Here is a 119,466-nt window from a genome sequence, read left to right on the forward strand (position 1 = left end):
CTGGCCGTGCATGTGTCTTTATGGTAGAACAATTTATATTCTTTTGGGTATATACCCAGCAATGGGATTGCTGTGGACCCCCAATTTTAATGACAGTACTTTCCCTATTTTAAAGGACTCCTGTGATCCTTTAAAATCATGTGTGAAACGTAGGAGATTGAAAGAAAAAAAAAAAGACTCCTATGATTCTTTCATGTCCAACCAACTTAGGCTAGAAAGAAGGAAAATCAAATAGGCAGGCACTGTGGCTCACACGTGTAATCCCAGCACTTTGGAAGGCCGAGGTGGGCAGATCACCTGAGGTCGGGAGTTTGAGACCAGCCTGACCAACATGGAGAAACCCCGTCTCTACTAAAAATACTAAATTAGCCAGGTGTGGTGGTGCATGCCTGTCATCCCTGCTACTTGGGAGGCTGAGGCAAGAGAATCGCTTGAACCTGGGAGGCGGAGGTTACAGGGAGCTGAGATAGCGCCATTGCATTCCAGCCTCGGCAACAAGAACAAAACATCGTCTCAAAAAAAGGAAAATAAAAAAGGGCAGCCCAGTTCTGATTATAGCCGACTAAATGCAGTTACTCATCAATTACTTTATAGTCTCAGAAATATGCACCCATTAAGATTCAGCACATGTATAAATAAACTTATGTACCTAATGTTTACACACACCTTACTACTAACCCTACACTGAATGTATGGTTTATTCTTGCCACTGTTGTATCTTTCTAGACTCACACATTACCATCAATATGCTGCCTTTTATTTGTTGTAGAGAGTATCCCAGAGTCGGAAGATCCTGAATTTGAAGCCTGTTTCTCCCATTATTATATGGCTTTTAGGAAGGGGAACCATCTGAAGAGAAAGGGTAGGTAGACTCAGAAGACCAGTGGCCTTATAAAACCGTAATTCCGGCCAGGTGTGGTGGCTCACGCCTGTAATCCCAGCACTTTCGGAGGTTGACGCGGGGGCGGATCACGAGGTCAAGAGATCAAGACCATCCTGGCCAACATGGTGAAAACCTGTCTCTACTAAAAATACAAAATTAGCCGGGCGTGGTGGCGCATGCCTGTAATCCCAGCCACTCGGGAGGCTGAGGCAGGAGAATCCTTTGAACTCAGGAGGCGGAAGTTGCAGTGAGCCCAGATAGCGCCACTGCACTGCAGCCTGGGCGACAAGAGCGATACTCCATCTCAAAACCAACCAACCAAACAAACAAAAACAAAGATTGTAAATATTTGTTTGGTTTGCACTGGAAAGAGAAGGCTTCTCCTTAGAGTCTGAATCAAGGAGGAAAAGGAAAGAAAACAAGTTCATCTTTCATCAAAAGTCTACTTTGCGTCGGACACTTAAATTCCTAAATGGGGAGAAATGCAAAAAACTCTGACTCTTCAGAGTCATAACTAACATTATCTTGGGCCACAAGCTTATCAAGAGTGCAATACAAGTCAGTGTCTTCTCTTTTCTACTTAAAAGAAAATTCTCGTTTTTATTTATTACTTTATTGCAAGGAGAAGCAGACAATAAGTAGGAGTCTTATGAGGCGTTCTGATGCATAGGAGCAATGGTGAATGAGGGTGGTGACTCACCACCCCATGGGACTCCAAGGTTTTGGTGACAGCTCGCCTGAGCCCCAGGGGGTGCCGAGATTGCGGCGAGGAGAGCCGCAGCCCAAGGCAAATCCACGCAGTTGGTCCCCGCCACGCCCCCGTAGTCACCCGCAGCCCCTCGCCAAAGGGCGCTCCGCGCATGCGCACAGGATCCGGCTCGGGAGGCGGACCCTGGCTGCCATCTTGCAATGCGCGGGAACCGCCGCCGCCGCTGGCCAAAAAGCGGAGGCCAGGGGAAGCGTGTCCTGCTCAGACCGCCTTCCTTCTCCATTGCCACCCGTGCCGAACAGCCAGGCTGCCCAACTGCAACTGTAGACCAATGAACTAACTGCAACTGTAGACCAATGAACTAATCCATCGCCCGCAGCCCGACTCTCAGCAGCGGTTCGTCCCGGTGCCCACCCCCGCGAAGCGGAGCGCCCGGGCACCTAGCCTCCCTGCCGGCCACGATGCCGAACGTGCTGCTGCCGCCCAAGGAGAGCAACCTCTTCAAACGCATCTTGGTGAGTGGCCGTAGGCCGCGCTGCCGCCCCCCGGTCCCCGGGTCCTCGGGCCTTAAGGGCAAGCGGTCTGGCGGCGGCCAGCGCGGGCCAGGCTTGGCCTCCGCTGCCCACCGCTCTTTGTTTACCTCGAAGCTCACGGGACCCCACTTTCCCGCTCCGGCCGGCCCACGGGGGCTGCCGAGCCGCTCCTCCGTGCGCTTCCTTTCCGTGGTCTGCTGCGGCTCGCCTCACCCCCGCCGCGCTCTTTCCAGAAACTTCACGACGCCCTCCGCAGTGCCCGGGCACAGCCGCCTCGGCCGGTAGTGGCTGCCGTGCTCTCTGCCGCGCCGGGCTCGCAGCAGCCCCTCAGGGATCCTCCCCGGGTGGTTTATTTTGCCAGTCTCCCCTCGGCGATGTGTTTTGCGTTCTGCATTCTCTGCTTTGCGTTTAATTAGATTGCACAGCACACCCGCATACCTATTAAAGCGGGATCGATGCGATGGTGGAATTTTTCCTGGTTACGAGGAAATAAAACCGGCAACTCTAGGAAGCCAAGCCTGGCACCACCTCCCTTTGGGAAAAAGTTTGCCTGTTTGTAATGTACCTTATTTACCCTCTTTGGAAGTGAATATTTGACTTGAAGTGCGTTTCTGAGTTGTCACCAACTTCAAAACAGCTCTTTGCTTTCTAGTCGTACAGGCCTTGCTTGAGTAATTAAAGCCGCGTGGACTGGCTGGTTTTGCATTTGAGGGGAGCATTTTTACTTTATTGCGGAGCAGAAGCCTGAATAATGGCCCCGTAGTGATGACCGCTGCGGAGCCGGGTGGGCAGTTTTCTGTGGGCTGTGTGCCAGCGTCCCTGGTGGCTTTCCAGGTTCTGTTCTTCCAAGGAGAAGAGGCAGCATTCCTTTGCTTTCCTCAGTGTCCTCTGGCTACCCTAGGTTTTAAACTAATATTGTTAGTAGGTAACTGTCTTTTCTAGTTTATCTTTTCACCTGAAAAAAAACTTTTATTTGCTAAACATGCATTTAGGTTTAAAGGTGAATTTATTGAAAGCTGGGTTGGCTATATGGCTGTTAGTTGTTGCTTAACTTTACTGTAAATACTAATTTTAGAGTAATTTTAAGTATGAACAGCGGCAGATAATTCATAGTAGCAGTTCTGTTTCAAGCCGATAGAAACTTCACACTTAGTCTTCAGATTAGGATACATAGTAGATGGGATAAAAATTTTAAATATTATGTGGTGCTTAGTTTTGAACCAATAATAAGATACAAATGTGAGAACATTAAAAATACGAATAATTAAAGCACGTGGCAGGTTGCTTCATTGGGCTTTGTATTTTTTTATTTTACTTCTCATGCCCTTTTATTTTACACAGCATGGAATTGGAGAAGTAATTTATTTTTATTTTTAATTTTTTTTTTGCCCTGGGAATCTGAAACATTAATGATAATGTCATTTATAAATCTCTAGTTGGATTTCAGGACATTTGGCATCATACTTTAAAGATGACAGCACTTCTTTTCTCTCTATACGAGTTTTTTGTAGTTCAAATCATGGATCAGTGTCATAAGGAAAAAGTTACATTATTATTCTCAAATTACAAAAAAGGTAGGGTTTATCCCCAAATAAATTGGGAAATGGTAACCACTAAAAAAAAATCAATTATTTTGAGATGGAAGTCTCGGTTTGTTGGCCAGTCTACTGTCGAATTCCTGGCTTGAAGCGATCTTCCCACCTCAGCCTCCCAAATTGCTGGGATTACAGATGTGAGCTACTGTGCTCAGCCAAGCTAAACATTTTTAAATCTGGGTATGTAATGTTTCTGACAAGGTTGCGTGAATTTAGGAGGATTCTGCATAAACGAATGATTTTATCATTTCACAATTGCAATAAATGTGGGTAAAATTTGGCTACAACAAATTCCATAGCAAACAGAAGTCTCTGTAATAAAATTATCTTTAAAGTTTAGTGGATTAAAGTGCTTTGCCACCAACAGTAAAATTTTTTCTATTGAAAAAACTCAAACACATCCACACAAACTGACCAGCTGGTTTTTTACATGTTCCACGTAGCTTGTATCTGCATGTCTTATTCCCCAGACTGGATATTAATTAGCATTACAGTTTGTTGAATTTTGGAGGTATTCCATGCCCTCTTTTAGAAAGAGACAAACCTAAGGATGGTAAATGACCAAGTGGCTAAGGTTCTCTGTCTGGTTAGTGGGAAAGTTGAGACTAGAATCTATCGTTTCTGCTTAGTATATAATGGTTCCTGAGTGAATGTAGATTTGTCTTTTTTTTTTTGCGAGAGTGTATCGCTTTGTCGCCCAGGCTGGAGTGCAGTGGCAAGATCTCACTGCAACCTCTGCCTCCCAGATTCAAGCGATTCTCGTGCCTCAGCCTCCTGAGTAGCTGAGATTACAGGTTGACTTGTCTTTACCCGAGTACTTGGACTCTGGGGACAGACTACCTGGTTAAGAGTTGTGGCTCTGGCACTTAATAGTTACATAAACTCTATAACTATGCCTCAGTTTCTCTATGTAAATGGGGATATCATGCATCTCATAGGCTTTCCTGGGATTTAAATAAAGAGTAAATAAGCTGTCATGGGATGAAGGAAAAAAATAACAGTGTCTGGACGTATAGTAAATGCTTCCAATAGGTGTTAACTATTATTACTGTTATTGGCAGTATGATTATTATTTTCAGATAACTTGGTAAGTCAGAAAAACTAGTATTTCTATTTGTCTTTCTCAGTAGTTCCTTTCACTTGTTTTTTTCTTGTCATTTGTGAGACAGACTCTTGTAGTCAAACTCAGATTGTCATTTTTTATTTTAAAATATTTTTGGAATAGGCAGTATATTCATATGGTTCAAAATTTAGGTTTCTCTCCTATCCTTATCACAGAACCACCTAGTTCCCTTCCCCAGAGGCTGTCAAGAGGCCTCAGTATAAACTTTTTTTCCATGAAGACTTTTCTGATTCCTTCCACATCCAGCCCCTGCTGCAAGGCTTAAAGACGGTCTCATCCATTGCTAGTGGCATTTTGCTTTGAACTTAGTAGGCTGTATTTATGGAGCAGTTTCTTATTTGTTTAGCCATGGCAATGCAGCAGTATTTAAAATAGGCTAAGGCCGGCGCAGTGGCTCATGCCTGTAATCCCAGCACTTTGGGAGGCTGAGGTGGGAGCTAGGATCACTTGAGCCCAGGAGCAAAAGACCAACATAGCAACATAGTGAGACTTCATCTCTACCAAAAAAAAAAAAAAAAAATTCAGCCAGGCATGATGGCACACACCTGTAGTCCTTCCTATCCACTCAGGAGGCTAAGGTGGGAAGATCACTTGAGCTCAGCAGTTTGAGGTTATGGTGATTGTGTCACTGCACACCAGCCTGGGCAACAGAGTGAGACTGTCTCTAAAAAATAAATAAGAAAGATAGGTGAGGTCAGGAAAATAGAGTAACATGGTAGAGAATATGTTGGGGAAGGAAGGAGGATGGGAGTATTTGATGAAGTGGGCAAGTAGGGGACATGTGGGACTTGGATAATGAGGAACCATCCATGGGAAGATCTAGGAAAGCAATTCAGGCAGAAGGAACACAAGTGTAGGAGGCCTGAGGTGGGGATAAGCTTGGCATGTTGAGTAATTTAACACCCAGTGTGACTGAACAATGTAAGCCAGGGAAGAGTGGAAAGCAATGGGGTGTTCTCCGCATCAGTGGCTGCCAGGGAGAGATGTTAATTGCGTACCCTGGCTGGTGGCATTCGGAAATAAAGATGTTGCTTATCCTTGCATTGGACTAATGATGGTCTTTGGAGTAAGACCAGAGTTTGCAGCTAAGCTGAGCAGCTTATAAACAAGTTTTTGAACCTCTGGAGTTTCAGTTTCCACATCTCTGAAGTGGAAGTAATGACACCTACATTAAAGAATTGGTATTAAGTAAGAGATTACAAATTTTATACAGACATATCATAGCTGCTCAATAAGTGGTAGTATTTGTGTGTGTGTGTGTGTGTGCGTGCACACACCCATGCACTTTGGTTTCATTCTTGCAGTAGCAAAGGCTTTTAATGCAGTTTCTGGTATTTTTCTGTTGCCACATATGTTTTTGCTTAAATTTTTTTTTTCGAGATGGTGTCTTGCTCTACTGCCCAGGCTGAGTGCAGTGGCACAGTCATGCCTTACTGCAGCCTCAGCCTCGTGGGCTCAAGTGATCCTCCCACCTCAGCCTCCCAAGTAGTTAGGACCACAGATGTGCACCACCACGCCTGAGGAATTTTTAATTTTTTTGTAGAGATGAGATCTTGCTTTATTCCCCAGGCTGGTCTTGAACTTCTGGGCTCAAGCAGTCCTCTCGCCTTGGCCTCCCAAAGCATTGGAATTATTTTGAATTAAAAAATTCTGTGTACTAGGAAAGGGAAACAAAATAAAAAATTCTGTGGCAGTGTTGATTGGTGAATTGTCATTTTTTTCTGTTTGTTTGTTTTGAGACAGGGTCTCATTCAGTCTCCCAGGCTGGAGTGCAGTGGCATGATCTCGGCTCACTGCAGCTTCCAGCTCCTGGGTTCAGGTGATTCTCCTGCCTCAGCCACCCAAGTAGCTGGGATTACAGGCATGCGCCACCACGTCTGGCTAATTTTTGTAATTTTTTTTTTTTTTTTTGAGACAGAGTCTCGCTCTGTTGCCCAGGCTGGAGTGCAGTGGTGTGATCTCTGCTCACTGCAACCTCCGCCTCCTGCGTTCAAGCGATTCTCCTGCCTAAGCCTCCTGAGTAGCTGGGATTACAGGCACGCACCACCACACCCAGCTAATTTTTGTATTTTTAGTAGAGACGGTTTCACCATGTTGGCCAGGTTGGTCTCGAACTCCTGAGCTCAAGCGATCCGCCCACCTTGGCCTCCCAAAGTGCTGGAATTACAAGCGTGAGCCACCTTGCTCAGCCACATTTCCTGTTTTTTAAATGTCTTTTTTCATGGTCTTTTATAAAAATGAAAATATGTAGATTTTAGAACAATTTGACAAGAATAGGTAACAAAAGTACACTGCATGTTTGTAAGTGATATCCTTTCTATCACATTTTAGACCTAATTTTGGATCTTGAGTTTAGAATATATGATGCTGTGAAAAGTTGCTCCATTGTGTATTCATTTGATAAAATAACTTGTTCATATTTCTTTACAGAAATGTTATGAACAGAAGCAGTACAAAAATGGCCTCAAGTTTTGCAAGATGATTCTGTCGAACCCAAAATTTGCTGAACATGGAGGTATTGTCTCATGTGAGAGGTTGCTTTAGGGAAATCAAATTCTAAAACCAGGCATTAACAGTGAAAGAAGAGTATTTCCCCGATTCCAAGGCCTTGCAGTTCTCTATTAGAGTGCATAAATGTTCAGCATTTTTTTAATGCTTTATATGAGTCTTCTAGATTACCTGTATTATCCTTAAGTATGTATACTTAAGGATAAGATTAGGATGGTTCATTTATCTATTGGGGAACAAATTGGAGAAAGTATGTATCAGTATTTTTATGGACCTGATTTCCTTTATTACTTTGAATAGAATTTAAAGTTTATACCTTGGTTTCCTGTGTGTAAAATTAGGACAAAATTTGCAATATAAAAGTATGAAGATATGGTCACCTGCACTTTATTCTTTGGTAGATGAGTTTTTTTTTTTTTTTTTAGTATGTGCTGACGTTTACATATGATATTACTAATTTACCATTAGATTGTATATTTTGAGTTGTTTTCTAACACTGGTGTTAATAAAGTTTGTATTTTCTCGTGTCCTTTTTCAGTAACAGCCAGTGTTAGAAGGGTGGATCAGGATAGACATGAAGATTATGATCCTATAGCATAGCAAAGCTGGTTGAGATTACTCAGTATCAGACTTGGATAATGGTTGAGATCATCTTATTGGGAAAATAGGCTGACCTTGCTCACTTTTCCAACAACATTTAAAAGATTCTTTGAAGGAAATGGAAAGAAATCTTCATTTCATAGAATTAATTTTAAAGCTTGTTTTCAAGCTTTTTAGCTGTGGAACCTTTATCCAAATGGTGCCTGTGGGAAAGTTCAATATGTAAAACAGATAAAAGGTGTTGGAGCGGGGTTTGGGCCACAGGATCACCATGTTCTGAATACCATAGAGTTTGAAAATCATTCTTCTTGTGTAATTCCTTTCTTGTGGATAATTCAGAGAATTATTTCATCCTAAACCATCTTTTATTAACTTCCTTACATGTTTTTTGTTGCCACTACCATCATCCAGTGTTGTGCTGTTGAAATGTGAACTGATGTTAATTAGCCTAAGTATAATTTGTTGGAATAAACTTGCTATCAAAAATGAAGTCTGTTCCAATATTGAATAAAGTGATTAAAGTGATTTTTAAATTATGTATTTGTCTTTATTAAGGTAGATTTGAGTGTTTTTGTGTGGTTGTAAATCAGATTGATGATTGATTAGAATTGACCTTAGGTAAGAGCTGTGGAACTGCTATGGTAGATTTAATTCCATAAGACTCATGTCTGCTTTGTAAATTTTTTTTTTTTTTTTTTAAGACAGAGTCTCGCTCTTGTTGCCCAGGCTGTAGTGCAGTGGCACAGTCTTGGCTCACTGCAACCTCTGCCTCCTGGGTTCAAGCAGTGCTCCTGCCTCAGCCTCCCAAGTAGCTGGGATTACAGGCACATGCCACCATGCCTAGCTAATTTTTGTTTAGTAGAGACGGGGTTTTGCTGTGTTGGCCAGGCTGGTCTCGAACTCTTGACCTCAGGTGATCCACCCACCTCAGCCTCCCTGAATGCTGGGATTACAGGCGTGAGCCATTGCACCTGGCCTGCTTTGTTAATTTTTTTCAGCAGAATAATATCAACCACTTTTACAGAGTCTTGTGAAGGGCAGAAACCATTTTAGCAACTCTGAAACTAAGGAATTTCAGAAAAGGACTTGGGCTGCTAAGCTTTAAGTAAATATTTAAATGTAGTTTTACTTTTTCTACTTGGAGAGAAGTTCAAACTGTGAGATTAAAAAGATGAATTGGAGCCATAGTAATCCTTCAGATCTCAACTATTAAAGTACTATTAAGAGAATAAGAGAATAATTTTCTGTCATTTGTAAATAGAGTTTAAAAATTATTTTTCAGAGACTTTGGCTATGAAAGGATTAACACTGAACTGTTTAGGAAAAAAAGAAGAAGCTTATGAATTTGTTCGTAAAGGACTTCGTAATGATGTCAAGAGTCATGTCTGTATCCTTTTGCAGTAGTTAATGTTTTAGCTAGTTTTTTCCTAATTCAAATTAAATTTGTACTATGAAAATTCCAAACCTACGTAGAAGAGAGAATTTAATGAACTCTGTGTATCCATTACTCAACTATAATCATTATCAACATTTTGTAATACTAGTTTCTTTTTTGCTCGTGCCCCTCCTCCTATATTAGTTTCATTTGTTCCCTACCCCGTGTTTATTTATTGGAGTATTTTAAAGGAAATCTCTATAAAATGTGTTTACTTCTGTTGTGCTTAGTGTTGGAGAAAAGTTACTTTGATAATTGTGACTTGAAACCCATTTTTTTCTTAAACATAATTAACTGGGTAATACTTCCTGTTATTCCAAATACTGACTTTTAGTTAATCATATGTTAAAATTTGTGTGTCTTAAACTTTCTTTTAGACATTTGAGAAGAAAAACTTAAACTTATTTTAAAACAGATTTTACTTAATATATAAGTATGATATTGGTTCTTGAGCTTGGTTTCTGTTAACACAGAGACATAGCTGTTACTTAATTTGATCTTTATAATTGTGTTTTTCTTTGGGTAATATCCCAGTGTATAAAAAAAAATTTTTTTTTGTTTTTTTGTTTTTTTGTGGGGAGGGAGTCTCACTCTGTCACCCAGGCTAGAGTGCAGTGGCATGATCTAGGCTCACTGCAACCTCCACCTCTTGGGTTTAAGTGATTCTCCCACCTCAGCCTCCCAGGTAGCTGGGACTACAGGTGTGCGCCACCATGCCCGGCTACTTTTTGTACTTCTAGTAGAGATGGGGTTTCGCCATGTTGGTCAGGCTGATCTCGAACTCCTGACCTCAGGTGATCCACCCTCCTCGGCCTCCCAAAGTGCTGGGATTACAGGTGTGAGCCACCATGCCTGGCCAAAAAAAAATTTTTTTTTAAAGGATGGAGCATTGAAATTGATTTTCATTTTTTTTTCTTATCTGTATGTTTATCTGCATTTTTTTTCACACATTGCCCTTCCATTTTAATTTGTTAACATTTAATTCACTTAGCCATGTACTGGTATTGAACATGAATAATCTTAGTAGTGTTTTCACATATTTAGCTTAGAGTTTTCTCAAATTACTAAATACTTATTTCTTTATCCCAGTGCTTACCCCAGAGTGAAGAGAAGGGCGTGTAAGTATGATAGTTTTGTGGGGCTTTTGGCTCCAAGATATGCTAATACTTTAATTTATAAGAAATACAACTTATTTTTTGTGGCCTTTAATATAACTAGGGAAGTAGGTGACAGTTACACATTACTTTAGAATTGGTTGACTAAATTTGTTTCAAAAAGTAGTTGCAGTTTTTGTATATATGCTGTTTCAAGACATCATGATGAAGAATAGGTGAATGTTGAGGTTGCTGGGGTAGGAAAGTGATGGGATAGAGGGTAGAAAATGTGAAGAATTTTTGCCAAGAATTCTTTAAGGTTACTTAAAATATTACAGAAAATTTCAAACATGTACACAAATAGAGAGAACAGAATAATGACCCCCTTCCCATGTGGCCATTACCCAGGTTCAGCAATTTGACAGTTATCAACCCAGCCTGCTCTGGTTTCGTCTTTAACTTCCCCTCACCATTCCCCTCCCCCAGACTCCAGATCATTCTGAGCAAATCCCAGGCAAAATACCATTTCCTTAATGTAACTTTTATATTAGATATGTAGCATAGAATATTCTAGTGTCTGTGTGTGTCTTTGTTTCCTTAACTTAATAGGTTGGCATGTATATGGACTCTTGCAGCGTTCTGATAAAAAATATGATGAAGCTATAAAATGTTACCGAAATGCCCTCAAATTAGATAAAGATAACCTGCAAATTTTGAGGGATCTCTCACTGTTGCAGATCCAAATGAGAGACCTTGAAGGTTACCGAGTAAGTACTTCATTCTTAAATGTACATGATTTTACAGTAGATAAAATTTAAGAGCGTGTCATTTCAGAATGAGGTGAGCATAAGCCAAAATCAAGTAGATTTGATTGTTCATTAGAAGGTGTATGTCGCTTGGGACCTTCCTCCTCAGTCATAGTTGTGGCACTTTGTACTTGAGTATTCAAAAAGAATAACTGGTGGGGTGCGGTGGCCCACGCCTGTAATCCCAGCAGTTTGGGAGGTTGAGATGGGAGGATCGCTTGAGGCTGGGAGTTAGAAACCAGCCTGGGCAACATAGGCCAGACTCCGTCTCTACAAATAAGAAAATTAGCCCGGTATGGTAGTTTACACCTGCAGTCCCAGCTATCCAGGATGTTGAGGCAGGAGGATCCCTTGAACCTAAGAGTTGAGGCTGCAGTGAGCCATGATTATGCTACTGCACTCCAGCCTGGGCAAGAGAGCAAGACTTTTTCTCAAAAAACAAAAAAAACTGGTTTTTAAAACATTCTTAATTCATTAATTATTTAAAAATTAGAGACAAGGTCTTGCTATGTTACCGAGGCTAGTCTTGAACTCCTAGGCTCCAGTGATCTTCCCACCTCACCCTCCCAAAGTTCTGGGATTACAGGCATGAGCCACTACGCCTGGCCATAACTGTTTAACTGGAATATCTATGTGCAGCTGCTGTACTAGATTATTTGTGGGTTTGATATTTACAAATTTGATAAACTAATAAGGCTTTTATAATGGAAACCTAAACATAAAAGTAGCTTTTAAAAATTATTGGTTAGTAAATATTTTAAAAATGTGAGAAGGGTTGCCATAAATCAGTCTTTCTGTAGTTGAGACCTCTTCAGATTTGCATCTTCAACTCTCTCCTGGATATCTCCATGTGCGTAGTCCACTTCGTATCCTAGAATCAGTATGTCCAACATGGAATTCTCTTACTTACTTATGAGAAGGAGGTCACTAGGTTCTAACAGTTTTCTTTAAATACATTATTTATATACTTCTTACTTTTGCCCTCTACTGCCATATAAGCCCTCATACTCCATGCCTAGATTTTTGCAGCCACTTTAAGGGCTCTGCTGAACTTACTATAATAATAATGGCACCACTCTTCAAAGCGTGTATTTTTTTCTTCAGCTGTGTTTAGCAGCTTAGATGTGGTTGGAGTTAAAATCAGTTATCTTTAGGAATGAGGCATAGAAATTAAGAATATTGGCAAAACAATGGTTGCTAAAGTGGATTGTGAAGTAAATTAAAAGAGAGCTAGGCTTGGTATTATGTGTCTTAGTCCTGGCTACTTGAGAGGCTGATGTAGGAGGATCGCTTGAGCCCAGGAGTTTAGTCCAGCCTGGGCAACAATAGGGAGACTCTGTCTCTAAAAGAAAAAAAGGAGAGCTGGTGGTGAAAGTGTGAAGGACCCAGGCAGTACAGACACTGGTGATGTCAAAGAACAAGGGTAGGAATGTCATCAAATGATAGTGTTGGCAGCATGGGAGCTGTGGGTAGAGAGTGAGATACCTAAATTTATGATTTCTGGGTGGCAGTAACTTCTAGGGTGTGGCTGTGGGAGTGGGCCTCTGAATGGGGTGGAGGAGAAAATCATTAAAGATTAGAAAATCTTGGGACTTAGGGGATAGGTTGTGGGATGGGTGATACACATTAGTGTTGCATTTGCCCAGGGTAATGCCAAGAGTTGGCAGAGAAAATAATACTGACCTAGACTTTAATAAAGGATTTGGGAATGACAAGCAACAGTAAAAATAAGGGATAATCAGATGTTTGGGTGTTTTGCCTGGCTGTGTCTGTCCTGTGTCTGGCCAATTATTACAATGTATTTACACTGTAAATACATGTAATTCATATAATAGTTTTATAAGTAGCAAAATGTAGTTTAATAAAAAACCATCTTAGTCTTCTTACAGAATATTTAGTTACCAAAAAAAAAAAAAATTCTCATTATTTAAATGTAATTTAATAAGGCAGTCCAAAGGCATGGGCCCCAAAGATGTTTCAATGACAGCCTCACAGTGAGTATTACAGGGTATTCTAGAACTTTAGTGTTTTAGGTAGGAAACATAAAAAGTACTTCTATTTTATTCTGAAACTGATCTTTGTTGATATAGTTCATTAGAAATGTGTTAAAGGTTAGCTTGTTTTCTTAAAACTGATGAAGTAATGTTTTAGAGAATATTTAGCAAGTTAAAACTTTTTTTTTAGGAGACAAGATACCAGCTTCTTCAGTTGCGCCCCACACAGCGTGCCTCCTGGATTGGATATGCTATTGCATACCATTTGCTGAAAGATTATGATATGGCCCTAAAACTGTTGGAAGAATTTAGACAAACACAGCAAGTAAGAATTTTAATGTTTCCTTCTACCTTCACAAACGGAGTAGTTGACTTCTAAATTGTCCCTTCTCTCAAATGTGAATTAAAGTATTTGAAACCTATGGAAAACGGGAAAACTTTTTGACGTAATTGGAAACAGTTAAAATGTAGGATTATTTTTCTCTCTTTTTTTTTTTTTTTTTTTTGAGACGGAGTCTCGCTCTGTCCCCCAGGCTGGAGTGCAGTGGCGCGATCTCGGCTCACTGCAAGCTCCGCCTCCCGGGTTCAAGCCATTCTCCTGCCTCAGCCTCCAGAGTAGCTGGGACTACAGGCACTCGCCACCATGCCCGGCTAATTTTTTCTATTTTTTTTAGTAGAGACAGAGTTTCACTGTGTTAGCCAGGATGGTCTCGATCTTCCGACCTCGTGATCCGCCCACCTCGGCCTCCCAAAGTGCTGGGATTACAGGCGTGAGCCACCGCGCCCGGCCATTTTTTTTTTTTTTTTAAGAGACGGGGTCTTGCGATGTTGTCCAGGCTGGTCTCGAACTCCTGGGCTCAAATGATCATCCTGCCTCGTCTTCCTGAAGTGCTGGGATTACAGGCATGAGCCACCACACCTGCCTCCACGTTTCAATGGAGAATATTCTACATGTGGATTCAGCTGCAAGTTGATGGAGATGGTGTGGATTGAGTCACTTCACTTAGAGTTAATCCCCCAACCTTGAGTCTCTTTTCCACTCCTCTGTTTATCTGTCATTTCATAATCTTGACCCTGTCTGGAGTTTTCCAGGACAGATAGGCATTCTCTGTAGTAATTTCCTCTTTATGGATACTCTAGACTTGAGCTTCTTCCATCCTATTTCACTTACTCCTCCTTTGCATTCTGTTTTCTAGAAATTTTTTGAAATCTTTAGTATCTTCTATTTATGGGTTTTTATATTTTTTAATCTGCTATTTTTACTCTCTTAAGGGAGGAAATAAACTTTGTAGTAAGGCCACCGTCTTTACTTAGGTTTTTAGCTTTTTACCTCACACCAGAGAATTGATTAGACTGGTTCTTTGTTTTTATCCAAGAATCAAGTTCTGACCAAAAGATAGTACTGTATCACATTTGGTGGACTTGATAAAAAACTTTCCTTTAAACACAAAATTATGACATTTTGATGGTTAGATTTAGGTGTTTGCAATTTCTTTCTTTCTTTCTTTTCTTTTTTTTTTTTTTGTTGAGACAGTCTTGATCTATCGCCCAGGCTAGAGTTCAGGGGTGCAATCTCGGCTTACTGCAACCTCCACCTACCAGGTTCAAGCAATTACCCTGCCTCAGCCTCCCGAGTAGCTGGGATTACAGGCCCCCACCACTGGGTCTGGCTAAGTTTTGTATTTTTAGTAGAGACGGGGTTTCATCATGTTGGCCAGGCTGGTCTCAACCTCCTGACCTTGTGATCCACCTGCCTCTGCCTCCCAAAGTGCTGGGATTACAGGTATGAGCCACCGTGCCCGGCCAATTTCTGTTTTTTTTTTTTCTTTACTTTTTTTCTAGAGGCAGGATCTGATGTGTTGCCCAGGCAGAAGTGCTGTGGCTATGCGCTACAGTCTTGAACTCTTAGGCTACGACTAGGACTTGAACTCCTAGCTAGGACTGCTCCAGAGACTGAGGCAGGAGGCTAGCTGGGACTACAGGTATACCACTGTGCCTGACAATGTTGTTTTTTTTTTTTTTTTAAGACATAATGCTGCTGCATGGTTAATAGACTATAGTGTAGTGTTAATATAACTTTTTTAGTTTAGTTTTTTTTTTTTTTTTTTGAGACTGAGTTTCACTCTTGTTGCCCAGGCTGGAGTGCAGTGGCGCAATCTTAGCTCACTGCAACCTCCACTTCCGGGCTTAAGCGATTCTTCTGCCTCAGCTTCCTGAGTAGCTGGGATTACAGGCATGTGCCACCACGCCAGGCTAATTTTGTATTTTAGTAGAGATGGTGTTTCACCATGTTGGACAGGTTGTTTTGAATTCCTGACCTCAGGTAATCCACCCACCTCAGCCTCCCAAAGACCTGGGGTTACAGATGTGCGCCACCGTGCCTGGCCAACGGAACTTACATGCACTGGGAAACCATAAAATTGTGTCACTCACTTTATTGTGGTGGTCTGGAACCAAACCCACAATATCTCCAAGGTATACCTGTAATTGATTTGTCTTCATTGATATTTTATTCTGTGACCTTGGTGAACACTTTTATTAACTCTAGTAGGTTTTTTTTTTTTTTTGTAGATTCTATAGTATTTCAACCATTTTTATATTTGTATGTAGGATTTCTTGACCTGTGTCACTTGGGAATAGACAGAAGTCCCACCCTATTATTTGTTTTAAATAATGCATTCATTTTTTGTGTTATTAATCACTCTTCTGTTTGTATCTGCTTGTGGGTTGCTTTCTTGTTTATGTGAATGACTCTCCTGAGAAGGCAGTTTAATTAAAGGTCTGTAACTGCTTTATATAATTATACAAATAAAGTAATTTGGTCATTTTTTTTCAGGTTCCTCCAAACAAAATAGATTATGAATATAGTGAACTGATATTATACCAGAATCAAGTGATGAGAGAGGCAGATCTGTTTCAGGAATCTTTGGAACATATAGAAACATATGAGAAACAAATATGTGATAAACTTTTGGTGGAAGAAATTAAAGGTAAGTTGGCTTGCCTTTTTTTAATAGCCTCAAACAGAAAACAAAAAAACTATATATTTTATTCTCTCCTAAGTCTTACGTAACAGTTGTTATGTATCTGGCAAGGTTCCAAACACTATTATTAAGCCATTATTAACTAGTTTAATCCTCATAACAACCCTATGTTGTAGTTATTATATCTATTTTGGAGATGGGGGAACGGAGAGATTGAGTAGCCCCAAATCATACAGTTTAGTAAACTGGAGAGTGCTGGATTTGAATCCAGATTTCATTCCCTTAAGCAGTACATTACACTGCCTTCATATTGAATATGTATCTCTGTATATCCATATATAGTTAATTAAATACAGTGAGAACCATAACTGATGATACTGGGATCATCATGAACACAAAGGTCATTTATTTTCATTATGGGCTAATTATGAAGACAGGATCCCTATAGTTTTAACAGCATTCATCAACAAGGGGTCAAACAAAAATTTTCACAGAGCTTTGCTCATTAATTCCCTTTCCCTGAGCAATATTGTATTAAATTGAATGTCCAGCTAAAATAATAGTTTAGAACTAAAGTTCCATACGGTTGTAGGACCTCTGAAGTCTGAAGCTCTTAATAAAAATAATAGCTAATGTAGATTTTAAAACTCTTCTTCTATTTGAGTATGGTAATTGCTTAAATTGCTTTATTTCATTTAATTTTTTAGCACTTTTAAGATGGATGCTATTTATTAACCCCATTTTATAGTGGAAGAGACTGAGGCTTAGAGAGGTTAAGGACTTGCCCAAAGTCATCCAGCTTTTTAAGTGGTAGAGTTATAGTTTCCAAGCACATCAACACATCCCCTGACTTTAGAGCCCTTACTTTTTTCTAAAAAATAGACATTTTCAGGACAGTTTTAGGTTCACAGTAAAATCTAGAAAAAGGTGCAGAGAGTTCCCATATATCCCTGTATACCCACAGCCTTTCCCACTGTCATGCTCTATGGGTTTTGACAAATGTATAATGACATGTATTCACCACTGTAGTAGTATTCAATGTAGTTTCACTGCCCTAAACATCCTTTGTTTCACCTTTCCATCCCTCACTCCTGCAAACCCCTGGCAACCACTGATCTTTTTACCCTCTACATAGTTTTGCCATTTCCAAAATATCATATAGTTGGAATCATACGGTATGTAGCCTTTTCAGATTGGCTTTATTTTTGCCAAATCATCTCTTGCCTGAGAAAGATTGGCTTCTTTCACTTAGTAGTGTATGTTCTTTTTCCCATACCTTTTCATAAGCGTCTTACTTTTAACTACTATAGTCTTTCTGGTTAATGTATAGTACATGAGTGATTTAGTTTTTATTGTAATTCATATTAATGACACTTTTAAAAGTTATTGATAAAATATGGGTAAATAATTAAATATTCTGGTTTCTATCTTGTTCTGTTACTTATTGATGGTAGCAAAGAGGAAAAAAGGCAATTATTTTCCTTTCTGAAATATTATTGTCATTTCCTGATTAAATCTTAACTCAGGTTGCTGTTTCTCTTTAGTATTTGTCCTGTAGCATCAATAGGAAATGCATTCAATATAATCCATATGTGAGATTATTTAATCTTAAAAAAAAAAAATAGGGAATGCAGTTAGGTTCGATTATTTAATCTTCAAAATAAAAACAAATAGGGAATGCAGTTTTTGAAAAGTAAATATGGTACAGTGAAATTAATTCAAGTTAGTATACACCGTGAATGCATTCCTCTAGTAATAACCTTTGCTTCATGGTAGTAGCAAATAACAGATGTTTTTTGAAATGAAAAATACGCTGTTGTCTATTATATCTGGGATAAGCAGGGTAAAAATTGGCCAGAAGATAATCGTGGAGGAATGGGGCATGTTTAAAGTTTTAAGTAGCAGACATTTATATGTATTCATTTTGTGACAGGCAGTGTGCTGACTACCCACTTTCTCCACGTCACAAAACTAGTTAGTGGTGGAGTTGGTAATTATTCCTAGTTCAGTCTTATTCTGGAGTTTGAGTGATATATGATATAAAAATAGTAAAAAATATAGTACATAAGACCTGCTATAATATACTGCCTCCTCCAACATGATGAAAGGAGAAATAGTATGACTTGAAGACATTTTAAAGGGTTGTTTGAAATAGATTGTTTGGGGAATGGGTAATCTTGAGGGCAGGAAGCTGAGGTATGTTCATTTTTGAGAATCTCCCCTTTGTCTTGGATTAGGTGTGTTTCCATCGTATTTGAGAGGTCTGGGACCTCATTCTCCACACCACCTCTTAATTTGTGTGGCTTAGTAAAAGGATTTGACCTTTTACCAACCCGCTGAGCTGACCTGTACATGAACATGGCTTGTGTGGTTTCCTGTTATAAAGTGGTGTTTAGTGTTATAATTTCACTGAGTTAAACTTCTCCAGTTTTAGTGACCTTGAAACAATGAGAATTGAGTGGAGAATTAATATATGAACTGATAGGAAAGATATATTTAAATCTTGTAGTAGGAAGATAGGAATGTTTCACTAGCATTATTTGCCAATCTAATTTTGATGTGTTTGTGTGTGTCTTATTTCAAAGAGTATAAGATGTGTGTAATGCAAGTTTTTTTACTAACAAATTAATGTCCTATGTATTTGTTTGGAGTGTAAGAGGGAGCCAAAAATAAAGGTACAAATGAAGGTTCACTTCTGAAGGAAAGCTATGCTTCGTTACATAAACTGCAACATGCCCGAAGGGGAAGCATACAGAGTTCTGTCTTTTTAACCATCTGTTTACTGATAATGTTTAGTGAAGTCCCTGGGGTCAGATAGATATTTAATGTTTAAAATGAATATGTCTTTAAACTTAATTTCAGGGGAAATACTGTTGAAATTGGGAAGATTAAAAGAAGCCAGTGAAGTGTTCAAAAACTTGATTGATCGGAATGCAGAAAATTGGTGTTATTATGAAGGCTTGGAAAAAGCTCTACAAATTAGTATGTGATGATTTTTCTCCTTTTTCTCATAACTACTGATTGAAGTATAATAAAATGTAAAGTTGTAATAATACTTGGGAACAAATAATTTTAGCATTAGTACTCATTTTTCCATTTAGTAAAATTATAGGTTAAACATGGGAGTAAAAATGAATTCAAATAGTTACACTTAAGTGTAAGTGATTGCAGATATGTTAGGTTCCTTGACCCTTACCTGTGATGGTATTGGAAGGTGAGGCAAAAATAAAACAAAGCCAAACCAAAACAAAAAAAAATACCAATTTAGAGTAGGGACATGGGAAAGAAAATGAGCATTCCCTTTCTGGGAAGTGTTGTAACTATTTAATATTTTAAAATCATTAGAGATTCATTACCCTCAACCTCTAAATATAAGAATTGGGCCAAATAATTATTGTTGAGGATATTTGCTTTGATTTCAAACTAGGCTAATTTGTGTAGAGCAAAATGTTACATATCTTCCTTTGAAATTTGGTAACTTTGACCCTTTTCAGAACTCTAGTGTCAGTCCAAGATTTTTGTAATATTTTCATAATTAAGTGTTGGCAGGAACTGTTAATATTCCTAAAATCATATTTACTCATGAATAAATATATTCCTGAAATAATTATGAAGTTGGCTCAAAGATGTTGAAACAGCAGATTTTTTTTTTTTTTTAGAATTTTTAAATTTAAAAAGTTTGGTAAATAGGTAGCTACTCACATTCATTTATAGTAGTATAAGCTACAAGAAAAGTTTAATTGTTGTATCCTCACTGGTATTAATTAATTCTGGTGTTCTTTTTATGTTTAAAATTTAACACTACAAATTGTTAAAAATTTAGTTTAAGAAAATGATTAAAATCACAATATTGATTAAAGTAATAATCTGAAGAAAACAGCAAAGCTCATATGTGTGAAGGCTGAAAACATGGGTTAACTATGATTTTTCTTTAAACTAGTAACATTACGATTTATAAAAATATTTTCATGTTTTACTAAAATGAATAATATGTTCCATATGTCAGGATTCTTGGTTACTATAAAATGTATTGATTACAAAACTAATTACACTACTTTATTGTTTTAGGTAACTTACGACCTTTCCTTCCCCGTGGTAAGTTCTGGAGCTCCAACTTGTGACTTTAAGTAGGATTTATACGGCTTGTTATATCTAGGGTAGTGGAGAATTTTTTTTTTTTTTCATACTTGGCGCTTGTCGTTCCCTAAGATTAGGCACGAACATGAGAGTATTTTTAAAATACTTATATGTAGTTCATTTATGTGTTAGTATAAGGTTCTTTAATATTTTGTGAAGTCTCCAAATCATTAACAGAGAGCGAGGTTTTTTTTTTTGTTCCCCCCCCACATATCCTTGGTCTTAAAATCCAACCACATTGGAGCTCCAAAACATATTACTGGGGGAAGGAATGCGTCTAAACGAGATCACACCTCTTCAAATGTGGTGTTTACAATCTTGATGCTTGATATTAATCTTGAATATCAATACTTATAAACTACATTTACTACAGAGATACCTTGTCTGCTAGCACCCAGGGTTATTCTTAGGATAGTTATTTTTCTGTGGTTTAGACCACAGAATTTGGATTAAAATCTACTTAAAACTTTATAGTTCAAAAACAGGTTTGTTTGCTTTTTCTTAAAATTCCACTATAAATTATCTTATTGCTTATAAATCTCTCTTTGTGAATTATGCAGGATATTATTTTAGAAAGATAAACTATACCCAGATCCTATTTGCTTGCTTATTGTTGTTTCAGAGTAACATGTAGTTTATGTATAGATACATCCTTTATGTGGTACTATAAAATTAGGTGTCTCTTGGGTGGGAAGATACAACTTTCTGTTAGAAGTGTAATTTATATCTTTTGGAAGGATAATGGAGTTTCATTGAAGATTTTAAGTGTTAAAGTTAACATGGAAGTTTAGTTTATCTTTTTATATTTTAAACATTTGCAATCGTAATCCTAAAACTGTTGCTCCTTTGAGCCTAATCAACAGACATTATAGGCTTTTATGGGGATATATGTAGGTTTCTTTGATTCAGCGTGTTTACATAGGATATGTTATTAGACCTACGTTATAAAAAGATTTTCTTTTCCATGAGTTGTATGCTAAAGGAATATAGAGAAGTGCAGCATATCTTGAGTCTGTGATGGCTTGTATATGTGATTTGGGTTGTATTTAGAATCTTGCAATGAGAGAAGTTTTGGATTTTTCTGGAGATGAGTTTAAAACAGTGACTTAACTGATTATAGTATTTTGCCACCACAGAGTTTTAAATGTCATTTTTACCAAAATTGAAAGCAGCTTTAATATTGTTAATGCAGTTTTATTTATAACAAAATTTTAGAAGTTTGTTAGCATTTTACCATGGATAAAACTTTTGATGCTATGAATCTCACCCATATTTACTGATAATAGGCACTTTAGAAGAGAGGCTTCAGATTTATGAAGAAATTAGTAAGCAGCACCCCAAAGCAATTACACCCAGAAGATTACCTTTGACTCTTGTCCCAGGTAATATTAAGATGTCTTTTATAATATTAATTATTTGTCAGAATTACTCAGTGTTATTTATATTTTAGAAACGTGTTTCTGGTATAGAGTTTATGTTTACAGCAGTCTTGGAGTTGGGAGTGAACAGTTATGAGTTTATATGTTAAGAGTGTGATACTTCAATGTGTAGTTAAATGTTGATTTTAATATTTGAAGTTATCTATATAAATATAAAACTGCTTTTCTTAAGTTGATCTCATAGAGGTAGAAAGAATGATAGATATCAGAGCTGGCAAGGGGAGTGTGTGGGGGAGATGAAGAGAGGTTGGTTAATGGGTACAAACATACAGTTAGATAGAAGGAATAAGTTTCAGTGTTTGCAGAGTAAGGGGACTGTAGTTAACAGCAATATACTGTATATTTCAGGATAGCAAAAGAGAGGACTTGAAATGTTCGCAACACATAGAAATGATAAGTAATCGAGGCGATAGGTACCCTAAATACCCTGACTTGATCGTTACATGTTCTCTGTATGCAACAAAATATCATGTACTGCCTAAATATATATAAATAATATGTATTGGTAGAAAAACTGCTTTTCTTAATGTGACTTTTTAAAAAGCACCGTATTTAGAGGGTAAATTCCCTATAATTAGTGACAAATTATATGTGGTATCATGATTTGAGTGGTAAAAGTTTTGAAGTTTTTGTGTTTTTGTTTTTGTTTCCGAGACAAGATCTTGCTCTGTTACCAGGCTGGAGCTGGAGTGCAGTGGCGCAATCACTGTAGCCTCAAACCCCTGGGCTCAAGCTATAGTTTTGAAGTTTTTATCTTCTTTTTTGAGCATAAATTCAAAGAAATAGTTGTGAGCTGTTTGCACCCACCATGGTGTTTTAAGAACAGAACATCATCATTCCCTCAGAGTTAACCACTTTCCCGAGTTTTGCTTTTTCTCTTGCCATTACTTTTATTTTTAGAGCTCCATGTATTTTGTATTCCTGAAAACAAAAACAGCTTTTGTACTTTATATAAATAGGAGTACTCCGGTGTATATTCTGTGATTTGCTTTTATTGTACAATAGTATATTCGTGACCTTGAGTCGAGTTATTGTATGTAGCTGAACTCATTTACTTTTGAGCTACATAGGACGTAGACAGTATATTAGCTCTTCAGGTAGCTAATATCTTTGTTGAGTTTTTAAAAAATTATGTGTTTTTGTTGAAGTCTTTATTTTTAGTTGTAAGTGCTATAGATTATGAATTGTATATTGGGACTTCTGGTATTTCTTTTGACACAAGTCAGAGTCTAGAAAGCTAATACAACTTAAAAGTATTCTGGAGAGGCGAGGAGTTTATTTTCTGTTCTCATAGTGGCAAATATTTGTTTAAATACTTGGGTTGTAAGTTTATTTTTACCAAAATATTGATGAAAATTAAAAATTTTTAGTTGACTGACTTGTGAAATACCTTTTAGAAATGTATTTGATTAGACAGTAGATAGAAATTGATTTTAAAAATTCATTTTATACTATTGCATTTCAATTCCACATATGAAGAGTGTGTTCTTCTGATCCTCCATTTTTTTGGTTTTGATTTTGTAGAATACAGAGAGCAGATTTCTCTAATGTTTTCCACGGAACATTAAGTCCAAGTGGATATTAATAGGCTTGGTGGGGAGGGTGTTAGTGTGCTTTTGCTGTTCTTCAGCCAAGTAAGTTTGGGAAACTGGGTTAGACACAGCTATCAGGTTTCTACAGGACTTCTCAGAGCTTTTAATATACACTTTGTGAATGTCAAAGATGGGAGTATATGCGTAGTGAGGAGTATTTTCCCTAATAAAAGTGTCTTGTGGAGGATGCTTAGGCTTACATTTCTGTATTTCTTCCTTCTCCTCTTTGTTTTAAAAAATAATAGCTTTTTGAAATATGATTCATATACCGTAAAACTCACTTTTAAAAAGTGTGCGCAATTCAGTGTTTTAGTATATTAATCATGTTGTGCAACCATCATCTCTGTCTGCTTTCAGAAATTTTTCATGACCCCAAAAAGAAACCCCATACCTATTTCACTCCCTGTCACCCCTCAACCACAGCACCTGGCAACCACAAATCTACTTTCTGTACCTATGGATTTGTCTGTTTTTGGACATTTCAAATAAATGGAATCATACCATATGTGGTCTTTAGTTTCTGACTTCTCCTTTTATTGGTCTCAAGGTATATTTTGTGTTTCACAATATATTGTGTGTGGGGGGAATATTTCCTTAGGAGCTTCAAAATACATTCATATGCTTCTTAGGAAAGAAAGAAACCTCGCTTAGCTTTAAGATTACGAGCAAGACTTCTTTGTTCTCTTTTTCTCATTTGGAACATGGGGCTTCAGGTTTATACTGCCTACATTTATTTCCATAGACAATAAAAGTTTACTAAAAGCCCTCAATATGTGGCAGTATAGGGTAGGAAATATATTTTTACTGGAAGAGCTTAGAGGTTTTTTTTATTGTAAAGTGTGATTTAGGTTAAAGTGGAACCATCCTAGACTCTCTAGGACATGCTGTCTTTGAAATGCCATAAAAATCTTTTTATAAAACAGGTCTCAGTGGAGGGGTCTGATGGCATAGGCTTTCAAGGTCATCACTGCTTTGAGGTTCTGACAAATGTGTATTTACAAAGCTCCAGTGAATATATATAAAATTATGCAAATACTTAATTTTCTCTGTGCAAAGCCGAATATTTCATGATTTTTTTGCCTGTCTAGAAGTGCTTTTATGTGCAATTAGAAAGCCATCTTGGCATTATCAAAAGCAGTAAGATCTTCCTCAAGAAACATGATGCATCTTGAGAATGCAAGGTGAAAGTTTTGAAAAAGCCTTTCCATTTTTTAGATAAAAGGGTTTCATACCTACAGAACAATAAGGAAATTTTCTAACACCTGAAAATATTAAGCACTCTAAAAATAATGAAGGGATAAAGCTGCTTTTCAAAATAATCAGTTCATCATGTTCCATTATGCACTGGCTGAAGGGTAGAGAGAGGGAAGGAAATAATCCAGAGTATTAAACATAGAATACTAATTAAATTTTGCTCCATTATTTAGAATGGATTTCCAGTGAATAAGAAACAGTCTATTCTTGCTGTTTACACTGATTATTTTAGGAATTCATGTAAATACGGACGTCATGTTTTGGGGACATCATGCTAATGTATCTAGATGAGAATTATTCAGGTAACCTGTTTTGTGAGCAGTAATACTAAACAGGCACATAATAATTGATGGAAAAAATGAGATGGATAAATAATAAGTAATCTGGGGATATGGTATGTGACTGAGCAGTTGGGTAGCTGTGTAGGCTTCTTGTTTAGGTGATGCATTCACACAGTTGCAAATTAGGTAAAAAGAGTTTATAAGTGAAGTCTTTTTCTTGTCTGTCCCCTGGCAACTAAGTTTACTTTCCTGAAGACATCCATTGTGATCAGCTGATGGTGTATTCTTCTACAAATACATTGTGTATGTGTGAGCCAAAATATGTGTGGGAGATTTGTTTACCCCCCCCACTGTGCTTTTTGCAAAAGTGCAGTAACATGGATTGATGGATTGCTGCGCACCTGGGTTTTCTTTTCACTTAACCTCGTATTTGGAGATTAGTCCTGGATCAGCACTTAAAGAGCTTCCCCATTCTTTTTCATACCTGCACAATCTAATCAAATTTGTCAATATGATCTGAATAGACTGAGAAAGTTGACCAAGGAGGAGTTCAGAGTGGCTTCTGCCATGAAGATAAAAGGCTTGTTTTCTCAGCGGGTGATTGCAAGAATAGAAAAAAAAATATTAACTCTAAAATATAAAAACTGTCAGATATCAGAGAAGATAAGAGACATTTATTGAGTGATTACTACGTGGAAGACATTGTTTACTGTTATATTCTTATCTCGTTTGAGCCATACAAATGTACTCTTGAGGTCAGTGATGGTATTGCCTTCATTTTACAGTGATAAAACTAAGGTTTTTAATGGACAAGTTATTTGCCCAAGGTTGCACACAAATAAGTGGAGAAGTCTGCATTCCTCTAAGAAACAGCGTCTCTTATTGTCTACCACAATATTGTTAATTTCGTTGTATACCAGAGGAATTACTGGAAAGGTTCGGTCTCTGAAACGATTTTTGATTTTTAAAGAAGCAGTGGTGTATAATTTAACCCAGGATGAAGTTTTATGTTGTCTTCGTAATCTGTGATTTTTCAAAAGACCAGTATTTTGTGTATGATCTAATAAGAGATTAGAGATTATCTGAATACAATCTTTATAGTTAATGGAGTTAAATTTTTTTATGACATCTAATTATATTGAGTATGCATGCATGTTTTGTTCAACATAGTCACAACAAATAAAAATAACCATTTTGGGTTGTTAGATTTTGTTGTGCAGTGTTGTGATTCATTAAGAAACCATAGGAGGTCATTTCAGTCATCTTACTTGAGGCTAAATCATTCATGACATACATGTGTTTTTTTTTTTTCCCCAAATGATTAGGTAAATCCGTGTCCTTATGTATTAGTCCATACTGTCAAAAAATTCTTGTATCTTTGTATTTAAAATTAAAATTCTTTGAATATTCTCTGCTTTCAAAAGGTGATGACAAAAATCATTTCTGGGGTTTAGCAATGAAAGAATTATTTACTTGATATTGCAAATAGGGTATTTATTTTAGTTGTAATGTTAGAATGCCGATGGCTCAGTCTAATGTCTTAACATAAATTTACTTTACTTTTATTGTTGGTCTCACTCACTGAGATGTTAAGTTCTATTAAAAAAAATTTTTTTTTTTTAATTTTAATCACTGCGATATCCCCAGTACCTAGAACAGTACCTGGCATGTAGTAAGTGCTTGACACATTATTGTGGAATGAATGAATGAATGAGTGTTGAAGTAAATGACAAGTTGATTTGGGAAAACATTTGTAAACACCAGCTTAGTGTTTAAAAAGATCTTTTGGCTATCACTTGAATATAGTGCTGGTTACAGTAGTCTGCTGCAGAGTGCTTTATGCATATCTGCAGGGTTTTGAGCTGTAGACTGAGTGTGCTAGTCAGTGAGAGATTAGGAAAGATATTTGATATTGTGCTAAATTCAGAATGGATAGTTGATAACTTTTACTTAAAACTATGACTTTTTGGGTTTATAAATTGGATAGGAGCATAATTGCTTCTGAGGGAGCTTTACTTTTATTTAGAAAATCATTTTAAGAATTGTTTGCGTGAACCAAAGAATAACAAAGTACGCTTTTGTTTCTAGGTGAAAGATTTAGAGAACTAATGGATAAGTTCCTGAGGGTTAACTTCAGTAAAGGCTGCCCACCCTTGTTTACTACTTTGAAATCTTTATATTACAATACAGAAAAGGTAAAATTTGGTATTTATTCAGATTTGCTATAATCTTTTTTACTAAATTGTAGAAGGATGTCCATGTAAATAATGTGCTATTACTTAATCATTTTCTTCGTTTCAGTAATGTTACCTTACTTTCAGTCTAATGTACTGAAATTACATGCCTGTAGTATAAGTAATATCAAAGTAAAGGGTTTATGAAAGCACTAAGATTATAAAGGTTGTTTATTTTTAATGGGTATACTTTTTTTTAGTAGGATTTTAAATTTGACATTGTTACCAAAGGTATATATTTATTTCGTGATTATTATTTTATGGTACAGTTATGGATTTTTAAGTTAGTTATGCATGCTTTTAAAGTTAGAGCTTGGATAATTGAGTTAGTGCAACAGTAAAATGCAATTTGGTCAAATTACTGGTACAAATTACTAGGTTTAATCAGTAGGCTACATTTTAATAAATACAGGTTTAGCTAGTTCTTGAATAAAGAATTGTCTTTCTGCTTTTTAAAATTAGAAAATAAGCCAGGTGTGGTGGCTCACGCCTGTAATCCTAGCACTTTGGGAGGCTGAGGTAGGCAGATCACGAGGTCAGGAAATTGAGACTATCCTGGCGAACACGGTGAAACCCCATCTCTGCTAAGAATACAAAAAATTAGCCGGGCGTGGTGGCGGGCGCCTGTAGTCCCAGCTAGCCGGAAGCTTGAGGCAGGAGAATGGTGTGAACCTGGGAGGCAGAGCTTGAAGTGAGCCGAGATCGCGCCACTGCACTCCAGCCTGAGTGACAGAGCGAGACTCCGTCTCAAAAAAAAAAAAATTTCGAAAATAGGCACTTAAATCTTGGTCTTAAATTAGAAAGATAATTAAAAGTTAATAGAAAGCAAGTTATACTTTTATTTCCAAGTGTTGCTTCTTATTAAAGTCTAAAATCTTGTTGTCTTTTCTATAGTCAGTTTTTTAAAGTTACTACTGGATCAGGAAAAGATTTTATTAGAAATGCCAAAAAAATTTTAGTTAAGCTTCTGTTGTATTTATTTAGCTTTGATTCATAATAATTTGTAAATTTGCAGTAATTGTGAATAATACAATGTTGGAAACATCAGTTATAGATATAGCTGATTGGCATTTTCCTACCTGTGGCAGCAGGTTTCATAAACAAAAGAAACAACTGATGATATCTAGTACCCAGTTAGAAAAAAACATCATTTATGTTAAAAAAAAAAAAAAAAAAAGCAAAAACAAAAAACCCTTACAATTCCTTAATGTCTGTTGTATGGTCTATTTGACTGCAGTGTTTCTGCTGTCAGTTTTTTGAGAGATAGTGATTGATTTCTGTGTAAACATGTACCCGGTGCCTGCCAATAATTTCTCTAGATTATTTAACATTGGGTAAAATTCTTTTGTTCTTTTTGGTGAGGGTGACAGAGAAGAAAGGTTAGATGAAATGCCAGAAATAAAAAGAAATCTTAATGTATGTGAATTAGAGTACTTCTTTTATAACAGTCTTGCAGCAGCTACTGACTACAGTGGACATTAAAGGATTTGTTTCTCTTAAGCTATCACGGGGCTTTCACAGGGTGTTGTTCACAGGCATAGGCTTTTTACTTTTTAAAAATTCTTCTAATATTGATCCAAAGTTGCCATTACAAAAATGCTAAACTTTTTTTTGGTATTTTATATAAAGCATGAAAATTATATTTTTGAATAAGGCACTGAGAATACACTAATTCATATAGGAACCATCTCTTTAGTGTTAATTTTAAAGCAAGCAACAGGAATGCTATTTTATTAGAAATGCCAGAAGACCAAGTGTGTTTGCAAAATGAATTAAACTGCAGAAAATTGAGCTCCAGTTATCTGAATTTAGTATAGTGAGAAAAAATTTGCAAGTCTAATAACTGTTTCTCAAATAATTTTGGCCACATGTATCTGTGATTTACTCATTAGACCATTTTATTTATTTTATTTTTTAATATTTATTTTTCAATTAAATTTTGTAAGTTTTGTGTTTGACTTTTTTTGTAGTTTCAAAAAAATTATTTCAATAGATTTTGGGGAGTAGGTGGTGTTTGGTTACACGGATAAGTTCTTTAGTGGTGATTTCTGAGATTTTTGGTACACCCATCGCCTGAGCAGTGTGCACTGCACCCCAGGAAACCATTTTAAAAACTGCACATTTCTAACCAGCAGTAAGACCTGTTTTTAGTAGTTAGCTGGATTTTTAACTTTCGAGGAAGGATTTCAAGGAGGTGAAGTGTGATAAACAGCTATTGTTTGTAAGTTTCCAAATATTAAAGAGTAATTCATGTTGGTATCATGAAAATGAAATTGTCTTTTGAAGTTAGTTTAGAATGTAGTACAGTTGCAAGAAATGTATTTCTTGTTTTTGTTGTTGTTGTTGTTTGTTTGTTTATTTTTGAGTCAGAGTTTCGCTCTTGTTGCCCAGGCTGGAGTGCAATGGCATAATTTCGCCTCACCGAAACCTCTGCCTCCCAATTCAAGCAAATCTCCTGCCTCAGCCTCCCGAGTAGCTGGGATTACAGGCATGTGCCACCACGCCCGGCTAATTTTGTATTTTTAGTAAAGATGGGGTTTCTCCACGTTGGTCAGGTTGGTCTTGAACTCCTGACCTCAGGTGATCTGCCCGCCTCGGCCTCCTGAAGTGCTGGGATTACAGGCGTGAGCCACCGCGCCTGGCCGAAATGTATTTCTTAAATGTCTCCAGCATTTAAATTTTTTTGGCAAACTAGAGTTTGGGTAGAGTGGAAGGCAATGAGTGGTTGTCAGACAAATTCCATAACTTTTTTTTGTTTGTTTGTTTTGTTTTTGTTTTTTTGAGATGGAGTCCCACTCTGTCGCCCGGGCTAGAGTGTAGTGGCGCGATCTCGGCTCACTGCAACCTCCACCTTCCGGGTTCAAACGATTCTCCTGCCTCAGTCTCCCAAGTAGCTTGGGAATACAGGTGCCTGTCACCATGCCCAGCTAATTTTTTGTGTTTTCAGTAGAGACAGGGTTTCATGATGTTGACCAGGCTGGTCTCAAACTCTGGCCTTAAGTGATTCACCCACTTTGGCCTCCTAAAGTGCTGGGATTACAGGCGTGAGCCACTGCGCCCGACCAAGTTCCATAAGGTTTTTAAAAACATAGGTAGGTATTTGAAATGGCACTCATTTTACTTTTGTCAGTGAGGTTTTGGAGAAATCTTTGGTGAAGAAAAGGAGAAATTCTCATTTTCCCAGCTTTCTTTAATGTTGAAATAGAATCTTCTATAAACTCTGATATCAAGGTGTTCTTGTCTTTTATAAATAAGAATAAAATATTACTAAAAATATATTTATATCCCTTTTAAGTTAGATTTTGTTAAAGTTAATATTGTTTTGTTTCTTATTATCCATTATATAGGTGTCCTGTCCATAACAGATAACTTGCTGAGATGATATACATTTACTTACTTGTTTTGAAAAGTACTTAAAAAAAATTGCCAGTCTTTGAGTGAGGCTTTGGGGTCTCTCCATTTTGTTGATCTTTTCAAAAAACCAGCTCTTGGATTCATTGATTTTTTTTGAAGGGTTTTTTGTGTCTGTATTTCCTTCAGTTCTCCTCTGATCTTAGTTAGTTATTGCCTTCTGCTAGCTTTTGAATTTGTTTGCCCTTGCTTCTCTAGTTCTTTTAATTGTGATGTTAAGGTGTCGATTTTAGATCTTTCCTGCTTTTCTTGTGGGTATTTAGTGCTATAAATTTCCCTCTACACACTGCTTTAAATGTGTCCCAGAGATTGTGGTATGTTTTGTCTTTGTTCTCACTGGTTTCAAAGAACATCTTTATTTCTGCCTTCATTTTGTTATTTACCCAGTAGTCATTCAGGAGCAGGTTGTTCAGTTTCCATGTAGTTGTGCGGTTTTGAGTGAGTTTTTTTTTTTTTTTTTTTTTTTTCCCCCCCGAGACGGAGTCTCTCTCATCGTGCCCAGGCTGGAGTGCAGTGGTGGGATCTCGGCTCACTGCAAGCTCCGCCTCCCGGGTTCACGCCATTCTCCTGCCTCAGTCTCCAGATCAGCTGGGACTGCAGACGCCTGCCACCGTGCCCGACTAATTTTTTTTGTATTTTTTAGTAGAGACGGGGCTTCACCGTGGTCTCGATCTCCTGACCTCGTGATACACCCGCCTCGGCCTCCCAAAGTGCTGGGATTACAGGCGTGAGCCACCGCACCCAGCTTGAGTGAGTTTCTTAATCCTGAGTTTTAATTTGATTGCACTGTGGTCTGAGAGACAGTTTGTTGTGATATGTTTTCTCTTACGAAATGCTGAAGAGTGCTTTACTTCCAGTTATGCGGTCAATTTTAGAATAAGTGCGATGTGGTGCTGAGAAGAGTGTATATTCTGTTGATTTGGGGTGGAGAGTTCTGTAGATGTCTATTAGGTCTGCTTGGTACAGCGATGAGTTCAAGTTCTGGATATTTAGTTTGCTATATATAGCATAGGGATTCCAGTATCTTTCATGCTTTACTGAAATAGTATCATTTTTACTGAAGATAATGGTAAGAATATTTCTAACTTAATTTTTTGTGGATATCATCTCATTGAAAATATCAGTTGTGTATTTATAGGTAATAACCAACTTTAAATGTTCTGGTAATATGTACTGTTTTCTTCTTACAAGTGATTACAAGAGAAAGGGGACAACTTGCTAGCCGTGGTGGCTCATGCCTGTAATCCAGCACTTTGGGAGGCTGAGGTGGGAGGATCGCCTGAGATCAGGAGTTCAAGACAAGCCTGGCAACATAACAAGACTCCGTCTCTACAAAAAATGAAGACAATTAGTTGGTCATAGTAGCATGTACCTGCACTCCCAGCTACTTAGAAGGCTGAGGTGGGAGGATCTCTTGAGCCTTGGAGGTCAAGGTTGCAGTGACCTGTGATCAGGCCACTGCACTCCAGCCTGTGCCACAGGCTTGAGACCCTATCTAAGAAAAAAATAAGAACACCTCCTACTTTTAGAGAATAACTGTTAAGTACTTGAAGTGCACAGATGTTTTCATCTGTCACTTTGTATTGTAGTCTCTCACATATTGTATCAGACCAAACCTTTTTTTTTTTTTTTTTTTGAGATGGAGTCTCACTCTGTCGCCCAGGCTGGAGTGCAGTGGCGCAGTCTCTGCTCACTGCAAGCTCCACCTCCTGGGTTCACGCCATTCTCCTGCCTCAGCCTCCCGAGTAGCTGGGACTACAGGCGCCCGCTACCATGCCTGGCTAATTTTTTTGTACTTTTAGTAGAGACGGAGTTTCACTGTGTTCGCCAGGATGGTCTCAATCTTCTGACCTTGTGATCCGCCCGCCTCGGCCTCCCAAAATGCAGGGATTACAGGCGTGAGCCACCGCACCCGGCCTCTCTCTCTTTTTTTTTTTTGAGGCAGAGTCTTGCTCTGCCGCCCAGGCCGGAGTGCAGTGGCACGCTCTCGGCTCACTGCAACTTCCGCCTCCCAGGTTCAAGCGAGCCTCCTGCCTCAGCCTCCCGAGTAGCTGGGGCTACAGGCGCACACTGCCATGCCTGGCTAATTTTTTGTAGTTTAGTAGAGACAGGGTTTCATCGTGTTGCCCAGGCTGGTCTCGAACTCCTGAGCGCGAGCAATCCGCCATCCTTGGCCTCCCAAAGTTCCAGGGTTACAGATGTGAACCATCGCGCCTGGCCCAGACCAAACTTTTATTATGAATAATTGCTTACTGGCTCTATAGAATAGTGTCCATTTCTTCTAAGTGTGAATAAAGAACCTTGCCTAGTAATCTTTTTGATTGGGTCTCAATCCTTCTGTTCCCGAGTTGGCATAACAGCAATAATAAAAAATCAAAACTAGAAACAAACAACTAACATAGTATTCACAACATCTGTAGCAGCTTAATGAGAAGATTTTATATGTACCATAGTCTGCTGGTGGTCTGAGTCATAATGCCAACAAATTATTTCTGTAACGCCCATAGATAAGTTGTCCAGTGGGACAGTGAGTGAGGTGTTTGACCAGCCATTTCATATGGTACACAACTAATGTGTGTTGTGTGTTACCATTTCACATTGATGATATTTATAAGGAATCTTATCTCCTCACTTTTCTGTTGGCATTTGTGTGTTTGTAGCACTCTTCCATCAGTTTCCATGTTCTCAAATAGTAAAAATGCTGAGTAACTTGGCACAAAAGTTTAGAAGTAATTTTTCATCAAAAAAGTGCTATAATTACAATATAAAAATTTGGAAAACAGAGGAAAGATCTTAAAAAATGGGAGGGAAGCCCAAACAAAATCCAATTATAAACTGCCACATGACTATACAATTTAAGAGCATTTACACATTTATTTATTTGTTTTATAAATAAGTGAAATAGCATCTTGATCTATCTCTCAGGCTGGAGAGCAATGAATGGCCCAATCGTAGCTCACTGTAGCCTTGACTTCCTGGGTTCAAGTGATCCTTCCGTCTCAGCCTCTTGAGTAGACGCGTGCCACGATGCCTAGTTAATTTTTTAATTTGTAGAGATGGGGTCTTGCTGTATTGTTCACGCTGATCTCAAACTTCTGGGCTCAAGTGATTCTCCTGCCTTAGAATCCCAATGCACTGCGATTACAGGTGTGAGCCACCACGCCTAGCTCTAAGAGCATTTTAAATGTAATTCCTTTCACAGTTTTTTTTTTACTGTGAATTTAATTGTGGTGTATCTATGCAGCTGTAGTCATTTTGACCATAAATTTTGTTCTTCGTTTTCCCCCTAGCAGTTTCTTTTTAAAAATTTGTTTTTGTTTTTGGTTTTTTTGTTTGGAGTCTCGCTCTGTCACCAGGCTGGAGTGCAGTGGCACCATCTCGGCTCACTGCAACCTCCACCTCTGGGTTCAAGTGATTCTCCTGCCTCAGCCTCCCGAGTAGCTGGGACTACAGGCACACACCGCCATGCCCGGCTAATTTTATTTTATTTTTTTGTATTTTAGTAGAGACGGGGTTTTACCATGTTGCCCAGGCTGGTCTCGAACTCCTGAGCTCAGGCAGTCTGCCCGCCTTGGCCTCCCAAAGTGCTAGGATTACAGGCGTGAGCCACTGCACCCGGCCTAGAAATTTTTTTTATAGAGGTGGGGTCTCACTGTTGCCCAGGCTGGTCTCAAAATCTTGGACTCGAGAGATTTGCCTGCCTTGGCCTCCCAAAGTGCTGAGATTGTAGGTGTGAACCTATACCCACCTCCCTGCCCCAGCAGTTTCATAAGCTTTTACTGTGTTGTTATATAATCTTCATTATCCTTTTTAGTTATTACATAACCTTTTAGAACCATCCCTCCATTGTTTGGTTTTTCAAGTTATTATTAAATATCTTTATACTAGCTTTGCTTAGGATTATTTTCTTCTTTCAGAGTCATTCAGTGGGTAAAGGACATGAACATTTTTGTGGTTCTTGATAAACACAGATAAATTCATTTTTCACAAGGTTGTAAACATCAATTTGTATTCCCACTAGCAGTGTGCCTGAAATATTTCCTGTCTTGTGTTTGTTTTTCTGTTTTTGTTTTCACATGGAAATGTTAAAAATTTAGTGGAACCAGATTTGGTGATTTTTATTTCTGTTGCGGAAGTTCATCTGTTGTTTTAAAACCATCTTGGAAAGTCCTCTTTAGAGCAGTACTTCTTAATGAGGGTGTTGGGGAGTGGATTTTTTCCCTTTGGGACATTTTACAATGTCTGGAGAGGTTTTTGATTGTCACTGCAGTGAGGTGAGGTGTGCTACTGGCATCCAGTGTGTGGAGGCCAGGGATGCTGCTAAACCTTCCACAAGGCACAGGACAGCCTTCCTAACGAAGAATCTTACTGTTGACGTGTTGGGCTAGATAATTCTTTGTAATGTAGGGCTGTCCTATGCATTGTAGGATGTTTAGCAAACTCCCTGGCCTCTACCATCAAGATGTCAGTAACTTCCCCACCAGTATTTTTGTTTTGGTAACAGCTTTATTGAGATATAATTAATATATCATAAAACTTGCCTATTAAAAGTATACAGTTCAATGTATATTCACAGAGTTGTGCAATCATCACTGCAATGTAATATTTTGTCATCCCCCAAAAGAGACTCCATATCCTTTAGCTGTAATTCTCTCACAGCCTTCACGTCCCTCTCAGCTATAGGCAACCATTAGCCTACTTTCTGTCTATGGATTTCCCAGTCTGGACCTTTTATATAAATGGACTTATCTAATATATAGTCTTTTTGGGTCTGGCTTCTTTTACTTAATATTTTTATCTGCAATTGTAGCATGAATCAGTACTTCATTCCCTTTTATGACCAAGTAACATTCCATTTTATGGATATACCACATTGATTGTTTCTACCTTTTGGTTATTTTGAATAATGCTGCTGTGAACTTTGGTGTACAAGTTTTTGTGTAGACATGCTTCCATTTCTCTTAGATGTGTATCTGGGAATGGAATTGCTGAGTCAAACGGTAACTCTATGTTTAAACTTTTAAGGAACTGTCAGACTCTTTTTCCAGAGTTCCTCCACCATTTTCCATTCTCACAAGCAGTATATGAGGGTTCTGATTTCTGCACATCCTCATTAACACTTGTTATTATTGATGATAGCCATCATAGTGGGTGTGAAATGGTAATTTCTTGAGGTTTGGCTTTGCATTTCCTGATTACCGTTGGTATTTTATGTGCTTATTGGCCTTTGTATATGTTCTTTGGGGAAATGTCATTCATTTTCTTTGCCCATTTTTAGATTGGGTTATTTCTCTTTTTATTGTTCAGTTTAAGGAAGTTTTGTTTTTGTGGGGTTTTTTTTAGGTTTTTTCGTTGTTTGTTTTTTTGAGGCAGGGTCTCACTCTGTCACCCAGGCCGGAGTACAGTGGTGCGATCTCACCTCACTGCAACCTTGACCTCCTGGGCTCAGGTGATCCTCCCACCTCCACTTCCTGAGTATCTGGGACTACAGTAGGCATGCGCTACCGTGCCTGGCTCATTTTTTATAGAGACAGGGTTTCACCATTTGCCCAGGCTGGTCTTAAATTCCTGGACTCAAGCAATCTGTTCACCTCACCCTTCCAAAGTGTTGGGATTACAGGCGTGAGCCAGCACGCCGGGCCAGAAGTTTTAAAAATATATTCTAGATACAAGTCTCTCATCAGATACATTATGTGAAAATATGTTCTGTTCTGCTACGGGTTGTCTTTTCATTTTCTTAATGGTGTCATTTGATGCACAAAAATTTTTAATTTGGATGAAGTCCAGCTTATCTTTTTTTTGCTTTTGTTGCTCATGCTTTCTGGTCTTATCTAAAAACCATTTCCAAGTCCAACGTCGTGAAGATTTATAAACTTCTAAGAGTTTGCATTGAGGCATTCACTCTGAGTTCATTTTGTATATGGTGTGGTAGGAGTCCAGATTCATTCTTTTGTGTGTGACTATCCAGTTTTCCAGCACCATTCGTTGAAGAGACTGTTCTTTCCCTGTTGAACGATCTTGGCAGCCTTGTCTAAAAAAGATTAACCATAAATGCGAGGGTTCACCTCTGGACTCTCAAGTCTCTTCCACTGTTGTGTATGACTGTCTTTATTGTTTTCTATTATTCGTTTATGAGATTGTTATTCAGGTGCAGCCACAATAGGAGACACTGGAGAGGCTCAGGAAAAAACAAAGTTTATCATACAGGTCCTAGAGACGAGGCATGCTGTGCCATGCCATGCTGGGCCACTTGGGGAAGACACTAGGGTGGTTAGGAGGGAGGGGAAGGATTAGGCTACTGCCTTCATCGAGGTTTCCTTAGGGTAGGGCAGGGCGAACAGTTTAGTTTGAATAATTTTGGCATACTTTAGACTGGCGGGGTAGTCTCATTGCCTGGCACCTGTCTCTGGGATGATTAGGTAGAGGAGTAGTGCCTCTTGGGGTATAAGGGCCAGATAGAGGAGATATGGCTCTGGATTTTGAATAGCTTGCATATTAAAGACATACTCCTAGCTGGGCCATTTGTTATCTTTAAGAATTGGCTAGACCTTGGAGGGACAATTTCTCAAATAGCTAGAAAGGTTCTTTAACATGTTAAACATCAGTATGCAAGAAAAGCTAAAAGTCCATCTGTGCCAGTGCCATACTGTCTTGCTTACTGTAGCAGTGTGGTAAGTTTTGAAATTAGGAAGTGTGAGCCGGGCGCGGTGGCTCACGCCTGTAATCCCAGCACTTTGGGAGGCTGAGGTGGGTGGATCACGAGGTCAAGAGATCAAGACCATCCTGGCCAACATGGTGAAACCCCATCTCTACTAAAAATACAAAAATCAGCTGGCGTGGTGGCAGGCATCTACAGTCCCAGCTGCTCGGGAGGCTGAGGCAGGAGAATCACTTGAACCCAGGAGGCGGAGTTTGCAGTGAGCCGAGATTGAGCCACTACACTCCAGCCTGGCGACAGAGCGAGACTCCGTCTCAAAAACAAAAAAAACAACAACAAAAAAAGAAATCAGGAAGTGTGACTCCTCCTACTTTGTTCTTCAAGACTATTTTTTTATTATGTTTGTTTTTCAAGACTATTTTGGTTATTCAGGGTTCCTTTTATTTCCATTTGAATTTTAGGATTGGCTTTTCTATTTCTGCAAAGCAGCCATCTGGGATTTTGTTGAATCTGCAGATCATTTTGGAAGTATCCTCAACTTAACAATATTAAGTCAGTCTTTGAACATGGGATGTCTTTCTTTGTATTTAGGTCTTTGATTTCTTTCAACCAGTGTTTTGTAATTTTTATTGTACAAGTCTTGTGCATCTTATGTTAAATTTGTTCCTAAGCATGCCATTCTTTTTGATGGTAGTCTAGATGAAATTGTTTTTATAATTTCATTTTTGGATTATTCTTTGCTAGTATATGGAAATACAGTTGATTTTTGTATGTTGATTTTGTCTTCTGAAACCTTGCTGAACTTGTTTATTCGTTGCTATAGATGTTTTAATAGATTCCTTAGGATTTTCTATGTGCAAGATCATGTCATCTGCAAATAGATAGTTTTAGTTCTTTCTTTCCAATCCATACCCTTTTTATTTCATTTTCTTGACTAATTGCCCTGGGTACCTTCAGTACAATATTGACGAAGTGGTGAGAGTTCTTTTTGTTCCTGCTCTTAGAGGAAAAGCATCTAGATTTTTCACCATTAAGTATTGTGTTAGCTGTGGGTTTTTCATATATGTCCTTTGTAATGTCAAGGAAGTTCCCTTCAACTCCTAGTTTATTGTGCATTTTTATCACGAAAGTCTGTTACTGAGTTCTGTCACATGCTTTTTCTGTGTTAAGATGATTATGTAGGTTTTTTTTAAAAAAAATCTATTGATATATGGTATATTTACATTAATTGATTTCAGATGTTAAACCAGTTTTTATTTTTTTTTCAAGATGGAATCTCACTCTGTCACCCGGGCTGGAGTGCAGTGGCACGATCTCGGCTCACTGCAACCTCCACCTCGCGGGTTCAAGCTATTCTCCTGCCTCGGTCTCCCAAGTAGCTGGGACTACCGGCGTGCACCACCATACCCGGCCAGTTCTTCTATTTTTTAGTAGAAACGGGATTTCACTATGTTGGACAGGCTGGTCTTGAACTCCTGACCTCAGGTGATGCACCCACCTTTCAAAGTGCTGGGATTACAGGCGTGAGCCACCACTCCTGGCTGATGTTAAACCAGTCTTGCATTGCTGGGTGAAAGCCTACTTGGTCATGGTGGGTAATTCTTTTTCCATATTGATGGGTTCGATTTGCTAGTGTTTTGTTTAGGATATTGCATTTATATTCCTAAGAGATAAAGGTCTAGTTTTCTTTTCATGTCTTTATCGGATTTTGCTATCAGGGTGATACTGGCCTCATAATGAATTGGGAAATGTTCTCTCCTCTTTTTTTTTGGCGGGGGGGAAGAGTTTGTGAAGAATTGGTATTATTATTTCTTCAAATGTGTGGTAGAACTTACCATTTACCAGTGAAGTCATATGGGCCTGGACTTTTCTTTGTGGGTAGTTTTTTATTATGTATTCAAACTCTTCATTACTGGTTTATTCAGATTTTCTATTTCTTCTTGACTGGCTTTTGGAAATTCATGGTTTTAGATATTTGTCTACTTCGTCTATGTTATACAGCATTGGCATATGTGTGTCATAGTCTGTTATTTCTATAAAGTCAGTGGTAATATCCCCTCTTACCATTTTTGGTTTTAATATTTTGAGTGTTCTCTATTTTTTACTTTGTCAGTCTAGCTAAAGGTTTGCCAATTTTCTTGATCTAAAGAGCCAGGTTTTGGGTTTGTTGACTTTCCTCTATTTCATTAATTTTCACTTTATTGTGTCCTTTTGCTTGTTTTAGGTTTAATTTGGTCTTTTTTCTAATTTTTTTTTCTTTTTCTTTTTTAAATCTTTGTTTAGAGACTGGGTCTTGCTCTATCACCCAGGCTGGAGTGTAGTGGTGAGATTGTAACTCATTGTAGCATCAAACCCTTGGGCTCAAGTGATCCTACTACCTCAGCCTCCCAAGTAGCTGGGACTACAGGCGTGTACCACCATGCCTGGCTAAGTTGTTTATTTTATAGAGATGGATCTTGCTATGTTGCCCAGGCTGGTCTCAAACTCATGGCCCAAGTGATCCTCTCACTTAGGCATCCCAAAGTGCTGGGATTATGGGCACGAACCACTGTGCCTGGCCCTTTCTTTTTTTTTCTTATGTGTGCTGTGTGTTACATATGTTTGTCTTTTATTTTGCTGATTTAGTGAGGAAAAACAGGTTTTCTTGAAGGATAAAAATCTGTATTTATTCAAAAAGATAATTAGTAAAATTAGTTTAATTTGGTTTAATTTTTGTTCAACTAAAGGTAACAGTCTGTATACTTTTTAAAATGTCATACATGGCCGGGTGTGGTGGCTCACGCCTGTAATCCCAACCCTTGGGGAGGCCGAGGTGGGTGGATTACCTGAGGTCAGAAGTTCATGACCAGCCTGACCAACATGGTGAAACCCTAAATCTACTAAAAATACAAAAAAAATTAGCTGGGCGTGGTGGAATAATCCCAGCTACTTGAGAGGCTGAGGCAGGAGAATCGCTTGAACCCGGGAGGGGGCAGTTGCAGTGAGCTGTGAGCTGAGATCGCACCATTGCATTCCAGCCTGGGTGACAGAGCGAGACTCCGTCTTAAAAAAAAAAAAAAAAAAAAAAAAAAAAAGTCAAACATGAAACCAAAATGTGCCAGGCCACCGTGGTGGCTCATGTCTTTTATCCCAGCACTTTGGGAGGCCAAGGCAGGAGGATTGCTTGAGCTCAGGAGCTCAGCCTGGGCAATGTAGTGAGGCAGTGTCTCTATAAAAAAATACAAAAATCAGCCAAGTACAGTGCCGCATTCTAGATACTTGGAAAGCTGAGGTGGGAGAACCACTTGAGCCTGGAAGGTTGAAGGCTGCAGTGAACTTAGAGTGCATCACTGCACTCCAGCCTGGGTAACACAGCGAGACCCTGTCCCCCCACTTCCCTGGCCAAAAAAGGAAATCAGTTTTTGTTTTTTTTTTTTTTTTTTTGAGACGGAGTCTTGCTCTGTCCCCCAGGCTGGAGTGCAGTGGCGTGATCTCGGCTCACTGCAAGCTTTGCCTCCCGGGTTCATGCCATTCTCCTGCTTCAGCCTCCTGAGTAGCTAGGACTACAGGCGCCTGCCACCACACCCGGCTAAGTTTTTTTGTATTTTTTAGTAGAGATGGGGTTTCACCATGTTAGCCAGGATGGTCTCGATCTCCTGACCTCGTGATCCACCCGCCTCGGCCTCCCAAAGTGCTGGGATTACAGGCTTGGGCCACCGCGCCCGGCCAGTTTTTTTGTTTTTTGTTTTTTTAAATAAGAGTTTCACTCCCGTTGCCCAGGCTGGAGCGCAATGGCGCGATCTTGGTTCACTGCAACCTCCACCTCCTGGGCTCAAGCGATTCTCCTGCCTTAGCCTCCCAAGTAGCTGGGACTCCAGGCATGGGCCCCTACACCCAGCTAACTTTCGTTGTATTTTTTTTTAGAGATGGGGTTTTACCATGTTGCCCAAGCTGGTCTTGGGCTCCTGGGCTTAAGCGATCTGCCTGCCTCAGACCCCGAAAGTGCTGTGGGATTATTATAGGCATGAGCCACTGCACCCAGCCCCAAAATGTTTAAAGGCTCTAAGAAGAGGTGTACATTGATTTGGGACTTCCATATTCACTGTTAGAAAGTACTTGTTTTTTAGCCATTCGTTTGTGAGTGTCAGGCTCTTAAGTGAAGACATTCAATGAGTCAACATCCAGGTTTGCCTAGGTTGGTACACTTTGATTCCATTGAAGTTGGACATCAGTGCCCGTGTGCTTTGAATATGAATATTTGTATTTTCATAAAGTTGGGGAAAATAATACGTAAAGCATTGGTGTGTGTTTTAATTAAATGATAAAGTTTGTAAAGTACTTGGTTTGAATATGTTCAAGAAATGGTAATTTTCCCTTACTCTCTAAATTAGATGGTAAGTCCCACCCTTCTCACACCTCATCTCTGTAGTTACTTTTATTTTATTGTCATTGTTCTTGGACAGTTTACCTCTGTAACTAGCCCCTTCAGCACCAAAATTATCACTAGTAATTGTGCTTATATCAGAACCTAATTCAGCAATTTTGGTCCTTGCTGGTGAACTAGTGAACTTAATTTAGTAACTTTCATATTGCAGTGACATTTTAAACCTGGGATTTGTCTCTTCATTGCGAAAAAAATGTGTATCAGATATGATGTTGTGGGACTTTGTCTTTAAGGTTAATAAAGAGTTCTTTTAACTCTTACATAAGAAAAGCTGGTCACCAAGGACATACTTTAGGAAATTATAACAGTTATAGTATTATCTTAGGTTAGATTTTATTAACAAAGATAAAAAGCTTCCATCTTGATCTAATGTAGCTGTTAGAAGAAAGTAAACCAGGAGAAGGTGGCTGAACTTGGAAAATTTTTCACATTGTAAGAAAAATGTGGGCGATAAAATTTAAGGTGGCCATTTATGTTTTTGTTGCGATCTCAGATACTTAAGTGGATTGGCTTTCTTGATTTTAAAATAATGGAGGCAAAACACCATTTTAAAGAAGAATAGCTATTACATATTAATTTGTCATATTACACACTACCTAATTAAATATAAATGGTAAGTAAACTTGAGCGAAATAAGTCTTATACTTGAGTAAAACTTCTTAGATTAACTTTCATAGAAAATTTAGAAAATTGTTCACTTAATTACTGAATGAGGAGTAACCATAAGGCCGGGGGTGGTGGCTCATGCCTGTAATCCTAGCACTTTGGGAGGCCAAGGTGGGCAGATCGCTTGCGCTCAGGAGTTTGAGACCAGCCCGGGCAACAGGGCAAAACCCCGTCTCTACAAAAAATACAAAAATTAGCCAGGTGTGGTGGTGCATGCCTGTAGTCCCAGCTACTCAGGAGGCTGAGGCAGGAGGATGGCTTGAGCCTGGGAGGTGGATGTTGCAGGGAGCCGAGTTCACACCACTGCACTCCAGCTTGGGTGAGAGAGTGAGACCCCGTCTCAAAAAATAAAAATAAAGTAACTATAAATTTTGGCTTGGCACAGTGGCTCACGCCTGTAATCCCAGCACTTTGGGAGGCCGAGGTGGGTGGGTCACCTGAGGTCAGGAGTTGGAGCCCAGCCTGGCCAACATGGCGAAACCCCCTCCCTACTAAAAATACAAAAATTAGCCGGGCATGGTGGTGCACACCTTTAGTTCCAGCTACTCAGGAGGCTGAGGCAGGAGAATTGCTTGAACCTGGGAGGCAGAGGTTGCAGTGAGCTGAGATCACACCACTGCACTCCAGCCTAGGCAACAGAGTGAGACTTGGTCTCAAAAAAACAAAAATTTATGTATATATAAAATATATTCAAGAAGTATGCCTAATGAACCACAACGGTCAGTCCCCTTTGTTGTTTTTTTAAATGTAGGAGATTTCCTATGAATTTTCTATTACCTTTTTTCCCCCGTAATGAGATCTTGTTTTGAAGTTCTGAATCTGGAGATCTGTTTTATTCAGAAGTATTTATATTCTTTTATGAAGGATTACATGTAACTTCAGTGTATGTTTTGTGGTACCCTTTATTGTTAAAACTGACTTCTTTAAAAATAGGTTTCACCCCTTCATCTCTACTAAAAATAGAAAAATTAGCCGGGTGTGGTGGCGGGTGCCCGTAATCCCAGCTGCTCAGGAGGCTGAGGCAGAGAATTGCTTGAACCCGAGAGGCGGAGGTTGCAGTGAGCAGAGATCGCGCCACTGCATTCCAGCCTGGTGACAGAGCGAGACTCCATCTCAAAAAAAACAAAACAAAACAAAACATAGGTTTCACCCTAGAGATGCATAAACGTCCGCCCTTTTAAAAGCCACCTCTGGTTGCAGTTTTAGCAGCTACCAGTAGATGGCGCAAGGTCCTGAAAAAAATTATTTGCCTTTATAAGTTTAACAACTTGAGTACTAAATTTCTAAGTTTGTAAAAAAGGTTTTTAAGTTACAGATATTCTAGGTGAGATTGGTGGAGAGGTTATGGTGGGTTAAAAATGTCTGTTAACTTTAATTTTACTTCATAATAAAAGTCTTTTTGCAATTTTTTTTAATCAGTGGTTCTCAAACTCTTAATTGTGTATCAGAATTTACAGACGGCTTGTTAAAAACAGATGGTACAGGCCAGGCATGGTGGCTCACACCTGTAATCCCAGCACTTTGGTAGGTGGAGGTGGGAGGATTGCTTGAGCCCAGGAGTTCCAGACAAGCCTAGGCAATGTAGTGAGACTTTGTCTCTTAAAAAAAAAAAAAAAATTATCAGGGCATGGTAATACATGCCTGTAGTCTTAGTTGCTTGGGAGGCTGAGGTGGGACAATTGCTTGAGCACAGGAGTTCAAGGCTACAGTGAGCGACTATCACACCACTGCACTCCAGCCTAGGTGACAGAGGGCGACCCTGTCTCTTACACACACACACACACACACACACACTCTCACACCCCAAAACAGATTGTACAGAATATTTCTAACAAATTGCCACGTGATGGTGACACTAATGTTTGACAGTATTATTAATGATCTGAAGATAACACTTTCAGAACCATTGTTTTTAGATTAAACAATCTTTGTTTTTAAAAAAAAAAAAACACAAAGAATATACCCATTTTCCACTACCCTAATGTCTTTGGCCATATTTTCATTGAGTATGTGGTGTCTGTACATACATGTTTTAGTGAAGTCATAGTATGTGTAAGTTTTTTTCACATTCTTCTTTTTCTCTTATTTACACATGTTCCTTACTGTTAATGTATAGTCCTACCTTATTTCCACATTGTCCATTGAACTTTACTAGAGATCCTGCCGTGTACTGCAGCATCATGTGAGAAAGCTATCATGTAGGCCTGAAAAGTGTTACAGTTTGGCCTTGTGTTTTGACTAGTGTCTAGGATGATCAGTGGTTTCATGGACACTGTCCTGTGTCTTTGTGGCATGAGGAGTAATCTGGATTCAAAATAAAGCTAATTAAATTATACCTTCTGATATTAAATGGTATGCGTGAAGAGGTTTCTTTTGTAGCCATATATGCAAAAATCTGTTGAGTTTGTGACACATGACCACTTCAGTGTGAGGGGAACCATAGTGAATTTTGGTTAGTTCGTAAAGAGGCGTAGGGAAATAAGAGAAATATAATTGTTTTTCTGAAAATGAAGATGTCAAAGCCCCAGTTTTCACAAAACAATGAAGAAATATTCCTTTTAAAATATAGAACGCTTCATGAATGTGTGTGTCATCCTTTCACAGGCTCCATGCCAATCTCTTATTGTTCCAATTTTGGTATATGTGCTGCTGAAGTGAGCACCAGACCTTATTTTGTAGTAGGTAGATAAGTAAATTGGTTAAGAAACCCCATAATTATAGTAAGTACAATAGAATTATTATATTGTAGGATTGCTAACAATAATAAGCAAAAGAGTCATTTTTAGTTTCACTTATTTTCAAACCTTGAATCATTTCACTTTTTTGCAATGCATGACATTTTAGAAAATCTGAATATTTATATAATGGATAATGTGTCCCTTATAGGAGTGGTCCTTTTTTTTTTTTTTTTTTTTTTTTGTCTTGTGAGTGGTCCATATATATAGCAATGTCCATTATTTTGTGTTTTTTTCCACCCCTTCTCCAAAGGGGGGAAATACTCATGTTAGGAATGGGGACAAAGCAGATACCCTAGTCTTTTAATTAATTTATAGTTCTGAAATAAGCTGTATATTTTCCAAATGTAATTTAAACCATAATAGGTAAAAATACCTTCAAGAAGATATTTTTAAATTTTAAAAATATGTTTCTTTAACAGGTTTCTATAATCCAGGAACTTGTTACTAATTATGAAGCCTCTCTTAAAACGTGTGACTTTTTTAGCCCATATGGTAAGTTTAAATTAGATTGAATTGGAATTTGATTACTCATTTCATTTTTAATCACAGTAATGCTCTTTTATGTATATTATGTGTGTGCTACCTAATGGCTACTTAATAAATGGCTTTCAAATTGGTGAATGAAATGAGAGCACTTTCAATCTTACTTAATTTAAATTTTCCATAATCCTGTGAGATGGGAGTTAACCTTGTGCGGTTTTTTGTTTGTTTGTTTGTTTGTTTGTTTTTTGAGACGGAGTCTCATCCTGTCACCCAGGCTGGAGTACAATGGCACAGTCTTGGCTCACTGCAACCTCCGCCTCCTGGGTTCAACTGATTCTCCTGCCTCAGCCTCCTGAGTAGCTGGGGTTACAGGCGCCTGCCACCACTCCTGCCTAAGTGTTGTATTTTTAGTAGAGATGGGGTTTCACCATGTTGGCCAGGCTGGTCTCGAATGCCTGACCTCGTGATCCACCCGCCTCAGCCTCCCAAAGTGCTGGGATTACAGGCGTGAGCCACCACACCTGGGCTTAACCTTGTTTTAACATGAGGAAACATACTTGAGAGGTTGAATGGCTTGCCTAAGACCATGTAGTTAGTTTATATTGGAACCTGTTTTTCCTGAATCCCTAAATTCTCTGCTTTTTCTACCCTCTTATTACTTTTAATCCTCTTTAGTTTGGTCCTTTGTTTCTATATTTGTAGGAGCATATATAAATCAAGGCAAGTTACTTTAGAAAACGCTAGAATGTTTTCAGTCATGCACAAAGTAACTTCTGGGTTCCTTATGTGTCTCTTACATGTCATTACTCTGAGTATTTTTCTGATGTTTTTTAAGAGATGGGATCTCACTGTGTTGCCCAAGCTGAACTTCTGGGCTCAAGTGATCCTCCCACCTCAGCCTGCTGAGTGGCAAGGACTACAGGCGTGTGCCACCATGCCTAGCTGATTTTGTGTGTGTGTGTGTGTGTGTGCGCGCGCGCACGCGCGGGGGTTTGGGGGAGGTTTCTAGAGGTGGGATTTTGCCATGTTGTCCAGGCTGATCTTGAACTCCTGAGCTCTAGCGATCTGCCTGTCTCAGCCTCCCAAAGTGCTGGGATTACAGGTGTGAGCTGCCACACCCTCTATGAGTTTTTTTAAGGCACATTCCAGACTTACTGTTTCATCTGTAAATATCTTAGTGTGCATCTCTATTTAAAACACGTAAACAGAAGAAGTCATCGCAGTGCCATGTCACACAAAACCTCATAACATAATATCTGATACCCAGTCCGCATTCAGATTTCCCCCATTATCCAAAAGAAGTCTTTGTGTTTGGTTTATTTGAGTATAGATCCGGTTAAGGTTCACACCAAATATTTGGTTGTTATGTCTCCTTAAGTTGATGGTTATGTCTCATTATTTTAATCTAGAACAATAACTCTCCCCTCCCTTTCAAAAAAACAGTCATTTGTTGAAAGGTCATTTGTCTTACATATCCCATATTTTAGATTTGGTTGATTGCCTTTCTCATGGTATCATTTGTTGTATTTCACTGTCATTCATACTTGTAAGTTGTAGTTAGGTTTACCTGCTGGATTAGATTCAGGTTCTGTTTAAATACGGGTGGTGCTTTGTGCTTCCTGTTGTATCATGTCAGGAAGCTTGAGACATTCTGGTTGTCTCTCTTTTTTGATGTTAAGATTGATAAAGATTCAGATGTTGTCAGCCTGTTATACTCATTAAAAAGGTCCATGAAGGCGTAGGGGCACGGTGGCTCCACACCTGTGATCCCAACACTGTAGGGGATGCTGAGGCAGAAAGATCTCTTGAAGCCAGGATTTGGAGGCCAGCCTGGGCAACAAAGTGAGACCCTGTCTCTACAAAAAATTAAAATATTAGCCAGGTTCGGTGGTTCTCACCTGTAGTCCCAGCTACTTGTGAAGCTGAGGCATGAGGATCACTGGAGCCTAGGAGTTCCAGGCTACAGTTAGTTATGATCATGCCACTGCACTCCAGTGTTGGTGATAGAACAAGACAAAAATTCCTCATTGGCCTCTCAGCAATTGAAGATCATTGCCTAGATCCCTTGTTGATTCTAATAATTTCTTCTGCATTCGTTAGCTGGAATTTTTCTTATAAAGAACTTTCCTTCATCAAATACTTGGTTCCCTTGAAATATGGTTTATATAAGAGGAACAGAATAGAAGCTTAACTCATTGCCTTTATTTTATTATTTGTGTTTTAATGTGTGCTATAGTATGTTTGCATGTCATTTGGTCAGCTACGCTAGGAAACCTGTTTGTTTTGATATAGTGTGGGTATATTCACTCTTTCCTCATTTTTGCACAAGTATGTCTTCTCTTCTGAAATCCATTTTGAGAGCTTGATATTTATTTTCTACTCCTCTGTAGTTAGAGGGTACAGGATGGGGAACAGGATAGAACTCAGGTAAGTGTATATATGTGACTGCTTTTTTAAGAGGACTGGGCTGTGTTTTTTCTACTTAGGTTTTTGTCAGATGGTAGGGTTGTTTCTACTTTGTCAGGTGTATCTTCTTCCTATAGGTCATAGTCTTCAACTTTGGGTATCCCTGATTTAGTACTGAGGCCTGGAAAATGGTAAGCCATGGCAGTTTGGCAGTTCTTGCCTCTGCCGAAATCTTGCAGTGGTAGTTAGGAAATCTCTTTGCCAAGTTTTTTTCCTTGACTTTTCCTGGTCTTGCTGCCCTTTTGCTTTCAGGCCGAGAGTTCACAGAATTAGTTTGACGTATGTCCTTTCCCCAGCATTGTTTCTTTGGAGTGAGATTGGGGTTAGAAGCCTGTCAAAGTACAATCTTATTTCTCTACATGGCTGCCACTTTTTGAACTTTATGAAGTCATACCTCTTTCTTTTGAAATTAGTAGTTTTTGCTGAGTCTTTCTTGCTTATTATTATTGCAATAGTCATTTCATTATGAATTAGGAGAGAGAAAATATGCGATTTGCTTTACATTCTTCCTATAATAATTTAATATTTGTTTGATTGCAGAGAATGGGGAGAAGGAACCCCCGACAACACTACTCTGGGTTCAGTATTTCCTGGCACAGCACTTTGATAAACTTGGACAGTATTCTTTGGCTTTGGATTATATTAATGCTGCAATTGCTAGTACTCCAACTCTAATAGAATTATTCTATATGAAAGCAAAAATTTACAAGGTAAAATCTGAATCCTGTTTTTTGAGTAGTTGAAGAATTCAGCTACTTTAAGAATCCTTGGAGTTTTTTCTTTGTGGAAACAAGTTCTAGGGCACCCTGATAATCTTTTTCTAATAATTCTGTGTAGTTTCATGTTATATTAATTGTATAATCAATGTGTAATTAGATGTGTAATCATTTGATAGAGCTCTTAGTAAATGTGAACTGTAATTTTGATTTCTAAATAAATTTGACAGAAATGGTGACAGATTTGTTTTTTGTCTGTGTAAATTATTTTCCATTTTATTGTACTCATATTCTCTTGATTATAAATTGTGGTTCCTTTAATTATCTTTTATAGCATATAGGTAATCTCAAAGAAGCTGCAAAGTGGATGGATGAAGCACAGTCTTTGGACACAGCTGATAGATTCATCAATTCCAAATGTGCAAAATACATGCTTCGAGCAAATATGATAAAAGAAGCAGAGGAAATGTGCTCCAAGTTCACAAGGGTAGGAAATAGCATGCATGAGCATGTAATTGTCTAAATTAAGACAGTTTGTGAAGTTTGTCTAAATTAAGACAGTTTGTGAAGAACTTCAGTGGAAGTTCATAAAAATTCATTTTTATTATTGTTTTTTAAATCCCATTTAACCCATATCCTAAGAATGGTTTCTTACTGTGGTTGTGTATCTGTGTATATGTTTCTGGCAGGGGATGGTTAAAAAACAATAGCAAGAGCAAAATATCTTGGTACATATATAAAGAGTATGCTGTACTTTAGCACTTATGTGTAAAATTTGATTTATATCTCAAATCCTTTGTCCCCCTAGTAATTTGTGACTGCTTTTTAATTATGTCTTACTTTTAACTTGCTCATAGAGTTCTTTCTTTGTAGAACTAATTGCTCTGAACTAGTCTCTGTGACATTCAGGAATTTAAGTTTCCTGAGATGGGCTACACATCCATCCCTTTTCCCTCCTTCACCACCCCTTTATATCCTTTTCCACATAGACTTTCTGTTATAATACATGTTTGTGGTTAAAAATATAAGTAGACTAATGGAACAGGGTAGAAAGCTCAGAAACAGATTTCACACATATTTGGAAAATGGGATATACCCAGAGATACTGTAAAAATCAGAGATGGAAATATATTGCTGGGACAATTAGTTACTCTGTTGGGGAAAAAGCTTCCAATATCCCTCTCTGTCACTGTACACGAATCAGTTCCAGGTGGATTAAAGATCAGATATGGAAAGCAAACCTTTCACACTTATACAAGAAAATATAAAGGAGTTTAGGATAAACTAATTATAATATAATCTAATATAATAGAAAATTTCACTGTACACGAATCAGTTCCAAGTGGATTAAAGATCAAATATGGAAAGCAAACCTTACACTTATAGAAGAAAATATATAGGAGTTTATCTTTAGGATAAAGAAGCATTCTTTATGCTTGAGGTAGGAGGCATTTCTTGACACCAAAAGCATAAAGCATAAAAGAAAAACTGAGGTGGGCATGGTGGCATGTGCCTATAGTCCCAGCTACCACATAGTAAATAGCACTAGGTTCAAAGTCTTCAATGCCCTTTCCACTATATCACAGGTTTGAAATTAAGAAGAGAGTACAAGGAATAAACATAAAACCAATTATGTTTTCAGAGAAAAGTACCACATGGAAGGCCAAGGTAGCGATAGGAAGTAAAATGCGATTAAATATGAAGTATACAGGTTGAGCATCCCAAATCTAAAGTTCAAATTCCAAAATGCTCCAAAACTTGAAACTTTTTGAGCACTGGTATGATGGTCAAAGGAAATGCTCATTGGAGCATTTTGGATTTTGGATTTTTGGGTTTGGGATCGCTCAACCAGTAAGTATAATGCAAATATTCCAAAATCGAGAAGGTTTGCAACATTTCTGGTTCCAGACATTTCTGATAAGCGATACTAAATCTATGCAAAACTTAAAGAAGTTCAGTGATTTTTAAGAAACAAAAATCCCAGTGACACTGGGATGCGTCTTTAAAGGCACAGGAGAATGAGAAAGAAGGTGAGAGGAGTTGGTTATTTAAGGAGAGTAGTCACCAAAATCTGTGGCTCGGCTTGCTCATCATAACTGCCTCTGATCATCCACTTTTGACAAGTTGCCATGCTGTATGGCAAGCTTGTTCACTTTATTCACACTAGTTTGTTGGCCAGGCAAATCCATAATATGTGGTGAGCAATATAATGAGGCAGGGGAAGAAAACTGCAAATGACCCTGAATAATCAGGATATATCTGCTTACTAATAAATGAGTGAAGGGCGCATATTTCCTTCTTGCAGATTTTTCAGTTTAGAACTTTTGTACAAAGTTGCTGATGCATGTTGGATAGTTCTAGTTGATAAACTTTTTGAAATGAAAAGTAATACAGATTTCCTCTTATAAAAATATGTGACCATTAACAAAATGGAAAATATAACACAACCATAATGAAGACAGAAAATACATCAATAATTCTGTTCACCCAGAGATAACTAGTTTTTAGACTTTTAATGTGTTCTGAAAATTGAACTGATACACAAAATGTGAGGAAAAACTGTAGACTGAAATCATTTATATAAGTGTATCTTTGCCATCCTTTCCTGGGGTCATATAAAATATATTTTAAATGTCTCTTCTAAACTGTGACAAAACTTGAGTATCCTTGCACTTAAAATTCGTTAATTTATGTCTCACACTCCCCTCAGAATTTTTATTGAGCCTGAATTAACAAATTCAGTTATTTGGTTTTGTCAGCCAACTGCAAAGGAGAAATATTAAAGTAGAAGAGTTGTCATGAAACAGGTGATGCTGATAGAAGCAGACACATGGGCACAAAGAAAGTGACAATGGAGGAGGGACACTGGGAAACCAAAAAACAGGCCTGCAGCTATTACTAACAGATTTGACAAATGCTGAATATACGTAACAGTGACCCCGAGTCAGCAAGGAAGGCTGAAATAGCTTTTGCTTGAAAGGCAGAAGATAGGCAGTGCTTCATATGACTGCTTTCTTAAATAGTTGAAATAAAAACTTTGGTGTTTAAAAACTAAGATTTAGTAATTTGGAGTCTTTTTTATGAAGAGTGTTGAATACCCCAGCAGAGCTGGGTAAATAAGACGTTATGTATATGTGGGTTTTCCATCTGATAACTGAGATGGCTCCTAAGTGACAGTTAGGTAGCAGACAGTGTGGATGTACTAGACAAAGGGATGATTCACGTTCCGGGTGGGATAGAGTGGGATGGTGCAAGATTTTATCACAATATTCAGAATGGCATGCAGTTGAAAACGTATGAATTGTTTATTTCTGCGCTTTTCCCTTTAATATTTTTAGACCATGGTCGACTGTGGGTAACTGAAACCATGGAAGGTGAAACCTTGGATAAGGAGAGACTATTGTAATATAAAACCATGTTTGGAAACATACTGATATATTTGCTAATTGCTGCTATTGTCATAATAGTACTGTAGCCCTAGTTGTAAAGAGGAAATGATTTTTAGGATCTCTTTCATTGTTTGCTCTCTATAGTTTTGAATGCTTCCATTTCAGGAAGGAACATCTGCCATGGAAAATCTAAATGAAATGCAGTGTATGTGGTTTCAGACAGAATGCATTTCAGCTTATCAGCGTCTGGGGAGATACGGGGATGCCTTGAAAAAGTGTCATGAAGTAGAAAGGGTAAGTTGTTAGAATTTCGACTTCAGTTTTCTCTGTAAGGTGATAAAAAGCAGGTAGATTTCTACACAGGATCATCTGCCTCTTCTAACTTCTCTGGGAGCTTCATTGTGAAAAAAATTCTTGATCTTTAACCTTTACATTCAGAAGTTGTAAACAATGGATTGCTTTACTGATCCTCAAGTGATTATGCTTTTGACATGTCTATATTTTTGTCTGAAGGAAAAAGATTGTTAGTAAACGATTATTGCTATTAACATAAATTCAAAATTTATGTTCCCTAATTAGGCCATTATTTTGATATTCATCACCACCCTAAGAGGACACACAGCTGATGGCAACCTCTTTCCCCTTTAAAACATCAGGATCTGGTCCGCAGTCAGCCTCTCTCCAGTTTGTCTTCCCAGGATATTTGCTCTCACATTCAGTATTCTGTATAACAATCTATGGCCAGTTTGCAGGCTTATTTTATTGCTTGCTTTTAGGATTATGTGTGTGATGTGCCTTAGTGAGGGGACTTTTCTTTTCCTTTGTGTGAATTTTTGTTTTCCTGTTCTTTGTCATCTCTGAAGCACTCTCCTTCCACATGGACCACAGGAGGAAAAGAGCCACAAATGCACCCCTGAGGCAGTCCTCAGCAGCCCTCAGTTGTGGGGGCAATCGGCACCACTGTTCCCATCCTGACGCAGTATAGAACCACAGGCATCGTAGTCAGGTGAGCCTGATGTCTGCACCGTGGCAGTCACTTTGGCCTTTTTCCCATGTGAAACTTCTGAGATTACCCACAAGGAAGGCTAAATTTTAGGGGGTGGCTTTTGATGGGGACTGGAACTAGGATTATACCCAAGCATTTTTAGAAATAACCTAATTTTTGCTCTGTTTTTGTTTTTTGTTTGTTTGTTTTTCATGCCCTTTTAAGCCTGGGCTTGATGGCTGTATCTCTGGGGAAAATCCTCCTCATCTTCTCCTTGAAAAATATAAAGCCCTTGGGATGATAGGTGAAATACCCAAGCATTCTAGTTTAAATCAGGCTCTTGTTTCCTTCATAAAACCACAGATCACTAGCTTGTTACACTCCCTAGAGGACCATTATTTTAAGAGCATTCTGCTTGTTATTAAGGAAAGATACATTTTGATTAACTAGGACATTCTCAGTGAGAGGTAAATTGTTTCCCTTATGAAGAGGCTGCTAGGCACTTAGGAATTAGTAATTTCAGCAAGACCATAACTAGAAACTTACCAAATTTTCTGTTTAAATGAAATTTGAATATCCTAAGGATCATTATAGTTGTGAACTTCTTGAACTTAAATTCCATTTCTTCTAACATTGATGACTATATTGCTTTATTTTTTTAAATAATTTTTGAGAATTTTTAGAATATGATAAGTGGATCTTCCATTACTAAGTTTCATTTAGATTATGCTTTCCCTTAAATTTTTAGTGATTTTGGCTGAGTTGCATGGAAAAAAATTCTGTAATGTCAGAAAATCTACTGACATAGTTCAAGAAATTAATTGGTAAAAAGCATTTTTGAAGAAAGAAACTACAGGAAAATCATTGGTTGTCACAGATTAAAATGGCAGAAATCATCACCCTCTGGTCATGTTACATAATTATTATCGCTAGAAACTTTAGGGTTTACTGTTAACATTTGAGATTAGAAAGAAGTAGAAACATAAACAAGAAAAGAACCTACTCTTATGCCAATTGTAAGCTAGTCTTCAATGAATATATCTATACTAAAAGCAAATAAGACAACTCTTTTATAGTTATTATGTATATTCTACATGTGTGGTTATATGTAGAAATGTGTTTCGTATAAATAGGGTGACTAGGTTGATGGAATGATTAATGCTTCTTAATTTTTAATATCTAAATTTTCTAATCTAAAATTCTTAATGATTGGAAGGATTTAGGAATAATTACAAGCTTCAGATTTATTATAATAGGCATCTACATGAGTTACCTTATGCCTGTGTCTTAAATATTTTAATAAGGACACGGACACCTCTCAGAAATAAAACTTTGCAGTTTACCTTCTAAGTAGAAGGTTAGTGAATTGCGAAATAAGTTCAAATAAGGGTTAGGTCTTTATTCTGCTTTGAAGAAGTCATTCAAGAGTTCTTTTGTTGAAGGCAGTTTCAGTCAGGATACATACTGCTTTGAGCTCTTAGTAATTGGATTTGAAAAGTTAGAATTCTAGAATAAGCTAGTGTAGTATCTTTTCTGTTTTCATCCCCCCCCATAAGATTTTAGGGTTTATATTTTAAGGTTTTGTAGTCCAACCCAATCTGATGTTTGAAACTTGACTTTTATTAAAACAAACAGAACAACCTTCTTCAAAATATTAAACTTGTGTTCAGAATAACATTTTAATCTATTTTATCTTTCAAGAATTGAGTTTTCTTTCTTTCCATTTTTTTCTTTTACTATTAGACTGCTGGTGATTGGATTATCATTATTTTAGAATACTGACTTAGATATGAAACAGGGCAACGATATATATATTTCTAACTCTTTGATAAGACCTAGGACTTCTGATAGATATAAACTATAGGAAGATCATAACTTTATCTTCTATTGTATCTTAATCTTTATCAAATTGATAACATGCTTTATAACAACAGATTCTCTATTAAGTAAATTGAGTTGCTAATTTTCCTAGTTGACCTAGTTATTATTTTTTAAATCCAGACGTTTTTGTTGCCTTTCTCTGTATAAGCTCTTACTAGTCACATCCGGGAACTCTGAGAGTTAGTGGGAAGGAGAATCTGGTCTAGAAGAGAGGGCCTAATAAGGAGTTCCTTAAAAAAATAAAAACACTACACTCTAAAGCTGTGAACGGCTTTTCTTAATTCTTGCTTAGGGGGAGAGAGTTAAGGGCATGAGCTGTATGTTAAGATTTGAATACGTAGTTTTCTGCAGTGAGCTAAGTGATTTTTGTCATGCTCTTCATGTTTGGCCAAAAGGTACAGGGAAACTAACTTTATCTGTTGGTGTTGTGTAGCATATTTTTGTGTTTTACAAATTTAGAGACTAAAAAATCAACCCAAGGGGGAGCTTCTTGGTGATGGAGTAGTTCTGTGTTTCTTAGGGTAGTGGTTACATGAATCTACAAATGATAAATCACATAGAACTATATACACATTGTACCAATGTCAGTTTCTTGGTTTTGATACTGTATTGTAGTTATGTAGGCTGTAACCTTTGGGGGAAACTGAGGGAAGGGTATACAGGACCTTTGCTACTTCCTCTGTATCTATAACCCAAAACAAAAAGTTAAAAAAAAAATTCAACCCGAGATTATTTAGTTGTTTCTGTATAGTATTCTGCAATACACTGTTTTTTCCAAAAGCAAATATTACAATCAGCTGTAGCTGCAGTATCCCACTTGTTTTTAATTTAGCCATATTCTGTCTATCACCATTAGTTTATTATGGAGTGATTAACAAGCCAGGTTTGCTTGAGGCTGAGTGGGTTCGCAAGACAGTGCTTTCAGTGGAAAAACTGAGAGAGCCTCTGGCAAACTAGGATAAGTTGGTCACCCAATTTATGGAAGACATTAACTGGAGAGAGGCAGCCTATGGGCTGTTACTGATAAAGAGGTGGCTTAAATATTTGTGGTTACATATGGCCCCCTCCAAGACTTGACTTAAAATCTCTGTCTATTAATGCTGCTAGGAATATCTCTTGAAGTTTGTCATCTGCCTTTTTTCAGATGTTTCTCAACCTAAAAGAATGTCCTGTAATCTCTTAGATGTTTTCATCTGATTATGTGTTCCAGGACTTTTAGCGCCGCCATTTTTCCTTAGTTAACTGTATTGAATTTTTAAAATATTCTTGTGCTAGTTATAACTTGATTTACATTAAGAGAAACCACTAACAACTTTATGAAATATGTAATCCTTTGATTTTAAAAAAAAGTTCATGTTAATATTTACGATTTGATATTGGTGGGAAAGATGCAGTTTTCAATTATAACATCATTAAAGCATGGCTTTTTAGTCATAAACTAATGTGAAATGTTCACTTTTCCTGTTTCTTACCCTCCATACTATGTACTTTTATTCTTATAATTTTTGTCTTAAAGTCTCAGGTACTTAATATAATTCTGTATATAGTGTGTTTCTAATTACCAAGCAATTATCAGATGATTATGGACAATTACTAATATGTCCTCTGCGGAGTGACTTAACTATCCCCAGGATAGAGGGAACATGAACTAGTAGGAAAGCTTGATCTATATTGGTGTATTGAATCACTCATTTTTCTATATGATTTTAGAAAAACTAACGTATGAAAAAAGAAGTTGGAGATGGAAATGCATGCAGGGGAAACAGTATAAGTATAAGATTGTTTTGTTGGGGGAGGGGCAGAAGGTTAGTGTTCACCTTTCATGGAAGGGATTAGTTCTTAACCTCTTTTGGCCATGGATCCATTGAAAATTGGATGAAAGCTTTGAGCTCTCTCCTTAGGAAGAAGTTTTTATGCTTGTTTATACATAGACTCCAGTTTCAGAACTTCTGCTAAAATGGAATGTAGGTAGAGTAAGAGAAAACCGTAAAGTTCTGTATTTATATAACAGTTTACTGTTGAAAATGAACTTTAAAATACATTATTTGATCCTTTAACAACCTTAAGAAATTGGCTGTATGGATTTTATTCTTAACTTAGATTAAATAATTGTCTAGGAAATTAAAAGGCTTATTCAGGGTCGCATCCCTAATAAGAAGCTTATCTCTTGAGTGGGCAAATACTGTGCTTATTGAATGTCTGCTATGTATTAGGCCCTGTGGCAGGCAGTGGGTAAGGATTGCCCTTGAAAAGGGTAGAGTTGAGTAGAGCAGTCAGATTTGTAAATATTTAGTGTGAACCTACATATATTTAGTCTTCATTCAGAGCTCTGTTTAACTGTGCCATGCTGGTTTTTAGGGAATATGGAGGAAGAGTATTTCATTAAAACTAATATATTAATATATACTAACTTTCAGGTTTAAAATATAACCTGATCTTTTGACTTATATAGAAGTTGAGTATCATCACAAAACATGATTTGTAGGGAATGGGCATGGTTTGTAGGAAGAGAAAGTTCAAGTTGAATGCCAAAAAAAATTCATATCCTTTATAGTGTAAAACATTGGAGAGGGCAGCTAAGTGAAAATTGTGACTGTTTAAATTGTTTTTTGGGCTTTTTACAATTTTTTTTTTCAAAAGGTAGACATTATTGACATAAATGTAAAGGTTAATTTTGTGATTTTTGTTTTTAAGCATTTTTTTGAGATAACTGATGACCAATTCGACTTCCATACATACTGCATGAGAAAGATGACCCTTCGTGCCTATGTTGACCTTTTGAGATTAGAAGATATACTCAGAAGACATGCCTTTTATTTCAAGGCTGCTAGATCAGCGATTGAAATATACTTGAAATTGTATGATAATCCCTTAACCAATGAAAGCAAACAACAAGAAATAAACTCAGGTAACTGAATAGGAACTTAAAAGATTTTAAAAGGACACTAAATTTCAGAATGCCATTAGCATAAACAATACCTAGAAAAATACTAATATATTGTCTGTTGGAGTTGAAGACAAACATTAGATAACTCATATGCCAAAAAACAAAAATGTTGCAGAGAGAGTTAAAAAAAGTGGGATGATATTCTGTAGCTGATGGTTCTAAATTACTTTAATGGAACAACTTAGAATTTTTTTTTTTATTTTTATCTTCAGAAAGACCAATTTAAGAACTGGGTATGGTGGTTCACGCCTGTAATCACAGCATTTTGGGAGGCCAAGGCAGGCAGATCATTTGAGGCCAGGAGTTCAAGACCAGTCTGGGCAACATAGCATGACCCCTGTCGCTACAAAAATTTTAAAAAGACGAGTTTAGGAAACATAGAAATGTCTGTGGACTAGTTTTTTTCTTTCTTTTTTAAAAAATTATAACTGAAAATAGCTTTGAGCTCCTTAGGGAAAAATATATAATCTTAAAATTTCTAGTTCCTACTTTATTAAAAATAAGAATATCAGTGAGAATATCTGTACAGTTTTTTATTCACTAGAATGTTAATATCTAGGAATATTTGAGAAATAGTTAGCATGAAATGAGCCTAGGTAACTATCTCAGATATTCCTAGGTAGCTGTTCATTTCTAATAAGTATATAGTGTTTAGAGATCACAGGTGTTTATATGTATTATCTCACTTATTCTTGAAAGACTTGATACTGAGAAGGACAAAGTGATTTGCCTGGAGTCATATATTGTGTAGGAGGCAGAACTGGGCTACAATTGGTCAATTTTAGTTAATGCAACATTTACTGGCTGTCCTTTGTGTGCCCAATTTTGTTCTAGTCACTGGGGATACACTTTCTAAAAGCTTTTATATGGGTTGCCTCTGCATCCCTCCTTGCCCAGCCAAAAAACAGAAAAAAAAAGTATACAGCTGGCCCTCCATTTTTGTGGATTCCACATGGGTGGAACAAATCATAAATATGTTTTTTTAAATTGCATCTGTACTGAACATGTCCAGACTTGTTTTCTTGTCATTATTAGTATTTCCTGAACAATGCAGTGTAACAACTATTTACATAGCATTTACATTATTTTAGGCATACCTATAGACTATAATATATGAAAAAGTGAAGTCATTATATGCAACTTAAAGCAAAAGGAAGGTGAAAGATTTAAAGCTGATCTAATTAAAAGTATACAGGAGGATGTACATAGGTTGTATGGAAATACTGTGTCATTTTATATCACAGGCTTGAGTATCAGTGGACTTTGTGGGGGTGGGGGTCATGAACCAGTCCCCCACTTATACCAAGGGACAACCATACTAATAGTATGTATTACAGAAGAATATGAAGAAAATGCAAACATTGACTCAGAATTTTGTTCATTTGGATATTTATAGAAAACTTGTCAGCCAAAGAATTGAAGAAAATGCTTAGCAAGCAGAGAAGAGCTCAGAAAAAGGCTAAACTAGAAGAAGAAAGAAAGCATGCAGAAAGAGAACGTCAACAGAAAAATCAGAAGAAAAAAAGAGATGAAGAAGAAGAAGAAGCCAGTGGCCTTAAGGAAGAACTTATACCTGAAAAATTAGAAAGGGTGAGATGGGTTTTACTATCTTTGTTATTTGGTAAAATTTATGCTATTTGGTTCCATTCTGACAGTTAACATGATTTATTTAAATCTGTAAGAAGCCATTTGAAATATTTCAAGGTTTTTATAATAGCCGTCAATTATCTTTGAGGGACAGTATACAAATTTTGGCTAATGCAAGTTATACATAGAATTGCAATTGTGGTAGGCAGAGTAATGGCCCTGCAAAGGTGTCTGTGTTCTGGTCCCCCCAGCCTGTGAATATGTAACCTTACATGGCAAGGGAGAATTAAGGTGGGAGATGGAATTTATGGTTGTAATGAATTGATCTCAAGATAGATTAGCCTGGATTGTCCATGTGGTCCTAATATCATCAAAAGGGGCCTTAAAAGTTGAGGATGCCAGCAGCAGAGGTCAGAACGATGCAATGTGAGGAGGACTCAACCTGCTGTTGCTGGCTTTGAAGATGGAAGGAGGGTGCCACAAGCTAAGGAATGTGGGCAGTCTAGAGAGGCTGAAAAAGGCATTGAACGGATTCCCCCTTCGAATCTCCAAAGGAAATGCAGTCCTGCTGACACCTTGATTGTAAGCCCAGTGAGACTGTGTTGGGCTTTTAACCTATAAGAACTATAACATAATAAGTGTGTTGTTTTAAGTCAATAAATATTTGGTAATTTGTTACAGCAGCAATACAATTGTCCATTACATATGGAATCATTTTACCTTATATGTCTTACTAGAAATGTTGTAGCTACAAAGAGATAGCACCTCCAGGATTTTCTCAAGTGTTAATAGTTGTTTTGGGATCAGATTTAAGGAAATATTTAGTTTTCTGGTTTATTCACTGTAAGTCTAGTACAGTTGGCCTTTGAACAACATAGGTTTGAATTTTGAGGGTCCAGCAAAGGATGGTTTGATAATTTTAGAAAGATGTTTGGGTTAAAAAATGTCCAGATAACAGAAGAATTAACTTCTCACCAAGAGCCGGCAGAGAAGTTCCAGATGCCATTGAGAAGATCATTGAGGAGAAGAGGTATCTGCCTGAACAGGTTTTTAATGTAGAAAAAAAGTGCTCTATCACAGGAAAAAATAAAAGCCACAAAGGACATCTATTAGTAAGGAAAATAAGTGAACACCAGGATTTAAGGCAGGAAGGGATAGGCTAACTGTACCATTTTGTGCAAATGCGGTTGGGATTATGACCATGGCTGCCTTTATCTATAAAGCTACTAACCCCTGAGCCTTGAAGGGAAAAGATAACAGCTGCCAGTCTTCCGGTTTTACAACAAGAAGGCTTGGACAGTGAGAAACTTTTTTCTGGATTGGTTCCATCAATGCTTTGTCTCTGAAGTGAGGAAGTACCTTGCCAGTAAGGGACTGCCTTTTAAAGTTCTTTTGATACTGGACAGAACCCCTGGCCATCCGGAACCTCATGAGTTCAACTCCAAAAGTGTAGAAGTGGCCTACCTGACCCCAAACATGTCTTTAATTCAACCTCTAGATTAGATCGGGGTCATAAGGACCTTCAAGGCTCATCACGCCTGGTACTCTATGGAAAGGATTTTCAGCGCTATGGAAGAGAACCCCAGTAGAACATTATGAAAGTCTGGAAGGATTACATCATCAAGGATGCCATCATTGTTAACAGAAAAAGCCTTGAAAGCCATCAAGCCTGAAACAATAAATCCCTGCTGGTGTCCAGATGTTGTGTACAACTTCACAGGATTTATGACAGAGCCAATCAAGGAAATCATAAAAGAGATTGTGGATATGGCAAACAAACAAAAAGTGGAGATGGCGGTAAAGGGCTTCAAGGTTAGGGAACCTGGAGAAATTCAAGAGCTAATAGATGCCACACCAGAGGAATTAATAGAAGGCAACTTGATGGAGATGAGTGCTTCCAAACCATTGCCAGATGATGAGGAAGAAGACATAGAAGCGGTAGTGCCAGAAAACAGATGGACATTAGACATTCTGGCAGAAGGGTTCTGATTATTCAAGACTGTTTTTTGACTTTTATGACATGGACCCTTCTATGATACAGGCATTGAAACCAAAGCAAACAGTGGAAAGATTGGTACTGGACAGAAATATTTTTAAATAAATGAAAAAGCAAAAAAATTGTACTTACATAAAGTTAGATGGAATGTGCCTGCCTCTTCTGCCTCCCTTTCCACCTCCTTCACCCCTGCCATCCTTGAGGTAGCAAAACCGGCCCTTCACTCTTCAGCCTACCCAACATGAAGATAAGGATGATGATCCACTTCCACTTAATGAGTAGCAAATATATTTTCTCTTCCTTATGACTTTCTTAATATTTTATTTTCTATAGCTTACTTTATTGTAAGAATACAGTATACAATACATGTAACATACACAATATGTGTTAATCAGCTGTTCATGTTATTGGTAAGGCTTCCAGTCAACAGTAGGCTATTAGTAGTGAAGTTGGGAGAGTCAGAAGTTACACATAGATTTTCAACTGCACTGGGGGTGGGTCAACTCCCCTAATGCTCATGTTGTTCATGAGTCAACTGTATTATAAGCATTTTAAATTTTATTACCATCTCCTTACTATTTGATGCCATTTTATTTGTCTCCTTACTTTAAATGTTTATAGTAGATAGGGGATTGTCATTACATGATGTACCATCTCTTTAAGTCTGTGGAATAACTTGTATTTTTTTGTTTTTAATAAAATGATCTTGATTTTGTAACCAGAAAACTATTTCTGTTTTGAAAAGTATTGATTGTGTACTTTGAATTTATTTACAGATGATTTTTAAATGTTTTCTTGTTATTTGGTTTTATAAAGAAAGCTGTCTAAATTACTTTAGACATATGTTAATATAAAATTTTAGGGGAAATTTGACTTGTTCTGATGTTTTTTAAATAATTTTCCTTTCTGTTTCAAAATAGGTAGAAAATCCATTAGAGGAAGCCGTTAAGTTCCTTATACCTCTTAAGAACCTTGTTGCTGATAACATTGACACTCATCTGTTAGCATTTGAAATATATTTCAGAAAAGGTAATAAATAGTTTGAGTTCAATTTTTAATCTTTAATTATATTTGTGACCATATTCAGTGTAATCTTTGTCAGTTAGATCTATTTTTGTTTCTTAGATTTTCATTTTAGCCTTCTACAAAGGCTCTTTTCCTTGGCTGCTCGAAACTTAGGTGGGTAATAAATTAGAATAGTACTATCAAATCCAGTGTAAGAATAGTTTGAACAACCGTACAAATTGTCTACCTGAAGCAATTTTTATGATTTTTCAAGCTTTTCTTTAGAAAGCCATAGTTGACTTTGATAGCCAGAGTCAACTTTAATTTTGCTTACGAGTGTTATAAAAAAGGTAGCGTTTTGTTGTTGAACTTAAGTGAGACTAAAATAAAGTGAGGAAAATACTGTGTAAGTATTAATGCTATTACGTTTGTATTTTTTCTGACACAGGAAAGTTTCTGTTAATGCTGCAGTCTGTCAAACGAGCTTTTGCCATTAACAGTAATAACCCATGGTTACATGAATGTTTAATTAGATTTTCTAAATCTGGTAAGTATAAAAAAGGACCATATTTACATTTGTGAATTATTTCTAAGGGGAGGAGGTTGTTAAATCTCTGTTGATCTGATAAATATTTAATAACCCTCTCTTTGTGAAATAAAAAGCCCTGATTTGTATTTTCATGATACAAATCCTCTGATCATGGCCCAAGCAGTCAGTGGGATGCCACTGAGAGAAGCAAATATAAGTTGTCTTACATTAAGCTGGTGGACATTAAAGAGATTTGCAATAACGTAAAGCAAAATAATAATAATTTACATAGTTAAATGAACATGTGTCTATAAAATAAACCTGTTAGCCAAGAGATGGTAGAAATTAGTGCATTTTTAGGCTAGGATGTATTTATATTCCAAAGGAAGAATAATAATTGTACTATGTAAAATCAAGTTTAATAATAAAGGTTTTTTGTTGTTGTTGTTGTTGTTTTTTTTTGGAGACAGTCTTGCTCTGTTGTCTAGGCTGGAGTGCAATGGCACGATCTTGGCTCACTGCAACCTCCACCTCCCGGGTTCAAGTGATTCTCCTGACTCAGCCTCTTGAGTAGCTGGGACTACAGTTGTGTACCACCACGCCCAGCTAATTTTTGTATTTTTAGTAGAGACAGGGTTTCACCATGTTGGCCAGGCTGGTCTCAAACTCCTGACCTCAAGTGATCTGCCTGCCTCAGCCTCCCAAAGTGCTGGGATTACAGGCGTGAGCCACCGCGCCCAGCCATAAAGGGTTTTCAATAGGTTTTTTTTTTTCAAAGGACAGATCAAAAACAAAAAATCCAAATGTTTTTGTTTTTATAGTGTCTAATCATAGTAATCTTCCAGACATTGTGAGCAAAGTTCTATCTCAAGAAATGCAGAAAATATTTGTCAAAAAGGATTTGGAAAGTTTTAATGAGGATTTTCTGAAACGTAACGCTACCTCTCTTCAGCATCTACTTTCAGGTTTGTTGGTAGCCCCCAGGGTTAAAATACTTATGGAAAAAGCGAACAAAGAGAAAGCTTTGACACCCCCAAAATGTAAAGCAAATGAACAGTACTGTGTGTAAGTATGGGGAGAGAAATGTGGACAAATTTAAGTTATGTTCAATAATAGGGGAAACAGGGATGGATTCATAGGATGTAATACCAGATTTAAAGTGATGTTTATTCAAAGGGTTTGTGATAACGGGCAAATACTTTTATAATAAATGTGCGGGATTGAACATACAATATAATCTCAACTATGCATGGGAAAAAGGCTGAAAGGAAGTGTCTACGAAAGCTTTAATGTTGATTGGGGGTGTGTGGTTATAAATTATTTTTCTTTTTTTTTTTTTCTTTGAAATGGAGCCTCACTCTGTCGCCCAGGCTGGAGTATGTTTTTTCTTCTAATTTATAGGAGAAATATAAACTGTGTTTCATTTTTTAAAATTTTACTTTCTTTTTGAATATGCAAACATTTTCGTGTTTTCCCCGCCCCTACTCTCCTCCTCTGTGACAGTAATTTATTCCTTAGATGTTTTATTTTAGAATATCTTTTTTCATAGTTTTGGCTAAAATACTGATTGATGCCACAGGGCAGTCCATATTTACATTCTGAATTTTATTTCTAAGGGGAGGAAGTTGTTGAGTCACTATTCATCTGATAAATGTTTAATAACCATCATTTTGTGAAGGAAAAAGCTCTGATTTGTAGTGTATTTTCATGATATAAATATTCTGATCATGGCCTATCAATGGGATGCTACTGAATAGGAGGTAGGGAAGAAATGTCACACTTGGCTCTCTTGAGCTGTTAGGAGCCAGCTCCAGCTTACCACTGATTAAACACTTAAAACCATATTTTAAGTCACTGGCCAGTTGATATCACATAAAATGTAAAGTATAGGTGTTTATTCATTTTGAAATGCCTTGGTATTTCAGGTGCTAAAATGATGTATTTTCTGGACAAGTCAAGGCAGGAGAAAGCAATTGCTATAGCCACTAGACTAGATGAAACTATAAAAGATAAAGATGTAAAGGTAAGTTTTTTTTCTTTGGCTGATTTATGCTTACACAGTGGTCTAACAAAACGTGTCTTTACAGCATAATTCTTAAGTAGGCCTTCAGAATTATGCCTGGCTGTTAATCCCAGCTCTATCAATTATGAGATGCGTAACTTTAGGCAGGTTATGTCTCTTAGCTTCTTTTTCCTCATTTTTAAGATGAGGGTGAAAATACTACTGCTGTCACAGAATCCATGTGAGAGTTAACTGAAATAATAAAATGTGAAGTCCTTAGTGCCTGGCACGTTGTTAAGTACTCAGTAAATGTGGGCTATTTTTGTTAGTAAAGGACACTTTGATTTTTAGTGATCACAGTTTTAAAATGTTCTCTTTTGCAGTTATTAGAATTTTACTGCCTTTTTCGGGGTTGATTTTTTAATGTGCCTTTTTTGAGGTGATTGCTTACTGTGTAGATTGTAAGGCATTATTTTAGACCGAGGCAGCTTTCTCAATTTGATTAACACATTGCATCTTTTGATTAAAGTGGTTATTAACTGTGAGCTTATTATTTTTAAATAATTTTTGTTTTCCTTTTGTTTCACTAGACATTAATAAAGGTTTCTGAAGCACTGCTTGATGGCAGCTTTGGGAACTGTAGTTCCCAATATGAAGAATATAGGATGGCCTGTCATAACCTGCTTCCTTTTACATCTGCCTTCTTGCCTGCTGTGAATGAAGTCGACAGTCCTAATGTGGCACTGAACCATACAGCTAATTATGATGTCTTGGCAAATGAAATTTGAAATCTTCTAGAAAGTAGACTCCTATAGACTCAAAGCTGAATTGAGATCAGGGTTTCTTTTCCAGGGTGCATTTTAATATACGTATGAAATGAAATATTTGGTTAGGATTTTTAAATGGCATATTCTGTAAGCTTATTTTGTTCTTTACCCGACCTGCCAATTTACATAACCATCTGTTAAAATTACCTGTTTATTCTTACACAGTTTTGTGGTAGCTCCGCTTGCTTCTGTATAATTATGATAATTTCTTACTAAGCTAAGTTGTATACAACCCCACTGTATTATTTTCTTTAGATTCTGATTTCAGGATCTGTGCTTTGATTCCTTGTCTGTTTTATCGTATATTTGCTTGCTTTTTAATTAAAGCACATCAGTTTTAAAGTGTTAACTATATGTTAAAAACAATATGGAGGCTGGGCGTGGTGGCTCACACCTGTAATCCCAGCACTTTGGGAGGCCCAGTCTGGCGGATCACCTGAGGTCAGGAGATCGAGATCAGCCTGGCCAACATGGTGAAACCCCTTCTCTACTGAAAATACAAAAATTAGCCAGACGTGATGGCACGCACCTGTAATCCCAGCTGCCCAGGAGCTGAGGCCGGAGAATCGCTTGAACCTGGGAGGTGGAGGTTGCAGTGAGCCGAGATCATGCCACTGCACTCCAGCCTGGGCAACAGAGCAAGACTCCATCTCGAAAAAAAGGAATTCCTCTTGGCAGATACTGAAGTTTATTTGAAAATTTAATTCGTCCTTTTTTCACTGTAATATTTCATGGTTTACTATTTCCTTTGTAGTATTCATGAAAATGGTATTTTCTGGTTGAATAAGGGTACTCTAGTTTTATGTAGATGATTTCAGAATGTGAAGGCTGGTTTGCCTGTCAGTCATGGAAATTCACTGGTAAAATTGTTGCATATTTCTCTCTCCCAGTCTTAAAAGCCCACAGGCAAGAATTAATGCTTTCTTAACTAAGTTACTTCGAGTGTTAACAAGTAGCTTATACTGAGGTGTGCTTCAAGGGAGCATTATAGGGCAGAAAACAAATTAAAATGAAACGTTGTTATTATAGCCATGCATTGACCATTAAATGCGTTTTTATATCTTGGCAAAATGAGATTTGAAACTCATTAGTTTAACTCTTAAAACATAGTGTTGTTAAACAGTATTTTTTGGGGGCGGGTGGATAGCTTTTTGTTCTATCTTGTACAGAAAACAGTAATGGAATCACTCATGTTCAGAACCTTGTAAATATGTCTAATATTAATGCTTCCCTTTATTAAGACAAATATACATTCAAAAAGGGAGATTTTATTTAGACACATTTTCTTTTCACCCTAATCTATTTAGATTCATACTTATTGAGACGGGAAAAACTCACTGTAAAATAATGCCAACCTAGATAATGCTATAATAAATTATTTTGTACACAGTTGCTTATTTATGTTTGTGTTTTGTTACTGTTTTACACTACCAGTATTTTCTGCAAAATGTTCTTTGAGGAAGTAAAAACTTAATCACCTTAATCTTTTCAAGTTTTATAAAAAATGTAATTCTCAGTAACCACCTACAAAGTATATTTTTGTGCTGCAGTAGCTCGTCTTTTAGTATTTTAATAATTTTGTAACTACAGATGATCACTGGCTTAGGATGGTTTGAGCTAAGATTTTTCAACTCTACCATGGTGTGAAAGTGATATGCTTCAGTAGAAACTGTACTTCGAGTTTTGAATTTTGGTCTTTTCCTGGGCTATGATGTACAATACAGTACTTTTACATAAGATACTCAATATTTTATTATAAAATAGGCTTTGTGTTAGATGATTTTGCCCAATTGTAGGCTAATGTAAGTGTTCTAATCACATTTAAGGTAGGCGAGGCTAAGCTATGATGTTCAGCAGGTTAGGTATATTAAGTGCATTTTTGATTTATGAAATTGTCAACTCACAACAGGTTTATTGAGACATAACCCTAGCGTAAGTCGAGGAACATCTGTAGTTCATCTTAGTCATGAAGTATCCGGACACATACATAATTCATGTTACTTTTAGCAAAATGACATTTGCATAAAATATGCCACTCATAATGTGGAAATTGTGCTTTCAGCAACAGCCTTTTAAAAAGGATTTTATTGGAGTCATTTAGAGTTTGAGAGTTCTGGGGCAGATGCAGTTGAGATGTGAGTAGTAAAATTTGAGGTACATGTATGGGAGGCAAGGTAAAGGGACACTGAAATTAGTGAAAACAGTAGTGTACTGGTTCCATTCTCCTTCCTGTCTGCATTCCACTTCGAGTATAAAATAAACATCATAGACCTGGGACATGGGCAGGAATCTTCGTTAGGATAAGGAAGGCAGGGTGTGTCGTGTCTCTCCACCCTGTACCTTTACCATTCCCCCAACCTTGGGAGGGGCCTTTTTAGTCTCCAGAAAGTTAAAGGAGAATAGGCCAGCCCCAAAGGAGAAGCATCTGAAAGCTAGACACTTAGAGAAGTCTTTAGTCTCACGAGAAAAACAAAAGTTTGTTCCAGGTGATCCAGTCAAGTTTACCAGAACAGATAGGAGAAGGCACAAAGATTCCAGGCATAGGGTGATAATTTAAGAATTTGGCTTCAGGTTTCCTGTGATTTGTTTCTTGAGGAACTGAATGAATTTAATGGGCAAGAGTCTACAGAGTCAAGAACCATAGTAGATCTTGGATTGAGTTGTTAGCTAGAACGGGGGCCAGCAGACATTCAGTAAGGGACCAGGCAGTAAATATGTAGGCTTTGAAGGTCTCATACTGGTCTCTATCACAATTCAACTCTGCTGTTGTAAAAGCAGCCTAGCCAGAACTAATGGGTATGACTGTTCACCAATAAAATTTCATTTAGAAACATAAGGTATGGGCCAGATTTGACTTTCAGGCTAGGCTGTAGTTTGTGGGCCCTAAAGCTACAAAAGTTTGTGCAAAGTGAAATATTAGAAATAACCTGTGAATTCCATTTTTTTCCTGCCTAAAGCCAGGATGAATTTTATGTATATATTTTAATCCAAGCATCTTGACACTTTTGCTAGGTTATAGAACTCTCCTTTTATTCAGTATGTTCATCCTAACAAAGTGTCTTTCATGCGCCAGGTACGTTTCTATATTATAAGGATTACAGGTGTTTTGCTGAGTGCCTTTTACATGCCAGGCGGTTTCCTATATGTCGAGGATAACAGTGAAAAATTCGACAAAATCACTGCAATTGCTCACATTCTATTAAAGTGTGATAAGAAGGAAAGAATCATTCACTCAGTCTGTATTTGTTGAGTACTTATATTTCAGACATTGTTCTAGGTATGACAGATACAGTAATGAACAAAATTAGGCCCTTATTCTCCTGGGGTTTATATTCCAGTTGGGTGAGAGGGAAACAAATATATCAAGCAGTAATCATTTCTGTGAAGATAAGCAGAGTATGAGTATAGATAGTAATGTGGTTATAGAAATTCAAGAATATCAACCATCTAAAATGTAACAGAAGATTACTCTCTAAGAGAATCAGTGACATCAGATTTATCTAAAGCATTGAACGTAAGGAAATGGAAGGTTTCAGGCTGGGAGCGGTGGCTCACACTTGTAATCCCAGCACTTTGGGAGGCTGAGGCCAGCAGATCACCTGAGGTTGGGAGTTCGAGACCAGCCTGACCAACATGGAGAAACCCCATTTCTACTGAAAATACAAAAAATTAGCCAGGCATGGTGGCACATGCCTGTAATTCCAGCTACTCGGGAGGCTGAGGCAGGAAAATCGCTTGAACCCGGAAGGCGGAGGTTGCAGTGAGCCGAGATTGCACTATTGCACTCAGCCTGGGCAACAAGAGTGAAAATATATCTCAAAAGAAAAAAAGAAAATGGAAGGTTTTTAAAAAGCATTGAAGAAAAATAACTTTGAGTTTAAGATTTAAATCCAATTAAATTAGCTTTAGACTGTGAGCACATTAAAAATACTCTTATGCATGTAAGTCTTAGAAGATTTGACATAACCAAGACCTTCATCGAAAATACTTTTGGAGCAATGTTAAATACAACAATTAGAAAATAAGATGGCAAAAATTCTGATGTAGCACTAGTTACAATAAATGTTAATTAGACATTAGCCAATTAAGACTCAGGTTCTCAAGCTGTATTAAAAATTCTTTACAAGATGCATACTTGAAAGCAAAAATTGAAATAAAAGGGTGGCAACACAAGGCTGATATGAACTAGAATAAAGCTGAGGTAATAGTCCAAATAGAATTTAATGCAAAATATGACACATTATACATTGGTTTTAAAAAATACAACAAAAACCAAAAGATACAAACCATCATTAACTTACATGCACTTGCAGCCTCAAAGTATATCAAGCACCAGCCTTGGCAACATACCAAGATCTTGTCTCTACAAAAAATAAAAATTAGCTGAGCATGGTAGCTCATGCCTGTAATCCCAGCTACTTGGGAGGCTGAGATTGGAGGATCACTTGAGCTCACAAGGTTGAAAGTGCAGTGAGTTGTGATCGTGCCACTGCACTCCAACCTGGGTGACAGAATGAGACCATGTTTCACAAAGTTAAGTATATCAAGCAAAAACAGACAACTGAAGACAAAAATAGAAATGCCAACAATGTAGTTGAGGATCTTAATACGCCCCTTTCCCTCTCAACTGGAAGATAAAGCAGACAACAACAAAGCAGAGAGGAGAGTTGCTGAAGACAGTACAATTAGTTTGAGCTAGTATTTATACAGAAGTCTACACAAGCTGGATGTGGGCACACGCACCTGGAGTCCCAGCTACTCAGGAGGCTGATGGGGGAGGATCGCTTGAGCCCCAACAGTTCAAATCTAACAAGACCCCATCTGTTTAATCATAATTAAAAATAAAAATAATAAAATACTAAAACCTCTACACAAAATAGAGTGATTAAAATAATTTACTGTTTTTCAGTAGGATGGTCCAAGAAGGCCTGTCTAATGAAATGAGATTTGAACAGATACCTAAATGAAGCCAGCTTTGCAGATCAGATATTTAGGGGAAGAGTGTTCCAGAAGGACTAGGAGGGGCAAAGGTCTTGAGGTGAGAATAGGTGACCTGGTGGCAATGTGTCACTTTTTTTTTACAGCTTTATTGAGGTATAATTCATATTCAAATAACTGCACATATTAAACATATGCAATTTGTTAAGTTTGAACATATGCAAACACTGTGATGCCATCACCACAATCAAAGAAATAGACACATGCAGCACCTCCCAAAGTTCCCTTGTGTCCTTTTTGTTGTGGTAACAACACAACATGAAGTTTTCTTAACACTTAAAAAATTTGAAGTGCATAATATAATATTGTTCACTGTAGGCACTATGTTGTTCAGCAGATCTCTCAAATTTATTCGTCTATAGCATAAATGAAACTTTAACCCATTGAACAACTCCCCACTTCCCCCACTCCCAACCCCTGGCAACCATTGTATTCTCTGCTTCTATGAGCTTGACTATTACAGATAACATCATGTAAGTGGAATTATGTAGAATTTGTCCTGTGACTGGCTTATTTCACTTAGAATAATGTCCTCCATATTCATCCATGTTGGCATAAATGTCAGGATTTCACTCTTTTTTAAGGCTGGTATTCCATTGATATATATGCCACATATTCTTCATTTATCTGTTGATGCACACTTGGGTTGTTTCCATATCTACTATTGCAGTGTGTCTTTTTTTTTTGTGACGGAGTCTTGCTCTGTCGCCCAGGCTGGAGTGCAGTGGCACGATCTCAGCTCACTGCAAGCTCCACCTCCAAGGTTCACGCCATTCTCCTGCCTCAGCCTCCTGAGTAGCTGGGACTACAGGCACCCACCACCATGCCTGGCTAATTTTTTTGTATTTTTTAGCAGAGACGGGGTTTCACCGTGTTAGCCAGGATGGTCTTGATCTCCTGACCTCGTGATCCTCCCTCCTGGGCCTCCCAAAGTGCTGGGCTTACAGGCATGAGCCCCCACGCCCGGCCTGCAGTGTGTCTTTTTAAGTTCCTTAACAGGCAGTAGAATGAAAACATTTGGACAGTAAATTTAAGTAACTAAGAAGCTTAGTATAAGAATTACAACGGATTTCAGTGCCTCCTGGCTCCTGTTCTCTGAGAGGATAGTCATGAGATCTGAGTTTTTCTATTGAGGATAGTCTCATTAATAGATTTGGTTAACAGCTTGTTAAAGAAAATTACTTTAATCCCTGATGGTAGGAAAAGCCGACTAGCCCTTTCTTCTTTCCCAGAATGTGTAGATGTTAGTTCTAGAACATAGGTGTCTGTTAATATTTTAGCAGCACTTTGTGACTTTACATCTTTAGGATAGCCATTGTGATAAGTGAAAGTTCTTTATCTTAAAGTAGCTAAAGTGGCTTCACAGCCCCTGAACGGGATCATATATTGGCTTCGGCTCACTCCCAGCCTCTGGGAGCCTGTGAACCTACAGCCATATGATCAACCCACCCCGTAGCTTATTCAGGACTACTCCCCTATCCCTTATCCTCCACCCCCTACTCCTAATCCACCAGGGATCTGTAGGGACTCATACTTCTGGCAGACCTGTGACCACCTCTGAGTTCCACTCAAGGCGTAAGCGCTCTCTGGTTCTCTTTCCTCTCCCATCCTCTCATCCCCATCTGTTGTTTTCTCTTCCTTAGGTCAGCCCCTCTCTATACTCTTTCCTTGTGTTCTTTGCAATTTACCCTCTAAAAATATTCAACTGCATGGCTTTGGCAGATGCAAATTCTTAATCTTCCTTGTACTAAATCTACGTTTTCACAGTTCCATACATCTTCTTTCTCTGCCTTCACCATTTCCGCTTATCTTTTAATTTTAACTGAAAATCGTAACGGATCTCTATCCATTATGCAGCCCTTTCAAGTGGAGACTGTTTATTCTCTCACCATCTCCCTGGAAAGAGCATTCAGAGCATTTCACTCTCCACCATTTCTAGCCCATCACTCTTCCAACATTGTACAAACAAATACATGCTCCTTTGAGGATAATGCTATTGGGCTGTACTCTTGACATCTCTTTGTTGCTGTCATTTATACACTTCTCTGACTCACAGACTTTCCCTTCTCTCCAATCATGCTGAAATTCCAGGTGGTTTCAGCATCTATTTGGTGCACCCACTCAACACTCTGGCCTCTCAGTTTCTTGATCTCCCTGGTGTCAATACTTTTCATCTCCATCTGTTTTAGTCTGTTTTCTGTTGCTGTAATGGAATACCACAGACTGGGTAATTGATAAGGAAATTATAACCTCACTTCCCATTTAAACAAAAAATAGAAGCCATCAGATACAAATTCTTAATCTTCCCTGTACTAAATCTATAAACTTATTTCTGATTGCAGAATTTTTTCCTCCTTTCATCTTGTCACATTTTTCTTCCCCAAAAGGGTAATTTTCCCTGTGTTCTGAATTTCTTTCCCTCAGGTCTTAGGGTACTTACTTGGCTTGATCACGTCCTGTACCATTTCAGTCTCTTCCTCTCTACTGGTTTCTTTCCATGAGCATTTTAAGCATGTTCAGAAAGGGCATTGTTTTGCAGTTTGTTTTCAAATCTTGCAAGGACATATGTGGGCTAGCAGTTGCCTGCTATTTGGGTGCCCTGTGATGACCACTTATTTAGCTTGATTGTAAGTTCTGTAAGGTCTCCAACCATGTCTGTCTTGAGTATAAATCACAGAGCTCAGCACAAAATAAATATTCATAAATGTCATTGATGAACACTCACAGTCAATAAGTATTTTCTCTGATCTCTGATTTGCCTTCACCACTGCCCTGTGAAAGAGGTCGTATTATCATCCCCATTTTCCATGACAGTCAGCTGATAGGATGTAAGCTTCTCTCAGGGCCACACAGTTTCTTAGTACAAAGCAGGATCCAAACCCACTCCTTCTAATTTTGAATTGAGTGTTCCTTCCTCTCTGTCAGATGCTCAGTAATCATGCCGTGTCTTACTCATTTTCCTGGCCTTGTGTGTGTTTAAAGTCTTGTTTCCTCGATAAGAGGTTCTCTCTCTTTTTTTTTTTCAATTCCCATTTATTTTTGGCTCTTGGGGCAATGTCATCTTTTCAGTATGAAAAAAAGCAGCAAGTTCAACACAAAATAGAAATCTCAAATGTAGGATAGAACAAAACCAAGTGTGTGTGGGGGGAAGCAACAGCAAAAGGAAGAAATGAGATGCTGCGAACAAGATGGAGGAGGGTTCCCCTCTCCTCTGGGGATTGACTCAAACACTGATGTGGCAGGATACACCATTCCACAGTCAGGGATGTTCATTCTTTTTAGGGGGTAAGAAAAAGTGGGGATTAAGAGGACATTTCTGGAGGCTTAGGGACCAAGGCTGGACTCTTTCCCCCACTCCTTGATCCCTTTCTCTGATCAGGGGAAAGGAGATCGAGTGAGGGAGGTAGAGTTGGAAAGGAAAGGATTCCACTTGACAGAGTGGGACAGACCCCTCCAAAGAGTAGAGCTTGGAGGGAGATTGAAAGTGGAGATAATACTGCTGACACCTCTCTTGAAGCTGAGATAAGAAATGGACATACTTGGAAATTAGTGACTTTAATAGCCTGGATTTCCCTCTCCAAAACTTTTAGAATGGAAAATCCCATCCCCTTCCTTATATAGTGACTTCTACCCACTGCCTTCTACCATTTTATACTTTGGGCTTAGGATGGTGGCCATTATCTACATGGGTTTTCAGCACCTGGTTGGTTCTAAATGGCATCTGGATGAGACCCAGCTTCTTGGAGATTTTTAAGAGAGAAATATTAACTGGACAGATGGAAGAAATGGGCACCAGAAGGAAATACAGGGTCACCCAGAATGGCAGAAACCTAGGTTTCCCAGAGTGGAAAGAGAGAGGAGACATTCAACAAACAAGTATTTATTGAGTGCCTACTATGTGCCAGGCACTGTTCTAGACACCCCCAGAAGAAAAAAACAAAAAAAAAGATAGAGGCAGCAAACACAAATTCTGAGGGAGAGGAAAGGGGCAGTTGAGTAAGATGGCTAAGGGAACTGAGAAGCCTGAGGTGATGGGGGCTCTGTCATAGGCCTCATCTTCGGCCTCCTCAACAAAATCCTCCTCCTCTTCTGCGGTGGCATCCTGGTACTGCTGATACTCAGAGACGAGGTCGTTCACGTTGCTCTCAGCCTCGGTGAACTCCATCTAGTCCATGCCCTCGCCTGTGTACCAGTGGAGGAAGGCCTTCCTGCAGAACATGGCAGTGAACTGCTCCAAGATGCGCTTGAAGAGCTCCTGGATGGCCGAGCTATTGCCAATGAAGGTGACTGCCATCTTGAGGCCACGAGGTGGGATGTCACAGACAGCTGTCTTGACGTTGTTGGGGATCCATTCCACAAAGTAGCTGCTGTTCTTGTTCTGCACATTAAGCATCTGCTCATTGACCTCCTTCATGGATATCCGACCATGGAAGACAGCAGCCACAGTGAGGTACCAGCTGTGGCGGGGGTCACAGGCAGCCATCATGTTATCAAAAAGAGGTTCTCTAAAGGCAGGGTCCAGGCTAAGCTCACAGCAGGTACTCATATTCTTTCCTAGGCTTTTATTTATACTTTTTTTATTTTCCAGTTAACACTTGGTTAGCATATGGTAATTGTTTTTCTGAAACTTTGAAGTGCGTGGTTAGTCCATTATTTCTCCACTGGAGGGCAAGCTTTCCAACTCAAATTTTACTTTTCTGATTCCTTGAGAATGAAAAGAAGGACCGTATGTTGACCAGAGTTGTTGTTTTAATTGTCTCAGGGAAATGAGATTGTTGCCGTGTGTTGGAAGTGTCTGTATTTCCTCCTTGTATAATATATAGATTTCTGATCCAATATGTCCTGATCATTGCCTTCTGCAGAGGTTAAAAATCCCAGATACAGCCTTTGCTATGTGTAAAGCCCATGACCTGGCCAATGTGTCTGAGTGCAGTTTTGTGTGGGAGAGGGCCCTGATACAAAAGCGGAAAGAATGGAGACTGGTCGCAGGCAAGTCACGCCCTCCCTGGCCCCCTATTCCTCACCTGTAGCGTGAGGACGGTTAACTAGGTAACAGCATCCCATGATTCTGGACCCACAAACCAGAAGGCTCTGAGAGTCAAAGACTGTGTCAGACCCATTTTGATTACCCCTCAAGTCCCCACCCTGCCACAGTTCAGTGAGCCCTCAACACAGAACAGTCCTGTGACCAGATGTGCAGCTGTTTTCCACACATGAACCAATTCTCCAACACCAGCTGAGTGTCCTACAATTCAACTGAATCCTGACACTGTTTACCTGAACTCAGCATCCGACCCCGCAGGTGAAGGGTTCAGTCCCACAAGACCATCCCCTCTTCAGATGCAGATCGCAAGTCCAGGCCTCTGCTCCTTCTGACCGACCAGCTATAAATCACGGCTTCCCATGACTCCTTCTTTGGGTTCCATCATTTGCTTGAATGGCTTACAGAACTCAGGGAAACAGTTATATTTCCCATTTACCATAAAGGATATTACAAAAGATACAGATGAAGAGATGCACAGAGTGAATTGTGTGGGAAGGGGCATGAGTTTCCCTGTCATCTCTGGGTGCCTCGCTCAACACTTCCAAGTGTTCAGCAACCTGAGAGCTCTCCAAACCCTGTCATTTTAGGTTTCTATGGAGGCTTCTTTACTAGGCATGATTGATCACATCCTTGGCATTAGTGATTAACTCAACCTTCAGTCCTCCCCGATCCCTGGAGGTGGAGGGTGGCTGAAAGTTCCAGCCCTCTAATCACGTGGCTGGTAACCAGCGTTCCCCGCCCACCAGATGTCTCATTAGCATAAAGAAGACATTGACACAACACTTTAGAGATTTCAAGAGTTTTGGGAACTGTGTGCCAGGAAACGGAACAAAGAACAACTATTTATATTTCACAAAATCACAATCTCCAAGAGTTATGCCTGAGCAGCCATCTCCTAATTGAAGGAGTAGGACGAACAATCATGGTTCTGTGCACCGTTTAGTCAACTCAGCCCTCATCCTGGGCTCCTGTGTTTAGACAATGGGAGTTTTGAATATGGGACAAAAGTGAACCAAGCCTTTTAATGCAGCAGTGTGACTTGTTCCACATAGAAGAACATGGCAACCCTGTACATGTGAATTTAGCTTCCAACAGTTATTCTGCACATGGGGGTTCTAAGTTCCCCCTTGCATCCCCAGGTCTACCTCTTGGCTTTGCTGCAAGGCATCTATCTGTCTGCAGGTCCTGAGGAATGTGTCTCAGCACAACTGCACATCCTCAGCTTCAGTCGCTGGGGAATCTGAGAGTCATGTGAACCTGACCCAGCCTCTCCCAAAAGTGATGATCATCCGCCAGTTTGCCAGGATAGCTGAGTAACTCATTCAGTGAGTTCTTAGCCACTCTCATCTTCCTCCATCATCACAGTTGGGGGAGAGGTTTAATTAGGAGCATGTTGTACCACTTTGGTGAGGGTCTCACCTGAGTTGGGGAGAGGCACCTGGAGTCAGAGTATACTTTGACAGCATCATAAGATTCTGATCTGTTTATCTCTACTTACAAGAGGAGTCATTTTGTTAGCAGAAATGATAACTGTATTTTCCAAACAGGGAAATAAAAAAGAATTTTTTTAAAAAAGAAAAAATGATAACTACCTTATCTACATAATGTGAAATGGCAACCATTGACAACAAACAAAATAAGAGAACTAAGCAAGATTGTCTGTTGGTGACTTCCAGTAATATTAATTTGTACTTTTTTCTCCCCTCATTTATGAGCACATACATTGTAGCAGGAATAAAAGCTTCAGGAACATTTTGTGGCAGAAAAAGTTGAAATGGAAAAAAACATCATTAGTTGCTTATTTCCCACCAATAGAGTAAGGCTGCCATTATTCCATTTCATTGGCAAACGTTTGTATCTAGCTGAAAACCTTCCCAGACCCTCCAGGAGCAGAGATTGAGGACCACTGCATTAAACCTTTAAGGCTGGTCTGCTGCCTCTGATGGAGTTAATCTGCTTCACATATGTGTTGAGCTACCTTACAGCACTTATATACCTCATTTCTGGCATACTAACTTGCTGGGGCATTATCTGGATTCATGTCTTATCACTGTGACTGAATCTCTCTGTTACTGGAAAGGGTTCCAGATCCAGACCCCAAGAGAGGGTTCTTGGATCTTCCACAAGAAAGAATTTGAGGAAAGTCCACAGAGTAAAGTGAAAGCAAGTTTATTAAGAAAGTAAAGAAATAGGGAATGACTACTCCATAGATAGAGCAGCCCTGAGAGCTCCTGGTTGCCCATTTTTATAGTTATTTCTTGATTATATGCTAAACAAGGGGTGAATTATTCATGCCTCCCCTTTTCAGACTATATAGGGTAACTTCCTGATGTTGCCATGGCATTTGTAAATTGTCATGGTGCTGGTGGGAGTGTAGCAGTGAGGATGACCAGAGGTCAGTCTCGTCACCATCTTGGTTTTGGTGGGTCTTAGCTGGCTTCTTTACTGCAACCTGTTTTATCAGCAAGGTCTTTATGACTTGTACCTTGTGCCAACCTCCAATCTCATCCTGTGACTCAGAATGCCAAACTGGCTGGGAATGCAGCCCAGCAGGTCTCAGCTTTATTTTACCCAGCCCCTGCTCAAGATGGAGTCGCTCTGGTTCAAACGACTCTAACATCTCTATGCCTCAGTTTCCTTATCTACAAAATAGGGCAGTGGTATACCTTCTTCATAGGACTGCAGTGAGGACTAAACGTATGTAAAGCACTTCAATTGCCATCATCATTGTTATTATTCTTTTTGTATCTCCACCTCACCTTGCCAGGGCTCTGGCATCCTACAAGGACTTGGGATCCTAATGGATTCTACAGATCAAGGTGGATTTCCATTGTGCCTTGAGTTATTATTATTTTTTTAGACAATAGGAACTCTGTGGCTAGCCCCTCTCCTGGGACCTCTGAGGCCTCCAGTGCTCTAATACCCGGAAGGAAACTGAACACTGTGAGAACATCTCCGGGAGTTTAAGAAACCCATAACCGGGCCCTTCACAGAGATTATTTTTTTTCTTAATTATCAGTGTGTAGTAATGGTCTAACTATATTCCATAAGCCAACTAAAGAAAACAGGTTTACAAAGTCTAGCAATTCTACCAACACCCTACATTAAACTGTAGAGAGAAGTACTCTAAAAGATGATGATCAGAGGTTTGGATTTGCTTGGCCTGGGATAGAAGCTGGGCAATGACATTTCTTTTAAAAACCAGTGTGGCCCTGGCAGAGAACCAGTGTTTGGCTCTGGGATAGTGATTCTCCATGCTGGCTGCACATTCTAATCTCTTGAAGTGAGTTAAAAAATATACATCATGCTCAGGACTCTCCCTCCAGATATTCTGATTCAATTGATCTGACCAGGGTGGGACCTGGGTGTAGTTTGTTTTTAAAAGCTCCTCCGGGGTTCTAATGTGCAGCTGGGACTGAGACTCTCTTCTCTGGGAGGTGATAAGATAGGAGATGAAGAGCTTGCAGAGGGTGAAGAGGCTGTGTTGGGTTGGGGGTTAGTAGCAGGAGGATCAAGGGAGACCATTCACTGCTGTATTTGAAAGCAGCATCTTCCTAGTTCTTGAATCTCTTCCCAGCACATGATCTGAGACTAGGGCATGGAGGAAAGAACACAAGTTTTGGAGTAAGATGGGTTTGGTGCTGCCCTTCAAGTTGGATAACTTTGGGCAAGTCATTTATCCACTGTCTCTCCTGGGTGATGCAGTTAGAATTTGGTCTGATTGTAGTCCATCTGGCAGCATTCTGTACTTAGGAGCTGTTATCCTTAGTTTAGTAAGCAGTTGAGCCTCTTTTTTAAAATTTTTATTTATTTATATATTTGAAAGGTAGCTGGTTAGAACCTTCTGAGCCCAAGTAGGCAATTGCATCTTAAAAGCAATTTGTTTATGGGCTGGATGTTGCAATCAGAGGCTCCAGATGGGTCCTCCCACAGCCCCAAAGGCCACTGACAGTGTTTCCTGAACCAAAGACCAAAGAGCCAGACTAAACCTCAAAAAGCATATGAAAAATCATGAATGTTTAAGCTGGGTGCGGTGGTGTGTACCTGTAGTCCCAGCTATTCAGGAGACTGAGGTGGGAGGAAGACTTGAGCTCAAGAATTCAAGGCCAGCATGGGCAACATAGCAAGACCTCCATCTCTAAAAAAAAATTGTGAATGTTCATATAAAAAGATAAAGATAAAAATTCAATGGCTTTAGGTAACATTTCATAATTTTTCTTTCTTTCTTTCTTTCTTTTTTAGACAGGATCTCACTCCTGTAGCCCAGGCCAGAGTGCAGTGGCACGATCGCAGCTCACTGCAGCCTCGACTTCCCGGGCTCAGGTGATCCTCCTGTCTCAGCCTCCAGAGTAGCTGGGACTACAGACACGCACCACCACACCCAGCTAATTTTTTGTATTTTTAGTAGAGATGAGGTTTCACTATGTTGCCCAGGCTGGTCTCAAACTCATGGACTCAAGTGATCCACCCACCTCAGCCCCCCAAAGTGCTGAGATTACAGGTGTGAGCCACTGCGCCTGACCATAATTTTATTTTAATGCAAAGATGTGCATATTTCATATTTTGATACAAAATTTGATCATCTAAAACTAGAGCCAGTCTGGAAACTTCAAGCCAGGCATTCTAAGCTTTTGTATCTTTAGATTTCTCATAGCACTTAGGTGCTCAGAAAATAAAAAAAAAAAAGAAATCAGATTCAGAGATATGGGGAAATAGGTAAAAATCTAGTCTGTTGCTCTCTCATACCTATAGTCTCTATTGTTTGAAATATGAAATATAAATGATCTATTGCTATTATAATACTTCTTTCCTTTCTCATTTATTTATTTATTTTTTTGAGACAGGGTCTCCTTCTGCCACCCAGGCTGCAGTACAGTGGCACAATCACAGCTCACTATAGCCTCGACCTCCCAGACTGAAGCAGTCCTTCTGCCTCAGCCTCTCAAGGAGCTGATACCACAGGTGCACGCCACCATGCTTGGCTCATTTTTTGTAGAGATGGGGTTTTGCTGTGTTGCCCAGGCTGGGCTCAAGGGATCCACCTGCCTTGGCCTCCCAAAGTGCTGGGATTACAGGCAGGAGCCACTGCGCTCGGTCTCATTCCTCATTTCCTACTGGTCTTCAGAGTTGTCATTACCACTGTCCAAATTCACCCTGTTCAGTACATACTATGAAATCCTCAAAATGAGCTTGGAGGGTCCTGATTCATAATGGGGACCATTACAAGTGTGGCTACGCAGGGGATAGGCTACTTTTGCTCTCTACTTTTTAAAAAGAATATTTTTAAAATGGTGTAGCTAGCTCCACTTCCACTGCTGCAGTGACACAGGCATACAATGTGTAACTAGATTTTAAGGGCAAGAAAGCATGGCACAAAAGATGAGGTAGCCAGCTGTAGCTGTAGGTAGCTGTACCTACCTCATCTCTTGTGCCATGCTTTCTTGCCCTTAAAATCTAGTTACACATTGTATGCCTGTATCGAAACATCACATGTACCCCATAAGTACATACAACTATTAGGTACTCATAATAATTAAAAATTAAATTATTTTTTTAAAAGAGTAAAATAATCTAGTTGGAAGAGGTGAAGGGAAAAGGTGAGAAGTAGTGCAGGAGTGTCGATCCCACCTGGGGGTGTGGGTGGGAGGAGGCGGCTTAAGTCAGGGCATGTGGTGTAGAGGAAAGAAGTCACAAGAGTGAGGCTGTGACTTACACTCAGTCTTGTATAATTACTTAGTGTCTTTGCTTGGCATTTCTCACGAGTAAAATGTTCATGGTAAAGGGCAGCGTACAGAAAAAATGTAGAGAAGTATATACAAGAAGAAATATATGCTGGTAATTTTTTTTTATTATTATACTTTAAGTTCTAGGGTACATGTGCACAATGTGCATGTTTGTTACATAGGTATACATGTGCCGTGTTGGTTTGCTGCACCCCTCAACCTGTCACCTACATTAGGTATTTCTCCTAATGCTATCCCTCCCCCAGGCCCCCACCCCCCAACAGGCCCCTGTGTGTGATGTTCCCCATTCTGTGTCCAAGTGTTCTCATTGTTCAGTTCCCACTTATGAGTGAGAACATGCGGTGTTTGGTTTTCTGTCCTTGTGATAATTTGCTCAGAATGATGGTTTCCAGCTGCATCCATGTCCCTGTAAAGGACATGAACTCATCCTTTCTTATGACTGCATAGTATTCCATGGTATATATGTGCCACATTTTCTTAATCCAGTCTATCATTGATGGACATTTGTGTTGGTTCCAAGTCTTTGCTATTGTGAATAGTGCCGCAACAAACATACGTGTGCGTGTGTCTTTAGTGTAGCCTGATTTATAATCCTTTGGGTATATACCCAGTAATGGGATCACTGGGTCAAATGGTATTTCTCATTCTAGATCCTTGAGGAATTGCCACACTGTCTTCCACAATGGTTGAACTAATTTACACTCCCACCAACAGTGTAAAAGCATTCCTATTACTCCACATCCTCTCCAGCATCTGTTGTTTCCTGACTTTTTAATGATCGCCATTCTAACTGGTGTGAGATGGTATCTCATCGTGGTTTTGATTTGCATTTCTCTAATGACCAGTGATGATGAGCATTTTTTCATGTGTCTTTTGGCTGCATAAATGTCTTCTTTTGAAAAGTGTCTGTTCATATCCTTTGCCCACTTTTTGATGGGGTTGTTTGTTTTTTTCTTGTAAATTTGTTTAAGTTCTTCATAGATTCTGGATGTTAGCCCTTTGTCAGATGGGTAGGTTGCAAAAATTTTCTCCCATTCTGTAGGTTGCCTGTTCACTCTGATGATAGTTTCTTTTTGCCATGCAGAAGCTCTTTAGTTTAATTCGATCCCATTTGTCAATTTTGGCTTTTGTTGCCATTGCTTTTGGTGTTTTAGTCGTGAAGTCCTTGCCCATGCCTATGTCCTGAATGGTATTGCCTAGGTTTTCTTCTAGGGTTTTTATGGTTTTTGGTCTAACATTTAAGTCTTTAATCCATCCTGAATTAATTTTTGTATAAGGTGTAAGGAAGGGATCTAGTTTCACATGCTGGTAATTTTTAATTTTTTTTTGTGACACTGTCTTGCTCTGTCACCCAGGCTGGAGCACAGTGGCGTGATCCTAGCTCACTGCAGCCTCAACCTCCTGGACTCAAGCGATCTTCCTGCCTCAGCCTACAGAGTAGCTGAGACTGCAGGTGCATACCACCACTTTCAGCTAATTAAAAAAAAATATTTTTTTAGAGATGGGGTCTTGCTATGTTGTCCAGGCTTATCTCAAACTCCTGGGCTCAAGCAATCCTCCTGCTCCAGCCTCCTAAAGTGTTGGGATTACAGGCATGAGGCACCATGCCCGACCTGGTAAATGTTTAATAACTGACTCTAGGGGTGTGTAGGGGATAGGAGGGGAGAAAGCCCTGCTAGGGAGAATTTGCTGGTTTTGTGCTAAAAATACTGCACATCTGGCCAATTTCCAGCTGCCAGCAACAAATGGGTATGTTGACTCTTGGCTGAACGCATGAGAGATCTCTTAATTTTCCAAAGGAAAAGGGGTCAGGGTGGGAAAGAACAGTACAGAATACTTCTTATAATGGTGAACACCCACATTTGAGATATTTGAAACTAGAGGGTTGGGGACTTTGGTGATGGGCTATGGAGCCATCCCTGTCTTTTTTTTTTTTTTTTTTTTTTGAGACAGAGTCTCACTCTGTCACCCAGGCTGGAGTGCAGTGGTGCGAGCTCAGCTCCCTGCAACCTCCGCCTCCCAGGTTCAAGCAATTCTTGTGCCTCAGCCTCCCGAGTAGCTGGGACTACCAGCTAATTTTTGTATTTTTAGTAGAGATGGGGTTTTACCATCTCTACTTCCTTGTAAAACAACCTTTTTTGATTAACTGCTCCAACCTAACTCATTCTGATCACCTGTCCCACCCTAACTCATTCCGATCACCTGCTCCACCCTAACTCATTCCAGTTGCTACCTGCTCTGCCCTGACTCCCGCCAAAGCACTCACCCCGTCATTCTCTTTAAATTAGCCAATTGGAATTAGTTTAGCCTGTGCGGTCTAACCCTGGCCAATAGAGGAACGGCACAGCAGCAGGGCCCATGTGCCTCAGGGATAAGAACCCCTTTCCCTCCCTTGTCCAGGTGTGTACTCACCATTGCTCCATCTGTAAGGGCGCATCCTTCTATAGAAGTACCTTGCCTTGCTGAGAATTAAAAGAAAATTTTATACTCGAGTGCTATTTCTTTGGGGCACTGAAACTTTATATATAACAACTGGGAAGAAAAAGATGTTTAATTGGATTTACAGTTCCACATGGCCGGGGAGGCCTCAGAATCGTGATGGAAGGTGAAGGGCACTTCTTTCATGGTAGCAGCAAGAGAAAAATGAGGAAGATACAAAAGAAGAAACCCCTTACAATACCATAAGATCTCATGAGATTTGCTCACTACCACAAGAACAGTATGGAGGAAACCACCCAGATGATTCAAATTATCTCCCAGTGGGCCCCTCCTGCAACACATGTAAATTATGTGAGTACAGTTGAAGATGAGATTTGGGTGGGGACACAGAGTCAAACCATATCAGATGTCATGCCTCAGGAAGCCTCTCTTACGAAATGCTTAGCTTGATGTGTGCTTCCTCTCCCTTGCCAGGCAGTGAGGTTCTAGATGCAGGTTCTTGGATCCCCTCATGCATCTATACCCCTCAACATCCTCACTGTGGCCATGGGAGGGACTCAGTAGTTCTTCATGGCATGAGTGGGCTTGTGGCTTTTTAGGGAGATTACTCTTGATGAGGATTTTCCATTCCCTTCTTTCTGCAGCCCAGGATGGCCTTGGTTGCAGAAAGTATCTACCAGTAGAGGCTGGGGAGGGGAAGACAGTGGGACAGGCTGAAGCCGCCATACTGCCTCTGGGAAGGCTGATCATTTGGTGATGTGTTTGGATTTCCATGCTTTCAGCTTTTTGGTTTGGATTCTCTGTGCTTTTAGCTTTTTTCTCCTATTATGGATAAAACCAAATTCTCCAAGCTTTGAGAGAAACTTGGAAGTGGTTGTCAGAGGTTGTGTCTTCAGGAGTGGAATGGATTCAGATTCTGCTGGGAAAATTTGCCAAGGCTGATCTGTCAGGACAGCCATTGAGACCCACAGCAGGTGTATGGGAGTGGTTGCCAAACTGTGTGCAGCGTAGTCACCAAATTGGATGGGGGATATCTCCCCCAGGGTATTCTTATGTGGCTCAGGCCTCCATCCATATTCTGGGGAGCACTGCTTGTGCATCAGATTCTCTTGAAGTAGCAAGAACACCCAGAGGACACTGACTTTTCCATATGCTTACCCCATGTTGGCCTGCCTTCTGTCTACTGTAGCACAGAATCCTCAAACCACCCATTAGGAAAAGATTGTCTCTGCTGAGCAAACAAGGTTCAATGAGGCTGAGAAACTTGCCCAGATTCAGACAATAAGTGGCGAGCCTGAGATTCAAACCCATGCTGGGCCGCCTCTCCAGCCCAGGCTCTTTCCTTTAGTGCACATGCCAGTGTTACAGAGAATTGTTTCCCAACAGGAGGGACCCATGCTTAGTGCCGTGGGGACCTGGCCCTAATTCACATGAAATCATTTAGTGAGACAAGCATCCTTTCTAATTCCCTCTTTCAATCCTTCTCACTGGAAATAGTTTGGTGATAGTATATCCCTAATGCCTCCCTAACTGTTGTTGATCCCCCTTTTTAACAAAGAAAGTAGGCCTTCCATAGTCATTTGCAACTCTAACTAAAATCTTACAGTGGTTTTTTTTGTTCTTCTCACTGCAACCTGCACCTCCCAGGCTCAAGCAATCCTCCCATTTCGACCTCCCAAGTAGCTGGGACCACAAGCGCACGCCACCACGCCTGGCTAATTTTTGTATTTTGTTGGTAGAGACAGGGTTTTGCCATGTTGCCCAGGCTGATCTTGAACTCCTGGGCTCAAGTTATCTGCCCACCTTGGACTCCCAAAGTGCTGGGATTACAGGCATGAACCACCACCCCCGGCCACAGTGTTGTTGTTTTTTAGTATTTATATTCTCTTCTTTTTATGGCATATTATATTCATTTTACATTCATAGTAGTGCTATAAAGTTTTCTTCAAAATATTTTTTACATGAAAAAGATTAGTTGAATTAAGGAAAAATTAGGTAAATAAAAGTATAAGTTCAACCAATAGTACTGGGTTAACTAGACAACCACATGTAAAGGAATGAAGTTAGATTCTTTCCTCGTATCACAAATAAAAATTAACTCAAAATTAGATCCAAATATATGAGCTAAAACTATTAGGACTCATAGAAGAAAACATAGGAGTAAATTTCGAGACCTTGAGTTAGGCAACAGTTTCTTATATATGAAGCACAAGCAACAAAAATGTATACATTGGATTTCATCAAAAGTAAGACTTTTCCATCCTGGCTAACACAGTGAAACCCCGTCTCTACTAAAAATACAAAAAATTAGCCGGGCGTGGTGGCAGGCGCCTGTAGTCCCGGCTACTTGAGAGGCTGAGGCAGGAGAATGGCGTGAACTCGGAAGGCGGAGCTTGCAGTGAGCGGAGATCGCACCACTGCACTCTAGCCTGGGCAGCAGAGCGAGACTCTGTTTCAAAATAAATAAATAAATAAATAAATAAATAAATAAATAAATAAATAAAAGTAAGACTTTTGTGGTGCAAATGATCCTGTTTTAGTCCATTGTTATACTGCTATAAAGAACTACCTGAGACTGGGTAATTTATATAGGAAAATCAGTTTAATTGACTCACAGTTCTGCAGAGCTGGGGAGGCCTCAGGAATCATAATGGAAGGCAAAGGAGAAGCAAGGCACATCTTACGTGGCAACAGGAGAGAGAGAGAAAGAGAAAGAGAAAGAGAGAAAGCAAGGAGGGAACTGCCATACACTTTTAAACCATCAGATCTTGTGAGAACCCATTCATTATCATGAGAACAGCATGGGGGAAACCACTACCATGATCCAATCACTTCCCACCAGGTCCCTCTCCTGACACATGGGGATTACAAATTAAGATGAGATTTGGGTGGAGACACAGAGGCAAACCTTATCAGATGCCATCAAGAAAATGAAAAGACAACCCATAAGATGGGATAAAATATTTGCAAGCTATGTATCTAATATGGGACCTGTACTCCAAATATATAAATAATTCTTACAACTCAATCATAAAAAGAAAAATAACTCAATTAACAAATGGGCAAAGGCCAGGCATGGTGGCTCATGCCTGTAATCCCAGCACTTTGGGAGGCCGAGGTGGGTGGATCACGTGGTCAGGAGTTCGAAACCAGCCTGGCCGGCATGGTGAAACCCCGTCTCCACTAAAAATACAAAAAATTAGCTGGGCATGGTGGCGTGCACCGGTAATCCCAGCTACTCGGGAGGTTGAGGCAGGAGAATCGCTTGAACCCGGGAAGCGGAGGTTGCAGTGAGCCAAGATAGCGCCATTGCACTCCAGCCTGGGTGACAGAGTGAGACTCCATCTCAAAAAACAAACAGACAAACAAACAAACAACAACAACAACAACAACAACAACAAAAAACAAAATAAATGGACAAAGGATCTGAATAGATGTTTCTCCAAAGAAGATAGATATACAAAAGGCTAATTAATAATCATATTAAAAGATGCTTGATGTCACCAATCTTCAGGGAAATAAATGAAAACCAAAATGAGATGCCACCTCACAACAACTGGGATGGCTATAATAGAAAAGACAAATAATAAGTATTGGCAAAGCTGTGGAGGAACTGGAACCCTTATACATTGCTGGTGGGAATGTAAAATGGTGCAGCCACTTTGACAGTTTGGCAGTTCCACAAAATGTTGGTCAAAGAGTGATCATTTAACCTAGTAAATGCACTCCTAGTGAAATGAAACATACATCCACACAAAAACTTGAACACAAATGTTTATAGCAGCATTATTCATAATAACTGCATAGTGGAAATAACACAAGTTTCCAACACCTGATGGATAGATAAATAAAATGTGATATATCCATATAATAGAATATTATTTGGCAATAAAAAGGATTGAAGTACTGATACATGCTAAAATATGGATGAACCTTGAGAACATTATTTAAGTGAAAGAAGCCTGTTACAAATCATATGAATCATTTGTATGAAATATCTGCAATAGGCAAATCTGTGGAGACAAAAGTGGATTAATCATTCCTCAGAGTTGAGGGGTGTGTGTATAGAACGGGATGTGAAGAATCGGGAGCAGCTGCTAAGAGATCTGAACTTTCTTCTGTGGGGAATAAAAATGTTCTAAAATTAGATTATGGGCTGGGCAAGGTGGTTCACGCCTGTAATCCCAGCACTTTGGGAGGCCGAGTCGGGTGGATTGCTTGAGTCCAGGAGTTCAAGACCAGCTTGGGCAATGTGGCAAAACCCTGTTTCTACAAAAAATATAAATATCAGCCTGGCATGATGGTGCACGCCTGTAGTCCCAGCTACTCAGGAGGCTGAGGGGGAAGAATCGCTTGAGCCCGGGAGGTCAAGGCTGTAGTAAGTTGTGACGGTGCCACTGTACTCCAGGCTAGGTGACAGAGCGATACCCTGTCTCAAAAATAAATAAAATAAAATAAAATAAAACTAGATTATGGTGATGGTTGCAGAACTCTGTGAATATGCTAAAAAACATTGAATTGTGCACTTTAAATGGGTGAGTTCTATCTTAATACAGCTGTTAAAATAAAAGTACTAAGCAGATATAATGAAGCTCATAAAGAGAGTACAGCAGTGCCCAAAATGCTGGGAAACTGAATTGGAGCGTGACATTCCTCAGGGCATCTGGTGTACCTCTCTGGAGACAAACTGTCTGTATGTGTTTCCTTTCTATTCTCTGTTGTGTTACTCATAGTCACAAGTAAATCAATCCAATTTTGGCCTAGACTGGTAGCTGTATTACTCAATCAGATTAAAAATTTAAGAGCAAAATATAGGTTGGCTTATGAAATGAGTGGTAGAGGTGCTGATGGATGCAAAAGAAGGAATCTAAAATACACGCTGGGCCAGTGCCTGAATGGAAGGAGGAAATTTATGTCGAGAGAGGAAATTTATGTCATGTGCCACTTCATGCTCCGAGTGTTCCCATCTGTAAATACAGAGCCCGATCTGCTTCTCACTGTGTGCAGAGAAAAACAGAAGCAGTAGGGGCTGGCCTCATGGCTGGCACCCTCAAGTATCTCTGCAAATCAGTGTGCCTAAGAGAGTTGTTTTTTATTTTTCTTGAGACGAAGTCTCGCTCTGTTGTCCAGGCTAGAGTGCAGTGGCATGAACTCGGCTCACTGCAACCTCCACCTCCCAGGTTCAAGCAATTTTCCTGTCTCAGCCTCCTGAGTGGCTGGGATTACAGGTGCACTCCACCATGGCTGGCTAATTTTTGTATTTTTAGTAGAGACGGGGTTTCACCATGTTGATCAGGCTTGTGACTATATTATATATAATATATATTACATGTAATATATATTATATATAATATATATTATGTCATATTTAATATTATATATTATATTCAATATTATATATTTATATATGTTATATATAATATAATATTATCATATATTATATATTAATCGATATATAATATATAATATTATAATATATAATATAATATTTAATACTAATATATAATATATTATATACTATATAATATATTAATATATTAATATATAATATATTATATAATATATAATATATTAATATATGCTATATAATATATTAATATATTAATATGCTATATAATATATTAATATATTAATATACTATATAATATATTAATATATTAATATATACTATATAATATATTAATATACACTATAGTATATATTAATATATAATATAATATAATTATATTATATATAATATAATACATAATATATATAATATATAATATAATATATTATATATTATATAATATATAATATTATATATTATATAATATATTATATAATATAATATATAATATTATATATTATATAATATATTATATATTATATTATATATTATATTATATTATGTATTATATTATATATTATATTATATATTATATTATATATTATATTATATATTATATATAATGTAATAATAATTATAAAATATATTATATATAAATATATAAAATATATTATATATAAATATATAAAATATATTATATATAAATATATAAAATATATTATATATAAATATATAAAATATATTATATATAAATATATAATAATATATAAAATATATTATATATAAATATATAATAATATATAAAATATATTAATTATATATAAATATATAAAGAATGGTTTCAGCACAAAAATCAGTACACTGGAGTTGTATGTATAAGAAACGCTAGCATATTAAGTAGGAAGCTTTCTTGGGGTGCCTGCCTGGGACTACCTGCCTCGTCTTTGGGCACTGTTTGGATCATGCACTCTCGACTCACTGTGATGGGCAGCAAGCCTGGTGACACCACCTCCCTGGCCACAACTGATTGCACCAGGGGGAGCTCTCTAGTCCACATTAGGCCAGTCAGATCCTCTTTCCAGGAATTTGGGATTGGGAATTAAAGTAGTCGATTCCCTAAAATATTTTTGGGGTGACTTTTAAACTTTTTCATTGTAAGCATATAGGATTAATAGCAAAAGAGGTGATTTCCTGGGTTCCACATATACTTACATTTTAAAATAAAATAATTACATCACTCTTTTATCCATATCCAGTGGAGTCTCAATTCATCCATTAAATCCACCCATTCATCATCCTTAAAAAAAAACCAAGCACTTTATTAACAGCTTGGTTACACACATGTAATTGTATGGTTTTGAGTTATTTTCTTAGTATTGATTTCTATTTTTACTGTGCTGTGATCTGAGAATGTGGTTGGTATGATTTCAGTTTTTTTGAATTACAATAGGACATGTCACATTATTTTTTCTCCTTAAACCTATACTTCCACTCCAAATTCTCCATTTGTTTAATTGATCACAATTACATGGTTCTCCAGAATGAAAATTCCCATGTAAACTGAAATTAGAAATTTAAATTTTTTCAGTGACCATAAGACTCTAAGCTTGTTAAAAACAAGTTAAATATACTACATATTTTCATAAATATTCAACGTAAAAGTAAAATTTTATTGGCCTTTTAAACTTTTAGTTCATGTATCCAATGATTAAATATTACACACTGATGACTATCACTTATTCCTGTTATCCCTATTTTTACAGAGATATAGCTGTAATCAATACATATTAATTAACTTAATTCCAATAAATATGCAAAAAAGGTAACTACATGAGATGATGACTACGTTAATTTACTTGACTGTGGTAACCACTTCATTATATTAAAACATCCCATGTTGTCAACCTTAAATATCTGCAGTAAAACAATTTTTAAGTATATATTAAAAATCAATCAAAAAGGCAGAGAAGATTAGAAGTAATTTGTATATCAATATCATTTAATAATTTAAAACTTTTCTCAATTTTATGCCAAAAATTATGGAGTGATGTCCATCAAACGCCTTTTTAATCATCTATCTGTGGACAACTTGAGTAGCTAGCGCCTTCTTCAATTTTGACAGAAGCAATGAAGTGGACGTGTCCTGACTTGCCTGGTAGCCGAGGCTTCAGTGTCCCACCCACCTCCTATAGGCAGTGCTGATATCAGGACACGCTGTTGGGGGTCTGACTGTAAATACACGTCTGTCCCCGGGAGAGCTTCCCCTTTGCCTGAGTGTAAGGGAGACGAGGGGCAGGGAGGTAATGCCCTGGGACCAGCCCTAGGTGGATGACAAAGGAGATCTGGAGAATAAACACCCCAGCTTCCCAGCCTGTCAGGTGGGATAGCCTTGAGTGCCCCACAGCAGCTCCCAGAGTCTCCTACCTGAGCTCAGGCCCAGCCTCTCACAGTGGTAATGTGCTCAGTAAGGCACTCTGTACCAGCTTCCTTCTCTTCACAGTCACTTCCGGCTCCCCTCTGGTGCCTCCTGGGATTGTCACAGGATCCTTAGGATGTCGCTTCACCAGCCGGAAACCTCTGTGGCCAGTGGCACCTCTGCTTGAGTTTTGCTTGCACCCACTGGGTTTGTTCTGCCGACTCGGCCCGTCAGGCTGCACTTGGCTTGTGCTACCAGCCTGGATCCCACTCCTGCCAAAGTCAAGCCAGGCACAGAGAGGCAGGGAGTGTGTGAATGAGCAATCACAGGGTCTGGCCACTGTGCACAGCCAGGTGTGCCAGCTGCAGCAGGGTGGGCAGCTCCAGGCACTGGCACAGGCAATGGCTTTGTGCGAGGCTACGGCTGGACCAGACATACTACAAGCGGCTTCTGCTTGTATCCAGACTAGTGTCTGGGCAAGGTGGAAAGCAGTGGTGCCTGAAAGCTTGCAGAGCCCCAAAGAGAGTGTTATAGCACGTCAAAGCCCTTGCTTGGGAGCCCCAAGTTCTGGGCTCCCTCCACCTCTGCCCACCTGACATAGTGTATTCTGAGTTTTGTGGTTTTATTCCTTGCTGATTTAAAATATGTTTCTAGCACACATATAGGCATGTCAATAACATAATGATTAATTTTAATTGCTTTTGACTTTTATAAAAAAGATTTTTTTAAAGTCAGTGTGGGCTGATATAACGAAGTACTGTAGACTGAGTGGCTTATAAACAACAGAAATTTATTTCTTACAGTTCTGGAGGCTGGAAGCCCAAGATCAGAGTGCCAGCCTGGTGGGGCCCTGGGGAGGACCCTCTTCTGAGTTGCAGATTGCCATCTTCCTGTTGTATCCTCAAAAGGTGAAAGAAGCACTATCTGGCTCTCAGGCCTCTTCTTATAAGGGCACTAATCCCATCCAAGAGGGCTCTACCTTCATGACCTGATTATCTCCCACAGGCCCACATTGGGATTAGGGTTTCAACATATGAATTCTTGGTGCAGCGGGGGAAGCACAAAAATTTACTCCATTGCAGATATCATGCCATATATAATCTTCTGGGACTTTTTCCCCACTTATTTTTTTTTTATTACGAAGTGTCATTCATATTGTTGTGGTTAGCTGTGATTCATTCATCTTCACTGCTACATAGTATTCCACAGTGTGAATATGCCATAATTTATTAATCTGGCCTTCTTGACTCCAGAGTGTAGGCTTTACCATGTGTTGCTGTAATCAACATCACTGTAGTGAACATTCTCATAAGGGGCTCTCTCTCCTTGTGCACACATGCCGGAGTCTTGGTTTCTCCCAAAGAATGAAATGCTGGGTTAGTAGTAGGGTGTGTGAATGTCAACTTCACAAGATAATGCCAGACTGTTTTCCAAAGCAGTTGTAGCAATTTATACTCTTGCCAGCAATGTTTAAGCTATCTTATTCATCTATCCACTTTAGTATTTGGTGTTGCCAGACTTAATTTTTGCCAATCAAATGGATGTAAATTGGTGTCTTTTTATGGTCTTGATTTGCATTTCCAGAGTTATTTATGAGGAGTTCAATAAATGGCACTGGAGAAAGTTACTATCCATATGAAGAGTAAATTAGATTTCTATCTTACATCAGACATGCAAATCAACTCTGGATGGATTAACCATTCAAATATCAAAAGCAATTAAAACTTTCAGAAGGGAAAAGTGGTGAATATCTTTAGATCTTGAGGGTAGGGAAGGCTTTCTTAAACATTGGACACAAAAAAAGCCCACTATAGAATGGAAGTGTGATGAATTTCATTACATAACAATTAAAAACTTGTGTTCATCAACAACGTGTTAAATAAGGTCAAAAGATAAGCTACAAACAGAGAGGATGTATCACATTTAACAAAAATTCTATATCAAAATAATTCTAAGAACTCCTATAAATCAATAAGAAGAGAACACAACAGGAAAATACGCAAAATACATAAATTGGTATTTCACAGAATAAACACATAAGGCCAATACTTACATGATGAGACACTTAATTTCATCATTTTAAAAAGCATCTTTTGAGGAAAAACAGGATATTTTATGGTCTTCTTATTCCAGGTTAAGGGAAAATAAGCATCTAGGAAAAAAAATTCAACCAGCATTCATCCAATATTCCAGAAAAAGTATCTAAACCTAAAAGAAAGTAGAATATTTACCAATGTATTTTAAGTTTACTCTCTGATTTTGTTTATGTAATAACAAGAATTTTGTTATTGCACATTGTCAACACTCAACAATAATTAATTGATTGATTCACAGTGCCTGATTTTCTATAAGCCTAACTTTGATTTCTTTCAAACTGGAAACAGATGGGTACATGCTTTTAAGGTATGAATACACTATAGAACATGATCTTCTTTCTCTGAACTCTGTGCCCTGTTGGCTATAAGAGTAAAGCATTCACTTGGAGGAAGAAATCAGATTTAATCTAAAAGGCATGGTATAGCTATGCAGCGCCCAGACCCTTGTGGTTGAAACAAAGTGCTTAGTCGGCATTGCTCAGGCAAATCAGAGCAACAAGAGGATAGGAATGCCCCCAGGTCACTGCACACACTGATCTCCGAATCAACTGAATGAGCTTTTATGAAACATGTCTCCCCATAAATATGTGCAAATATTATGTATCAATTTAAAAAGTTAAAAAAACAAACACCAGGTACCACATTGTAAGGTGCCCTTACAGAGCACTGATTTAATAAAGGTGACATTTCAGAGAGTATTCACTTCTTTTTGTATCAGATTGGTAAAATGTGAGCTCAGCATTTTATTTATATTCAGGAAATAATGTTAATATTTTACTGAAAATATTAATATTTCTAACGATTGATCAGTACAAAAGCGTCCACACAAACTTCATCAACATGGTAATATTGCCTTATGTTTTCTGCAGAAAGCTATAACATAATTTGGTATAATTTTTCTGTAGGTAATGTGAAAATACACACTCAAAGACTTAGAATTTTATATATTTCTCTGACCCAGCAATTTAATATCTATAAATTTATTCTAAGGAAACAATCATAGATGAGTCTAAAAATATAGCTCTTAGAATGTTTATCAGAGTATATCTACGATAGTGAAAAAGTAAAAATCTAAATGTTAAAAAATGGGGAGCTGATTAAATTGCAGTTTATCCACATACCTATTAAAATGATGAGAAATAATATTTAAAGACATGGAAACTGATCATATGGTTACAGGTTATAAACAGTATATAAAATACAACTCTGTTTAAAATACATGCACCAATCTATGCCTAAAGAGAACATTGAAAATATATGTACCCAATAGAAAAGACAGCACAAATGATTAGAAGGTCCACAGGAAGGAGTAGCAGAGATGGCAAACATAGGAGTGAAGAAACAAAAACAAAAACAAAAACAAGAAAGTGGGGAGAATACTGGTTTGAGGAATGAAAAATGTAAGCTTGAATGAACTCTCAAAGAAGAAAAGCAGATTACGTCTAGAATATAAAAAGCAACCTATGCAGAAGCTCTGTTAATATCACACTCAAATTGAAAGGCTTGGCTGCCCTTAAGAGCATATTTAGTGAGAGTGAAGAACATCTGAAAACTATGTGTTAGGGCTACTATGTGCCCGGCGCTGCAGTGCCTCTGTAATCCTCTCCATAACCCTAGGATAAGTGAAGCTGGGAAAGGCCAGGTGGGCAAGGTCACATGGCTATGACAGGGTGAAGCTGGGATTCTGAGCTGGAGCTGGCTATCGCTAGTGTACGATGCAAGAAAGAAACGGTTGGTAACAAAAATCTTCCATGCTTTTGAACTTAAGGCCCACGGTGGAGAAAAAAACCTGTCAAACTGTGGTATACTAGGCATGCCTTATCAATATCTCAAAAATTGACAATGCTGTGGGCTATTGCTACAGGTCAAATTACATATGTGAAAAATCATTAAGTGGACACAACACACCACAGATGGTCTATAAGCACTGATTACAGCCCTGCCATATTCATGTGCCTATACTGACAAAGATGGGGGGTGAATTGTACTGATGTATGTTGATGCATTATTGAATGTGTAAGAGGCTTTTGTGCAAGTGAGGACCACTCTCTTCTATTATGCCTTATTTAATGTAACAATGCCTATTCCTATAAACATTTTAAACAATTAGCATTCCTCTATTCATTAAAGTTTATACTCCCTTACATATGTATATAGGACTTCCACAATAATAAATAAAAATGTTTGAATTTTTACCAATTATAATCCCTCATACTTATCAATATTGACTAAAAATCATCTTATAAATGTTTCTAAATATTTGATTAAGTCATCAGTCCAGTAGACAAACTTCTCATAAATGTTTTAAACACCTAAAAAGCGACTTAACCAGATACTAAATAGCACAAAGATCTTACAATACTCTTTTATGTCTAGCTTCTTTTGCTTATTATATTTTTGTGATTCATCTGTGTTTCTGCATGTATCAACACTTCATTCCTTTTTATTGCTCATTGGTATTCCGTGCTATGGATATACCACAAGTTTCTTATTCATTCACTTGTTGATGAACATTTGGGTAGTTTCCAATTTTTGGTTATTATAAATAGCAACTGTTGGCATTCATGTGCTAGCTAGCTTTGTGCAGATATACAGGCTTTTATTCTTACTCTGTTCTTATTCTTATCCTTATGCCTTCTCAGTTACATATTTGAAATCACAGCAATTTGATCCAATTTTATTTCTGTTTTTCCCCCTAAAGTTGCAATAATCTTATCAGATTATAAAGGTAAAAATAAAACAAAACGAAAATTAGATCTTCTGCAGTTTCAAGATCTGTGAGGTTCTTGGTTGAGACCTCAATTTGATTTCATAGTCCAGTGTAAGGCAAAACCTGAGTCATTAGCCAAGTGCCTTTTATACGTAAGTTGCACCTTAAAATTTAATCAATGGGACTTTTATTTAAAATTTAAAATTTAATCAATGGGAATTTTAAGTTGACTTTCTCACAGATTTTGGTTTGTTGAAATTTGGTATATTTCTCAGAAATTATATTGGTTTAGGTTTCAAATGGCTGACTTTGACAAACTCATTGTTCTGCCATTATGATATATTCACCTTGTTTGATGTTTTAATTGAAAACACATTACTGCCTTATGAGTATCTCATTACAATGAATCATTTGGAGGTTTTCTTTTCCAGGAGAAGAGGAACCAAGTTAACTCTCTTCTTTGGGCCATTTGGCTAGTTAATCATTTTGGAATACAAAGATTTTGTTTGGTTATTATGCAATATGTGTTGATTGACAACTGGATCCCTTTCTACCTTGTTATAAGTGTACAGCTGGTGCTGATTAGATTTCTCTGTTTTTGGTACAGTTTCTGCTTTTCCTGGAATTGTTTCATTAACTTGTGGATTTATATGTGTGTGTGCATGTGTTCACTTATTGCTTACACAGATTCCAGAAGAACTACGCTTTATAAGCCAACATGTACTTAAGAGGAGACACAAACCTCCAAATATATTAACATATATAATAATGTTTTTATAACTACCTTTCTGTAACTCTTATATAGACTCTTCTCTTTTGAGTATCATAATGAACTTACAGGTGCTCACAAACTCATTCAGCTCAATTAGGATACTTTATACTCATTCAATTCCATTAGGATACCAGTTCTCAAAATGTGGACCCTGGATCAGCAGCTGCAGCTTCACCTGGGAACATGTTAGAAATGCAGATTCCTGGGCCCCACTCCGGACCCACAGAATCAGAAACCGGTAGTGGACCCAGCCATGTGTGTGTTTTAACCCCTCCAGGGGATTCTGACACTCTCTCAGGTTTGAGAATCACTGATTTCCACTGCATATAAAGATGATGATACTTAAATTGTCATTACATGGCAGATGGAGCCTACCCCAAGTTGCTGTACTCCAGACATTTTCAAAAAACATCTTTGCTTTCTGGAAACAATAGGATATTCCAGTTTCAAAGTAATCTTTTTTCCTTCTCTAAGACATTCAATCAGCTGCTACTCTCCAGGGAGTCTTTTTTCCTTTTAGTGAAATTAGAGAACAAATTCCTGGTGCTAGTGATGCTCACATGTATTAGGGATGATCCAAAGAACAGCTGCTGATGTTGGGCCACATTTAATGAGAGCTTAAAGGTTCTGTACTCACACTGACCTCCCCCCTGCATTTAACATAAGTTACCATATTGAACTTTACTTATGGTAGATTTTATTGAACGCTAAGATTTTCTACTACCTTGACAACATAGAGCTTAATATTTCATTGTTTCTTTTTCATGCAAAGTTACCCAAACTCTAAACGTTTAAGAAGTTAGTAAGTTAACTATGTTTCCTCCTCAAAAAGTCATCTTTCTGAAGAGCAAATCAAGAGGATAAACAGCTCATTCAGGAAGCCATGAGGCTAGCTGTACAATGAGTGGGTTCCTCTCCCCTACTCTAAGCGTGACAGGATGGGGTCATGAGGAGTGCTGCTTCCACAGCCCTGGGACCCCCTGTAGCTGGTCTGTTTCTTATTGAAAACATGATCATTACCTTATTCATATTTCATTTGTAATTAGTGTGATCATCTTGAAGTTTTCTCTACCAGAAGAATCTGGAAAAAGATGCTACCTAGCAAGGAATATTGCATTCTTCTACTTCTCCCCACTCACACGATGCTGGCAGTGTGTCAGCCTAGTTTATGTGTGTGTTCATTTAATCATTTCTACCCCATGAGCACCTGTGTTAGAACACAGGGAAGAGTAAAGTAATCACACTGGAATGTACAAAACAGGGCTGTGGGATAGTAGAAGATGGAGACTCCACTGCCTGGTCCTTACAAAGTCATGATTTACTGCTCCATTCCCAGCCTCAACTCCAAACCAAAGCAGATGTTCATCTAAAATAAGTGTGGGTAGAGCAGATGGGCAGTGTGGAGGTGGGAGCAGACGAGGACAAATAAGGGTCAGGTGAGAATTTGGCCCATTCTGAAGAATTTTAGATTTCTGTATATAATTTTTTTTTTCTGACAGTGGTGAAAATAATCTCTTGCATTAATAGTCTGTGTCTCACATGTCCGTGTGAAGAGACCACCAAACAGGCTTTGTGTAAGCAACATGGCTGCTTATTTCACCTGGGTGCAGGCGGGCTGAGTCCAAAAAGAGAGTCAGCAAAGGGTGGTGGGATTCTCATTAGTTCTTACAGGTTTTGGAATAGGCGGTGGAGTTAAGAGCAATGTTTTGGGGGCAGGGGGTGGATCTCACAAAGTACATTCTCAAGGGTGGGGAGAATTACAAAGAACCTTCTTAAGGGTAGCGGAGATGGGTGGGGGAGGTTACAAAGTACACTGATCAGTTAGGGTGGGGCAGAAACAAATGACAATGGTGGAATGTCATCAGTTAAGGCTATTTTCACTTCTTTTGTGGGTCTTCAGTTGCTTCAGGTCATGTGCATGTATACTTGCAGGTCACTGGGGATATGATGGTTTAGCTTGGGCTCAGAGGCCTGACAGTCTGTTAGCTGTATTGTATTCTAATAGTGTTGGACTATGCATTGGAACTAGGTGGTCTTTATCTGAGAAAGTTTAACACCATTTATAATATAACCAAGCACACAAATGAACCATCCTCATTGGTGCGAGGAAGAAATTCGCATTTGCTTTCCACTTAGTCTTACAAAGTCTATCTCCACATTTAGGAGTGTCAGAGACATCAGTACAGAGAAATGCTACTGGAAATGTGGAGAGAAAGAGGAATGTGTAACTTCAGAAGGGAGAGACAGAGTCAAATTTGCCCAAAAAATGATTCCCTGGGTGATCTTCAGAGACTCAATTAACCTCTCTGCATCCGTGTCTTGGTTTACCAGGGGTGGCATAAATTTGCTCTTCCTTAACTCATGAACAACACAGCCCTAAATGTATGAGACAGATTTGTGTTTTTGGAAGACGATGTAAAAAGGCATATTGTATAGTTATTTTTATTTGTGAATACAATTGTAAATACATTTGTAAATGTTGATATTGTACATTTGTGACACACTGATAGTTAATAAAGGATTTTTGCATGTGGCTGTTATTTAAATGTTCCCAAAAGCTAAAGTCACCAGGTTGTTTTCTAATTTTATACGTGAGGAAGCTGAGGCTCAGAAAGGTTGCACATCCTGGCACACAGCTAGTTTATGGGCCGGGCAAATATCAGAGTCCAGGTCTTCTGACCCTTAGTTCAGAGTGCTCTTAACTAGGAACCAACTGCACCTTTACTGTTGCTAATTAGAGAAATGTGTGTGGTGATCATTCACTCATTCATCCGTTCAACAAATGTAAATTAAATACTTACCAAGTGGCAGGCACCAGGGTACAAAAACACCAGTGACACAGATCACAATTTGCAAAACTGGTTTGGGTGGCAAAGGGAGTGCTAGCTTATTTCTAGCATTTGAAATACTTTTTTTTTCCTCTGTCACATTAGGACTAAAAAGGTTTAAGTCCTATTCTCCTTCTTCCCATTGATTATGGGTGTGGCTGAACCACTCAGAAATTCATCACCGGTAACCAAGTGAGTTAAATGGTCTTTGAATGGGTTGCAGGCTGTGGGTGTGGTGTGGTGTGGTGGGGTGGGGGCAGCATTGCTGGAGAGAGCAGAGAGGGCAGGGTAGACCTTGGGCCCAGGGAGTGGATCCTGACGACACCACTTGTCTTTTTGATTCCCAGATGGTGGCAGCAGAAAATTGTAAAACCCAGCTGTGGGGAAACTCCTGTTTTGAGGCTGTTCAAGAAGTGCTGTGGTTGTTTTGGCTTAAAATCACATTAAAGTGCTTTTCTTAGGCTGGGCGTGGCGGCTCACGCCTATAATCCCAGCACTTTGGGAAGCCAAGGTCAGAGTTTGAGACACCTGAGTTACCTGAGGTCAGGAGTTTGAGACAAGTCTGGTGAACATTGTGAAACCCCATCTCTACTAAAAATACAAAAAAATTAGCTGGGCGTGGTGGCACATGCCTGTAGTCCCAGCTACTTGGGAGGCTGAGGCAGAAGAATCGCTTGAACCCCGGAGGCAGGGGTTGCAATGAGCCGAGATCACACCACTGCACTTCAGCCTGGGTGCGACAGAGTGAGACTCCATCTAAAAAAAATAATAATAAAGTGCTTTTATTTCTCTAAGAGTTAAGAAGTCGACCAGCCTTTCCACTCTTAAGTATTTACCCAGGAGCAAACAATAGCATCTGCCTGTCCTTATATTTGTAATAGCTCAAAGTCGAAACAGCCCAAATGTCCATCAGCAGGTGAGTAGATAAACAAATTGTGATATATTCATTCAATGGAATATTATTCTGCAATAAAAAAGGAGTGAACTGTTGATATATACAGCAACATGGAGAAATCTCAAACACTAATTATAGAAAGAGTACATACTGCATGATTCCATTTATATAAAATTCTAAAAATTGCAAATCAATCCATAGTGACAGAGAATGGATCATCGGTTGCCTGGGAATGGGGAGGGGACAGGAAAGAGTGAGAAGGGATTAGAGCGGGGAGTTGGTTATGTTCACTACCTTGTGAATGTACCCAATTATGTTTGTTGTAGTCAGTTGTATTCACAGAAATCTGTAAAAAAAATTACAGATATTTTTCATTCTCTAAAAAGTCCCATCTTCTCAGCCATGTTAGGCTTTTTTAAAGGAGGGCTCTTACCTCTGGAACATTCTGCTTACATTTGTCCCTCATTTATTATAAATCACTCGTGGTCCCTGCTAGGAAGCAGGCAGTTAGCAGGAGTTAGGGAGGCAGTGTGGGAGGAAGGTCACTTGGGGTCATGGAAAGAGGTCAACTAAGGAGTCAGACAGATGGGGTGCAAAGCATGGTATCCCATTAGCTGGGTCATGTCAGGTGGGTTCTTTGCTGTTTGAACCTCAGTTTTCTTCATTTTTTTGTAATTGAAAAAGTTTTAATTGATACATAATAGTTATACAGGTTTATGGGTACATGTGATATTTTGTTACGTGCATAGGATGTGTAATGATCAAGTCAGGGGATTTAGGGTATCTGTCACCTTGTGTATTTGTTTCTACATGTTGGGAACATTTTAAGTCCTCCCTTCTAGCTATTTTTGAAATATAACTCAATTTTCTTCCCTGTAAAGTGGAGATCCTAATACTGACATCATGGGTTCGTCAGGAGGACAGAGGGTGAATGTGAAGGGTCTGATATGTGTCCGGTGCCAGGGTGGCTTCTTCCTACAGACTGTGCCAGGGACACCCATTTGCCAGAGAAATCCTAGGCTTTTCTGGGACTTTTTAGGATGGTTAGAGCAGTGGCATTTTGGCTTAAAGATGGTGATTTCATGGGTCTGGATGCAAAGAAGCACATGCGCTTGCTTTTGAAAGGGGAAACAGAATAGAGCTTATGGGTAGAAAATCCTGATAATCAGGGAAGGCAAACTGCATAGCTGCTCCTCTTTTAAAAAAAGTATTACTGAGGTATATTTATCTACAGTTATGTGCATAATAAATCTTAACTGTACAGTTCAATGGGTTCTGACAAAGGCACACCGCCATGTAACAATCACCCAAATCAAGGTGGAACTTCTGAAATTTCCCTTGTGCCCCTTTCCGCTGGGGAGCACCTTTCCCTGGAAGCAGCCGTTGATCTGACACATAGCTCCACAGATCAATTTTACAGATCTGGACTTAGGATCCATATAAATGGAACTATATAGTATGTACTTCTGTTAGTTGTCTAGTTGTTGCTGTAACAAATTAGCACAAATTTAGTGGCTTAAAATAACACAAATTTAAATACATATTATTTAATAAACAATAAAGTTTTTTTATATTAGAAGTCCAACAGAGTTAGACTTTGCTGGACCAAAGTCAAGGTATCTGCCGACCTGTGTCCTTTTCTGGAGGCTCTGGGGGAGAATTTATTTTCTTGTCTTTTCAAGCTTTTAGAGGCCACCTGCATTTCTTGGCCCATGGCCCCTTCCTCTGTCTTTAAAGCCAGCAATGTTGCATCTCTACCATTCCTCTGTAGCCATCTCTCTCTCCGACCACAGCCAGGAAAGGTTTTCTACTTCTAAGAACTCATGTGATTAGACTGGGCCCACGTGGATAACCCAGGCATATCGCCCTATTTCAAGATCCTTAATCTTCATCATATGAAGTCTCTTTTGCCAGGTAAGGTAACATACTGATTGCAGGGATTAGGACGGTCATCTTTGAGGGGTCATTATTCTACCTACTGCAGCACCCTTGCAAACATACTGTTTCTAAGATTTATCCATGTGTGTGTTAGTAGTTCATTCTATTGCCGAGCAGTATTCCATTGCATGAATATACCACAGTTGTGAGTTCATTCTTCCTTTGATGAACATTTGTGTTGTTACCAGCTTTTGGCTATTATGAATAAATATTCCTTTTTACATTGTTTTTCATTTCTTTGAGGATAAATATGTAGGAGAATTGCTAGCTTATAGGGTAATTGTATATTTGACTATTCATATGATTCTTGGTCACTAATATATACTCTTTTGTGAGTTGTATGTTTCAATGTTTTGTCATTTTTAATTTTTACCAGTTTGTCTATTTGTGATTACTTTGTAGATGGGTCTTTCTAAATTCTGAAAACAAATCCTGGCTGGGTGTGGTGGCTCACGCCTGTAATCCCAGCACTTTGGGAGGCTGAGGTGGGCAGATCACCTGAGGTCGGGAGTTCGAGACCAGCCTGGCCAACATGGAGAAACCCCGTCTCTGCTAAAAATACAAAAACTAACTGGGAGTGGTGGCTCATGCCTGTAATCCCAGCTACTTGGATGGCTGAGGCATAAGAATCACTTGAACCTGGGAGGTAGAGGTTGCAGTGAGCGAAGATCGTGTCACTACACCCTAACCTGGGCAACAGAGTGAGACTCTGTCTCAAAACAAATAAATAAATGAATAATTTGTCAGATATGTGTATTACAATATTTTCTTCCAGTCTGTGGCTTTTCTTTTTCTAATGGCGTCTTGGATCAATGAAAGTTTTTAATATTGATAAGGTCTAGTTTCTCAAATTTTAAAAAATAATTAGTGCTTTTTGTAAACTGTCTAAAAAAATCTTTTACTACATCAAGGTCATGAAGATATTCTTCTGTTGTATTTTGAAAGTTTTATAGTTTTAGCTTTCACATTTAGGTCTATGATCTATTTTAAATTAATTTTTGTGGGGGGTATATAGTAGATGTTACAGTAAAATGTTTTCTGTACAGATGGCCAGTTATTCCAGCACCACTTTTTAAAAACACTTTTCTTTCCTCATTGAATTTCATGGACAGTTTTATTTATCAATTAATCAAATATGTATATAACTATTTTTGGACTTTATTCTGTTCCAATGGTCCATTTGCCAGTCCTTGGCAGATACCACACTGTTTTAATTATTGTAAATTTATAGTATGTCTTGAAACCACATAGGGTAACTTTATCCTTCTTTAATATGATTTTAGTTACTATAGGTCAATTTGGGGTTTATTTCACTTTTGTGAATAAATTGTGTTCCACTCCACAAGATATGTTCAAATCCTAACCCCTGTACCTGTGAATGTGACCTTACTTGGAAATAGTGTCTTTTCAGATGTAATCAAGTTAGGATGAGGTCATACTGAATTAGGGTGGGCCTAATATAATATGATTGGTGTCCTCCTAAAATAGGGAAAAGACACAGCTAAAGACACATGGGGAACACCATGTGAAGCTGGAGGCAGAGATGGCAGTGATGCATCTACAAGCCAAGGAATGCCAAAGACTGCCAGCAGACCACCAGGAGCTAGGAAAGTGTGTTAGTCTGTTCTCATGCTGCTGATAAAGACATACCCGAGACTGGATAATTTATAAAGAAAAAGAGGTTTAACGGACTCACAGTTCCACGTGGCTGGGGAGGCCTCAAATCATGGTGGAAGGCAAAAGGCTGTCTTACATGGCAGCAGAAAAGAGAGAGAATGAGAGCCAAGTGAAAGGAGTTTCCCCTTATAAAACCATCAGATCTCATGAGACTTACTCACTACCACGAGAATGGTATGGGGGAAACTGCCCCCATGATTCAGTTATCTCCCAGTGGGTCCCTCCCACAACATGTGGGAATTATGGGAGCTACAATTCAAGATGAGATTTGGGTGGGGACACAGCCAAACCATATCAGAGAGGCCTGGAACAGATTCTCCCTTAGAGACTTCAGTGGGAACCAACCCTGCCAACACCTAGATTTTGAACTTCTAACCTTCAAAAGTTGGTAAGAGAAAACCTTTCTATTGTTTTAAGCTACCCAGTTTGTGACTCTTTGCTATGGCAGCCCTAGCAAAAGAATACAGTCACTGAAACAGGACTCATCCTTGCTTAAGCCATAAAGAAACGACTGTCTATTAAACTCACAATTCCAGGGTTGAGAGATTCCAGATGGGATTTGTTTGAGGCATTTGGTATCAGGGTTAGGTTCAGTTGTAAAGATCAGAAATCCCCTAAATAGTGGCTTACACAAGATGGACATTTTTTTTTTAAGACAGAGTTTCACTCTTGTTGCCCAAGCTGGAGTGCAATGGCATGATCTCAGCTCACTGCAATCTCCGCCTCCAGGATTCAAGCGATTCTCCTGCCTCAGCCTCCCAAGTAGCTGGGATTACAGGCACACCCCACCATGCCTGGCTAATTTTTTGTATTTTTAGTAGCAACACGGTTTCACCATGTTGGCCAGGTTGGTCTCGAACTCCTGACTTCAGGTGATCTGCCTGCCTCAGCCTCCCAAAGTGCTGGGATTATAGGTGTGAGCCACCGTGCGCAGCCCACAAGGTGGACATTTTATTTTACCTTTCTCTTGTTGGTAATCCAGGGACAGTGGGTATAGCAGCTTCATGGCATCAGGGATCCAATATTCTCTCACGTTTTGTTGCCATCCTCAATAAGCGGCTTCCATCCCATGATGTGAAATCTAGCTTCAGGTCTGTCTTTCATGGAACAAGAAGAAGCAAGGATGAGGGTGCCTGTCCCCTTCCCGTAAGGAGGCATTCCAGAGGTTTCATAGGATACTTCTGCTTACAGCCTGTTGTCCAAAATTTAGTCACATTACCACACCTAACTGCAAAACAGGCTGGGAATATAGCCTTTATTTCAGGAATTCATGGGTCCACCTATTCATTACTAAACAGGATGGGGAGACCTGATATTAGGAAACAACTAGAAGTTTTTCCACAGAGTGTCTGTGGAGGAACATCAGGTGATTGGGTATAAGAGACTTGAGAGTTAAAAGTCAGTTCTGGAAATAAAGATTTCAAAGCTCTCGCATGTTAGGTAAGATTTTGAGAGGGGAGGCGATGGCCTGAAGAGAGTGTAGAGTGGGAAGAAAAGGTCAAGTAGGGAACCACTGACATTAATGATCACACAAAGAAGGAGGACTCAGCAGGGGCCCGAGAAGAATGATGAGGCCAGGAGCTGGATACTCAGGACAGGTTTCAAGGAGAGAGTGGTCAGGAGTGTGCAGGGGAAGAGAGGCTGCTATTGTCTCCACTGTCCTCCAAAATTCTTATGCTGAAACTTAATTGCCAGTGTAATAGCCTTAGGGGGTGGGTTCATTCCCTTCTGTCCGTTCTACCATGTGAGAACAAAGCAAAAGGGCCCTCACCAGACACTGGATGCTGGTGCCTTGCTCTTGGATTTCCCAGCCTCCAGAACTGTGAGAAATACATTTCTCTGTTTAAATTTATTTTCTTAAAAAAATTTTTGGTAGAGATGGCATCTTGCTATATTGTCCAGGCTAATCTCGAACTCCTGGCCTCAAATGATCCTCCTGCCTGGGCCTCTCAAAGTGTGGGGATTACAGGCATCAGCCACCACACCCAGGGACATTTGTGTTCTTTATAAATTACCCAGTTTGCAGTATTTTGTTATAGCAGCACAAGTGGACTAAGACAGATGCCAATTAAGAAAAAGAACTGGTCTTTAAAAACACAAGAAGCTGTGGTTGTCCTGTTTCAAATCAAAGGCTAACTCATGTTTTTCTGGAAGGAGATCTGTGTGACCGAATGACCTTCTGGAACTTGGAATGTGTGTAAATCCCACTATAAGGATGTGATGGTTAATTTGGGCCTAGGGCCAGACACAGAAAGACAAACACCACATGGTCTCACTCATATGTGGAATCTAAAAAAGCTGATTTCATAGAAGTAGAGTGGAATAGGGGTTACCAGAGGCTGGGAGGGTAGGGAGGAGGGGAGAACAGGGAGAGGCTGGTCAATGGGCACAAAGTTACAGCTAGACAGGAAGAGTAAGTTCTGGTGTTTTATCACACAGCTGGGTGACTATAGTAAATAACAACGCAGTACACATTTCAAGAACCTAGAAGAGAAGGTTTTGAATGTCACAACAAAGAAATGATAAATGTTTAAAGTGATGGCTATAACTATCCTGATTTGATCATTATACAATGTAAACATATATTGAAACATCACACTGTAACCCATACATATATACAATTATTATATGTTAATTATAAATAAAAATTAATAAAAGATTTAGGCTCAGGGCTGATGAAAGACACAGCTCCCTGTCCCTTCTCAGTGAGGGATGAGATGGTCACTCATCATCTCTGTCACTATGGTCAGGTGGCTGAGGACCAGAGGAGGCCCTGGGACAGAAAAGGGGCTGAGTTTAAGCTTTGCCTTTTATCTGCTTCTAGGGAAGGAATCAAGATGCATACAGAAGGGGACTCGCATGCACAGGAGATATGTACAAGGATGGTAACTGTAGCATTATCTGTGAGAGAGAAACACTGGAAATAACCCAAGTGCCTATCAACTGGAGAGTAGATGAATAAATTATGCTGTAGGCATTCAATGGACTTCTATTTGGCAGATAATGAATAAACTAGATCTGTGTGTATCTCAATATGTGCAAAAGCAATATTGAATGAAAATAAAGCATGTTGCAGCATGAAAGCAGTTACATAAACTAGAAAAACCACAGAAAGAAATTCTGTAGGTTTTTTACGGAAACATAAATATAGTTTAGGTATAAAAATATGGATGGGAGAGTATTTACCAAATTCATGGTAGTGGCTGTCTTTGGGGAGGAAGGTGACTTGGACTGGGAAGGGTGATCAGGGGGTTTCAACTTTATCTGTACTGCTCTTTTCTCTTATTCAAAAATATTCAAAGCATGTGAAAAGGTGGCTAATTTGTTACTTATTAGGGAAATGTAAATTAAAGCCACAGTAAGGAGGAGGGGAAGGAGGAGAAGGAGGAAGAGAAGAAAAATCCTAGTAAGATACCAGTACACACTCACCAGAATGCTAATATTAATGAGTCTAACACATCATATGTTGGCACAAATATGGAGCAGCTGGAACTCTTAGACTTTGGTGGGAGTGTATATTCATTCAAGCACTTTGGAAAATGGTTTGGCAGTATCTATGAAAGTGAAACATATGCCTATTCTGTGATTCTGAAATTCTGCCCCTAGATAGATACCCAAGAGAAGTGAGTACACATGTGCACCAAAATAAATGTACAAGGATGTTCATTGCAGCTTTATTTATATTAGCCAGTGACTAATCAAACCAATTTGGTTATTCTACTTCTAGATATAGATGTTAGATAGTCTTAATCATGTACCCAAGAACACAGGTGCAAGAAGATTCATTGCAACACTATTTACAACAGCAGCAACAACAACATCAAAATAACAACTCAAATGTCCACCCTCAGGAGGGTGCATTAATACTGCAGTAACACAGATGAATCTTATAGACATTATGTTAAGCAGAAGAAGCCAGGCATAAATGATTACATGCAATGTAATTTTGTTTTAAGGAGCTCTACAATAGGCAAAACTAATTCCTAGTGACAAGATTCAGAATAAGGTTTCATTATGGGGTGCTACTGGTTAGAAAATAGCATAGAGACCCTTCTGAGGTGATGATGATATATTATGTCTTCATCTGAATGGTAATTACAGATGTGTCTACACAAGTAAACATTTATTAAACTCTACACTCAAGATTTGTGTACTTTATTGTATGTTTAAGTTAGGTCTCAAAAATATCGGAAGCAAGCATGACAAATTGTTAACATATGTTAATTCTTGGTGGTGGGTACACACAGTATTACTCAATCTCTACGTTTTCCTATATATTAAAATATATTTATAATTAGGAAAGAGAGAGGGTACTAGTCCTTTGGAATCAAAGTGACACTCATCCTAGAGCTGGTGACACTCCATTTGAGTCCGGGCCCCTTGCCCAGCCATCTCCCCAGTGTGTGGGCAGGTTCCCTTACAGTGGGGTGCAGCTGACAGCAGCCAACCAATCTCTCCTGGGTAAAGAGCTTCTTCATTTGTTTGGTAAATTATAGCGATTGTTAAAGATGGGGCTGTTTTGTAGGCTCCTCTGAAGATCAGCTCGACTGATTCTTTAGCTGACAGGGACCGTGAGCCATCATGCAAGAGCTGGGTTGGATATCTACTTCCCTGCACCCCAGCTCTGGCCAGAGGAAGAGCTGCATTTGAAGGTAGCCTCATGGCCTCAGCTCCCAGATTGGCTGCTGGTCTGTTAGCTCAGGGCATCACCAGTGGGTGCCAGCGACAGGTCGAAGAGAATGAGGGATGGAGAGAGAGAAAAAAAGAATGTAAAAGGCGATAAAGAAAAAGGGAAGGAAAAGACAAAATGAAAGCTGCAGATGACTTGCTGTGTTGCTTCCAGGACCTGGGTTCTCTGCTTTATTTCCTCCTCCTCCTGGCTGCCCAGCTGTCCACCTTGCAGGAACTCAGAGCTTTAAAACTAACACCCCCCTAGAATATTACGAATAATATAACAGAGTGTACACCCCCTGTGACATTAGGAGTAACATCTCTCTAGGATATTATGAATAATGTCACTGGGGGCACACTCTCTGTGATATTAGCAGCAACATCTTTCTAGGATATTATGAATGATATCACGGGGTGTACACTCACTGTGATATTAGAAGGAATATCTCCCTAGGATATAAGCTATCATATCGCAGAGTGTACACACATGGTGTACACCCACTGTATTATTAGCAGCAATATCTCCCTATGATATTATGAAAAATATCACAGGGTGTACCCTCTGTGGGTTACTAGAAGTAATGTTTACCATGGATATTACAAATAATATCACAGGGTGTACACACATGGGGTACACCTACTGTGATATTAGGAGCTGTATCTTTTGAAGATATTACAAATAATATCCCAGTGGGTGTACCCCATGTGTGTACACCCACTGTGGTATTTAAAGTAATATCTCTCCATAAGATTACAAATAATATCGAAGGGTGTACACCCCCTGTGACATTAGGAGTTTCCATACTGTTTCTAATAATTGCAAGACTTCTTGTTGATATTTTCTGTCTTTTCCCCCAGAGTTCAATAGGCCCTTTTCTTTCTATCACGCTCCATGCACTTGAAGGGTTAAAAAGACATACCAAGAATCAGTGTAAATGTTTACGGTCTCACCCTCACTGAGTTCTAAGGCCCGAATGAAAGCAATGAGTTCAGCTTTCTGGGCTGAAGTGGCCTGGGGCCATGATCTGGCTTCAACAACAGTGTCCAGGGTTACCACTGCATACCCTGCACATCTCTCTCCTTGGGGGTTGAAGAAGCTGCTCCCATCCACGTATAGTTCCCAGTCTACCGATGCCCAAGGCTTGTCCCGGAGGTCAGGTCTGCTAGAGTCAAATGAGTCCAACGCTTCTACACAATCAGGCTCGACAGGGCTCTCTGATACCGGGAGCAAGGTGGCGGGGTGTAGGGTGTTACAAACTTCAATGGTTATACGGGAATTTTCACAGAGCAAAGTTTGGTACTTGGTGAGTCTGGCATTTGTTAGCCAATGATGTCCTTTAGTATTCATTAAAGTCACCACAGCATGGGAGGCCTTTATGTTCAGATTTTGCCCAAGAGTCAGCTTATTTGCTTCTTGTACTAGCAGGGCAGTTGCTGCCAAGGCCCTCAAATGGGGGGGGGGTGGGCATCCTTTAGAAACCCCGTCTAGTTGTTTAGAGAGGTAGGCCACCGGCCTCAGCCAGGGCCCCACAGTTTGGGTTCAAAGTCCAGCTGCCATCTTTTCTCTCTCTGATGCATACAATGGAAAAGGCTTTGTCAGATCGGGTAGCCCCAGGGCTGGGGCTGCCAGAAGTTTTTCCTTTAACTCATGAAAGACTTGCTGTTGTTGGGATCCGCATTCCAAAGGTTCCCGGTCCCCACCCCCTTTGTGGCTTCATACAAAGGCTTGGCTAATACTGCAAAGTTTGGGATCCACAGTCTACAAAACCCCACAGCTCCTAAGAATTCCCTCACCTGCCTTCTGCTCTTAGGTTCCGCTAGATTGCAAATGACCTGCTTTCTTTCTGATCCCGGGCTGTGTTCCGACCCCTGTCGGATAGTAAATCCCAAGTAACATAGCTGCTGTCGGCAGATCTGAGCTTTCTTCTTGGACACCTTATACCCACAGTCCTCCAGGTGCCGGTGTAGGGCATCTGTTCCCTTGGCACACCCGACTGCCGTGGGGTGTCCCAGCAGAAGGTCATCAACCTACTGGAGCAACACGCAGCCTAGGTCTCTGGTGGGAAACTTCTGGAGGTCTCAAGCCAATGCCTCCCCAAAGATGGTGGGGGGAGTTCTTGAACCCTTGGGGAAGCCCGGTCCAAGTGTACTGAGTAGTGGCACCTGACTCCGGATCTTCCCACTGAAAGGCAAACAGCTTCTGCCTCTCAGGGGCTAATCTGATAGGAAAGAAAGCGTCTTTCAGGTCCAAACAGGTGAACCAGCTGTCCTCAGCTAGCAGCAACCCCAACAATGTGGACGGGTTAGGTACTGTTGCATGGAAAGTCAGGGTAGCTTGATTAAGCAAGCGAAAATCCGGTACCAGCCTGTAGTCCTTGGTCCGTGGCTTGGGAATGGCAGGAGGGGAGTGTTCCATGGAGACTGGCAAGGAACAATAATTCCAAAAGTTCTTAGGTGCTTGAGATGGACCTGGATACATTGAAGAACTTCTCTGGGGACCGGGTCCTGTTTTTGCCTAACCGGCTGGGCCCCAGTCTTAACCGGCCAATCCCGGAGGCTTGTCTCCTGCCCATACTCTTGGCCCCCGCCAAGCCAGAGCTGGTCTTCTCTCTTGGCCTGGCTCAGTTCAGAAAAGTCTGTGTTCCTCCTCTCGGGGGACCATGAGGGTCACAATGACTCCCGTTCCGGGTAACTTTAGCAGCAAAGAGCCGTGATCTGTCAAAGAGATAGTGGCTCTCAGCTTGCTGAGCAAGTCTCTTCCCAAAAAGGTCAAGGGACAGTCAGGCATGTACCAAAACTGACGAATGACTTTATGTCCTCCTACAGTACAAGTCCGAGGCAAGCAGAAAGCTTGCTTTGCTGAAGCCCCCATGGCTCCGATGACGTCAATAGTCTTTTTGGATAAGGGGGCGACCGGGGCGGTTACCAGTGAATGTTCAGCACTGCTATCTACAAGAAAGTCAATGTCTCTACCCCTGACTGTCATTCTGACCAGAGGCTCTTTGGGGATGCTTGAGCCCGGTCTCCATCAGTGCAATAACCCCTCCACCAGGTTGAGCAGGGCCCCTTCCTCCTTGTCTGGGGCCTCGTGCTCTGAGTCACCTTGTTTTCTTTTGAGCTGAGGGCATTTGTTCTTCCACTGTCCTATTTCTTTACAATAAGCACACTGGTTACGCTGCAAACTCTGACAGCCAAGCTGAGTTTCTTTCCCAGGGCCCCCCTTCCCTTGCCTCTTTGGGGGGCCCCTCTGATTGCTGCAGCTAACAAACAGGTCGGCGTTTCACCGGGCCTGACCTCCTTCTCTTTGCCGTTTTCCTTACGGCTTACTGCATCCCTGTTTACAAACACCTGGCTAGCTATTGCTAGTAATTGTGATGTATTCCTCCCTGCAAGCCCAGCCTGTTTCTGCAGTTTTCTTCTCATGTCTTCTGCGCTTTGACGGACTAAAGCCATGTTAATCACGCGCTGATTTCAGGGCTATTGGGATCAAAGGGAGTATACATACGATAGGCCTCACACAGTCTCTCCTAGAATTGTGCTGGACTTTCCTCTTTTCCCTGAATGACCTCAGAGACCTTGTTAACATTTGTGGCCTTCTGAGCTCCCCTCATTAATCCTTCCAAGAGAGCTTCCATGTCTCGGTTTAGCCTTTGCATAACCTCTCTTTCATGTGGGTCCAACTGGGGGTCGGTTCCTGGCAACTGGGTCCTTCCATACTCTTGGGGGTTTTGATAATCAGCTGGTGCATGTTCCTCTAGCCACTTAGTTCCTGCTTGGAGCACTCTCCGCCTTTCCTCGCTGTTAAAGAGGAACATGAGCAACCGGTGCCAATCAGCCCAGGTGTGGTTGTGGGTCTGGATAACAGTTTGGAGCAAATCAATTAGGGCTTGTGGCTCTTCGGTATAGGGCGGTGTGTTGTTTTTCCAGTTGAGAAGGTCGACGGAGGTGAAGGGCTGGTACCCAAAAACACGCCTCTCCACCACGTGACCATCCTCATCTATCCCAGTATACCGCTGCTCTCTCAGGGGCATTTGGATCCCCGTTTTGGGTCATAAACGAGCTGCCGAGGGAGGGGTGGAGTGGCGCAATGTGACTTACCGCAATTAATCATCTCAATTATTAATTGACACTAATAATTATCAATAATAACTGATCATATAATTTTTAAAATCAATACCGATAATAACGATAATTAATATTAAATAGTTATACTCACAATAACAATAAATGATTAATATTAATGATTAATGACACCCAATATTAATAACTGATATTGATCTTATTTATTAGAAAACAGTCATATTAGCTCCTAATAATTAATATTAATATTAATAATATGAAAACTTTATTAGCCTTAATATTTATTAGCCTTTAATATTTCTTAATATTAATGTTAATATCGGTCATTCATATTCATGTTAATAATGAATGAGGAATAATTCATACTACTATTACGCCTAATACCTCAGTGGGTGTACACCCACCTGTGATATTGCTCCTAATGTCCAGGGAGGGAGAGAGCATGATATTACATTCAATATCGCACTAGGTGTACACCCAGCTGGTGATATTGATCCGAATATAATCTCCAGGGGGTGGAGTATGACGTTACTTCCAATATAGCACTGGGTGTGCATCCACCCGGTGATTTTGCTCCTAATATTCACGGAAGAAGAGAATGCTATTACTCCCAGTATCTCAGGAAGTGTACACCCCTTCTGTGACATTGTTCCTAATATCCGGAGGGGGAGAGGGTGATATTACTCGCAATATCGCAGGCTGTGTACACCCACCCTCTGATATTGTTCCTAGCAGCCAGGAAGGGAGAGGACGATATGACTCCCCACACAGCAGGAGGTGTACACCCATCCTGGGATATTATTCCTAATATCCATGGAGAGGAGAGGCTGATAATACTCCCAATATGGCAGGGGATGTACATCCAGTCTGTGATATTGTTCTTAATATTCAAAGGCGGAGAGGTTGATATTATTCCCAATATCACAGAAAGTGTACAAACCCGTGTACTATTGTTGCTATTATTCCGAAGAAGAGAAGATGATATCAGCCCCCCATCGCAGGACGTGTACACCCACTCTGTGATATTTTTTCCAATGTGCAGGGCAAGGGAGGATAATATTATTCTTAATAGCACAGGGTGTGTACATCTCCACTGTGATATGGTCCTTAATATTCCAAGGCGGAGAGGATGATCTTACTCCCAATACCGCAGAAAGTGTACACCACCCCAGTGATATGGTTCCCATAATCCAGGAGAGAAGAGGATGATGTTACTTTCAATATCGCACGGGGTGGACACTTCCCCAGTGATATTGTTCCTAATTTCAACGTGGGAGAGGATGATACTACACGGAATGCCCCCAGGGGTAAAAACACTCCTGTGATATTGTTCTTAATATCAAGGGGAAAGAGGATGCTATTACTCCAAAGAGTGCAGAGGATGTGTACCCGTCTGTGACATAGTTGGTAATTTCCAGAGGCGGAGAAGATATTACTGACAATAACGTGAACATGCTGTGTGACCACCGTGGATCGTCATATCCAGGGGGGAAGGGGGGGTGATATGACTCCCCCCAACGCGTGGGGCACCCGCCCCCCTGCGATGTGGATCGTCATATCCGGGGGTGGGGGAGAGGGGGGTGATATGACTTCCCGCATCGCGGGGGGAGCCCGCCCTCCTGCGATGTGCATCCTCATATCCAGGGGGAAAGAGGGGGGTGATATGACTCCCCGCATCACGGGGGGCGACCGCACCCCTGCGATGTGAATCCTCATATCCAGGGGGGGAGAGGGGGGTGATATGGCTCCCCGCATCGCGGGGACCTCACCCCCTTGCGATGGGGGTCCTAAGAGCCAGGGGAGGATAGGGGCTGGCTCTTACTCCCCATACTGCGGTGGGGGGCCTCACCTGCCTGCGATGGGGCTCCTAAGAGCCAGGGGTGGAGAAGGGCTGGCTCTTACTCCCCGTATCGCAGGAGGTGTGTTATATCATCCTCTCCACCTTTGGATGTTAGGGACAGTATCACGGGGGAGGTCTCTGCCCCCTGCGATATTGGGAGTCATATCATCGGCTCCCACCCAGGGTATTAGGAACAAGATGACCGAAGGGATGTATACCCACTGCCCTATTTTCAATAATGTCATCCTCTACCCCCTGGCTATTAGGAGTAACATCATAGAGGGGTGTACACTTTCTGCGATATTGGGAGTAATAACCTCTCCCCCAGGGATAGCGGGAAAAGTTATATTAATTATTAATATTAATAAATATAATAACAATTAATAGTAATAATTGATAATTACAGTAGAGACAGTAAAACAGTAGGGATGAAAAATATTAATGGTTACTATTAATAATAGCAATACCACTATTAATAATAAAATAATGGTATCAGTAATTAATGTTACTTCAATCAATCATAAGTGATGTTGGTAATAAAACAATAATTAATATTAAGATTAATAACTAATATTAAGAGTCACATTAATATTAATAATTTTAATCAAGCATAATCATGTCTTGAAAATAATCATTAACGATTAATAACGTTATACTATTAATTAATATTACCATTGATAATTATTAAGAAGACTGATGTTTAATAATTCATAATATTATTACTGCTAATACCCCAGGGGGTGTACACCTACCTGTGATAGTGTTCCTAATATCCAGGGATGGAGAGCATGATATTAGTTTTCATGTCGCAGTAGGTGTACACTCACTCTGTGACACCGATCCTAATACCCAGCGGGTAGAGTATGACATGACTGCCAACATAGCAATCAATGTACAGCCACCCGGTGATATTCCTTCTAATATTCACGGAAGAAGCGTGTGATATTACTCCCAATATCGCAGGGAGTGCACACCTCTTCTGTGATATTGTTCCTAGTATCCCGAGGGGAGAGGATGATAATAATTCCAGCATCGCAGGCTGTGTTCACCCAGCCTGTGAAATTGTTATTAATATCCTGAAAGGGAGAGGATGATATTACTCCCCATAATAGATAGATATGACTCCCCATAATAGAGCAGGAGGTGCACACCCCCCCTGTGATATTCTTCCTAATATTCAGAGGCCGAGAGGTTGATATTACTGCCAATTATGCAGGAAGTGTACACCCCCGTGTTAGACGGTCCTTAATAATATTCCAAGGCGGAGGGGGTGATAGGACTACATATATGGCAGAAAGTGGACACACCCCAGGGATGTTGTTCCCATGATCCTGGAGGGAAGAAGATATTACTTTCAATATCACAGAAGGTGAACAGGCCCTCACTGATATTGTTTCTAACTGCCACGTGGGAGAGGAGGTTCTGACACGCAATATCCCAGGGAGTAGAAACACCTGTGTGATACTGTTCTTAATATCCACCGCGGAAGAGGATGATATTACCTCCAATACAGATGGGTGGACACCCTCTGTACACCGAGGGTGTACACCCATATGTGAAACAGTTCACAATCCCCAGAGGGGGAGATGATATTACTCATAATCTGGTAAACAGGCTGTGAGTCCACCGCAGGTCCTAAGAGCCAGGGGGGCAAGAGGGGCTGGCTCTTACTCCCCGCATCGCGGGAGGGCGCCGCACCCCCCTGCGATGGGGGTCCTAAGAGCCAGGGGGGCAAGAGGGGCTCGCTCTTACTCCCCGCATCGCAGGGGGCGCCGCGCCCCCCTGCGATGGGGGTCCTAAGAGCCAGGGGGGCAAGAGGGGCTGGCTCTTACTCCCCGCATCGCGGGGGGCGCCGCGCCCCCGTTGCGATGTGGATCGCCATATCCAGTGTTCGGGAGGGGGGTGATATGACTCCCCGCGTCGTGGGGGCGCCCCTTCCCCTCAAATCTGGATTGTCATATCCAGGGTGAGAGAGGGGTGTGGTATTACTCCCCGCATCACGGGGGTCTCTGCCCCCTTGCAATGAGGATCGTCATATCTAGGGTGGGAGATAGTGTGCTATTACTCCCCGCCTGGTGGGGTCGCCCGCCGCCCTGCGATGTGGATCGTCCTGTCCGGGGGGTGTGGGGGTGATATTACTCCCCGAATAGGGGGGAGCGCCAGCCCCCCTCCCATGTGGATCGTCATATCGATGGGGTTAGTGGGGGGTGATATTACTCCCCGAATCGTGGGGGCTCCCGCCCCCATACCGTGTGGATCGTCGTATCCAGGGGGAAGATGGGGGTGATATTCCTCCCCTCATCGAGGGGAGCTCCCGACCCCCTGCGATGTAGATCGTAATATCCAGGGGGGAGAGGGGGATGATATTACTCCCCGATTTGTCCTAGGATCCTTTCTATACTGCCATCCTCGGTTCACACCCTGGGACATTATCTTCCATCTTGTAGCAAGATGCGGCTGCTAAAGTCGCTGGGGTACACACCCTTCAATGTTGTTCCTAATTTTGTAGGGGAATGTTAAACCTGACGTCACAGGACTCTGTACACTGTGATGTTATTCCCAATGTCCTAGCTTCACCTTAACAATAATGTCACATTGTGTGTACACCTTGTGGTGTTATTCTTATTCTCCTAAGGGGAGGTTGCTTTTATTGTCGCACGGTGTATGTTCCTTTTGATAGTATTCATAATGTCCTAGAGGGATGTCACCCCTTATGTCACAGGGTTTGTACACCTTGTCAAATTATTCGTATTATGCTCATAAGATGTCACTCCTCATAACACAGAGGGTGTACACTTTGTGATATTGTCGTCATATTCCAGGGAAATGTTACTTTTAATGTCACAGAGGGGGCACACCTTGTGAAATTATTCGTTATAATTTTGTGGGGAGTTACCCCTAATGTCACACGGCGTGTACACACAGTGATGTTACGTGCAACATGCTATGGAAATGTTGCTCGTAATTCACAGGTCATTTACACCGTTTAATATTCTTTGTAATCTTCTAGGAAAACGTTACTGCTAATGTCACAGGGCGTGTAGACCCTGTCATAAAATTCCTAATATCGTAGCAGGAGTTTACTGCTCATTTCACAATGCGTGTACACCCTTTGATATTATTCGTATTGTCCTGAAGAGATGTTACTACTGATGTCCCAACGCAGGTACATTCTCTGATCTTATTCGCTATATCCTCGGGGGATGTTACTTCTAATGTCACCCGGGGTGTACTCCCTGTGTTCTATTTCATAACATCCTAGGGCAATTTTACTTTTAATGACACAGCGGGTGTACACATTGTGATATTATTTGTGATATTCTAGAAAGATGTTACTCCTAATGTCACAGGGCTGTGCACCCTGTAATAGTATTCACAATTTCCCAGGGGTCTCTACTCCTATTGGCAGAGATGATAACACCCTGTGACATTATTCGTAATATTCTAGCGAGATGATACTCCTCATGTCACAGGGGGTGTACACCCCGTGTTATTATTCTTACTATTCTAGGGGGATGTTACTCCTAATATCACAGGGATGTACACCCTGTGATATTATTCATAGTGTACCAGAGGGATATTAGCACTAATGTCACGATGTGTGTACACCTTGTGATATTATTTGTCATATCCTAATGTCACAGGGGGTGTGTTCCGTGTGATATTCTTCCTAACATCCCCAACGGATATTGCTCCTAACATCACAGGGTGTGTACACCTTGTCACATCATTCACAATATCCTGAAACTACGTTATTCCTCAGGTCACAGGGGGTGTTCACCCTGTGATATTTTTCATCATAGTTTTGTGGGATGTTACTCCTAAAGTCACACGGGGTGTACACAGAGTCACACAGTGATATGACTTGTAATATTCTATAGACATGTTACTCGTAAATCACAGGGGCTGTACCTCCTGTGATATGATTCCTAATATTCTAGGGGAATGTTGCTACTATTGTCACGGGGGTGTACACACTGTGATATGACTCGTCATATCCCAGCGGGATGTTACTACTAATTTCACAATGCCTGTACACCCTGTGATATTATTTGTAATATCCTAAAGAGATGTTACTA

At 39.3% G+C, this 119,466-nt stretch overlaps 2 protein-coding genes and 1 non-coding gene across 5 annotated transcripts; 1 reads left to right on the forward strand and 2 right to left on the reverse strand.

Annotated features, from left to right (window-relative positions):
- Positions 1-769: 769 nt before the first annotated feature.
- Positions 770-67,299, forward strand: NAA16 (N-alpha-acetyltransferase 16, NatA auxiliary subunit). Of its 3 annotated transcripts, XM_031001377.3 has the most exons (20): positions 770-2,107; positions 7,274-7,358; positions 9,234-9,338; positions 11,090-11,247; positions 13,471-13,605; positions 16,117-16,270; positions 19,127-19,246; positions 21,688-21,783; positions 27,056-27,162; positions 45,517-45,589; positions 48,587-48,756; positions 49,097-49,249; positions 52,317-52,445; positions 57,712-57,925; positions 59,361-59,554; positions 62,468-62,576; positions 63,001-63,099; positions 63,903-64,046; positions 65,007-65,104; positions 65,674-67,299. In XM_031001377.3, exons 1-20 carry the CDS (start codon positions 2,054-2,056, stop codon positions 65,869-65,871), a joined length of 2,595 nt encoding a protein of 864 aa, XP_030857237.3. In that variant the 5' UTR covers positions 770-2,053; the 3' UTR covers positions 65,872-67,299. The 3 variants fall into 3 exon arrangements, 2 of the variants coding, with proteins under 2 accessions (XP_030857237.3, XP_004054472.1); XR_010130545.1 differs by lacking the exons at positions 59,361-59,554; positions 62,468-62,576; positions 63,001-63,099; ... (1 more) ...; positions 65,007-65,104; positions 65,674-67,299 and adding an exon at positions 53,015-53,157 and having other exon boundaries at positions 1,740-2,107; positions 57,712-57,847; XM_004054424.3 differs by lacking the exons at positions 27,056-27,162; positions 49,097-49,249; positions 52,317-52,445; ... (5 more) ...; positions 65,007-65,104; positions 65,674-67,299 and having other exon boundaries at positions 1,747-2,107; positions 48,587-48,716.
- Positions 44,919-45,021, reverse strand: LOC115930526 (U6 spliceosomal RNA). The gene has a single exon (XR_004067155.1). It is a non-coding gene; the product is annotated as a U6 spliceosomal RNA (small nuclear RNA).
- A 7,473-nt stretch (positions 67,300-74,772) lies between the features above and the next one.
- LOC101127583 (tubulin beta chain-like) lies at positions 74,773-75,454 on the reverse strand. The gene is given in 1 exon segment (XM_055359789.2): positions 74,773-75,454. A coding segment is annotated over 1 exon segment (633 nt). The 3' UTR covers positions 74,773-74,821.
- Between the last annotated feature and the right edge of the window lie 44,012 nt (positions 75,455-119,466).

Source organism: Gorilla gorilla, chromosome 14 (assembly GCF_029281585.2).
Source record: "Gorilla gorilla gorilla isolate KB3781 chromosome 14, NHGRI_mGorGor1-v2.1_pri, whole genome shotgun sequence".
Lineage (NCBI taxonomy): Eukaryota > Metazoa > Chordata > Mammalia > Primates > Hominidae > Gorilla > Gorilla gorilla.

What these genes read in the sequence shown, in the direction of transcription:
- NAA16 (XM_031001377.3), top strand. Translation starts at nt 2,054, where the DNA reads ATGCCGAACGTGCTGCTGCCGCCCAAGGAGAGCAACCTCTTCAAACGC. An exon ending in GAGACCTTGAAGGTTACCGA is followed by an intron (nt 11,248 to 13,470) that starts GTAAGTACTTCA and finishes CTTTTTTTTTAG; the next exon opens with GAGACAAGATACCAGCTTCT. An exon ending in TACCTGAAAAATTAGAAAGG is followed by an intron (nt 59,555 to 62,467) that starts GTGAGATGGGTT and finishes GTTTCAAAATAG; the next exon opens with GTAGAAAATCCATTAGAGGA.